The 130,192-nt window shown below is 45.5% G+C and overlaps 3 protein-coding genes and 1 long non-coding RNA gene across 7 annotated transcripts; 2 read left to right on the top strand and 2 right to left on the bottom strand.

Moving 5' to 3' along the window:
• Nucleotides 11,415-20,564, top strand: TMEM254 (transmembrane protein 254). Its single transcript, XM_003133087.4, has 4 exons — nt 11,415-11,588; nt 14,808-14,911; nt 15,097-15,156; nt 18,579-20,564. The coding sequence occupies exons 1-4, from the start codon at nt 11,499-11,501 to the stop codon at nt 18,697-18,699; spliced, it is 375 nt and encodes a 124-aa protein (XP_003133135.1). The 5' UTR covers nt 11,415-11,498; the 3' UTR covers nt 18,700-20,564.
• On the bottom strand, nt 46,469-49,824 carry LOC106506060. The gene is made up of 3 exons (XR_001301042.2): nt 49,538-49,824; nt 48,648-48,739; nt 46,469-48,526 (listed from the first exon to the last, which is right to left on the bottom strand). It is a non-coding gene; the product is annotated as an uncharacterized LOC106506060 (long non-coding RNA).
• PLAC9 (placenta specific 9) lies at nt 49,949-61,593 on the top strand. The gene is made up of 4 exons (NM_001190209.1): nt 49,949-50,139; nt 58,715-58,812; nt 59,925-60,063; nt 60,546-61,593. The coding sequence occupies exons 1-3, from the start codon at nt 50,073-50,075 to the stop codon at nt 60,060-60,062; spliced, it is 303 nt and encodes a 100-aa protein (NP_001177138.1). The 5' UTR covers nt 49,949-50,072; the 3' UTR covers nt 60,063; nt 60,546-61,593.
• Nucleotides 72,293-116,653, bottom strand: ANXA11 (annexin A11). 4 transcript variants are annotated; one of them, XM_005671147.3, is made up of 16 exons: nt 116,385-116,583; nt 89,592-89,654; nt 88,015-88,124; nt 87,048-87,083; nt 86,697-86,881; nt 85,349-85,436; nt 85,007-85,101; nt 84,209-84,322; nt 81,837-81,927; nt 81,394-81,473; nt 81,206-81,262; nt 79,146-79,239; nt 75,277-75,372; nt 74,193-74,251; nt 73,873-73,995; nt 72,307-73,092 (listed from the first exon to the last, which is right to left on the bottom strand). In XM_005671147.3, exons 5-16 carry the CDS (start codon nt 86,856-86,858, stop codon nt 73,033-73,035), a joined length of 1,119 nt encoding a protein of 372 aa, XP_005671204.1. In that variant the 5' UTR covers nt 86,859-86,881; nt 87,048-87,083; nt 88,015-88,124; nt 89,592-89,654; nt 116,385-116,583; the 3' UTR covers nt 72,307-73,032. The 4 variants fall into 4 exon arrangements, with proteins under 4 accessions (XP_001924213.1, XP_005671204.1, XP_020929657.1 ...); XM_001924178.6 differs by having other exon boundaries at nt 72,293-73,092; nt 86,697-87,083; nt 116,385-116,653; XM_021073998.1 differs by lacking the exon at nt 116,385-116,583 and adding an exon at nt 115,712-116,097 and having other exon boundaries at nt 86,697-87,083.

The following is a 130,192-nucleotide window of genomic DNA, read 5'->3' as shown; positions in this document are numbered from 1 at the left end:
TTATTTGCATAACAGGGCAACCTGTTTTCCAAATATCTTCTCTGCCTTCCTGTGAATGGCCTTCCCCACCTTTGTATCCCCAACCTCCTGTCCCTTTCCTCAGCTCAAGTTACTACATAAGCTTCAATTATCTGCTGCCATTTGACTCTTCATATCTTTATAGGGCTTTACATAATTTTGTTTGCTTTTTTATCCTGTTAATCTTGTCACCAATCCCCAGCGGGTTGGTGAACCCTTGGTGTGTTTTCTTTACCCAAAGTCACAAATGCCAATCCAGTCAGGTTCAGTACAGCAAAACAAAAACTTTATTCATTGATCAAACCAGGAAGAGAGAACTCAGGCCCTAAATACATCTTCTCTCTTAAGGGGGGGCAGTAAGGACTGTAAGTACAAGGTAGGCATGTCATCAGGGCTCCACAAAAAGGGCAGAGATTTCCAGGGGCAGCTGAAGCATGCACAATCTTCCGTGCTTCTTTGCACCCCATACAAATTGTGCCTGGCAGAGTACAAATGCCCACTTGGGCAAAGATCTTAGCACGGTAACAAAGCAAAGGTAACTTTTCAGACACCTCCTGGTCTCACCTCACAGGCAGGTTCCTACAGCCAAGTCAGAGCTTGTTCAGGGCAGTTGACCTCGGCATATCTTTTATATACAGCACAGCTGCAAAACAATTCTATCAAATACCAGGTGATTTTGAAACAAACTCAGAGATAAATCAAGGCAAAGATCCTACAGCTCTCAGGGGCTGCTATGGGTGACACAATCCCTCCTCTGTCTACGTCCTGCTCTTAACTCTTGAGGGTTAGGGTTCGTGGGCGAAGATCTGTCTTCTGGAGCTACTTCCTGCTGAACGTGGGTGTCATCCAACAGAGAAGAACCTCTCCCTAGTTCTGATTATTGCCCAGTTTGACCCCTACCTTTCATATCCTTGGGTCAGCACCATTTGGAACTTAGTAGATTCAAAGCACCTACTGACAAATATGGTAACCAGGTTTAGTATGCAAAGGCTGAAAAGCAATAGCTCCCCTCCTGGATTTCCTGAGGATGCAGGTTTGATCCCTGGCCTTACACAGTGGGTTAAGGATCTGGTGTTGCCATGAGCTGCAGCATAGGTCACAGACGTGGCTGGGATCTGGCGTTGCTGTGGCTGTGGCATAGGCCAGCAATTACAGCTCTGATTGAACCCCTAGCCTGGGAGCTTCCATATGCCGGGGGTGAAGCCCTTAAAAAAAGAAAAAAAATAGTACCCCTCCTAACACTGCCACTGATATCAAGAGATTCAAAAAAGCACTGAGACAACTCAGCCAGTTACTTCAAAGTTCTTAAAGAATGTGGCTCCATGGCCATGCTTTTATCTTTTCTAGGATGACAATGTTTCTCTTTAGAACTTCAAGGCTCTGTTTTACTTTGTCTGATGTGTTTATACAGAAAGAGCATTCTTTCCCCAGCAAGGCACAGGTACCTCCAGCCTCGGCAGCTGACACATTTAGGGTTCTTCTATCTCGTGACACTACCTCCCTCAGCAAGGAGATCCTTGGCGGTGCCTCTAGGGCCGTGGCTCTTCAGGACTCTTGGATAAGGAGAGAAATATTTTTAATGGACCGTTCTAAGTCAGTTACACCAATGAACCAGAATAACCCCCTATATAGATCCTATCACAGATCTCAGGATTGCTTGTGCTCAAAATTCCAAATGTTAGATCTGAGCGGTATAGATAGAGCTAAGAGTCCTTTCCCTAGAGGTGTCTAAAAGGCAGTAATCGGGAAGGAGCCAAGGTTCAAAATTTTTCCCAAGGGCTCCCAGCCAGTCAGGTTATAGGCATCAGTACAGCCTGTACTACTGCACATGTCCCTTGTCATCTCCGGAGAAGGGTCACAAGGAGGCTGGTGCCACAGAACCTGAAGAACATGGTTCCTTTAAGTGAAACTGCATTAGTGTAACCCTGGGCCCAGGTATTAATGTGGTCGACAGTAATACCCGACTCTGAAGGAGATGATGAGGGGTCCTGGGGCCCCAAAGGTCATTCCCAGGGGGATGGGCTCCCTAGATGTAATCATCAATGCACACTGGATGGTAATAAGGGAAGGCCTGCGCTGTGTTGCAGGTGTAACTATACTGACATCTCAAGTTACAACAGCTTCAGTCACTGCCCTCAGATCCCACACCGTCATGTACTCTCCAGTTGGTTTTTAGACTGAGAGGATAAAGGTGTTACATGCTGGTCCACAGAGCCTGACAGAATTTGACTAGCTAGATCCTGTATAACAGAAACTAAGTCTTTTTTTTTTTTTTTTTTTTTTGGCCGCACCCATGGCATGCAAAAGTTTCCAGGCCAGGGATGGGAACTGAGCCACAGCAGTGACAACACCGAATCCTTAACTGTTAGGCCACCAGGGAACTCCAGGAACTATGTATTTTAAGGCTTCTTGTCTGAGGGGGTATTGTTTAAAATTTGGCTAACTGTGCCCAGGTTTTAACCTGATGATTATGGGGTTTGCTTGCTTGGTTTGCCCCATCTCTTTGTGGGCACAAACCTGAGGGCTTATTCCTGGTAATTCCACCAAGCCCTCTTTAAGATCCCTTGACTTAGTCTCTTCTGCTGAGGGCATAATTAGCCTATAACCCATAACCAGGGGAACATTCACCTCTAATTGGTCCTCTTTAAAGCAGATAGAAGAGTTCTCTTCTGGTGTAGCAGGTTAAGGATCTGGCATCGTTACTGCTGTGGCTTGGGGCGCTCCTGTGGCAAAGGTTCCACCTCTGGCCTAGGAACTTCCGTGTGCCTCAGGCATGGCCGGGGAGGGGCGGGGGAGAAAGCAAATAAAGACACTTTGTGCAGTAAATCCTTTCCTACTATAAACAGATGGGGCCCTCAGGGATTTGTAGAAAAGAATGAGTCAGGTGCTTTTCACTCAATCTGCAGCTTAAAGCTTCAATGAACTGCTTGTCTTCTGGGCTTCCTGATATCTTTACTATACTACATCTTGGTAGTGAGTTTGCCCCCTTTGGTGTTTAAAACTGATTATGTCATTCCTATCTCAAGCAAAAAGTCAGCTGATTTAGCTTCTGTGTCAAGTGTCAGCTAGGACTCTTTAGGAGCCAAGTGAAGAGCCTCATGGCCCTGTCCAATCCTCACCCATCTGGACCAGTTTCCTTAGGGTTGTGGCAAGAGGCTGTCAATTCCCTCCCTCTCTGGGAACAAAATGGGCATTCCCTTCAAGTGCCCCTCCTTTTTACAGATGGCACATTGGTTGGTCCCTAGTTTCCTGGGCCAGACAGTCCAAGGTCAGGGGCCAGGGTCACTCACTGGTATCATGACTATTCTTCCATCCTTACTCAGCACAGCCAGAAGGATAGCCTGTCTTTGCATTTGTGAACTTCTTTTTCTCATCTTCTACATCTTGGTTATTAAACACCATGAGGGCTACCTCAACCAGCTGGGATGGAGGGGTCTCAGAACTAATTTCTAGGTTTTATAATTTGCACCTGATGTCTGGGGCACTCTGAGAAATAAAAGAGGTGTCCAACACTGCTACGCCTCCTGCAGCATCTATGTCCAGGAGTTGGTATGTTGCTGGAGACTTTCCTTCTGTCTTTCTAGAAATCCCAAGGGATTTTCCTGGTGACCCTACTGCACATCCTTAACCTTTCCCTGGGTTAGAGTCATCTTACCAGTGAACTTTGGACTTTTAATATTACACTTCTATAATGTTTCAGCTGTTCTTTCCTGATAGCTGTCTTACGGTCCCAGTCGGGATTGATATCTGGGACAAGCTTCCTGGCCTCCTTTTTTTGTTGTTGTTTATATATTTACCTAGTAATTCATGTTGGGGAGGGGGGGAACTAATCAGAACAAGCTCAGAGGTAAGCCAGTGGGGAAGCATTTTACCAGCTATACTTTTGATCAATTAAAACTGTCACATAAACACTGTACACGAGCTTTAGGCAGTAGACTTAAAAGCAAGCAGTGATACATGCAATGAGTAGTTACATTCTGTAAAAACTTCACTGGAGAAATTTTCTTAGTGTTGTAAACACTGAGGGCAATAGTGTGGGTAACACAGTAAATTTTTTTTTTTTTTTTTTTGGTCTTTTTAGGGCTGTGCCCTCGGCATAGGGGAGTTCCCAGGCTAGGGGTTGAATTGGAGCTGTAGCCGCCAGCCTACACCACGGCCACAGCAATGCAGGATCTTTAACCCACTGAGCAAAGCCAAGGATCGAACCCACAACCTCATGGTTCCTAGTCAGGTTCGTTCCCACTGTGCCACGACAGGAACTCCAGTTACTTTTAATTTTGATGAGGCCTGGTTACATGGGCCCTGGTCATGGGGCATCTGACCTTTATCCAAAGACAGGTCATGTGATAAGCTTCAGAAGTGAACTTAGAGTGTCTTTTTAATAATTCAGTTAAACTGTACAATAACATAACATAACATGAGAAATAAGTATGAGGTAGTAAGTACAGACCTCAATGAACAAAACTACAATTTGATATCCATGGAAACATAACCTTTTTCTCTCTAAAATTACCCTCATTTTACAAAGTATAGCCAAAGTAAGACCACTTTGTTTGCGAAATACATCTGGTTGCAATAAACTTGGCCTGATTGTTTACATAGGTGTAATTGATCATATAGGCTTTATAAAATTGGCAGCCCTGGACCTTTTCATAAAGAGTCTCAGATTGAGTTTTTAAAAGGACTCTCAAGGCCAAGAACACTAGGCCAAGGGCTTGTCACTGATTTGCCTGGGACAGCTCTAATTTTGGGTGAATTCCTCTCTTCTTGAGATCCCCAAAACATTTTGAGACTCTTGTACCTGTCAGGAGGTGACCTTCCTTATCTACCTAGGAACCTAAGAGTTAATTTCTGGAGGGATCAGGAAGAGAGAAAAAGATGAATGTTTTAATTTTACTTATGTATGATTTTACCAAGTTACTATAAGTCATAATTAGCTTGAGGAGAAAGGTTTCTCTATCTGGAAAATACAGATTAAAAGCTAGTAATATTTCAGAAAAAGCCATAAAAATTGTAACAGTATTCACTAGTTCATTCAGTCTTATGTAAATAGTCCTTTCCTTTACCAGTTTTATTAAGTCATTGGGTTTTCCATTTGAATTCTTTAATTTCTTACCCAGTTCAGTGACATGATCTGAGAGTTATCAGAAACCTGTACTTCTCAAAATGTTTTTTCAATGAATCTTGAAGATGAAGCTTTTTTCCCTCCAAAGCATCAGAGTACAACAATAACTGTCTATAAATACAAAAGACGTCAAAAGTCATGATTAGGAGTTCCTGTCGTGGCTCAGCAGTTAATGAACCTGACTAGTATCCATTAGGACACAGGTTCAATCCCTGGCCTTGCTCAGTGGGTTAAGGATCCAGTGTTGCCATGAGCCGTGGTGTAAGTCACAGATGCAGCTCGGATCTGGTGTTGCTGGGGCTGTGGCATAGGTCGGCAGCTATAGCTCCGATTAGACCCCTAGCCTGTGAACCTCCATTTGCCATGGGAAGTGGCCCTAGTAAAAGGCAAAAAGACAAAAAAAAAAAAAAAAAAGAACTGATTACAATACAATTGACGAAAAAACTCAGTTACTGCTGTAATATACAACACTTTAAGATAATAACTAGAATTATGACTGATAACATTATACCAGGACATAGCTGATTTTAGAAATTTCATATCCTCTCTAGAATACCTATACTAATGACATTTAGTGTAACCTAAGAAAGTTTATCTCCAATCACTTGACAATGCTTCGCAAGCAATATAATAACTATACTAAGCAGTCCTAGTTAGTTTAATGTCTCTCTCAGAAATGCTTCACAGGAGTTCCCATCGTGGTGCAGTGGTTAACGAATCCGACTAGGAACCATGAGGTTGCGGGTTTGATCCCTGGTCTCCTCGCTCAGTGGGTTAAGGTTCCGGTGTTGCCGTGAGCTGTGGTGTAGGTCGCAGACGCGGCTCAGATCCCACGTTGCTGTGGCTCTGGTGTAGGCCAGCGGCTACAGCTCCAATTAGACCCCTAGCCTGAGAACCTCCATATGCCATGGGAGCGGCCCTTGAAAAGGCAAAAAGACAAAAAAAAGAAAAAAAAGAAACGCTTCACAGGTCCTTTCGAAAACTCAAAGTTAGCTAGAGGTCAAGTGAAGTTTAATTAAAATTTGATTTGGGGGAAGATTGTCAAAAATATCAAAAAGTTTCAAACACTTGTTCAAATAGGATCATAGGTAACCATGAAACAATATTAACTTAACCAAAATGAAAAAAATTTCAAAGGCAAATACAGAACAGAGAACTTAAAAGACAAAGACATTTAAAATCTGTTATCAAAAACTGCTCAACATTCTGAGAAGACTTCATTTTCTTAACAGAGAAAACACCAAAATCCAGGGTTGGATTATAATCAGCTTACTTTTAATTCAGTTACTTAATTAAATTCAATCTAATCTTAGCCAATCTTGACCAGGTTTAAAACTCTTTTCTCAGAGTTCCTTTTCCACAACTTTCTGTATCCATATCAGTTTGTCCCTTATTTTCTTTCCTATCCAGAAACAACAGCTCTAAGACAAAATTACTTTCTTTTCCCTTAACAAAATGCATTTCCAGTCTTCGTACTTTTTTCTTTTTTTTCTTTTTACAGCCATACCCATGGCATATGGAAGTTCCCAGGGTAGGGGTTGAATTGGAGCTGCAGCTGCAGGCCTATACCACAGCCACAGCAACTCCAGATCCAAGCCTTGTCTTCAGCCTACACTACAGCTCACAGCAATGCCGGGTCTTTAACCCACTGAGCGGGGCCAGGGGATGAACCCGAGTGTTCATGGATACTAATCTCAGGTTCGTTACTCCTGAGCCACAAAGAAAACTCCCCTTCATACTTTCGGTTACTGAAACCATGCACCCTACTTTCCCTGCATGTTGAAATGTTTCCCTCATTATTTCTAATAGCTTTAATTACATTTTTAATTAGAATTCTCAACTCTTAAAAACCTTAATTTCTAATAAAAACTAAGAATTAAGCCATTATGAACTTTTTTACATTAGCAGTCAATAGATTGGCAAACTTATAAATACTATTTATGGTTTCTAAAAACATGCTTTTTTACAGAAAATGTATCAGTGTGACACCAAATGTATCAGTGTGACACTGTGACACCAGTGTGATAGAGAAAATGTATCAGTGTGACACCATTTAACAGAAAATGGCACAATGTGACTATTTATTAATAGTCCTAAAATTTTTATTTTCTCTGTAATGTTTAGTAATTAATATTTTAATGTCTTACTTATGTGAAAATGACCTAGATATTTAATAAACTTCCATCATTTAACTTGGTTTAGCAAAACTCTGAAGTTTCAGGTTACCACAAATCTGGAGAAATTAAACACAATTATTCTAAAGAATCTACCTAAAAGCTTTTACCTCATTTATCTCTATTTTATTAATTAGGACAATCGAAGTTTTTTTCTCTTGTTAACAACTTCTGAAACAAATGACATGACCTAGGGAGATAGTAAAAATTAAATTACAGTTTTTGGTGACCAGCAAGGGCTAGTGTGCCTGCAGCATAGAAAGCAGGCAGGTGATGTTTGCAGCAACCTCAAGATTTATCGCAGGGCCCCAAGCAAGGGAGTGGAAGACAATTCTCAGATCCACTCCAACTTGGTCTTTGAGCTGGGGGTTTGTTCTGTTTTGTTTTTTAAAGCAGAAGAACGAAGATTTTGGCTGGGATTAATAATCATCTTAAGATATTTCTGTGACATTTCTTAATCATAGTCAGGATGTCTCTGGCTTATGATTCTCAGGCCACAGGGTCCATGCCTCTGGAGTCTATTAGCTCATCCTATCCTGGAGAAACAGCCTGAGTTTGTACATTAATGATTTCTACAAGAGCAGTTTTAGCCATCTGATTCTGGTTGATTAGTGTTCAGTTAGCACAGGACTGAGGTCAGAAGGGACAAAGAAAAGAAAGTTTTGGATAGAGAGATTAATCAAAAATTCAGTTCAATATTTTGTAATAATCTATAATGGAAAAGAATCTTAAAAAGAGTATAAAAATACACATATATATGTATAGATACACACACACACGTATAACTGAATCACTTTGCTGTACACCTGAAACTAATACAACACTATAAATCAAGCACATTTCAATAAACATGTTAAAAATAAAATTAAAATAATCATAAACTTGGTAAGAAAATTTGGTTTGGAGTTCCCGTCGTGGTGCAGTGGTTAACGAATCTGACTTGGAACCATGAGGTTGCAGGTTCAATCCCTAGCCTTGCTCAGTGGGTTAAGGATCCGGCATTGCTGTGAGCTGTGGTATAGGTTGCAGACGCGGCTCTGATCTCACGTTGCTGTGGCTCTGGCATAAGCTGGCAACTACAGCTCCGATTGGACTGCTAGCCTGAGAACCTCCATATGCCGTGGGAGCAGCCCTAGAAAAGCCAAAAAGACCAAAAAAAAAAAAAAAAAAAAAAAAAAAGAAAGAAAGAAAATTTGGTTTTAGGCAGACTCAGTTTCAGTTTAATCCAGAAGGATCAGATATCATGTTAATCAACAGAACTTTTGACAGATGACTCTTGACAGATATGAAGGCAGCCAAAAGGGAGGCTCTGGGTGCCTAGAAGAAGGAAGATGCTATTAACATAAATGGGGGAGGCTTGGCTCTGTGGATAATAGTGGGCTTTTTGGCTTTCAGGTATGGTGTCACATCTAGTAAAGGTGACCAGCAGGCAACTGGAGAGGGACTGAGACTGGAGAGATTTTTTTAGAATCTTCCAGATGGAGGTGAAAATTAAAGCTCAAAAGGACTGTAAACACAGAGAGAAGCTAACAGGAAACCCGAACTCGGTTTCTTTCCTAACTATGAGAAAGACACAAGAGTTCTGATATCTAGGGGACAAGAAGGAAAAGAAAAGCTGAGAAAACAGATGTTCAGAGAGGAAAACCAAGAGTAGTGCGATGAAGGAAGATGAGGATAAGAAAAGCTGTTTAGCACTGGTAACCCTGATACTGACAGGCACTGTGGTTTATCTGGGAAATGGATTGTGTCACATATTCTGGAAATCCATTCTTTAAAACATAACCAAATACATTCATGCAAAAATGAGGACAGAGAACCTTGCCTATTTCCATGTTGACTGATGAAGTTCTGAAAATATTCCACAACTTATTTATTTTTGTCTTTTTGTCTTTTCAGGGCCGTACCTGCAGCATATGGATGTTCCCAGGCTAGAGGTCTAATCCGAGCCTTTGCTGCCGGCCTACACCACAGCCACAGCAACATCAGATCCGAGCCACATCTGCGACCTACACCACAGCTCATGGCAATGCCGGATCCTTAACCCATTGAGTGAGGCCAGGGATCGAACCCGCAACCTCATGGTTCCTAGTTGGATTCGTTTCCACTGTGCCATGACGGGAACTCCCACAACTTATTTTTAGTATGGTCCTTAAGAGTGCTGGAACACTCAGCTACCACTTGACTCCCGGTATACCTACCCACTTAGATGACTTTGGGTACTTCTTGGTATTCAGTTTCCTATCTTTCAAATGAAGGACATTGGTCTATAGCATAGAGTTGTTTTGAGAATTAAACGAGCTAATCCTTCCAAATATAGTACTTAGAACAATGCCTTGAACATAGTAAGTGCACAGCGAGTATCAGCTATTGCTTCATCCATTTTTAAGGCCCAAGTGAAACCATCTTTTTCTGAAGTCTAATCAGAACACACTTTGGTCTGATATGCCTCCCACCTCACACTGATGATATAGCACTTAGCACAGGGGCCTGGCACAAATGTCAAAAGCTCAGTAATATTAGTTACATCCAATACTTGTAAAGCACTATGGTCCACACACTTTTGTGTGTGCTATTGACTGAAAGAAAAATGCACAGCTGTGAGCTGAGTTTATTCTATGATTTACTGAGGACTACAGCCCAAGAGACAGCCTCCCAGATAGCTCTGAACAGATAAGAGGAAAGGCCAGCATATATAATTTTGGCTAAGGAGTACGTGCAATCAAGCATTCATCTTGGTAGAAGGTTACTGCTAGTCACAAGGAAGAGATATCTCAGTAATGACTATAGTGCTTTTCTAACTATGAGAAAGACACAAGAGTTCGGGTTCATGAAATTTTTTCCTGAAATATATTTATCTAAGGGACTGTTTTTCCTGTTTTCCCAAAGCACAGAGGCCCTCACCATATACTTCATTCTGAATTCCTTTCAGCATGCACCATAGGACAACTGCAGTGGCTAATGACTTGAGCCTTGTACAACTGGATGGTGGTCAACATTCTTTGTTTTATAGTGCTTTTATTACAAGTGTAAACTCATTTAATCCACCCAAAAGCTCTGAGGTAGGAACCAGTATATCCCGACTTTACATAGAGAGAGATAAGGCACCGATGGCTTAGGCAACTATCTAAGCTTACAGAAAAAGTGGCAGAGCCAGGTCATCTATTCCATGGCCCCTGCTCATAATGGCTGTGCTATGTGGTTCTACACATCTTTTTTTTTTTTTTTTTTTTTTTGCCTTTTTTAGGGCCGCATGTGTGGCACTTGGGGTCCAATCAGAGCTACAGCTGCCAGCCTACCCCATAGCCACAGTAATGTGGGATCCAAGCAGCATCCGTGAACTACACCACAGCTCACTGCAATTCTGGATCCCCAACCCACTTGATCAAGGCCAGGGATCAAATCTGCATCCTTATGGCTACTAGCCGGATTCATTTCTGCTGCACCATAATGGGAACTCCAGTCAATACATCTTTACTGTGGAAGAGGAAGAATATTATCTCTGTTGATCTGAAACAAAGAGCCTACCAGATATTTCTCCAGAAAATATAGGCTTATTCTGGGATCTGCAAAGAATTGCAAGTCCACATCTGCAACCATGGTGAGCCCTGTGCAAGCTCCACACCCACCCACCCCCAACAAAGGGAAGGAGAACACTTTTAAGGAGAAGAAAAGGAAGTTGGGAGGGCTAGGGAAAATGAAGAGCCTGTGGGTTTTCTTCGGCTGTGTCCTTGCCAGGAAGGAAGAGGCACCTCCTACCAAATGGTCTCTGCTATCATCACAGGCTGTGAGAGTATCCCTTTCTCCCAAGTCTATTTAATTGGGGCTTCTATTAAATTTTTTATACTCCCCACAAAGCAAAGCAGAGGTTAAGTTCAAAAAAACAGATTCATAGTTATTAGAGGAATAAAGTACCAACTATCCTAACACCGTTATTTATATATTAGACTAGTTGGAAAGTGACACTCAAAGAGGGGTCTCCCCTGCAAGGTGATGACCAGTCCACCAGGCCAAAACCAGCGGAGACACAAGTTTTCTGAGTTTCAGACCTAGAGATTCTTCTCCCTCCGGGAAGGTAGATGAGAGAAGGGAGGAGCCTTTGCCGAGGCCCCACCTCCAGCCTTGCTTTCATCCAGCGCGCCCAGCGGAGGCCTGCCCGGCATTCCCTGGTATGAGCTGCAGCGATGGGGAAGGCAACTAGAGATCAGACTTACTTCCAGAGGAGCAGTCTGTTTTGGGTCACCATCATCACCGTCTCCTTTGGCTATTACACGGTAAGGGCAGCGGCCTCCAAGAAAGACCAAGCGAGGCAACAGAGCGCTCCCTTCAGCTGTGAAATCAACCCTACCTGCTAGGCGGGAGAGATCGCGCAGGCGCAATCGCACTCCCGCGGCGCTGTGAGCCCGAGGATTATACCCGGGAAGACAACGCAGGCGCGCTTGTCTGCCCACGCGTTTCGCAGTTTTGAGATCCTGAGAAACCAGTTATTCACGCTTTCCCTATATGAGGGCAGGAAAGGCTACCCACACCATGACTCAGTATCTAGATCTTTCAAGATGGTGGTGGCAAAGTCGGAGGCTGGCAGGGCTGCTACCTCATACTTCCGTACAGCCAACCCCTTGCCCTCGCTGATCACGATCCTGGGGCTGGGATATTTCGGAGTAAGTTATAGTGCGGGTTGGTGCATCTGTTTTGGCCCTCCAGGCTCCCGTAGAGCGAGGGACACTGGGGTGGGCGGGAAGTCTTGCGCTTGCGTACCAGGTGGTTGCCTAGGTTACTGGTGTAAATGGAAGTTCGGTGGGCTTGTAAGGAAGGTCTCTGCCTAGAAACTGTCTCTGTCTTTGCGTTTCCACAGTTAGGAATGACTTAGCTAGGTCTTAGTAGAGCTCCAGGAGAAGGAGGACAAGTTGGCAGACAGTGCTAGGCCTGCCAAGTCAAACTAGGGCTTCAGAAGCAGAATGTTTGAGGCAGTTGGATTTGCTTGGAAAATGGGGAAAAACCTAAAGAATGGGTAGGATTTAATTTGTAAAAAGGGATAGAGCGGATATACATGTTACCGCATAGATGTAGAATCAAGAAGACAGAAAATCTCTGCAAAGAGGAAGAATGACTTTTACTTAGTCAGAATTCATTTAAAGGATACAGGAAAGATACCCAGAAAAGTAGATTGGGGACTAAATTGTGATGTAAGAAGTTTTCACATATTGAGGTGTAAAATCATTCTGGCTAATACATGATTAAAAATTTCCTTTCGACTATAATAACTTGTTTTGTGGGCTATGAAATGTGGATTATATATCTGCTTTAACAAACAATGCATTTAAAAATCAAAATCAGGAGTTCCCGTCGTGGTGCAGTGGTTAACGAATCCAACTAGGAACCATGAGGTTTCGGGTTTGATCCCTGGCCTTGCTCAGTGGGTTGAGGATCCGGCGTTGCCGTGAGCTGTGGTGTAGGTTGCAGACGCGGCTCTGATCCCGCATTGCTGTGGCTCTGGCGTAGGCCTGCGTCTATAGCTCCGATTCGACCCCTGGCCTGGAAACCTCCATATGCTGTGGGAGCGGCTCAAGATAAGGCAGAAAAAAAAGACAAAAAAAAAAAAAATCAAAATCAAAATCGGAGTTCCCGTTGTGGCTCAGCAGAAAAGAATCCCACTGGTATCCATGAGGATTCGGGTTCGATCCCTGGCCTCACTCAGTGGGTTGAGGATTCCGCATTGCCATGAGCTGTGGTGTAGGTCTCAGACACGGCTAGGATCTCACCTGACTGTGGCTTAGGCTGGTGGCTACAGCTCCGATTCCACCCCTAGCCTGGGAACCTCCATGTGCTGGGTATGGCCCTAAAAAGCAACAAAAAATAAAAATAAAAAAATAAAAATGGAGTAACTGTGATTCTGGCATTCAAAATGGACCCTTCCCACACACCTTCCTGCTACCGAGAACTTGAATTTTCTGAACTGTATCATACTCAAGGTAACCACCAGCTATTCTCAAAACAATATGTTAGCAGCTTCCAGTTGCAACCCTTATGGTTTCAAGGTTGTCCCTTGTTAACTATATAGCCATTTTGGACCCCAACCAATCCTGCTTAACAAGCACCCTTATTTCTTGATAGCTCCAATTATAATTCTTGACAAACAACTTATGTAGATTTCTATTTGTTTGTTTGTTTTAATAAGCTTCCCCTGTTTTGTAGTCCAGCAGGACACAACTCTTGAATCTCTGTCCCCTGGGTTAGAGTCCTTAGATTGGTTCAAATAAAACTCTCTTCCATTCCTGTTATAGATTGCTTATTATTTCTGTTGACAGTTGGTATAATTTTGAAGGAAAGTAAAGCTAGTTGGAGATTGCCCAGGAGAACCAGGAGACTGGGAATCAGACGTGTGTTTGTCATATTCACAGTGCTGTTGTTGCCAAATCTGACCACTTTTGTCCACATTTTCCTATATGCAAAACAGTGGTGTTGAACCAAAAAATTTTCAGTTACATTTCTGTTCTGTAATTCTAAGTAGTTAAGATGATAGATTGAGGGAAGCTTTGGGGGTTTCAGGTTAGAATACTGTGGACCTGGCAGATGCTGCCCCTTCCATTTCTTTCTGTTTTGGAAGATGCAGTGACATTTTATGCTTTAAATTTTAGGTGTATAACAACATAGTGGGAGGGGTTGTACTGCTCTTGGTTTAAACGTGAATGAGACAATAAATTTTAAACCTGTTGGCACTTAGTTATTCTCAGCAAAGCCTAAATTGGCAGAGGTTACAATACAAACTGAGGGAAAGTTGATAAGATTACAAAAAAACCTTATATAATTAAGTAATTACTACTGACACTTCACAAACCTGATTTCACTTATTTTCTAACTGCAGTGGATCATTCCCAGTTTTAGAGGTCAAAAAAGTGAAAAAAGAGAAAGATTCTAAATTAAACAGAGGTTTGGAGTTCCTGCTGTGGCGCAACTAGATCAGTGGTTTCTCAGGAGCACTGGGATGCAGTTCCATGCAGTGGGTTAAGGATATGGTGTTGCCATTGCTGCATCTGCAGCATAGGTTGCAACTGCAGCTTGGATCTGATTCCTGGCCCTGGAACACCAGATGCCTCAAGGCAGCCAAAAAGGAAAACAAAACAAAACAAATCAAATGGAGATTTGGCTCTAGCCATCGTTTCTGCAGTAAAGAAGCTAGCCAAGGCACATAAACCCTCAAAATGTGTTAACCTGTATAAAATAATATTTGGGGTGGAATTCATTAAGAACAGAAGTCGGCCTACCTGGGCACTAAGTCTGATAACCACAGAATTTCCTCGCCATACATCTCCCACTCGAATCGCTTTTAGAAATAGAAAACAGAATGGATGCCCAGATGACTTAGTTCAGAGTTTCTTTGGTCTGTTACTTGTTCTTGTAGAATCAGGATTATTTCATAGCATCTCTCAAAAATAGATATTCACCCATTTAAGTGACCTAATAGGCAGTCTCTGATTCTGGTTCTCTTTCAGTGGATGGTGTTCTGGCCTGAGAGTATTCCTTATCAGAGCCTAGGGCCCCTGGGCCCCTTCACGCGATACTTGCTGGACCATCACCACACCCTTCTTCACAATGGGTAAGGAGCGAGGCAGAAAGGGAATGTGGACCCTGAAGCTCCCGTCTCCCTCTAGCCTGGAAGGCCCTCAGTTGCCTTTAAGAGTGGTGCTTCTTCACATGAGAGCACTTTTCCCATGGAGGTTTCTATGTTCAGTTTCATCAGCAGATAACCATGACCTTAAACCAGGCTAACTTTTGTTTCAGGTATTGGCTTGCCTGGCTGATTCATGTGGTAGAGACTTTGTATGCCATGGTATTGTGCAAGTAAGTGTTTTTATTAATACACCTTTGTCACTTTTCTCTTGGTATTTAACATAAGTTGAGAGTAGCCATGTTTAAATAATTGACAGGCTTGTAGGCTGAGAATGCTTTCAGGCACTGTTGAATCCCTACACTTAATACTGAGCCTTGCCAGGAGGGAGTAACTCAGTAAATAGTTAATGAATGAATTCATTTCATTTGTATTTACTAGTTAATTATTTAGTCAATTTAGAAGATTTTTCTTCTTCTTTGGTTTTTTTTTTTTCCCAAAATTTTCTGTATGGTCCCAGAGAAGGATTAGCAGGCTGCCTTCCAGTTTGACTTAGCCCAATGATTCCCAATCCTAGTTTCAAAACTGAATCACTTAAGGAGGTTTCTCAAAATTTGCTTGTCTGGTTTACAGACCCAGAGAACCTAATCTTGTAGGTGTTGCTTTAAACATGGGAATACATTATTTTTTTCAAAATCTACAGATACTTCTAGGATGCAATGCAAGCTAAAAGCCCCTTGTATAGACCCTACTCAGCAGAAGCCAGTGTAGGATAATACAGTGTGAGAGGACTAAAAAAAAAAAAAAAAACTCTCTTTACATTTATACTTTATGTAAACATACACAGAAAGTGTGGTGTAATGAAAAGGATGGTTATAACAATGCTAGATTGCTTTGCAATTGATTTTTTTTTTCTGGCTAAGATTAATTGTCACCTTTGTTTTTATTGTATTACTTCTAAACATGGAAAATAAGGTACTTTATTATGTTTTAATAATGAAAGTAATTAATACTTATTGGGTACACACTATGCCAGACAACTGCTAACTGAGTTGAATAGACTGTTACTCTGTCTTCAGCTTCATTAAGCAAGCTAGACTTTCTAGGAGAGAAGCAGAAAGCAGCTTTACTTTTTTTGCCCCTCTGCAATGCCCCTTGGATTACTGCTTGCCCCCCCCCCCACCCCCCGCCAGCCCTGGATGAAATCTGAAGTAGTGCCATAGATTTTCCAGTCACTGATATTGTCCAGTCTATTTGTGAAAAATGCTTGCAAACTTTTATGTAATTCAGAATGTCTATTTTCATCAACCGGGGCTCAGCAACCTGCTCTAGGGAAGGGAGCAAACAAAGTGGGTGTCTTCCTTCTCATTCCAACTTTGTTCCCTATTTACCAGGAGCAGCTGCCTATGGCCCCTCAGGGCCCTGGGAGTGGTTAAGGGAAGCGGGCACTATCTGCCTTGAGAGCAGGCAGTTGGCTGCTATGGACGTTTCATACCCAGGGTTGACTCTCTCCAAGGGGGTCCTAGTGTATTTTTGAGAAACCACCAATCACTAGGAATCACCCTCCCACAGTTCCCTTGATGTATCTATCCTTCAGACCCCATCAGTATGTCACCTGCAGTTTCCCTTTAGGATCTAGGATGGTGGTGGGGAGCACATTTTCCCTTTTGTTGAGATATCTTCTACCCTTCAGTACTGCCTCTGGGGTGGGGTCCCTTTTAAGTCCACCCATGCCAGCACCCTTCCACAAGGTCTGTAGGGCTGACAATAACAGCTTCCTTATCCTTCCAGTGGGCTAAATCTGCAAGTGCATGCACTTCCCATCAGGTAAGCTGTACCAGTCTTAAAACTTTTGAATCAGATACTCACCTTCTTCCCAATTACAGGGGACTCTGGTCAAGCTCACCAAGTGGTTCCCTTGATGCTGTTCTTTGGGCTTGACCTGAGATAGGAAGTGCCACAGCCCTAGTACCTCTTGGCCTTGTCAGCCTCTCAGAGTTTAGCTTAGAGTTCTGTAGTCCTGCCTTTCAACTTACAGTGTTGAGGTACTTGACACCTATTTTGTTATTGCCATTTGGAGCCTCTACTGAAAACGAAAAGATTCAAATTGAACATCCTGCTCTTCAGTTCTTTAAAGGGCAGAGGGAGAATGGGCAGAGAAGTTAGGTCACTATTATCATGTTCTTGAAGTCATTTCTTTATGGCCTAGCATTGCAATGTATCATTGGTCACTATAAATCAGAATGAATATTTCTTTTGACTTATGAATGAATAAATGCATTTAAGTGGATAAATCAATACATGAAGACATGTAGAACATTTGTGCCCCCCATCCCACTATCCAGCAATCAAAAGGAATTGATGAATTCCATTTAACCAGAGATAAAATTGGAGTATACGTTCAACTTAATAGCCTATATACACACACAGATATAAATTCTTGAATAACTTTTTTATATTGTCATATATGCCTATTTTCCCATGTTTATAAATTTACCTCATTCATTTTATTAGTACATAGTATTCTATTGTATGGATGTGCCAAAATGTATTTAACAATCCTTCTTCTGATTAATGTATTTAACATCCTCCTGCTGATGGACTTTTAAGTCTCTGGGGGGTTTTTGTTTTTGTTTTGCTGTTATAAGTAATACTGCATGAACGTGAATTTCTCATACATCCTGGCCCAACTTTAATATATATACATTTTTTTTAACTGTTTGGTGGTAGAATGTATGAATACAGCCAACTCTTATCTATTGACCTCACACTCAGTAACCTTAATAAATTCTTTTTTTTTTTTTTTTTGGCTGCACCTACAGCATGCAGAAGTTCCAGTGCCAGGGATCAAACCCAGGCCAGAGCAGTGACCAGAGCCACAGCAGTGACAATGCCAGATCCTGAACCCCTTAACCCACTGAGCCACTGGGGAACTTTGATAAGTTTATTTTTTAGTTTTAATAGTTCATCTGTTCATCTAATAGTTCATCACTAATAATTACAAGGGTTCTTCTTCATTTTTTAGGTACGCAATTGTCTCTAGAAATAGAGACAGTTTTATTTCTTCCTTTCAATTCCATATACCTTTAATTTATGTTTTTCCCATGTTGCACTGGCTAGTACATCCAGTACAGTGTTGACCAGAAGTGGTAACAGTAGCCATCCTGGCCTTATTCCTGAACAAAGGGAAAGCCTTTCAAGGTTCTGCATCATGATTTTTCTAGAGTTGTATAGATCTCTATCAGAATAAGGAGATTCCCAAGGTTAAGCTAGCTGGTATTTGGCCAACCTAGGATTTACATCTAGTCTATCTTTAGAACACTTTCTTTGAGGCCATCCCAGTCTTTTTCAACTCTTATCTGCTCATCAAAATAACATGAGAGGGAGTTTTATGATATCATGGTAATACTGCCCCGGGAAGTAGTCAGACTGCTTTTCAGGGAAGAGTATACTCTCCTAAATGTACAAGAAAAATGAAAATAAATGAATTAACTATTCAAGTTAAGAAGCTGGAGGAAAGGATAAAATCAACCCAAGGAAAGTAGGTAGAAGGAATAAATTCTGTAAAAATTAGAAGACAGTAAGTCCTATAAAAACATAACATTATAAGTCTGGTAGCTAATTTTTTTTTCTTTTTCTTTTTTCCATTTTTTAGGTCTAAAGGCATCACAAATACTTCCACTCAACTACTCTGGTTCCTACAGACATTCCTCTTTGGGATGGCATCTCTCTATTACTTGATTACTTACAGACCAAGACGCCAAAAACAAACTTAAAGAAGATATCAAAAAAAAAATTGAATCACTGTTTTGTACACCTTAAACTAATATTATATTGTATTTCAACTGTACTTTCATTTAAAAGGAGAAAATATAGCATATAAAGTTCCTAAGGGAAGACAAGAAGATATTCCAAAAGCTTTCTCTACACTTTAACATTCAGCCTCACCTTTCTTTTTTTTTTTAAGGTCCACACTGTCAGCATATGGAAGTTCCCAGGTTAGGGGTTGAATCATATCTATAGCTGCTGGCCTGCACCACAGCAACAGCAATGCCAGATCTGAGCCCCATCTCACTTGTGACCTATACCACAGCTCACAGGCAACACTGGATCCTTAACCCACTGAGCAAGGCCTAGACCGAACCCACATCCTCACGGATACTAGTTGGGTTCATTACCACCGAGCCACAATGGGAACTCCCTTCCTCACCTTTTTTAAAGAGTACTGTATGTTTCCTTGATCTTTCTACTTTCTGGAAGTTACAACCCTCTAGTTTATTCATTGAGTAGATAGCAGGAAAAGATCCTAGCTTTCCAATTCTGCAGACTAACCTATTTGGCAAGAGGGTTTCCAGGACCTCCTTTCGGTCCTTGGCTGGGTTGTTTCTCTCCCTGTCACCTGGTCTAAGCCATGTACTAAGTTTGCTTCTTGGGATACCTTTACTGCCACCTTCTGATTCAAACACCTGACCTTTACCACCACCATCTTAGCAGCCCTCCTTTCCCCCAATTTTTTTCTACCCACTGGATCAACATAGTGACGCTTCCACAACACATCAATTCCACCCACATTCATCAGACACCTGTGAGGCAGGATCCTCTCTCAGGCTTCCATTTTTCACACTACAGAGAAAGACAAGCAAGTGGCTGGAATGGGTGAGGCAGAGCAGTGACACAGGGGACATGCTGGGAACCAAGAGGAGAGGATTGGGGCATGCATAGTCTGCTTCTGCCAGCCAGAAGTGATGCTTCCCTCCACACACGCCCACTCCCCGACCCACTGCCACACACACACACTACTGTGTGGTTTGCAGGGTCTGATGATGTCCACCTTCAAGTGAGAACCACATCTTGAGCAGCTTCCCTTTTCCTCTACCACCTATCCCGTCACCTTGCACAACACAGATGTTCAATCAGTGTTTACTCAACAGAGGAGGGAAACTGACTCCACTTTGCACTTGGTTAGTATCATTCCAGTTTTTTATGTGGAAACAGTAGAACCCATTCAGTGTGCCCTTGTCTCAGAGAAAAGCACAGGACTGCCCTTGACTGACGCCACCACCTTTCTGTGGGTCCACTGGTGGGAAACCTGTATCTTTTTCACACTTTCCTATTCTTGGTCACTTTCTCCAGACTCGGTAGATGTCTTTCTCCAGCTCAGACTCCTGATCCACTCCTGTGCTAGGGGTTCTAGCCCATAACTTATTCAACTAGTTACTACTACTCTCACTCACCCAGTTATAACTCATTACTACTGACTGGTTGGGGCAGGAGGATCATTATAACCTCTAGGAACTCTTAGAGCTCCTTTCCTGGAGGACAACCTGCTTGTTCACTAATGATTAGACCTTATTTTCCTTCCATATACATTAGGTCATGTTATTTGTTTTAAGCAAACATTTATGAGAAACATCCCCTTCCGCCAAAAAAGAGGCCCCAAGTAAAAAAAAGTACAACCATGAAAGATAATGGACTATGAATTCGTTTTGGTGGAGATCAGCTTCTACAAATTAATTCCAGTCTTTCCCTCTGTTTCCTTTGTGATTAAGAAGCTACTAATGGTGCCAAGGATAACATGGCAGATTATAAAATGAAATGGATTAACTTGAATAAAATGCTGTGAATTGTGTCTCCAATCAAATGCTTTTTTTGTTGTTGTATGACATTTTTGATATGTTGTCACACATTTGATTCTACTCTTTCTCAAATATATTCTGTTATGGAATTATCAGGGATTTTTTTCACTGATAAAGAAATGCTGGTGTTTCCTGGTAGCACAGCAGGTTAAGGGTCCACTATTAGCTCCACTGTAGCCTGGGTTTGATCCCTTGCCCCAGACCTTCTGCATGGTGGGGGTGGAGCCAAAAAAAAAAAAAAAAAAAGAAAGAAATGCTAAATGCCCTGGTTATAGGACATATGCGCCTCCTTATATTTATAGAGCTACCCATAGTCTACCTAACTCCTCCACATACACAAAGTCCTGGGTGGACATAAGCCTTTCCTTTCATTGTAGGATTGAGGTTTTTTGGTTGTCTTTTTAGGGCCACACCCATGGCATATGGAGGTTCCCAGGCTAGGGGTCCAATCGGAGCTGTTGCTGCTGGCCTATGCCACAGCCACAGCCACGCCAGATCTGAGCCGCGTCTGCCACCTACACCACAGCTCACGGCAACGCCAGATCCTTATCCCATTGAATGAGGCCAGGGATCGAACTCATAAATTCATGGTTCCTGGTCGGATTTGTTTTCGTTGCACCACAGTGAGAACTCTGTAGGACTGACCTTTTGTTTCCACTACATTTCATTCAGTCTTTGATACAGTTTATGCAGCAAGGGAAATGAGTACTCTGACTTTTTTTAATGCCAAAAGTATCCTGTCATCTTGATTGGGGTATTATATGGCTCGGCGCAAAAAGGGATATAGTGTGGGTCACCCATTTTATAGACCCCTAAACTGCATCCCTGGAGGTAATACACAGTGTCCAGACTAACGGATCTCATGTTTCTCCCCTCCTCCACAGCCCAGGAGCTTAGAAGTAAGTCTGTGAAGCCAAAAATTAACAAAAAGAGAGACATCTTGGCCTTGTGTTGCAATCTTAGTGGTGATACAGGAGAAATATCTATGATGAGTTTGGATAAGAAAAGACCAGAGGCATCTTGTTGGAAGCAACCATGGAGGGTAAACAGACTAAAACCACAAAGAGATCGAGAGCAAGTATAGTTTGAAAGAATAAAAAAAGAAAGGACCAATAGGGCAAACAAAACAAAACTCATGATCTCACAACAGCCCAGATTTATAAACTAACACTATTTTCTACATTCAGCATATTTATGACTCCATGCAATCTGAGTCCATACACATTTTATAAACATGGTTTTAAAACAAATCTTGAGTTTAAGAGGTTATACTCCAGATGTGTAAAGAGGTTCTTTAGCAAAACAACTTGCCCTCTAGGAGCCTGTATGGACAAGGAGGGTCTAAAAATACAAAAGAAACATTGGAGAACCTGCCTTTGAGGTTAGAGCACAGAAGGCAACAAGAGTTACTGTGCCTGGGGCACTTCAGAACCTTGTTAATTAAAGGTCTTGTTTGAGCAAACTGGATATTATGTTCCTTCCCTTTTTTATCAGCACAGATTTTTAAAAAATCTAGGGCAGCAGAGTAATATTCAGTCTATGAGATTCTTCTCTCTGCAAGACTCCTTGTCCACATTAAATTGGAAACTATGATTCCTTTTTTGCCAAAGGTGGATAAAGAGTGTGTAATTATCATTTCACATTCCTCTTTGTGAAGATCTATAGTCTGATTCCATGGTGGACACTTGAAAATCCTATCCAGGAATTCCCATTGTGGCGTAGCAGAAACAAATCCAACTAATATCCATGAGGATGTGGGTTTGATCCCTGGCCTCATTCAGTGGGATAAGGATCCCGCATTGCCGTGAGCTGTGGTGTAGGTTGCAGATGTGCCTCAGATCTGGCATTGCCGTGGCTCTGGCGTAGGCCAGCAGCTACAGCTCCTATTAGACCCCTAGCCTGGGAACCTCCATACACTGTGGGTGTGGCCCTAAAAGGATGAAAAGACAGAAAAAAAAAAGAGAGAGAGAGAGAAAATCCTATCCAAAATACTTCATTTGCAATTTCTATCAACAAACATTTTAAGATGGCTCTTAAGCTTTCTGAATAGGATTGAGTATACCAATCACCTTATTTCTGTTAGTAGTAAGGTATAAAGTTGGATTAGGAAAAATACTTTAGGCATACTGTTCAGGGAAATAATTCATGAAAGAATTTTACTTTTTCCTTATACCAATATATTACATTGGATATTTGTAGTAAATAAAAATTACTCAATACAATTTGTCACTAAAATTGAAATCTTGACATTGCTATAAATGAAAGGAAGGAATGACATCTGTAGTATAAAGTAAGGAAGGATTCCCTAACTCAGGAATGTGGGACCCACCCCCGCAACTTTAGTACAAAAAAACCTTCTTAAGCAAGAATATGAAATGCCAGGCCTGGTTGTTTTTTGCTTTTTTCATTTTAGGACCATACCTGAAGTATATAGAAGTTCCCAGGCTAGGGGCTGAAAATCCTGTATCTGGAACCAAGTAAACCCCACCTTCAGTCTCAGTGGCTAGTGGAATACTTTTTGATTATTAATACTGTGCTGAATGTATCACTAGTATGCTGCATACTACACCACAGCCACAGCAACGCCAGATCCGAGCCGCATCTGTGACCTATGCCACAGCTTGCGGCAGCGCTGGATCATTAACCAACTGAGTGAGGCCAGGGATTGAACACACATCCTCATGTATACTAGTCAGGTTCTTTTTTTTTTTTTTTTTTTTTGTCTTTTTGCTATTTCTTGGGCCGCTCCTGCGGCATATGGAGATTCCCAGGCTAGGGGTCTAATCGGAGCCGTAGCCACCAGCCTACACCAGAGCCACAGCAACGTGGGATCCGAGCCGCGTCTGCAACCTACACCACAGCTCACGGCAACGCTGGATTGTTAACCCACTGAGCAAGGGCAGGGACTGAACCTGCAACCTCATGGTTCCTAGTCGGATTCGTTAACCACTGCGCCACGATGGGAACTCCACTAGTCAGGTTCTTAACTCACTGAGCCACAATGGGAACTCTCTAGTTGATTTTTCATTATACTTTTCACTAATACATATGAAAATAAAACATACTTTTAAAAAAATTCAATGTGCTCAGCCCTGGCTCCTTCTTTTTATTTTTTGTCTTTTAGGGCCACATCTGAGGCATATGGACATTTCCAGGCTAGAGGTCGAACTGGAGCTGCAGCTGCCAGCCTACACCATAGCCACAGTAACACCAGATCCAAGCTGAGTCTATGACCTACAGCACAGCTCACAGTAATGCTGGATCCTTAACCTACTGAGCGAGGCCAGGGATCGAACCTGCATCCTCAAGGATACTAGTTGGGTTTGTTACCACTGAGCCATGACAGGAACTCCAATAAAGCATACTTTATACCTAAAATCACCATGCATACCAATGATACATTCAGCACGCTATTAATAATCAAAAAGTACTCCACTAGCCACTGAGACTGAAGGTGGGGTTTACCTGGCTCCAGATACAGGATTTTAAGCAAGCTCCTCACCTTCCTAGACTTCACTTTCATTGTTAAAAAGAATAAGAATAATTTTACATTGTGGCTGGGATGAAAATAAAATAGGAAATTTAAGTGAAACCATCTATGCAAAGCAACTTTGTAAGCTGTAACACACTAAAAAGGAGTACAGTTTTGAGACAGGCTGGGACCTGAGATCTGGGATACTTTGATGCTATACTTACACCGGGACAAATGTCTCCTCAAGCAGCAAAATATGGAGAAACTATGAGACTGAAAATAACTGCATGCATGTGCAGTTGGGGCAAATGGACAATAAGATACAAAAAGTTTTTTTGGGTTTGTTTTTGTTTTTGTTTTGCTTTTTAGGGTTGCACCCATGACATATGGAGGTTCCCAGGCTAGGGGTCTAATCGGAGCTACAGCTGCTGGCCTACACCACAGCCACAGCCAAGCAGAGTCCGAGCCACATCTGTGACCTACACCACAGCTCACAGCAATGCCTCCCTTAAACCCTGAGGGAGGCCAAGGATGGAACTCACAACCTCATCGTTCCTAGTCTGATTCGTTAACCACTGTGCCACGACAGAAACTCCTCAAAAAGATTTTTTTAAAAACCCCAACTGCCACTTTAGAAAAGCCTAGAAAACCTAGAATAAAAAGGGTGTCATGACCAAAAGCGGGGTACTATGCATACTCCCTGCACACAACACCACGAAAGGGGCGGGTAGACCACCTAAGCCACCCCTCTGGCCCAACATCGGGAACCATCCCTACCCTCACCCCATAAAAGGAACCAGCTCGCCCCACTCAGGGAGTGAGCAAGGGAAGCTGTTGCTTGTCTTCACTGCCCCCTGCTGTAGCAAGGGCCCCAGTAAAGCCTTGCCTGAATTTCTTGCCTGGCCTTTTATCAATTTCTATTGCTTAAGGAAGGCCAAGAATGCTGATCAGTAAGTTTTCATCCTGCCTTTCTCAAACCTGACCATGCAGATGGATCCTCTGAGATCTTATGAAAATGCAAGCTCTGGTTCAATGATTGTGGAGTGGGTCCTAGATTCCACATGTCTAGCAAGCTCCCTGGTGATCTGGAGACCACTTTGAGTAGTAAGATTTTTAGAGAAAATTTAGAACTAGAACCCAAACAATTTAGCCCTGATTTCTTGAGGTTTGGGATTGATTTATATTTGTGCCAACATGTTTGTGCCAATTAAAAAAAACATGGTTACTTCTGTCTAGAGTCTAATATACAGCACAAATGAACCTTTCCACAGAAAAGAAAATCATGGACAGACTTGTGGTTGCCAAGGGGGAAGAGGAGGGAGTGGGATAGACTGGGAATTTGGGGTTAGTAGATGCACACTATCGCCTTTGGAAAGGATAAGCAATGAGATCCTGCTCTATAGCACTGGGAACTCTACCTAGTTACTTATGATAGAGCGTGATAATGTGAGAAAAAAGAATGTATATATGTATGTGTGACTGGGTCACCTTACTATACAGTAGAAAATTGACAGCACTGTAAACCAGCTATAATGGAAAAAATAAAAATAATTAAAATAAAATAATAAACATTAAAAAATAAAAAATAATAAAAAATTTAAAACACGGTTAAACACCCTCACTGGGGGCTCAGCACTCAGTGTAAACAATACTTGGAGTTGTGACAAATGATGAAAAACACCGCTGTAGGGCTAAAGATGCTGATGAATAAAACAAAACTAAAACAGACCACAGATATAGAGAACAAGCTAGTGGTCACCAGTGGGGAGGGGAGAGGGGAGACGAGCAAGATGGGGTAGGGGATTAAAAGTACAAATTCTATGTATAAAATAGATGAGTACAATGATATATTGTACAGTATAGGGAATATAGAAAATATTTTATAATAATTTTCTTTTTAAAATCAAAGTTGATTTACAATGTTGTGCCAATTTATAATAACTTTAAATGGAGTACAATCTATAAAAACTTTGAATCATGCTATATACATTGTAATATGTTGTATACCTGAAACTAATATATGTTGCATACCAATTATATTTCAATATTTTTTAAAAATTTTTTTAAACTGATGAAATTAGCCCATTAGCATGTATGTATACTCCCCCCTTCTTGAGAATAAAAATTTGTGGAGGTCCCGTCGTGGCACAGTGGTTAACGGATCCGACTAGGAACCATGAGGTTGCGGGTTCTATCCCTGCCCTTGCTCAGTGGGTTGACGATCTGGCGTTGCTGTGAGCTGTGGTGTAGGTCGCAGACGCAGCTCAGATCCCGCGTTGCTGTGGCTCTGGCGTAAGCTGGTGGCTACAGCTGCAATTAGACCCCTAGCCTGGGAACCTCCATATGCCACGGTAGCTGCCCAGGAAATAGCAAAAAGACCAAAAAAAAAAAAAAATTGTGATTGAGGTCTTTTGAAAGTAAAATATTTTTCAAATATTTATTTTGTTCCAGATACTGATATGAAATATCCAAAATCTATAACTACTCTTTGAGGTAGCAATTATGCCCATTTTATAGTTGAAGGCATTGAGGGGACCCCTGCCCAGATGGCTGACTAGCTTGAGCCACTGACTCCCTTGCCCAAGAGCAACCCTGAAGAAACAATAAATACATGAGAAAAGCGTGGATTCCTAAAACCAAGGGAGAAAATTTAGGGGATGCCTGCCCCCTCAGACAGAATGGTATGGGATGGGGGTGGCTATAGCCTTGGGCAGCAGGTGGCACAAGGCTGGGGGAGAACTTTTAACCTTCTGTTCCTGTCTCTCCCTCAAATTCAACAGGCAGTTATAACCCTGACCCTCAGAACAGAAGGGGGCAATAACAGGGCCTATGGTAGCATCTGTAGATATGAGCAATACAAAAGCCCCACTGGGCAAAGGGGGAGCTCCAGAAAATAGGTGCAAGCTGACAGCCCTCAGGCACTCACTCCCCCTACTCCCAACCAAATCACCAGGGTTGTGGATTACATTGTTAGTTCTTCCTAAAGGTTTAAAAGTGAAAACCTCTGGCAAAAGAGTGACCAGTGGAACAGCATCAAACATGGATTTTTTTTTTTTTTTTTTGGCTGTGACTGCGGCATGTGGAAATTCCTGGGCCAGGGATCGAACCCATGCCACAACAGTGACCCCGGCTGCTGCAGGGACAACACAAGATCCTTAACCTGCTACAACACAAGAGAACTCCAAACAGGGATTTTTGTAAGGGTACTGTGGTTCCTGGATTCTCATCTTTAAATCAAGATTTCAGTGTGGACTAGAACCTGGCCTCAGCCCCTCCTCCAAGGCATTATCAGACCTGCTGGTTGATGCCCTAAGAGAAAACGAGCTCATAAGCCAAAGCACTGGACAGCTGAGGATGACAAGTATACACAGAACCACACTCACCTGAAACAGAAGTGCTGGAACAGAAGCACCCAGAATCTAAACGTGCTCCTTAAGTAGGAGAGGAGGAGTTAACAAGAGAAGATATTAGCAATATAATATAAGAACAAGAAATTATAAAATGAACTGAGTGAAATATTAGGCATGAAAAATAAAATAATTGAAATAGAGACTAATAAATAAAAGTAAAACTAGTGAAATAGAGTGGATGTAGTTGAAGAAGAATTTGTGTGGAGTTCCTGTCATGGCTCAGTGGTTAACGAATCCGACTAGAAACCATGAGGTTGCGGGTTCGATCCCTGGCCTTGCTCAGTGGGTTAGGATCCAGCGTTGCTGTGACCTTTGGTGTAGGTCGCAGACTCAGTTCGGATCCCGCGTTGCTGTGGCTCTGGCTTAGGCTGGCGGCTACAGCTCCGATTAGACCCCTAGCCTAGGAACCTCCATATGCCGCAGGAGTGGCCCTAGAAAAAGACAAAAAGACACACACACAAAACAAATTTTTGGACACAAGTTTGCGGATGTCTCACAGTAGGAAGATACAAAACATAACACACATACAAAAGCATGGAAATGTGGATGATAAACATAGAAACACCAACACCTGGGCGATAGTTCCAAATGGAGAGAAAAATTAAAATAGAGTGGAAGAAAATTCTGAAGATATATCGGAGAGAATTTTCCCCCAGTGACCTTAATTGAAAGGACTTATAAGGGGCCAAGCAAAAGGAGAAATCCATCTCTAGGGATAACAATAGAATTTGAGAATAACTAGGACAAAGAGAAAATTTCCAGAGAGAAAGAGAAGATCACTGCCAAAGGAATGACAATGAGGAGATACTGTTTTCAAAACAACTTCAAATTTAAATTGTATATATTCTAACACTATACACAAAATAAACTCAAAATGGATCAAGGACCTAAATGTAAGGCCGGATACTATAAAACTCCTAGAGGAAAACATAGGCAGAACACTCTTTGATATAAATTGCAGCGATATCTCTTTGACCCACCTCCTAGAATAATGAAAATAAAAACAAAAATAGTGAGTTCCTGTCGTGGCTCAGTGGTTAACGAATCTGACTAGGAACCATGGGGTTGCAGGTTTGATCCCTGGCCTTGCTCAGTGCATTAAGGATCCAGAGTTGCTGTGGCTGTGGTGTAGGCTGGCTGCTACAACTCTGATTTGACCCCTAGCCTGGGAACCTCCATGTGCCGCAAGTGCGGCCCTTAAAAAGAAAAAAAGAAAAAAAAAAAAAAGAGAGAGAGAGAGAGAAAATAAATAAGTGGAACCAAATTAAGTTCCTGTGCAGCAAAGGAAACCATAAACAAAATGAAAAGACAACACACAAAATAGGAGAAAATATTTGCAAACAACATGACCAACAAGGGATTAATCTCCAAAATATACAAACATATCATGCAGCTTTGTATCAAAAAACCAAACAGCGCAATTAAAAAATAGGCAGAGGATCTAAATAGATATTTCTCCAAAGAGAGATGGCCAAAAAGCACATGAAAAGATGCTCAACATCACTAATTATTAGAGAAATGGGAATCAAAGCTGCAATGAGATATCATCTCACACCAGTAAGAATGGCCATCATCAAAAAGTCTGCAAACAGGGAGTTCCTGTTGGGGTGACAAACTCCAGTAGTATCCATGAGGACTCGGGTTTGTTCCCTGGCCCCACTCAGTTGGTTAAGGATCTGGCGTTGCCGTGAGCTATGGTGGAGTTTGCAGATGCAGCTTGGATCTGGGGTTGCTGTTGCTGTGGCATAGGCCGGCAGCTGTGGCTCCAATTTGACCCCTCGCCTGGAAACTTCCATATGCCTTGGGTATAGCCCTAAAAAGATACACACACACACAAAAGTCTACAAATGATAAATACTGGAGAGAGTGTGGAGAAAAGGGAACCCTCCTACACTGTTGGTGGGAATGTAAATTGGTATAACCACCATGGAAAAAAGTATGGAGGTACCTTAGAAAACTAAATATAGAACTACCATATGACCCAGAAATCCCACTTCTGGGCATATATCTGAAGAAAAGCACAATTCAAAAAGATACATACACCCCAATGTTTGGTGCAGCGCTATTTACAATAGCCAAGACATGAAAACTACCCAAATGTCTATGGACAAAAGATTAGATGAATATGTGGTACATATATACATGGAATATTACTCAGCTATAAAAAATGAAATAATGCCATTTGCAGCAACATGGATCTAGAGATTATCATATTAAGTAAAGTAGGCCAGACAAAGACAAATATCATGATATCACTTACATGTGGAAGCTAATAAAAAATGATACAAAAGAACTTATTTATAAAACAAAAACTCAAAGATTTCAAAATTGAATTTAGGATTACCAAAGGGGAAACCGCGGTGGGGAGGAGAGAAAAATTGGAAGGATGGGATTAACAAACATACATTACTATATATAAAATAGATAACTAAAAAGGACCAACTGTATAGGGCAGGGAGGTCTACTTAAGGTTCTGTAATAACCTATGAGGAGCGGGAAAAGGATGTATGTATAACATCCATTTTTTTTTTTTTTTTTTGGCTTTTTGCTATTTCTTGGGCCGCTCTCACGGCATATGGAGGTTCCCAGGCTAGGGGTCGAATCGGAGCTGTAGCCACCGGCCTATACCACAGCCACAGCAATGCGGGATCCAAGTCGCATCTGCAACCTACACCACAGCTCATGTCAACGCCAGATCGTTAACCCACTGAGCAAGGGCAGGGACCGAACCCGCAAACTCATGGTTCCTAGTCGGATTCGTTAACCACTGCGCCACGACGGGAACGCCCCCATTTTGTTTTAAATATGACACTAATACAACACTGTAAGTCAACTATACCCCAATAAAATTTTTTAAAAATATGTGTTAGAAAAAAATAAACTGTCTGAGAAAATAGAACTTGCTCAAAAAAAATTTATATATATCCTAGCCAATGTCCATGATGGTTGGTGTGTATGGATGGGGGAATTTGGTTGTGGGAGAGTAACTTACCTGGGCATGATAGTAATTTAAATTATAACTCTTCCTCAGTTACATCCCAGTAAGCCCAATGTATATTGACTATATCATAAATCAAAAATTCATGTAATACACGTAATTTAACAAATATTCTAGCCTACCCTAAACATGCTCAGAACACTTACATTGAAATAGAGTTTTAACTAAAGAACAACCCCCCCTTGGCTAAGAAGGCAGTTGCAAGCCTTTCCAGCTATGCTCATCACTATACCACCCTTCTTGTAATAATGTAACAACTGTGTGCCCTATGTCCAAGCCAGCAGCCCTGCTAATCATGTACCCAGCATTGCTTATCAGTTCCGCTTCTGTAACCTTGCTCGCTCAGTTTCTTAGGGAGGAACACTGTCTGCTTAGGGATAGGGGGAGGTCCGGGATGCTTACATAGGAAAATCAAGACCTTGCAGTGTATAAAAGTTACTGAGAACAAAGACCTGGTGCTCAGACTCTGGGGGTGACTCCTCTGAGCCCACACTGGTGCTGAGTAAACCTTGCTTTTCCATATCTCCAGTGCTGTTTGTCTCCTTCCACTGCCTCGGTTTTTTGCGGTTGCCGCAACAACATTAGCCTAGTGTTGGGCAAAACCATCTGGCATGAAGCCTACTTTATACTCATGTGCTGAATATCTTATGTAATACATTTGTTGATGCTGTATTGAAAGGCAAACGGAATGGCTGTGTGGGTGCAGAACAGTTATAAGTATAGCAGTTGCTTACCCTCCTGACCCCAGGGCTGAGTGGGAGCTGCACTGCCCAGCATCACTAGCAAACTAGGGGTAACTAGAGAGAAGAGGGTTGGGGGTGGGGGAAAATGATGAAAAGGATTAAGAGGTACAAACTTCTAGGTATGAAATAAATGTTACAAGGATGTAACATACAGGTCAGGGAATAGAGTCAACATTTCATAACTTTGGAATACAGCTATACAAATATTGAGTGACTGTGTTGTATACCTTATATTTTTCCTTTTGTACATTAAAAAAAAAATCAAAGTGTAGTTGATTTACAATGTTGTGCCAATTTCTTCTGTACAGCAAAGTGACCCACTCATACATACATATCTTTGCAATGTGTTTGCTGTGCATGTTTTTGCAAAATGTACATTGTTGTTTTATGAGTAGGTACTTCTGATTTAAATGAATAGTACTGTGATATATATATATGACTATATATATACACTATAAATTATATAGTATTATATAGTATTGTGAGATATATATACATACACATGTACATACATGCACACACACTATATACATATAGTCCTAAAGCCCCAATCATGTTGCAATACATCAACCGCAGGACAGTAGGGTTTGGTAACTTAAACTGATTTTCATTTAATTCTTGACAATTTGCCAACAAGACGTGAATTGCCCACATTCCCTGTTGCTCCCTTGGAGGAGGAATAAAATCATCCCCAAGACAGTGTGAAAGCCAACTGGAAACAGCAAGGTTTGTGAACAAGAGTGGAAACAATTGAAAAAAGAAAGCCCAGGCTGGCCAACTAGTATAGCTCATCTTGGATGCCTCCAAAAAAGTGTCTTAAGTTTGCTCAACTTAGCCAGAATTGCATTTAGCTACACAGGATATGAGGTTAAATGATGTTTGTGATCCATTCATAATCAGAATGCTGGAAGGGAGCAGAAATCTTCAGATGGACGACCCCCCCGCCCCATTCCATTTTGCACTGGGACAAACTGTGTGTCTGCAAAGGAAGGTAACCACTAATGTCACACAGCCAATTTGGAGGCAAACCCAGGTCTCTGACTCCTTGATATTTCACCAAGCTGCCATCAGTAGTGCTGGATGAAGCATCTAAAGTGATGTTCTCAAAGGCATGCCTCACCTTCCAAATATTTTTCCAAATATTATTCAAGATGCATTAAGAGTGAGAATTTCCATGGTTGTTAGCAGCTCTAACCCCTACATCCTGTTCATGTTACTGGCGCCTGCCTTTGATACTGTATCCATAGCAATGTTACAAATATTGTAAACATTCTGCAGACGGAGGGATGTTTGTGTCATTGGTTAAAGGTGCAGCAATAATATGTTGCACATGTACGCAGAATGGAGGTATTTATAACATTTATGAGCTTTAATATCTGCACAGCTAAAGAATTTGCTGGGCTTATGTTATGGGTACTACAGAATATTTCCTAGGAAACTGAAAATAAATATACTATGAAATTTCAGTTTTCAATGTGTCACTAGTTTTGTCCTGGCATCCTGTCATGCCTGTTGCAAAACACACTATGGGCCAGAGACAGGAATGCCTTTGTATCCTTTGGATCTGCACAAATCCCACAGAATGGTTTCTATGTTAATAATAATAAGAGCAAACATTAATTGAACATTATGCTTAGAGACCTATTTGTAGTCTTTCATTTAATCCTCACTTTAACTCCTACGAGGTAAACCCTGCCCTCCCATTGCCCCTGTTAGAAAACTGAGGGTGGGAGTTCCCTGGCGGCCCAGCAGTTAAGGATTCAGCATTTGTTACTGCTGTGGGTTTGATCCCTGGCCTGAGAACTTCCACATGCTATATGTGTGGCCAAAAAAACAATGAATAAAATAATTTTTTAAAAGGAAGAAGACAAAAGAAAACTGAGGCCTAAATAGCTTAACAATCAGAGCTAGTAAGTGGTAGAACCAGAAATCAAAGCAAGTTTCCTGTGACTCTAAAACCTATGTTTTTAATGTGTCTGCAGCCCTATTGGTTGTAAATTATGAATGCAACCATAGTGTATAATCACTCTCTGGCATCTGTATGTTTGCAGTAAAATATATTGCTCTGTGAAATGTGTATTTAAAATGGACTTCACTGTCTAATTCTTTTTCTTTTTTGGCCTTTTTAGGGCTACACCTGCAGCATTATGGAGGTTCCCAGGCTAGGGGTGAACTGGAGTCATAGCTGCCAGCCTACACCAAAGCCATAGCAACTCAGGATTTGAGCAGCATCTGTGATCTACACCACAGCTCACAGCAATGCCAGATCCTTAACCCACTGAGCCAGGCCAGGGATTGAACCTGCGTCCTCATGGATATTAGATTCGTTTCCACTGAGCCATGATAGGAACTCCCACCATCTAATTCTTTATGTAGAAACTGTTTGACTTCTTTTTTTCCTCTTCTTTTTTGGCCACCCTGTGGCATATGGAGTTCCTGGGCCAGAGATCAGGTCCAAGCTGCAGGTGTGACCTACGCCACAGGTGTGGCAATGCCAGATCCTTTAATTCACTGTGTTGGGCTGGGGATCAAACCCACATCCTGGTGCTGCAGAGATGGTGCCAATTCTGTTGCACCACAGCCGGAACTCCGAAATTATTTGACATCTACTTCAAGAAAGAAATCCACTCAAAATGCCCCTTTGAAATGTTATCTAGGAGTTCCTGTCGTGGCTCAGTGGTGAACGAATCCGACTAGGAACCATGAGGTTGTGGGTTCGATCCCTGGCCTCGCTTAGTGGGTTAAGGATCCAGTGTTGCCATGAGCTGTGGTGTAGGTCACCAACACGGCTCGGATCCCGAGTTGCTGGGGCTGTGGTGTAGACCGGCAGCTACAGCTCTGATTAGACCCCTAGCCAGGAAACCTCCATATGCCACGGGTGCGGCCCTAGAAAAGACAAAAAGAAAAGGAAAAAAGAAATGGTATCTAGAAGGAAAACATGTTTCCATTTGAGCATGTATCTAAGTGGGGACTGGCTAGAGCAGCCTCCTCTGAAACCACTGGAGCTCTGGACTTGCGAAGGTCTAAATGATGCTTCTTGATTTCTCACCACAAGCAGTTAATCCCAGAGGAGGATGGGGAGCGGCCAGCTCAGGAGCACAGGGCCAGCAGCTGGGTGGGAGGGTTGATGTGGTTATGACACATCATCAAGGTCAAGTCAGTGAACTGAGGGCTTCGGGGTGGAAGTGGCCAGGCCCCTCTCCTGAGCAGATACACTAAGGAAAATGAACTTAGTAGATAAGATTGGAAGGCAAAAGAAGGTAGCAGCTGCCCCTGAACTAGCCATGCAGGCTTGAGCAAATATTACCTCCTGAACTTGCTTTTCCTCATGAGGCAGTTAAACTTGATGATTTATATAAAGTACTAGCATTATAAATTCCATAAAATTCAAGAAGCACTATCCACTAGTGAAACAATTTACTAGGATAAGTAATGACTTTCCTGTCATTGGAAGTAGTCAAGAAGAGTGAGAATAGCTACTTGTCTAGTATGCCATAGAAAGAATTCATGTATTAGGTAGGAAATTGAGATTTGATTTTGAATAATAGAAACTACAAAAAGCATAATAGTCAACACTGATTGAATATGCAGTATGTGCTCAGCACTGTCCAAGGCATTTACACATCTCATCTGATTCTCTCAAAAACTCCAAGAGAGCACAGGGGCTTTTGACGCCCCCACCGTTTTTCCTGCTCTATAGCACAGGGAACTATATCCAATCACTTGTGATGGAAGATCTTGAAGGATGGTGTGAGAAAAAGAATGTGCATATGTATGTATAACTGGGTCACTTTGTTTTACAGCAGAAATTGACAGAACATTGTAAATCAACTATATTAAAATTTTTTCTGAAAGAAGACAAAAAAGGGAGTTCCCCTTGTGGTTTAGTGGAAACAAATCTGACTAGCATCCATGAGGACACAGGTTCAATCCCTGGCCTTGCTCAGTGGGTTAAGGATCTGGTGTTGCCATGAGCTGTGGTGTAGGTAACAGACACGGCTCAGATCCTGCATTCCTGTGACTGTGGTGTAGGCCAGCGGCTACAGCTCTGATTTGACCCCAGCCTGGGAACCTCCATAGGCCATGGGTGTGGCCCTAAAAATAAAAGACAAAAAAATTAAATTAAATTAAATTAAATAAGTGTATCATCAAAGTTAATTAAAAAAAAAGAGGACAAAAGAATCCGCATTTTACAGAGCACACTCAGATCAGGGAGAGCAAGTTAAAGATCTCACATCTAGAAAGAGGCAGAGCTGGGACTGGAAACCATGTTCCTCAGATTCCCCAAAGGCTTAACTACCACCCAGTTCTGCCTTCAGCTTCTGAGGTAGCTGGGATAGGCAAGCCTTCCACTAGCCTGGGCTCTGAGCACAAAATAACATGACTACGTCCCAATTCATCTTTCTCCACGGTGGGCAACTGAGCATGGAATGCAGACAGCCAGCTTGCCAGCAAGGCTGCTTTCCTAAGGCTTATTACATAAGCAGGAAGGAACTGCCATTGCTGCTGAGAGCCTCCGCTGCTCTGGTTTCCTTTACTCACCACTTCATTTTGTAGAAGGGGTAACTGATGCCCAGAAAGGGTGAGCTAATGACCCAAGCTCACACAGCAGAGTGGGTTAAGGATCTCACAAGCTGCAGTGCAGGTGGAAGTTTTGACTTGGACCCTGTGTTGCTGTGGTGTAGGATGGCAGGCAGCTCCAACTCTTCCCCTAGCCTGGGAACCTCCATATGCCACACATTCGGCCTTAAAAAGCAAAAAAAATAAAAATAATAATAAGTAAAAATAATTAATTTTTTAAAAGGAAAGAAAGAAAACAAGGAAACAACTGGGTTAAAAACAAATATAAAACCCAAAATCAATCCATTCACGATAAAAACTCTTAGCAAAGTGGATATAGAGGGAACATACCTTAACATAATAGAAGACATGTGACAAATCCAAAGCAAATATAATACCCAATGTAGAAAAGCTGAAAGCCTTCCACTAAAATCTGGAACAAGACAAGGATGCCCACTCTCACCACTTTTATTCAACATAGTATTGGAAGTCCTAGCCACAGCAATCAGACAAACAAAAGAAATAAAAGTATCCAAATTGGAAGAGAAGAGGTAAAACTGTCACTGTATGCAGATGACATGTTACTATATGTAGATAACCCTAAGGACTCAACCCAAAAACTACTCAAAATGATCAAGGAATTCAGCAAAGTAGCAGGATATAAGATTAACATTCAGAAATCAGTCGCATTGCTGTATACCAGCAATGAAATATTAGAAAAGGAATACAAAAATACAATACCTTTTAAAATTGCACCCCAAAAATCAAATACCTGGGAGTAAACCTGACCAAGGAGATGAAAGACTTATATGCTGAGAACTATAAAACATAATCAAGGAAATTAAAGAGGATGCAAAGAAATGAAAGATATTCCATGCTCCTGGGTTGGAAAAATTAATATTGTAAAAATGGCCACACTACCCCCAAGCAATCTACAGATTCAATTCAACCCCTATCAAATTACCCATGACATTTTTCACAGAACTAGAACCTAACAATCCAAAAATCTATACGAAACCACAAAAGACCCAGAATTGCCAAAGCAATCCTGAGGAATAAAAACCAAGCAGGAGGCATAACTCTCCCAGATGTGAGACAATATTACAAAACCACAGTCATCAAGACAGTGTGGTACTGGTATCAAAACAACATAGAGACCAATGGAACAGATTAGAGAACCCAGAAATAAACCCAGACATCTACAGTCAATTAATCTTTGACAGAGGAGGCAAGAATATATAATGGGGAAAAGACAGTCTTTTCAGCAAGTGGTGCTGGGAAAACTGGACAGCCACGTGTAAATCAATGAAACTGGAACACACCCTCACACCATGCACAAAAGTAAACTCAAAATGGCTTAAAGACTTAAGCATAAGAGGAGTTCCCGTCGTGGCGCAGTGGTTAACGAATCCAACTAGGAACCATGAGGTTGCGGGTTCAGTCCCTGCCCTTGCTCAGTGGGTTAACGATCCGGCATTGCCATGAGCTGTGGTGTAGGTTGCAGACGCGGCTCGGATCCCGAGTTGCTGTGGCTCTGGCGTAGGCCGGTGGCTACAGCTCTGATTCGACCCCTAGCCTGGGAACCTCCATATGCCGCGGGAGCGGCCCAAAAAAATAGCAAAAAGACAAAAAAAAAAAAAAAAAAAAGACTTAAGCATAAGATAAGACACCATCAAACTCCTAGAAGAGAACATAAGCAATACATTCTCTGACATCAACCTTACAAATGTTTTCTTAGGTCAGTCTCCCCAAGCAACAGAAATAAAAGCAAAAATAAACCAACGGGACCTAATCAAACAGACAAGCTTTTGCACAGCAAAAGAAACCATTTATAAAAAAAAAAGGCAACTTACAGAATGAGAGAAAATAGTCTCAAATGATGCAAATGACAAGGGCTTAGTATCTAAAATATACAAACAACTTATATAATTCAATAGCAAAAAAGCCAACACCCAATGGAAAAATGGGCAAAAGACCTGAATAGACCTTTCTCCAAAGAAGATGATACGGATGGCCAACAAGCACATGAAAAAATGCTCAACATCACTGATTATTAGAGAAATGCAAATCAAAACCACCGTGAAGTACCACCTCACACTAGTTGGAATGGCCATCATTAATAAGTCAACAAACAACAAATGCTAGAGATGGTGTGGAGAAAAGGGAACCCTCCTGCCCTGTTGGTGGGAATGTAAGCTGGTACAATCACTATGAAAAATAGTATGGAGGTACCTTAGAAAACTATACATAGAACTACCAATGACCCAGCAACCCCAGTCTTGGGCTGATATCCGAACGAAACTTTCCTTGAAAAAGAAACATGCACCTGCATGTTTACTGCAGCACTATTCACAATAGCCAAGACATGGAAACAACCTAAATGTCCACTGACAGATGAATGGATTAAAAAAATGTGGTACCTATACACAGTGGAATATTACTCAGCCATCAAAAAGAACAAAATCATGCCATTTGCAGCAACATGGATGGAACTAGAGACTCTCATACTGAGTGAAGTAAGTCAGAAGGAGAAAGACAAGTACCATATGATATCACTTATATCTGGAACATAATATGTGGCACACATGAAATTTTCCACAGAAAAGAAAATCATGGACTTGGAGAATAGACTTGTGGTTGCCAAGGGGGAGGGGGAGAGGTGGAATTGACTGGGAATTTGGGGTTAATAGATGCAGACTATTGCCTTTGGAATACATAAGCAATGAGATCCTGCTGTATAGCATTGGGAACTATATCTAGTCACTTATGATGGAACATGATAATGTGAGGAAAAGAATGTATATATGTATGTGTGACTGGGTCACCTTGCTGTACAGTAGAAAATTGACAGCACTGTAAACCAGCTATAATGTAAAACAAAAAAATCATTATTAAAAAAAAAAAAACAAAACCCTGAAATTGTAAAACCTCTAGAGGAAAAGACAGACAAGGAATTCCCATGTGGCTCAGTGGATTAAGGATTTGGTGTTGTCACTGCTGTGGAATGGGTTTGATCCCTGGCCCAGGAAATTCTGCATGCCATGGGTACAGTTCCCACCAAAAAAGAGAGAAAAAGAAAACATAGGCAATTCTTCATGCCATGGATACAGCCAAAAAAGAGAGAGAGAGAAAGAAGAAATAAGAAAACATAGGCAATTACTAATTGTACAATTAGTAATTGTATACTAATTACTATATAATTAGTAATATTGTTCTGGATATATTTCCTCAGGCAAGGGAAACAAAAACAAAAATAAACAAATGGGACTATATCAAACTAAAATGCTTTTGCACAGTGAAGGTAACTATCAACAAAATGAAAAGGCCTCCTACCAAATGGGAGAAAATATTTGCAAATGATATATCTGATAAGAGCTTAATATTCAAAATATATAAAAAAACACATATACAACTCAATAGCAAAAAAAAAAAATCTGATTTTAAAACTGGCAGATCTGGAAGATACACAGATGGCCAACAAGCACATAAAAAGATGCTCAACATCATTAATCATCAGAGAAATGCAAAAAATCATAATGCGATATCACCTCCTACCTGTCAGAACGGCTATTATCAAAAAGGCAACAAATAACAAATATCGGTGAGGATGTGGAAAAAAGAGACATTCATTCATTTCAGCACCTCCTTAGTTCACCATATGCCATCTTTGTACATTTGTTTCATCATCTAAGTGAAATTGTAAAGACAAAGGGTATACACATTAAAAACTATTGTAAATATTAGCCAATGGCCCTCAAAGGCTGTACAAGTTTACATTCCCAACAATAATCTATGAGGCTCATTTCCTGAAAAGATAGAGCCCTCAGAAGAACCCAATTTGAGGAGATAAGTTGGTAGTGCGCCCATCAGAGCTTGAAGAAAGTGATCCTCAGCCCGGAGCATTGGGAAAAGGGCTACCTCCACCAGGCTGAGCATAACAGTGACTGCCTCATAAGATACTTATTAATTAATTAATACAAAAGGAAAAGCAGTAATTTTGCAACGGAGAAAACTGACAGATACCACCTTTACGTCATCTTTCAAAGTTAACATCACCATTAATGAGACAGAGGAATATCCTATGTGCCTTCTGATTCGATGCACTGGAAGGACACAGTGTCACTTTTATGAGAGTCTCACCCAAACTCTCTCGGAAAACACTCAAGTGGAGGGACATTCTACAAAATAACTGGCCGATATTCTTCAAAAGTGTCAAGGTTATGAAAGACAAAAAAAAATCACTCTTTAAAAACTGTTAAAGTTATGAGAGACCAAAAAAGACTGAGGAGTTGTTCTAGATTAAAAGAATTTAAAGGCACACTCTCATCCTAGACCAGAAAAAGAACAGTAGTGAGACAATTGGCAGCATGTGAATAAAGTCCATAGATTCTTTAATAGTACTGTATTCAGGTTAATTTCCTCACGTTGCTAATTCTACTGTAGCTTGTAAGATGTTAATATTTGGGAAAGCTGGTGAGGAAAATTCAATAACTTGTAACCAAGCAGGACCCTATGGGGCCTTCTGGGACACACCCCTCCCCCATATCCTCTACTATAGCTCCTCTCTGAAGTACCTAGATGGTAGTATCTCATGCATGTTTCTTGAGTTTTTCAAATGCTAAAACCTGCCACCAAATGGAAGAAAACTACTTGATGATCAAGAGTATGAAGGCTCCAGATTTTCTGGCGCCCAGGGATTGAAAATGTTAACTGCCTTGTTACCTCACCACCAACCAATCAGAGAATTGTGCACAAGGTGATCACTGACCCTGTGACCCCCCCTCCCTCACCTGACCTTTAAAAATGCCTTGCTGAAACCTTTCAGGTATTTGGATTTAGGGAGCATGAGCCACCCGTTCGCCTTGCATGGCTGTGCAGCAAACCTTTCTCTGCTCTAAATTCCGAAGTTTTGGCTTGTTTAGCCTCACTGGGCATCAGGCACAGAAATTTCTGTTCCGTAACAAACTCAATGTATATTTTTGTAAGTCTAAACTTATTTCAAAAGAAAAGGTTTTCAAAAAAAGAAGGGAGCTGGGTGTGACCAAGTCATCCCTCAGCCAAAAACCCTGTTAGCACCTCCGCCTACAGCATAAAGGTTGACTCTCCTTAGAGTGACATTCAAGGTCCTCAACAATCTGGCCAAACATCTCCCCAGATTCATGGCTCCCTATTCTCCTGTCACTTCACCAATCTCCATGGCACACAATACAAACTGCTTAAAACACTCTACTCGGGTTCAAAGGCCCCCTTCATGGGGCCTTAACTCTGCACCTACTACGGGAAGTGGAGTCAGCTGCCAACTCTTACCTGGTCAGCAGTTGATTTTCCTGACTCCATGCTTAATAAAGAAGAACAAATCTGACTCCATATTGGATCTGTTTCTTTTACTTTAACCTTTGTATTCTATTGCTTTTGCTACAAGTTAATCACTAAAGGGATGTTGCCTTGAAGGAGAGGTACTATCCTATCTCTGGGAACCCTGCCTCCCATTTGTTTAAGCTCACAGGAAACATTCTGACCAGGCCCACCCGTGAATGGCCACAGGAAGGAAGAAATTAATACTTTACCTCCTTGCTTCCTCCTGTGTTCCATAAAAGAGACTAGCATCCAAACCTAGGCAAGATCTTCTTCAGGACACTAATGCACCATCTGCTGGGTCGGCTGGTTTTCTGAATAAAGTAGCTATTCCTTGCCCCAAGGACTTATCTCTCAATTTATTGGCGGGTCCTGTGGTGAGCATTATGAGCTCAGGAACACCTGGAAGCCCTGAACTCCCGCTGAGGGCCTATGCAATCTGTTAGGCATTGCTCTCACCTTTTCTACCCTCAAGGAACTCCCAACCTCCAGATAAGTAAGGCAAGGGAACTACAGCAATCGGCTCAGGAAAGCCCCTCAGGAGCAGGCAAGGGAATTCACCTTTTCTGCTGTGAGGTAGGTATTACTATTATCCACTCTTTGCTGGTGAGAAAATTGAAGCTCAGAGAGGGGAGGTGACCTGCCTACAGCTGCACAGCCAGTAAGAGTGGAGTTGGGGTTTGAACTCTATTCCCTGCCTCCCCTACTGAGGGATCCTAACTGCTAAATGCTCTGAATAGTCAGCCAAGGAGTGTCCTTGGTTTACATTTTACCCCAACTCCAGTCTCAAGCAAAAGGAGATCATTTCCCTAGAACACACTGCGGACATGTTTCTCAAAGAGCTGGGGGAAATGCCAACTGCCTCCCTACCTCCCACAAGGATCCTGGATCCATAAGTTAACACATTCTCAGGAAACATCTATGGCTTTGACGATGAACTGAATTGATACTGAACAATGTGAATCTGTGCAAAAATATCTCAAAACTGAGTAGGACCTTGCTAGTTAGACCCCTTTAGGCTGATCTCCTCCACTTTTTTTTTTTTTTTTTTTTTTGGTCTTTTTCTAGGGCCACACCCACGGCATATGGAGGTTCCCAGGCTAGAGATGCAATCGGAGCTACAGCTGCTGACCTACACCAGAGCCACGGCAACCCCAGATCTGAGCCGCCTCTGCGACCTACACCACAGCTCACGGCAATGCCGGATCCTTAACCCCCTGAGAGAGGCCAGGGATCGAACCTGAAACCTAATGGTTCCTAGTCGGATTTGTCTCTGCTGCGCCACTATGGGAACTTCATCCTCCACCTTTAAGTGTGGATTCATAACCTCAAAAAACACTGAGTTGGGGGAGGGGGTAGGAGTTCCCGTCATGGCTCAGTGAAAACTAATCTGACTGGTATCCATGAGGACAAAGGTTGGATCCCTGGCCTCACTCAGTGGGTTAAGGGTCCAGTGTTTCTGTGAGCTGTGGTGTAGGTTGCAGATGCAGCTCGGATCTGGTGTTGCTGTGGCTGTGGTTAGGCAGCGGCTACAGCTCCGATTTGACCCCTCGCCTGGGAACCTCCATATGTTGCGGATGCGGCCCTAAAAAGACAAAAAAGAAAAGAAAACACTGAGTGGGAAACTACTCTTGCCAAACTCTGCGATAACCACAGAACCCTGCTTTCACAGTTCCAGCCGAGATTAACAGAGAAACGAGCAGTGTTTGAACAGTGCCTGACACAAAGTTGGCATGAATAAATGTTGGCATTTAGGACCATAATTACTGATATTAAGCCTCTACCCTCCCCTGACACTTCACTTCTCCCAGCAAATTTCCCCATCTTCCTACATCTTTCGCTACCTGGGAAAATTTGGGAATACATGCCAGAAAGGGAGTAGATTTTTTAAGAAACAAAAAACTTCTTAAATCTCACCTTGTTAGGTCTCCTCGACCATCCATCCCCAATAAAGGCATCTATACTCACACTCCACTGGTTCACTTTCTCTGACTATAATTTGTGTTCCCCTTGGGCTAGCAGCCCACCTCCATCCATGCTAAGAGGAGGTGACCTGGATGAGCTGAGGGCTTCTGGGAACTGGTTTTGCTTCTGCCGAGACAAAAAGACAAGGAGGCTTTATGTGGCTCCCTCGCCCAGCCACCAAGGCCATTTTAGCTGGGCTGTCCCTCTCCCACACCTCCGCCCCCAGAGAGATGGTCAGCCCCTACTTCCTGTTTGCCTTGGTCCCTCGACTTTGGGTGTGAGCTAGAAGAACAACCCCTGCCAGGTCCCCCTGCCCTGTCTTGTGCCCTGAAGCATAGCCGAGCTGGGAGGCTTTGCACATCCTGCATCATGGCCTATGGAGATATGGGCAACCTAAGAGAAAATCCCAACATTTCTATATGAAATACTGTGTGACCATAAGCCATCCCCTAACTTCTCCCAGCCTCCCCTGTGTGTGTTCACTGCAAATCTTGGTGCTACCTGCCAAGGTGGCAGGAACATGCATATCACAGCACTTCATCTATGCATGTGGTTATGGGTTGTCTCCCCCTAACTGCTTAGGACTTGACGCTCTGAGCCCCCAAATACCTGATTTGCCCTCTTCCCCCTCTACCTCTCTCCAGATTTCCTCACTATCTAGTTACTCACCTGGGGCTTGAAAATCAAGAGGCCTGATAATGCTTAAAGAACATCCATTTTATTTAATTTTTCTGTCTTTTTGCCTTTTTCTAGGGCTGCACCCATGGCATATGGAGGTTCCCAGGCTAGGGGTCAAATCAGAGCTTTTTGATTTGAGCCTACAGCACAGCCACAGCAATGTGGGATCTGAGCCACGTCTGCAACCTACACCACAGCTCATAGCAACGCTGGATCCTTAACCCGCCGAGTGAGGCCAGGGATCGAACCTGCACCCTCGTGGTTCCTAGTCCCAAAAACATCCATTTTAGAATCAGATCTACCTGCCTTCCAACCTGGGATCTGCAACTCTCTGACCTACTCAAATAGATTATCTGAAAAGGGGATAAGGACACCTTACAGGTGTATTGGTGCAAGGATTAAATGAAATAACACATGGATGGCCTTAGCACAATACCAGTTTCAAAGAAGTTTAGCAAATATCGGAGTAATAAAAAATAATACTTATTGTCATCAGCCCCAGGTGGCCACTATCTTTCTTTGAGGCCTAGCATATAGTTGGCATATTTCTCTAGTTCCTGGTACTGATGACAGTTTCCACTACTTTTAATTTAATTGGTCATTTTAGAGAATGTTGGAAGGGGGACATTAGCAAACAGAGTCCTTATTATCATTCTGCCCAGAAGTTTCCCTTCATAAGTTTGGACTAGCTTCTGTTGGAATCAGGAAATAAATTTCCAAACTCATCTTAAATCCAGGCAATTTATGGAGTAATTCAAGCAGTTCTAGTTCTACAGGATTTTCTGAGAAAGTAATTGAATCTTGTACTAATAGCAATATTTTGTCTTTCCAATACCTCTTCATTAGTACTTCATTGCACTGATCAGATCATAGATAATTAATAGTGGTGACAGGTGTTGTCTTTACCTCATTTCTGGCTTCATAAAAGATGCTTCTTGGGAGTTAACGTTGTGGTGCAGTGGAAACGAACCCAACTAGTATCCATGAGTACACAGGTTTAATCCCTGGCCTTGCTCAGTGGCTTAAGGATCTGGCATGGCCTGAGCTGTAGTGTAGGCCGTAGGCTCAGCTCCAATCCTGCATTGCTGTGGCTGTGGCTTAGGCCTGGAAGCTCCAGCTCTGATTTCGACCCCTAGCCCAGGAACTTCCATATGCCCCAAGAGTGGCTTTTTTTTTTTTTTTTTTTTTGCTTTGCTTTTTTTTAGGGCTGCTCCCATGGCATAGGAGGTTCCTAGGCTAAGGGTCTAATCAGAGCTACAGCTGCTGACCTACGCCAGAGCCACGGCAACCCCAGATCTGAGCCGCATCTGTGAGCTGCACCACAGTTTACGGCAACGGCGGGTCCTTAACCCACTGAGTGATGTCAGGGACTGAACCCTCAACGTCATGGTTCATAGTTGGATTTGTTTCTGCTGCACCACGACGGGAACTCCCAGAAGAGGCCTTTAAAAAAAAAAAAAAAAAAAAACCACCACCACCAAAAAAGCCTCTCTTTTCCTGTATGTATGTGTAAACTACTTGTGTAAGGTAAAAGGACTTATCTTGTTAAGGAAATATGTCCTTTTATTTTCTTTATTTCTATCTCTTAGAGTGTGTGTGTGGTTTTTTTTTTTTAGGTCTGAGATGGCTATTTAATTTCATTAAATAATACTTTCAGTATTTATTGAAATGACAAACTTATTTTACTTTTGTTTCTTTGACCTTATAATGGACATGATGGCCAGAGATTTTTCTAGGCCTCGACTTGGGAATAAATAGCTAACAATGTTTTCTGTTCAAATTAGTAGCTAAAGGGTGGACTATGTAATAGAGTGGGATGTTCAGCTATCCATGTAGGAAAATAATTTAAGCTTGAATTTGCCTGCAAACACATAAAAATTCTAGAAGTACTAGAGATTACATTTTTTAAAAATCTTTATTTGAAGAAAATATTGGAAAATATTTTTGTACTCCTGATGTGAGGGATCATAAGTAGTAAAACCTAGGAGCCATGAAAGAAAATACTGAGAGACTTAGTTACCTAAGTATTTAAAACTTCTTTATGACGAAAGACACCAAAAACAAAGTTAAAGACAGGGGAAAAATGGAAGAAAATATTGCCAACATATCAGGCATTGAATTAATAATCAGAATATGTAAAGAAACAAAAAATAGAAAAAAATATTTGAATAGGCAAATAAAAGCTGAACCTCACTCATAATAAATAGCATATAAATAAACACAATAAAGTTAACAGTTTTCATTATCAAACTGTCAAGAATTATTGAAGTTCCGTTGTGGTGCAGCAGAAATGAATCTAATATCCATGAGAACTTGGGTTTGATCCCTGGCCTAGTTCAGTGGGTCAGGATCTGGGGTTGCTGTGAGCTATGGTGTAGGTTGCAGATGCAGCTCAGATCTGGTGTTGCTGTGGCTGTAGCGTAAGCTAGAAGCCGTAGCTCTGACTAGACCCCTAGCCTGGGAACTTCCATATGCTGCAAATGCAGCCCTAAAAAGCAAAAAACAAAACAAACAAACAAAAAAAACCATTTAGGAGTTCCTACTGTGGCTCAGTGGGTTAAGAGCTTGACATAGTGTCCATGAGGAAGCAGGTTCAATCCCTGGTCTCGCTAAGTGGGTTAAGGATCTGGCATTGCCATAAGCTGTGGCTGCTTGGATGCTGCCCGGATCTTGTGTTGCTGTGGCGTGGGCTGGCACCTGCAGCTCAATCTGACCCCAAGCTGGGAAACTTCCATATGCAGCAGGTGTGGCCATAAAAAGAAAAAGAATTTTTAAAGATAAATACCCAGTATTGGAGAATGTACAGGGCTCCTAGATCTACAACTTCAGTTGGCTCCACACCAGAAGTATTTTATGTTAATGGAAACCCCTGCAGCAAAACTCCAACACAGACTACAGTGTAATTGGATGCACCTTTGAGTCCTGTGCTCTCAGGACCTGGCCCCTCCTTTGGGATTTTTAAGAGCCTTTGGGCATATCCAGCAAAATTAAAAGGCCCTCTGAATCAATGATTCCTCTTCCAGGAATCAAGACTTTCAGAAATACAGAGTTATGTAATACATAAAGATATGTACAAAAGGATGTTCACTTTAGTATGCTTTATATTAGAAAACAAAAAACAGGAAACAAACTCCATGTCCATCAATAGGAGCTTGTCGGGAGGAATAACAGTGCATCCATCATAAGACATTTTGCAACTCTTCAAAGGAATGAGATGGATTTGTCACTGACCTGGGTTCTTAGACTATTTAATCAATAGAAATTGCTAAGAGGCCAGAGGAGAAATTCAGGCAAGGCTTTGTTTGGACTCAGCTCCAGTGGGTAAAAACAAGTAACAGGTTCCCTTTCTGGCTCCCTGACAGATGGCAAGCTAGACCCTTAAGTGGGGTGAAGGTAGGAGCAGGTCAATGGGTCTGGCTGGAGGAGGGGTGGTTAGGTGGCCTGCCCACTCTGTTTGTGGTGCTGTGTGCAGAGGGCATGCATAGTATCCTGCTTTGGGTCCTGACACCCTGTTTGTGTCTTTGACACCTCAGAAGAGGCATTGGGTTTTTGGTCTTTTTGTATCTTATTGTTCATAATTTGCCCCAAGTGCACTTCATGCAGTTATTTTTAGTCCCTTAGAGTTTCTTTGTATTTTGTTGCTCAAGGAGATGTTTGGTTAGGTACAAGCACTGCAGCAAGGCCCCAGGTCCCAGCCTGTCTGAGATTTAAGTATTCTAACATAGAACCATCTTTAAGATTTGATATTATGACTGAGATGAATGTGAATGTAGAAGCAAATTCCAAATTATCTATTATTTAATCCCATGTATATACATTTGTGCCTGAATATCCATTAGATAGGTAGACTTCCTAGGGAGTCTACCTCCCTAGGAAGGTAGACTCTTCCAGCTGAAGGGACTAGGTTGGAAGCACCAGCTGAAGGGACTAGGTTGGAAGCACCGAGCACCAGGGGAGTTAGTGACTCAGAGGGGTGTCTTGTTTTACCCTGCATGTTTTAGTATTTTGTGCCTCTGCCACAAGAAAGTAATGTATGTGTGTTTTGGTAAATTCAAAGACTAGGCAGCCAATTCACTCTGAGCTGCCAGAATCCCTGTGGGTTTGACAGTTCTTTGACAACTTCCCACTACCAAGTGTGAGAAATTCTTGGCATTCCTGCGAAAAAAGCCTTCTTCTGAGTCAATTCATGTGGGCATCCTAATTCCCAAGAGAGATTTTTAAAAATTTAGATCCAAGTCTCTGTCCAAGATCTACGAACTCAGAACCTGGATTTCTGTTCCTGAGGCTGTTTTCTGGAGGAGGAAGTGAGAAGGAAGTATCAGCTTTATGAAAATACACAATGTTAGAGCTGTGAGTTAAGTTTCATTTGGGGCAAAATGAAGACTATAGCCTGGGAAGCAGCATTTGACATAGCTTTGCAAAACTGCTCCAGAGAGGTGGTGGGGAAATGTCAGGATATATGTGACTGGTGAAGGGGGGAAGTGCAGGCAATTAAGCATACATTTTGCAGAAGGTCACTGCTAGTCTTGTGAAGGTTACTGCTAGTCCCAAGGAGCAGAGGTCACCATGAGGGATTTTAGCGCTTTTCTGGATATAAGGAAATGCAAGCACTGGGCTAATAAAATCTTCTGAAAATATCTAACTATTCGAAGACCTGTTCTGCCAGTTTTCCCAGAGCACGGAGTGCCTCACTCCTCCTCCTTGAATTCTTGCAGGGGGTGTTGAGGGTCAGCAGCTGCAGTGGTTCATGATTCAATCCTTACAGAGGCAGATGACAAGTGCTAATCTGCAGGTCACAAAAGGATTACTTGGTTAGTGTGGTGATGGTACTGGACAATTGCACAGCCACAGTCAGGAACAGAGAAGGCAGAGGTAGCCCCTATCTGCAAGGGTTCTAGTTAACCTACGTCATGGACCCCTTGTTGAATAAAGATACTCCTCTGGGCTTGATGATGAAGCAGCTCCACTGGCAGCAAGGCGAGGCGAGGCACCCAAGGCTCTGTAATACAGATGTTAGGGCTGTGGATTTTGCTTTTTGTTTTCCAAAAAACTTAATTTTTTTTTTTTTTTTTTTGCTCTTGTCATGTAGGAGTGTACTGTGGGTGAGGGTTGACTATTGTGTCCTAAACTAGAGGGAGGTAAGGATGATTTGAGGTTAACTGAGAACCCCATCCAGCTCTTACTCTGGGCTTGCTTAGAATGGAGAAAGATCCTGGCTTTTTGGGGATACGGTGTATATTATTATCTACTGGCTGGCCTGCAGAGGTGGGAGAACTGGATTCAAATCCTGACTCCACTGTGTGACTACTGGCAAGGCTCTTTAGCAACTCTGAGCCTCAAGTTTTTGATCTGCATAATGTACATACAGTGCAGCCCAGTGCAGTGAAGATTAGATGGTATATGTAGAATAAGTCAATCAAAACATAGCTATTGTTCATGAATATTACAGTGGTTATTAGACCATGAACTCAAGGGCCGGCATATGTGATCTTGAGAATTATTTCTTTTCCTTCCTTCTTCAGAGTTTACCTAACACTAGTACAGAGCTTAAGTGTGTGCTGAACACTCTGATTCTATTAGGGCTCTGGGCCTGTCACTGCTAAGCCATCTTAAAAGTTTGGAAAACAAATTATTGTCTATAGATTAATTCTCCTTCTCGAAAGTGTGGAATAAACCAGTTTTACTTCTATTTGCACATTCATGTTAATATTCCAAATCTTTGTTCTTTCATTTAATGAGTTAAATGAAAGCTGCAGCACATGCCCATTTTATATCTGGATGAAAGCCATGATTTTACCTTTCTTGGAAAAGCATCTTTTGACAATCCTGTTACTCTTTTAGACCAGTTTTACAGGAGGCAGACACCACTTCCGAGCCTCCCTTTCAGGGAGACACTGTCCATACGTAATGAGAGTTGATTACTTATTCCTGGGAGGCAGAGCAAAGCTTCCACACTCCGTGCAGTCAGGGATTCAGATCCTGTGCCACGGGTGTGGGTGGCACTTCTCTCGAAGCTTCAATCTGTGAAATGGGCTCGTAGCGAATCACTGTGGCTCTGGTTCCATCGCCCTCTCCGTGCGGGGCCTCGGGGAGGTGCAGGGCGCTCAGAGCACAGCCCCTTCGTGGGGAGGCGCCGAGGCTGGCATGTCAGGCCCCTCCGCCCGCGGGGTCTCCGAAGGGGGCGGGCTCGCTCGAGCCAGAAAGCCCGGAGCCGCCCAGGAATCTTGGCTGGGACTTGGAGCATTTCCTCCCGGGCGGGCCGGCGCGATCCTGGGGAGGGCGGGGAGGCCGGCCGCGGGCAGACGACTAGCTGAGCTCAACCGGCCTGCAGCATGCGGCCCCTGCTCTGCGCTCTGGCCGGGCTCGCCCTGCTCCGAGCTGCGGGCGCCTACGCCGCCGGTGAGTGAAGACCGACCTCGGACGGCGAGGAAGGAGCGGGAGGGAAGATGGAGCCAGAGGGAGAGAGAGCGATGGAGGAGGGAGATGCGGAGAGAGGAGAGGATGAGAGAGAGAGAGGGAGAGAGATAAAGGCAGAGGGGCAGAGAATTAGAAAGGAGAGGGAAGAATAGAGAAATAAAGGGAGAGGCTGGAACAGAGAGAGACTTTGGAGGTAACAGGTAAGAACTATGAATGAGGAAAGAGAAAGAGGAGGTCGCTGTTTCTAAAGAGAGGCAAACAGAAAGAGAAGCAAAGAAATAGAGGAACTAAACTGGCGAGAGAAAGGGGGTTGGTTGGGGAGAGAGAAATGGAGAGAAAGGTATTGAGGAAAAGAGAAAGATTTGAGAAAGACCAAAAGAAGAGAGAGTGTGGAGAAACTCAAAAGCCCCAGGTTGGGAGGAAAGAGGAAGAGACCAGCATCCCGCAGGGGCCCATCAGGTCTGTAGGGTGGGGCAGTCCTGCCAGAGGGCCTGCAGAGATGCCCAGGCCTGGTTTCCTGGGGAATTTCCTGGGAAGCTGAGCTCTAACAGGCAGATGACACAAGCCTGACCTCGCAGAGCCTGTCAGAAGCCAGGCAGGTGGCCCCTGGAGGCCACTGATTTACCTACCTATCAGGTGGCCTGAGGGGGTTCTGCAGTCTGGGTGAGGAGGCTGATCCCTCCCAGAGAGCTTCCCTGAGGATCCAAGCTGCCTTGGGTGGGTGCTGGGGAGGGGACTGCTGAGGGAGAGGCCCCCTGGGTGCTCTACTGACTGGGTTCCTTGCCTTGCCTGGCCCCTCTACCCTTCCCCTCACAGATGAGGCTCAGACAGTGTGGCTGCAGAGGTACTAATTGTACTCAAGGATGTTCCTTCTACTACCTTAAGACTCTGAAGGTCTTACAGCACTTCACAGTTTACAAGCCACGTTCCCATTTACCAAAGTTCTCATGCAGGCCTCAGCCAGAGGCAGCTGGTGCTCATCCCAGTCGCACAGGTGAGGGGAGGGCTCAGGTGTCTCCAAGCATCCAGGGCGCCTGCCCCCTCAGTCAGGCCCTTGCCCACATGCCAGGCTGTTCTCCCATCTCTCTGGGGTGGGTAGATGTGAGGCGCCCAGGTGAAGTGCCCTGTGTTAAGATGGAAGTGCCCCTTGCCCCACGCCCAGCCCCTTCAGGCCCAGGGAACTGTGGGGAAAGGTTTGAAGCCAGTGTTCATCCTTGGCAGCTCCTGGCTGCGTGACCTTGGGTGAGTTACTACACCTCTCTGAGGCTGTTTCCTTTTCTGTAAGTTGGGGAGAAGGGGACCTGCCCTGCAGTGCCGGATGAAATGGAAAGGCACAGCATGGAACACCTGTCAACATGCATTGGCTTCTTCCCTTGTCCTCTCAGCTCCACTGATTTCTCTGAGCCCCGGTTTCTCTACTGAGGTTGGCTAAGGAGGACCAACAGCTGCTTCCTCACAGGCTGTGTGAGGAGTGGCTGGGACCAGCCCAGCATGGAGCCCGCCTACATGCTGTCTTTTTTCTCTTCCTCCCCTGCCCCTTCTTCCCAAGTCCCCACCTCCAGGAGCCGAGAGGACAAAGCCCAGTCTGTGCTCCCCCAGAGGGAGGAGCTGGCCACTGCTCACAGTAGCTGACTTTTTGTGGCCCCTTTTGCTATGAATGGTATATGCGCTTTAATTTAAAGCCATCTTTAAATATGATTTTCTTTCTGATTATACACCCTCATTGCTACAGATTTTTAAAAAAGAGGAAAATATAAATGTGTTCATGGAATGTCACACTGAGTTCACACATTTTTGTGTATAATTTTTCAGACTTCAGACAATATACTATTGTGTTTCTTCACTTGATTATCAAATCTTTTGGATGTAAACACAGAATAGTATAATGAACCCCCATGCGCCCATCACTCTGCTTTAACAGGGATGGATTCTTAACCAGTCTTCATTCCTCTATCATCCCCACATTCTCTCCCCTTCCTCAGATTTTTTTAAAGGAAATTCCAGGCACTATATATTTTCATCTATAAATACTGCTTTAAGTAATTTTTAATAAACATAACTGCAATGCCATTATCATACCCTAAACATGGACAATAATTCCTTAATATCAAACATCTATTGTTCAACTATCCCTGGTCCTGTCCTGTTTTTACATTTGGTTTGTTGGATCCAAATTAAGATGCATACCTTACTTTTGGTTATCATGTCTGTTAAGTTCCTTTTGGTAAGTTTTAAGTTTCTTTAGTAAATAAATCCCCCCCCCTTTTTTCTTAAAATGTGTTGAAACTGGGTTGTTAGTTTTATAAAGTTTTTCTCATTTAGATTTTAGTTGATTACATCCCCTGGGTGTCATTTAAATATTCTTCTCTCCCCTTTATGGTCTATAAACTGGTAGTTAGAGCTAGAAGCATCATCTAATTCCAGTTAATTTTTTTTTTTTGCAAGAATACTTTGATGATATGTTGCTTTAATTTGCATTTGTTTGATTACTACCAGGGTTGGACTTTCTCTTCCAGTGCATTGTGGTCATTTCTACTAATTCTCATGAATTGTCTTAGACATTTCATTTGTGGCACTGGGATTTTTGTTTTGTTTTGGCCACACCTGCAGCATGTGAAATTTCTTGGACCAGGGATCAAACCTACACTACAGCAGTGACCCAAAAGCTGCTGCAGTGACAACATTGGATACTTAGCCCACTGTGTCACATTGGGATTTTTCGTAGTGATCTGAAAAGTTCTTTGTGTTGAGTGATGCACACCGTTTTGTGTTACTCGTAGAGAACTTTTTTAATGTTAAGGCTTCAGCTGCATTCCTTTCCTATTTTGCTATCAGAGGGATCTGAAGTCCTAGAGCCTAGTCCTAACCATTCTCACCCATGCCAGGGGGCCCACAGGGGAAGCTCTCACTGCCACTACTCCAAGTCCTCACGGACTTGGGTTTTCCATTGGGATTCTGCTTTTTTGCTTTGAGTGAAAGAGGAAGATGCTGAAGGATTATGGTGAGGATCACAGCATTTCTTCTTACAAAAATGGATGTTGTAGGGAGTGAACTGCTGCTCAAAGACAATTCAATCCAATGTACACAGTTGGGCTCTTGTGGGGCCTCAGGGCAGGTGCAAGTGCATTGGTACAAATCCCCTTAGCCTCATACCTGTCCAGCCCCACATTTTACAGAGAAGGCAGCTGAAACCCCAAAATAGGAGGCCCTTAACTCATTGCACAACTGCCATGACACAGAATATATAGTGTTAGGCAGATAGGATCCAAATCCTATTCCTGCCACCTACTAGCCTGTAGTCCTGGGCATGTTATCTTCAGTTTTCTAATCTATAAAAAAGTGAATGTAAGAGTACTGAGCTCACAGAGGAATTAAATGAGATAATGCTTGTAAGTACTCTACAAAAAGCCTGGGTCATAATAAGTGATCACAAATCAATAGTAGTTGCCAGTATAGAATGTGGTTGTACCCATTCTAGAGGTGAAGAACCAAGGATCCAGCAAGTAGGATTAGCTTGTAGCAGAGCCCAGAGAACCCGGTCAGCTCTGAGCCCTCTGTGTGCTTTTTGGAAGAGCCTCTCTCAAGCATCCCTTAGACCCCCACACAGGTTTAGTCCTAGAGTAGATGCCTCCCCATCTTGAAGAGACCCGATCAGAGTGATCTAGCAGAGAGTACTGGCTCCACGCGGAGGGGCTTTCACTGACTTGCTCAGTCTCCAGCCCACCTGGTGAATGTCCTCCATGGCATTTGCACATCACTTAGCGGTTCCAAGGCAACTTTGAGTGTGGGATCCCCTTGGATCAACACAGCAGTCCTTCCAAGTAGCCAGAGCAGATCCCTTACAGACGAGGCTGAGTGAGAGGCAAAGAGCACAGTCAGTAAGCAGTGGAGGTGAGACTCTGCCTCTGACTCCCAACCTCATGTTCTGTTCACAGCACATGGAGAGAGGTTTATCCTGGATGGCTTCCTAGACCTCAGCATGGTGGAGGTTCGGGAATGTAATAGTACTTTATAACCCAGTGGATTATAAAATAACTGTATTCCAGAGTAGAAGGAATCTGGGTTCCTGTATGGCTTCAGGGACAGGAAGCCCCTGCCAGCCCTGACTGCCAGCCAGTCTATTCTGAACTGATGATATGGGAGGAAAAAAAAAAAGGCGTGTGTGACTGAGGGGGCTCTTTGTTACAGCAGCTTAGCCTATATTCTCACTTAACCAGATGCTGACTGTATTGGAATGAGATTGCTAAGCTCTCAGAGTTGATTGTCGAGGTTTGAATCCACATCTGGAAAATGACCAGCGTGCAAAGCAGGCAGAACATATCACTCCCCAAACAAAGCAAAACAACACAGAAATGTTCCTCAATGTCTAAGCTCCCTCTTAGGGGCTAGAGGGCCCCTCTCCTGTTTTAGCCAGAGCAGGCCTACAGATTAGAGTTTGAAAATAGTGTTGTTCTGCTTAAAAAAGAAAAATCAAAAACCACTGTTGGTTTGGAAGGAACCACAAATTTTAATGTAAATATGTGGTCAAATTTATTATACTATTATATTGAATATGGTCAAATAGAATTAACCCCTAAGGGACAGGTGTGACTGGTCACAGCAGAGACTGTCTTTGTCATCCAGAAGCACAGCAGCACCTCTCAAGGTCAGAAGTCATTCGAGTTGTGTGCTTTCTTAGTGTTTGGGTCCCAGAGACAAAAGGTCTCCTATGCCTGTCAGTGGGAAGGGGCTGTACTTCCTGCCTTGGTGGGTGATGGCCAGTGGCCATGTCCCTTTAACTGGAAAGGCTAGCCTGGTGTCTCAGCTGGGCCTCTGGCCTCCACCAGCTGCCTGCTCTCACCATGTTCCACCCACTGTCCAAGGGCACAAATAGGCCCTGGGCTGGAGCCTGGCCAGGGAAAATAACTGGCATCCAAGAAGGTCTATTTCCCAACTGGCCAGGGCCGGGAGGGTGGGGCCAGAGGAAGAAAGGGAACACTGGGAACCACAGCCTTGGCTGCCTGTGGTAAGTCATGATCATTCTTCAGCCTCCCCTGCTCTTCCTCTGGTTTGAGCTTCCCCAAAGCCCTGTGAAACTGGTATTATCATGAGCCTCCTTCTGCGGGTGAGAAAGCACAAAGGAAAGGAAGTTCTTGCCCTGTTCTTGCCTCGTTGGAGCTTCTGGGCCAAGAAGCAATTTGTCCTTGACTCATGCCGGTTCTGTCGTTGTCACTAATTTTTGAGGCCTGAAAGACAGAGGCAATCATGGATGAGTTACATCTGGGAGGCAGTGCCTCCCCTCCTCCCACCTCGTGTTAACAGAGAAGACTCAGGGCAGGGGAAAGTTCCCATGGGCCCACACCAGTTTGTGGCTGAGAATGGGGGTCTCCAGTGTGTTTTCTGCTGTCATGTGTTACGGTCAGTGCTGTGAGGACCCCGTCAGGGAGGGAGCGGTGCCAGTGGTTGTACGGCCCCACCCTGGCTCTGCCCCAGCACTCTCAGCAGAGCTCCTCAGGGGGCCTGGATGAGCTCACAGACAGTTGTGTGGTGCAGCCCAGGGCGAGGTTGTGTCCAGATGTGACGGATTAGTGCCGTGTGATGTGGAGAGAGCCTCAGCCCAGCCTCTTCCCTGGAGGGGTTTGGGAGCCAAGTTAGGCCTCATCGCAGAGCACAGAGAACAGGATGTTCTAGGCTGAGGGAGGGGAGGCACGTGTTGTTCGTGACTTCGCGGCCTGGCAGAGCCCCGCTTGGCCGGCAGGGTCACGCTGCTTCCTCTTGGCTGAAGCTGGGAGGAGGGGAAGAGGACTTTAGGGCCTGGGAGGGGCAGGTGGGGCTCAGGGCAGGCGCTTGGCCAGAGGCCCCTGGGAGGAGCCTGCAGAGAATGTGTGAACTCAGACCCAAACCAGGACAGACCCCCTCTTCCCAGGCAGCCCTCTGCATGGGGAGAGCAGCTCTTCCTGCCCCTTAGTGCTTATCCAGCTGAAACAAACGAGTCAAAATCTGGACTCCCTTCACCAAGGCCCCCTCTGGACCTGCCTCTGCCTGTCAAAAGCCTTCTCATGATGCGTGGCCCAGAATGGAGCACAGCCCTCCAGACGGGCTTTCTCAGACCACCTCCCCATCCTAAATGTTTTATATCAATGCGTGAAGCCCACGATGGTTTCTGACCATATGTACACAAGTAGAATAGTGGAACAACCCCCCTCCCCGCCCCCCGCCCCAGTCACCCAGTTTCAACAGTGATCAATCTTGGCCAATCTTGTTTGCTCAGCTCTCCCGCCCATGCCTCCTCCCACTCCCAGGCCTGGATTATTTTGAAGTAAAGCCAAGATCTCATAGCATTCCCTCTCTATTTCAGTTATGGAACTCTGAAAGACTTCTCTGAAAAAAAAATCCCCTGAGTGGAAGTGTTGGGATCCAGATAGACCAGGAAACATCAGGGCATGGAGATTCTGTAGAGCTCCAGAAGGTCATCTTGCTGAGGTGGGGCCAGGAGAAGGCCAGGGTGCCTGGAGTCCAGTCATTTGCTGACTGTGTGACCTTGGGCAAGTCAAGAGTTACACATTCATCACTAGCAAAATGGCTCCCCTCTCTGTCCTTACCTTAAGACCTGCCAATCTTCTGGGCAACTTTATATAAAGTCCCCTTGGGCCATCCCAGCCAATACTGAGCGTCTGAGAGTTATAAGAGTTCTGTGTCTACAAAGATCAAGTCTAATAACTCTTACCCCTACTCTGCTTCAGATGCCCACATTGCTCTCAGAAAATAAAGCATTTGTCAGTTTCCACAGTGGAAATACTCTCAGGGTGACTCCCACTTTGGTGGCTATATCTAACAATCCACTCAGAATTCCTGAACGTTTTACAAATAACTCTCCTCTTTCCTAATTCTATATGAATTTTCAACAGATGGTTCACCTCTTACTTTACCAAGTGAAGAGATCCCGTCAAATGGGACTCACTCAACTTCTTGGCCCTTTAGGCAGAACTTTTGTGCCCAGTTTTGCTGCATGTCCTCTCTCTTCCCTCCATGTGTTGCCCTGGGCCCCTACCACCATTTCTGGATTCCAGGCCTCACGTGTCTTCAGGAAATGCATTCTTTCTGTTCTCCTGTCTTCTGCCTGTCCTCGGACTATAAGCATGGTTTATTTTCTTCATCATTAAAAAACCTGGAAACAACCACAATGAACACTTCTCTAGACCTTGTGATCTGATCTCCCTTCCTTCACAGCCAAGCTTCATGGAAATATTTTTCAGGATCTAAGTTTCTCTTCTGATCTATCCTTCCCTTCTCATCCCACCAGGGTCTAGACTTTGCTCTGCTTCCATCTCTCTGCTGACAGTACTGGGGGTGCAATTCTGCATTAACTTTTCTGTTGCTCTGTTTTTCAATCTTTGTTGTGCTATACCTCCCTTCTGCTTTAGGCCGTACTAATGTTTCATCCTCTTTAAATCTCTTTGCTTCTTGTTTCTGGGCAGTATCCTCCTTCCTGAGTGTCCATGTGCTCCAAAGTTCCAGCCAACTCAGATGCCCCCAGAGCATCTAGGAGCCTCCAACACTGCAACCTGAGCTCAAAACTGGGGCTTTCAGGAGTTTCTGTCATGGCTCAGCAAAAACAAATCTGACTAGCTTCCATGAGGATGCAGGTTCGATCCCTGGCCTTGCTCAGTGGGTTAAGGATCTGGCGTTGCCATGAGCTGTGGTGTAGCTTTCAGATGAGGCTCTGATCTGGCATTGCTGTGGCGTAGGTCTAGGGGTCCAATTTGACCCTTAGCCTGGAAACTTCGACATGCCAGGGGTGTGGCCCTAAAAAGATGAAACAAGCAAAAACTGGGGCTCTCAGACTTCCGTGTGAGGGTTGGTGGTGCCAGAAATATCCAAGGAGGAACCATTGTTAAGTAAGAAAATGAGTCAGGAGTTGAACAGGGTGAACCTCAGATCTTCCGCTTACTAGCTGTGTGACACTGGACATGCATTTAATTCCTCTGTGCATCGATTTCCTTATGTGTAAATTGGGGATAATTGGTTGTTGTTTAGCACCTTGTGTGGTACATAGTGAGTACTGGTCAAATGTCAGATGTTACTAACTGTTCACCAGTGTCTGTGCTCTTAGTAAAGTATCTCCATGCATTTTCTTCCTATGGCTCCTGTCTCCTTTCATCACTTTTTACACTGATAACTGGTAACTTCCTGCCCTCAAAGACAAATCGCTCCAATCCATTCTCTGTATTTTTAAAAATTCATATATGACTATGTGATTCTTCTATTAAAATAAACCCCTAAACAAGCATCATGATTGGTTTATTAGGGCCCCTGGTAGATCCCTTCCTTACCTTACTTGTTCAGGCAGCACCTCCTTGAGGAAGCCCACTTGGGTCTGTAGATGACCACGGGTCTTAGAGACAAGGGAGTGATTGGGGCAGCCCCACACTTGTATGCTGACCCACCCTGTGCCTTCCTCTGCCTCTCCTTGGACAGTTTTCAGGAACCACCTCTCCTGAGCCCAGTACTTTGCAGGAGTCTCCAGTGTTACAGGGAAAGTGAGGGCCCCATAGTGACAAGACTTGTTTTCCCACAGCTGCTGAACCCTTCATCCCCTCTGGAGGAGACCCGTCTCGGAGCACAGCATGTGACAGATACATGGCTATCCACAGCCGATTGAACGTCATAGAGGAGGTAATGAGGGTGACCTGGGGGGACTTGCAGCTTCAGAACCACCTGCCAGGCTGGTGGCTTTGGAGGGCTCAGGCCAAACTTGCTTGGGAAGATTGAGGAAACCTAGGCCAATCCTGCTCCCTGGCCACCATATTAAACATCTCCCTGCTCTACCTGGGCTTTTAGGCTCACGGGCCCCCAACAAACTCTGCTTCCCTCCCGCCCCAGGCTTTACTTATCTCCAGCCAGAGATCTCTGCATAATCTGGACAAGAAGTTTGAAATTCAGTCACTGTTTTGTTATCCAGCCACAGTTTGTAACCTGGCGTCCATAACTACTGTGGGGAAAAAATTGCACTTTATTTTCAGAAAGCTTTCACTGAAATTTAGTATTCTCATTCATTATAAATGTAGACAACAAATCATAGTAATATTAACAGTACTATGACTTTGTCATCAGTAGAAATCAGCTAATTTAATCACATTATAGTCATTGTGTATATCTCAACATATCATTTATTCTAATTGGTATGTCAAAATTTCAGTAGTTGTTAGACTTGCTACTTAAATAAGTTGTTAAATAAATTTTATTTTTAATGCTTTAATAATATTTTAATTAAATTGATGTCCTTGGAAATCCTATGTTTTATTTTTTTGATGAAAGCGTTTTTCCAGTGGGAGGGTCTGTAGGTTTTACCAGACTGCTAATGGGGTTCATTCACAAGAAAAGAACCCCCATAAAGAAAATTTCGAAATCCCCAAACTGTCATTTGGCAGAATTGCCACGAGGGGGCAGGGCAACAAAAGGAACGTGAACTCACAGCAGTGAAGTCTTGAAAGAGAAAAAGGAATCCCAAAGTCCCCCCATGAAGAACCAGAGACTGAATGAAATCACTGTGTGGAGAGCCAGGAGTGGCCTTAGAGAGTGAGCCCCTAGGATTTTGTCATCTGGGAAACTGAGAGGCAGGCCAGGGCAGAGCCTGAATTAGGAGGACCCAGGTGCCTTGGCACCCAGTTCTTTCCCCACAGCACCCCCCAACTGGACTGCCAAGTGTTCCTTAGGATGTGGCTGATTAAGCAGGGCTTGGCACCACTCTTGTCTTCTGCTCCTCCCCACCCCTCTCCTTGCTCTAGACGGTGGAGAAGACGGTGGAGCATCTGGAGGCAGAAGTGAAAGGCCTGCTGGGTCAGCTGGAGGAGCTGGCTTGGAACCTGCCCCCAGGGCCCTTTAGCCCAATCCCCGACCTCCTTGGAGATGGAGACAGCAGCTAAGGTAGCAGAGATGACAGTACCTGGGGCTGAGCAAGTGGGATGGGGATGGCTGCTTCCCCCCCCCACCCCCATGTAGCCTGGACAAGCCAAGGAAGCTCTAGCTCCTCCTTGGGACAGAAGTGGGAGGCATCCCCCCGACTCACCCCAAGTGTTCTCTGCCCCCACCCCTGGGGCTGCTGCAGCCCAGCATCGGGTAAGGGCTCCTGGAAGAGCTCTACCCTCAGCACAACCTCAGAGCAGCTGCCTCCTTCCCTGGCCACTTACTTGTCTCAGAGCTCCTTCCATCTCCCTTCCACTCCTCTCCTGCCACCAAACCCTCTCAGGGAAGCCTGGCCTCCCTCTGATGGGCAGTGGAGGGATTGACATCTTCTCCTTCCTTGAGCCCTGTGGTCCTGGTACAGGAGTCCCCAAGGGACTGGGAGGGGAGGGGAGAGCTTTCAGCACCCTGTTTGCTCACTCAGAGGCCGTCCCCCTTTCTTTCAGATTGCTTTTGAGCACCGGAGCCTGAGTTGCCTAGCAGCTGAGAACAGAGCCATGCATTTCTGGCCTGCCTTCCTCAGCTTTGTGCAAAAGGAAAGCTATTCCTTTGTCCCCTGTGTCTGCTGACAATGACCCTGCAGCCACAGCCCCTACTCCATCTGCTCCCATGCCCCAAGGCTCACACCCCATGCAGGCTCAGACCTGGGAGCCCCAGTTGGTCTGTGCTTCTGTCCTCCTTATTTATAGGGGTGGAGAGGTTGGGGTTGATTCATAAAAAAGAAGTTAGGCACCTGAGGCCTAGAAACACAGCTCTCAACACAGCAGAAGGGCCCTTTGAATAGCTCTGCTACTTAAAATGTGGCCATGGGTGAACCATGTGGTGTCACCTGGAGAGTTTTTATCAAAAATGCAGAATTTGGGACCCCACCCAGAACTCTTGAATCATAATCTACATTTTAATGAGAGCCCCAGGGGATCTGTGTGCACATTAAACTTTTAAAAAATATTTATATTGAGGTAAAATTCACATAACATAAAATTCAAAATTTTAACCATTTTGAGTGGTACGAATTCAGTGGCTGCACAATGTCACGCAGTTACCACCACTTTCTTTTTCTTTTTTTGGTCTTTTTAGGGCTATACCCATGGCATATGGAGTTTCCAAGGCTAGGGGTCGAATCAGAGCTGTAGCTGCCAGCCTATGCCACAGCTACAGTGATGCAGGATCTGAGCTGCATCTGTGACCTACATCACAGCTCAAGGCAATGCCAGATCCTCAACCCACTGAGCGGGGGCAGAGATTGAACCTGCATCCTCGTGGATGCTAGTCAGATTTGTTTCTGCTGAGCCACAACGGGAATTCCCATCACTACTTTCTAATTCCAGAAATTTTCATCACCCCATAAAGAAACCCTATACTAATAAGCAGTCACTTCCCCTTCCCCTTCCCATCCACCCTTGGCAACCACTACTGTTTCTCTTTCTGTGAACTTGCCTATGCTGGACATTTCATATAAATGGAATCATAAAATATATAGCCTTTTGTGTCAGACTTTTTTTCGCTTAGCATGTTTTCAAGATTCATCTGTGTTGTATGTAGCGTGTATCAGTCAGTGCTCCATTTACTTCGTTTCTGTTGATGGCTGAATAATCCATTGTATGGATGTACCATGTTTTATTCAATTATCAATGACATTTGCATTGTTTGTACTTTTTGGCTATTATGAATAATACTATGGACATTTGTGTATGAGTTTGTGTGGATATATATTTTCATTTCTCTTGGGTCTATAACTAAGGAAGGAATTGCTGAGTCAAATAGTTAACTCTGTGTTAAGTTTTTAAAGAACTACCAAGCTATTTTTGTACAGTGGCTATACCAGTTTATATTCCTACTAGCAATGTATATGTAAGGTTTCCTTTTCTTTTTATGGCTGCACATGTAACATATGGAAGTTCCAAAGTAGGGGCCAAATTGGAGTTGCAGCTGCAGGCCTGCAGTACAGCCACAGCAACGCTGGATCCAAGCTGCATCTGCCACCTCTGCCATAGCTTGTGGCAATGGTGGATCCTCAACGCATTGAATGTGGCCAGGGATCAAACCTGCATCTTCACAGAAACAACACCAGGTCTTCAACCCCCTGAGCCACAGCAGAAGCTCCTCTATTGAAAACCTCTATAAGGTTTTCAATTATTCCTTATCCTCCCAAACACATTGATTATAGTTATGCTAGGTGTAAAATGGTATCTCATGGTTTTAAGTTGCATTTACTTAATGACTAGATGCGGCACATCTTTTCATGTATATGTCAACCACTTGTGTGTCTTTTTTGGAGAAAGTGTTCAAATCCTTTGTCCAATTTTAAAAATAGAGTGTCTTTTTGTTTTTGAGTTATAAGAATTCTTTATGTATTGTGGATACTAGGTTTTCATCAGAATTATGATTTGCAAATGTTTTCTCCTATTCTGTAGGTTGTATTTTTACTTTGCGTCCTTTGAAACACAGAAGTTTTAGTTTTGATGAAGTTCCAATTTAATTTTTTTGTTGTTGCTTATTCTTTTGGTGTCATATCTAAGAGTCTATTGTCATATTACTTCTGTCTTTTCCTCCAAAATTTTTATAGCTTTAGTTCTTTTTTGTTTTGTTTTGTTTTGCTTTTTAGGGCTGCACCCATGGCCTGTGGAAGTTCCCAGGCTAGGGCTTGAATTGGAGCTGCAGCTGCCAGCCTATGCCACAGCTAGAGCAGCGTGGGATCTGAGCCACATCTGTGATCTGCACCACAGCTCATGGCCATGCCGGATCCTTAACACACTGAGCAGGGCCAGGGATCAAACCTGCATCCTCATAGATACTAGTTGGATCTGTTACTGATGAGCCACAATAGGAATGCCTATAGCTTTAGTTTTTAAGTTTAGTGGTTTTTTAAAATCTATTTTGAATTAATTTTTGTATGTGGTGTGAGGTGGGGATCCAACTTCATTACCTGGTTTGTAGATAGTTGCCCTTGTACTCGGTTGAAGAGATATTCTTTCCCCACTGAAATGTCCTGGCACCCTTGTCAAACATCAATTGAGAATGGCTCAGTGGTAACGAACTCGACTACTATCCATGAGTACACAGGTTTGATCCCCAGCTTCGCTCAGTGGGTTAAGGATCCAGTGTTGTTGTGAGCTGTGGTGTAGGCTGCAGACACAGCTTGGATCCTGCATTACTGTGGCTGTGGCGGTGGTGTAGGCTGGCAGCTGCAGCACCAATTTGACTCCTAGCCTGGGAACTTCCATATGCTGTAGGTGTGACCCTACAAAGACCAAAAAAAAAAAGAAAAAAAAGAAAAAAAAAATCAATTGAGCATAGGTGTTTAGGTTTAGTTTTCAATTCTATCCCACAGTTCTATATCTTTTTTTTTTTTTTTTTTTTTTTTTTTTTTTTTGGCTTATTAGGGTTGCTTCCACAGCATATGGAGACTCCCAGGCTAAGGGTCTAATCAGAGCTACAGCTGCCAGCCTACGCCACAGCCCCAGCAATGCCAGATCCGAGCAGCATCTGCGACCTATACTACAGCTCATGGCAATGCTGGATTCTTAACCCACTGAGCGAGGCCAGGGATCAAACCTGCAACTTCATGGTTCCTAGTTGGATTCGTTTCCACTGTGCCACGATGGGAATGCCTCTTTTTTTTTTTTTTTCAAATGGCTGCACCTATAGCATATTAGAGGTTCCTGGGCCAGAGACTGAATCTGAGCCACAGCTGCAACCTACGCCACAGCTGCAACCTATGCTGCAGCTGCAGCAGTGCCAGATCTTTTCACGCAGTGCGCCAGGCCAGGGATCTAGGCCACACCTTCACAGTAACCCAAGCCACCGGTCAGATTCTAAACCCACTGTGCCCCAGTGGCAACTCCTCTATATGTCTGTCTTTTTGTAAGTATCACATTGTTTGAATTACTGTAGGTTTGTAGTAAGTTTTGAAGTATGAGCTCTTGACTTTGTTTTTTCCAAAGATTGTTTTGGCTATTTGAGGACCAGTTCCTTGCAATTCCACATGAATTTTAGGGTTAGCCTGCCCACATCTGCAAAAGTTAGAATTTGATAGGGATTGGATTGAATCTATAGATCAATTTGTAGAGTATTGCCATCTCTACAATATTGTCCTCCAACTCATGAGTACAGGATGTTTTCTATTTTTTGTATTTACCAGTATATGTCTTAAACCACCTTGGTTAAATTTAGCCTTAAGTATTTTATTCCTTTTGAGATTATTATAAATGGAATTGTTTTAATTTTACTTTCAAATTGTTCATTGCTCATGTATAGAAATATAACTGACTTTTAGGTTGATCACATATCCTATCCTGCTACTTTGTGAATCTATTTATTAGCGCTAATGGGTTTTCTGTGGATATTTTAGGACTTTCTATATATAAGATTATGTCATTTGTGAATAGAGTTTTACTTCTTACTTTCCAATTTGGATGCCTTTTTTTTTTTTTTTTAACCTAAAGCTCTGGCTAGAACTTTTTATTTTGGGGGGGCACACCCACAGAATATGGAAGTTCCCAGGCCAGGAGTTGAATCTGAGCTGTAGCTATGGCAACACTGGATCCTTAACACACTGTGCTGGGCCAGGGATCAAACCTGTATCTCCATAACCACCTGAGCTGTTGCAGTGGGACCCTTAACCTACTGCTCCACAGTGGGAACTCCCTAGAATTTTCAATACAATGTTGAAGAGTGGTGGTAACAAAAACATCTTTGTCTTGTTCCTGATCTTAGAGGAAAGCTTTTATTCTTTTTACTATTGGTGGGCATTTTTGTAGATGTCTTTTATTTTAGGTTGATAAATTTTCCTTCTGTTTTTAGTTCCATGGGTTTATTATTCTTATTCATGAAAAGATGTTGGGTTTTCTCAAATGCTTTTTCTGCATCAATTGAGATGACCATGTGGTTTTTTTAATCCCTCTTCATTCTATTAATAATACGTACTATATTGATTTATTTTTATATATTGAATGCTCCTTGTATTCCTTTGAAAAATCCTACTTGGTCATGATGTCTAATCCTTATAATTTACTGCTAGATTCAGTTTGATTGAGTTTCACTGAGAATTTTTTGCATTTTTCTTGCGATGTCTTGGCTTTGGTATCAGGATAACACTGGTCTCAGAGAATGAGTTAAGAAGTTTTCTCAACTCTATTTGGGGGGAAGAGTTTGAGAAGGATTGGTGTACTTTTTCTTTGAACATTTAATTGACAAGTGAACCCTCCTGACTCTAAATTTTTCCTTTGAGAGGTTTTTGACTATTATCTCTTTTTATAGGTCTATTTAGGCTTTGTATTTCTGAGTCAGATTCAAGACTTTGAATTTTTTCCCACTTCATCTAAGCTAATATGTTGGCATACAACTGTTAACAGTATTTTCATATTATCCTTTATTTCAATTCTATCAAGTTGTTAGTGATGTCTTCGTTTTGATTTGATTTTAGTAATTGAGTTACCTCTCTCCCTCTGTCAGTGTAAAAGTTTATTAATTTTGATTTTTTGAAGGTTTTTGTTTCATTGATTCTGTTTTTCTACTATTTTGTTTATCAGCACTCTAATCTTTATTATTTCCTTCCTTCTGGTTGCTTTCTTTTTTTTCTAATTCCTTAAAATGGGAGGTTAGGCTACTGATTTGAGATTTTTTTTTTTTTATGTAGGCATTTACAGCTATAAATTTCCCTCAGCACTGCTTTCACTGCATCCCCTAAGTTTTGGTATGTTGTGCTTTTTCATTAATCTTAATGTATTTAATTTTTCATTTCTTCTTTAACTCATTTTTTAAAAGTAAACTTAGTTTCTACACATTTGTAAATTTCCAGATGTCTTGCTGTGATTTTAAATTTCATTCCATTGTGGTCATAGAAGATACTGTGTGGTTTCAATCTTCTAAAATTTATTTAGATTGTTTTATGGTCTATTTGGAAAATTTTTCATGTGCACTTAAGAATATGTATTCACTTCTTGTTGGGTAGACTGTTTTATATACGTCTTGAGGTCTAGTTGATATACAGTGCTGTTCAAGTTTTGTTGCCTTGTTTATCTCTTGTCTAGTTGTTCTATCCAATAGGGAAATTGAGGTTTTTCAAGTCTCCAACTATTATTGTTGAACTATTCTCCCCCTTCAATTGTCTGTTTGTTTCAAACTTTCTGGGGCTGTGTTGTTAGGTGCATAGATGTTTATAATTGTTTTAGCTTGATGGATTAACCATTTTATCAGGATATAATGTCCTTTGTCTGCCAATCTCTGCCTTTCAATTTATATTTACTCATTTATATTTAGTCCACTTACATTTAAAGTAATTTACTCCATTTAAAGTAACTACTACTAAGTACCATTTTGCTATTTCTTTTTTCTTTTTTGTCTTTTTAGGGCCACAGTCATGGCATATGGAGGTTCCCAGGCTAGGGGTCAAACTGGAGCTGTAGGTGCTAGCCTACACTAGAGCCACAGCAACTTGGGATCCGAGCCGTGTCTACAACCTACACTACACCACAGCTCCCGGCAACACCAGATCCATAACCCACTGAGCGGGGCCAGAGATCGAACCCGCATCCTTGTGGATACTAGGCAGGTTTGTTACCACTGAGCCGCATCAGGGACTCCTGCCACAGTTTATGTTAGATAGATGATTTCAAACGTACCATTTGATTCCTGCTACTTTCTTTTACTATTTATTAGTTGAGGTATTACATAATATCTCAATAACAGTCCAGTTTGACTTAATACCAAGTTTCAATAATAGACAAAAACTTGCTCACCTGCCCTTAATGTGGTTATCGTCACAAATTACATCCTTATACATTTTGTGCCCATCAACATAGTGTTATAATCATTGTTTGGTGTAATTATCCTTTTTTTTTTTTTTTAAAGGCTGCATCACAACATATGGAAAAGTTCCCAGGCTAGGGATTGAATCAGAGCTGTAGCTGCTGGCCTACACCCAGCCACAGCCACACCAGATCCAAGCCACATCTGCAACCTACACCTGCAGTGCCAGATCCTTAACCCACTGAGGCCAGGGATAGAACCTGCATCCTCATGGATACTAGTCAGGTTCATTTCCACTGAGCCACAATGGGAACTCCAATTATCTTTTAATCATATAGGGAAAAAAAGGAGTGCTATAAACCAAAAACTATGTATTAATGCAGATATGTATATTTACCTGTTTCCCTTTACTAATGTTTTTTCATGTGGATTTGAATTGTTGTCCAGTATCCTTTTATTTTCAGCTTGAAGGTCTGTCTTTACCATTTCTTGTAGGGAAGGCCTACTAGCAATAATCTGTCTCAGTTTTTGCTCACCTAGGAATGTGTTAACTCCTCCACTTTTGAAGAAATATTTGCCAGATACAGGATTCTTGGTTGACACTTTCTTTCCAGGACACTGAATATGTCATCCCACTGCCTTCTGGCCTCACGGTTTATGACAAAAAAATCAGATGTTAATCTTATTGGTGATCCCTTTAATGTGAAGTCAGTTCTCTATTGCTGTTTTCAAGATTTCTTGTCTTTTGACAGTTTGGTTATAATGTGTCTCAAAATGAATCTTTTTAAAAATCCTACTTATGTTCCCTGAGCTTCTGGGATGTGTGGATTACTATCTTTCATCAAATTTGGTAAGTTTTCAGCCATTGTTTCTTCAAATATTTTTTTCTCTCTTCTGACTCCCAGTATGCATACATATGTTGGTATACTTGATGTCACAGAGGTGCAACTGTTAATTTTTCTATATATATATATATTTTTTTTTTGTCCTCCTTAGATTAGGAAATCTCAATTGACCTATCTTAAAGTTTGCCAGCTCGCTCTTCTGCCTTCTCAAATCTCCTCTCTTCCCCTCTAGCGATTTTTTAAAATTTTGTTATTATTCATTATACTGTAGAACTCCAGAATTTCTATTTGGTTCCTTTTTATAACTTCTCTTTATTGACATTATCTATTTGATGAGACATCACTTTTTTGGTTTCCTTTAGCTCTTGAAGCTTTTTAAAGATAGCTGACATAAAGTCTTTGCAGCCCTCAATTTCTCTTAACAGATTTCTTGTTTTCCCATGTATGGTTCATACTTTGTTTCTTTGCATGCCTCATAATTTTTGTTGAAAAGTGGGCATTTTGAACACTGTAATGTGAAGACTCAAAACCAGATTCTTCCCCTTCCCCAGAGTTTTTGGTTGCTGCTTATTGAACCTATTGCAGTTTGTTTAGTGACTTTCTGAACTAATTTTTTAAGTTTGTACTTCCCTGGTGTGGTCAATTGTCTCTGTTCAGTTAACTTAGTGGTCACTAAGTGATTCAACACTATCTCCTTAAAACTCCTGGAACAACAACCCGCCCCCCCAGTCTTTACCGTGTCTTGGAGCAGATCTTTTGACATTCAGCCAGGCAGTCTAAGCCTGCCTGAGCCTTCATTTCCTGCATGTGCAGAGCCTGAAAGCCAGAGGTAAGAGCTTAGGGCCCTCTTAAGTCTTTTCTAAACATGTGCCCATCTCTAGGCATGAATGTGGCTGTCTAGATTCTCAGGAATTTGTGGGAGCACTCCAAAACCATTATTCCCCAAAGTATCTCACCCCCAGCCTTTCCTCCCCAAACTTTTCTACTTGTCTCCTTTTTGCCCCAGCTGTTATCCCTTTTTCTAGACATCAACAGCTAATGTACTTTCAGATATCCTCCAGGGTTGCCACCTCTACTCTGGGAGAGTTCCAAATTAAGTAAAATAAAAGCAAGTTATTCGAGCCAGTCTTTCAGGGAACAACAAGATAGATCAAATAACCATAATTCTTGAGAACAAGGCCCATTCTGCTCCCTCTATTGCTAGGGACCTAATGGACTATGGAGATTGTTTTTGAAGCTGCTGCCAAGCTGAAATGAGGATAATAAGGCCAAGGTGAGTGAGATGCAACAAGATCCTCTTATCAAAACTCACCTTTTTTTTTCCTTTACACTTATGTTTTGGTTGCTGCAAACTTTCAGTTAGTTTTCAGAGTTCTGATAAAGTTGATTCTGACAGTCTTTTCCATCTTATTTGCTGCCTTTGTGGAGAAAGGATTTTTGGAGTGCCCTACACTACCATTTTTGCTGCCTACAAGGAAGTTTAAGAAGCTCTTATCTAGTCCACCCTTCATTTTACAAAGGAGAAACAGAGGCCCAAAGAAGGAAAGTGGCTTATCCAGGGTCATGCAGCAAATCAGTAGCTAAGCCAAGACCAGAATAGGGAAGCTCGACTCTTTCCGCTTCAGGGCTACATCTACTCTTACTGTTGGGAAGGAACCAGGTTAAGAGTGAACCTCAGTATTAGGCCAAAAGGAACTTTCCAAGGAGTCAGGGTTGGGGGTTAAAAGCCCCTCGTAGAGTTGGGGGCTTGAATGATTGAATCTTTTGCTGAGAGGAAACCCTGTATTGGGCCAGGTGGAGGACTAAGTAATGATGTCCTGAGGAACACAGACAGCTTTCAGGTTTGATGGGGTAAACATTTAAGCTGGTAACTACCTGCGGAAATGATTTAGCTTGACTTTTTTTCATTTCTGACTCCATTCCACATCAGCCTGAGTAGGAAGGAGCTGAGAGCAGAAATAAGGGGCCAAGTTCTAGGCTCAGACTGTAACTCCCTGCCAAAGCAAATGGATGAATATGGCATGACTATCCAGCTGTTGCTTTAACCATGGGCATGTGCAGATGTTAATCTTTCAGGTACCTCTTGCCAAAGCTAGGAGTGGACTAGTCTTATCTCCCACCACCTGACTGAATTCCAAATACCCTGCAGCCTTCTCTCTGTGTGTATATTTCTAGTCTCAGAAGTTCTGTCTCAGCACAGGAGTACTTAAAACAGCATCAGAAAACAAGACAAGCAGCAGAAAACTAGGTGAGCAGGTTATAGATGCAGCTTCCCAGCCCCCACACCTGTTTTAGACTCTGTGAGGGTGGGGCCCAGAGACTTGCATCTTTAATGAACTCCTCAGATGATCCTAATGCACACCAGGGTTTGAGAACCACTACTTCAGGACCATTTCCCTATCCATCAAGTAAGCACCCCAAGGTTCCTTTCTCAAATTTTACATCTGAGGCAAGTGACTTATTGCCTTGCCCTAGTCTTGGCTTTGCCACTAACACATAATAGTCCTTGAGATGTCCCACAGCTGGTAAAAATGAGCTCAGGGCTGGATTCACCTGGTGACTCATCCTCCAGTTGTTCTGGAAGTGACATTAGATGTGCAGCATGGACTGGCTTTGACTATACCACCAGTAGACAGGAAAAAGACCCTGTGTAGTTCCCTCCCAGGAAGATGACCTATAAGCTCAATGAGCCTCTCATCCTTTTTTCATCCTGAGTATCACCATCAGTGTTAAGAACTTTCCACAGACGTCAGAAGGCAGGTGGTGCCTTTCTTGTCTCTAGAGAGATTTATGAAGCATTTACATAGTCCTCCAGCCCATCCTTGCTATGGGTTGGGTCTTGTAAGCATGATCAAGAGGGCAGCCAGAGGGACAGAAACGTAGAGAATAAGGATCAAGATGAACATAGATGGAGTCTCAACCTGGAGTCTCAAACTCAGAAGCCCATAGAGCCAAATAGATAACTTGTACTTGGTATGAGACAATAGGGAGCAGTGGGGCCTGTAGCAAATGGATAGTACAGCCACAGGTTGGCTCCAACAGGAACTGCCGTGCAGGAATGCTCAACCAGTGATACTAGAATTTTTAGTTACACAAGACAAGCTATTATTCCAGATTTTTTAAAATAGGAAATCTCTCAATGCTTAAATGTTGGCAACAAATCCAAATATCTAAAAAGACTCTATGGGATTTCCCATCGTGGCTCAGTGGTAACAAACCCGACTAGCATCTGTGATGATGGAGGTTCGATCCCTGGCCTTGCTCAGTAGGTTGGGGATCTGGCATAGTTGTGAGCTGTGGTGTAGGTCACGGACATGGCTTGGATCTGGTGTTCCTGTGGCTGTGGTATAGGCTGGCAGCTGTAGCTCTGATTCGACCCCCAGCCTGGGAACTTCCATATGCCCCAGGTGTGGCCCTAAAGAGGCAAAAAAAAAAAGACTCTCTGGGAACAAAAGTAAATGCATGTATAGGTTACACACTGCCTGCTAGGTGAAACCACTGGTGCAAACAAAAGGACAAAGTAATGTCACAGAACATTTACCATCACATTACAGGAGATTGAATCTACGCCTTGGCAGAGCTCAGGAGGCCACTGAAGTCAGGCTGAGTTCACAGCAAGCTGTGCAATACCATGCAGCCCATCCTACCAGGCAGGTCCTACCTGGTACCCAGGGGCAAGGTGCCTGACCCAGATAGAGGAAAAATGCCTCAGCCAAGCATGCTGGGTCTTAGTCAAGAGGTTCCAGGCACAAGAACTGCAGCAGAGCTGAAGTGACAAGCAGGGTGTGCCACCTGCTCTGGGGCCCCCATCAGCCTTCTCTGGTTGGGCAAGGCAGGTCTAAGTAGACCAGGCTAGTTCTAGCTCATGGCTGCTCCGTGCCCCTTGGTCATCTCTCTTCTATGACCAGAAGGCAGTGAGGAGTCCCCAAGCAGATGTTTACTTTGTGGACAAGCCACTCCCTGGGGCCTCTGCTCAAGCTCAGCAGGCTTGAGGCTCCCACCCCAGTCTCTGGATTCTCTCCTTTCTAAACTTTCAACACAGGAGGTCAGATAAGGAACAGAGACACCTGACCAGAAGACAAGCTCTGGGCTTCTAGATGTGACATAACAATTTTTAAAAACTCTGTCCCTTCTGGACTTGCCTTCTCCTAACACCACCAACCAAAGGGGCAAAGGGCCCACCAGGGACCACAGCCAGGTGCTCCCTTTCAGACCAAAGGCTCCTACGGGGAGGTGCTGGTCTCATGAATAGGTCTCCCCAGGAGTCAGGCACAGCCCCTCCTGCCTGTGCCCCTCCTTCTAGGCCTGGGTGAAGGACCACATGCTTCCTACTTGCCCTCCATGGACTTTACTGCAGCCGCATCTGACCCAAATCCCTGCACCTTTTCAGCATCTTCACCCCAAGCGCAGACTTCAGGAACCTCCCTTTCTTTCTTACGTACCTACAATCCAACCCCTGTAAACTACTTATGCTCAAGCTTTCCTGAACACAAGTTTCTATTTAAAGTCATATAAATTTTCACTGGCTAATAAGCCTGGCACCCCTGAGCTATAGGGCAGAATCATGAAGCACAAGAAAGCAAGCTGACACCAGGTAAACACTTCCAAAACATTCCAGAACTGGCTGACTTTAATCTAGAAACAGCTTTTGAGCATCGACATTCACGTTTAAGGCACATTCTCAATTATAAGAAGCCCTGTCACTGACAGGGAGCTGGCTTTGTTCTTTTGGTTCAGCATGAAAGAAGGAACAGAGGACTGTCTGGTCTTTTTTTTTTTTTTTTCTTCTAAAAAGGAGTGACTTTGGCAATAACAAAGCTCACGACACATTCGCACCAGACGCAAAGAGTACCCTTCAAGGTTTTCCCTTTTACTCCTCAGTGAAGATATGATGCCCCCAACCTCCACCTCTCTTACCTGAATTGCATCTATAGCAAATGTGTGTGTATCTGTCTGGCAATGACTATATATTTTTTAAAAATGCCTCCAAATAAACATACAAAAGTCCATGAATAAAATGAAGCCAAGCGTCTCAGCCACAGCAAAGGGGAATGATTGCATGAGTCAGGAAACAAAACAGCTACTTCAGCAGCAAGAGGCTATGAGGAGTGGAGGGGGGACATCCTAAGAGAGTTCAAGACCAGCCCAGGTCCTTCAGCACGAGCACAATACGTGGATCAGGAGGGCAGGTGGAGGACAGGGCCAGGGTTCTATGGATGGTCCACACTGGGACACCAGGGGGCTATTTTGTGGATTTGCTAGAAACAGATATTCTTTTGGCCTTTTCTTGGAAATGCTGTTGCCAGCAGGTGGACAGAAGTGACCCACCAGTCACCACTCAGTCGTTGCCACCACAGATCTTCAACAGAATCTTCCGGTAATCCCCTGAAGTGTCTCCCTGGTCACAGAAACAAGTAAGACATCAGTTAAGAGAGGCTCAGCCAATTTTGGCTTCCTGGCTCAATTTTCTCATGCCACGAGTGCCCTTACAGAGAGGGAACCCCATCCTAGGAAATTCCCCACCATGCTGCTGCCGCAGAGGGTGAGAGAGAGGCTCATGCACTTGGCCTCGAAGGTGGCAAGGACCTTGGACAACACCGTTCAGCCTTTCTAGCACCTCCCCACCCCCCGCCAAAAAAAAACAGAAAGCTGCTTTCATCACAATGATCAAACTCAGAATTTGAAAAATAAACACAAAACAGCCCTCGCTCTGAACTGCCTTCCCATGCTGCCTCCACCTAAAGCTAAGAAGTGGCTCATCAGGAAGCCAGAGCCTCGGGCCCTCAGGGGGTTCAAGATGTGATCTCCCATGGATGGGTCACAGAACCACAGGGTATCTGGGCGCCAAAGGCCAGGAACCAGGTTGGGGAGGTCTTTCATGTTCTCTGATGCCGATTTTAGACCCTCCTGCCCCAACCATTTACTGAGCAGCAGATATGCTGGATAGTGGGGTGACAGCAGGATCAAGAGCTGACGACCTACTGTACAACTAGACGAACAAATGAAAACTGGGGAGGGCAAGTTGGAGGACCACAGACAAGATGCCTATACATGGCAGAAGCTGAGCCCGAGGGACCTCTGAGGACAGAGAGTAATGGGGTCAGTGGGAGTGGCCAGCAAGGTCCACAGGCAAGCAGGACACCAGGAAGAAGCTCAGACAGCCCCCAGGGGCTCATACCGTGATGTCGTGGTACAGCGACTTGCCGTACAGCCGCTTATACTCCGCCCGGATGTCCAGGAGGTCAATCTCGCTGCGAGACACCATGATGCGGATCAGGGTCCGGTCCTTGGTTCCTGCTCCCTAAAGAGAGTTGCCCAAGGGTGTGAGCAACGGGCCTCCACACTGATCACTTCCCCACCTTCCCTGGGCCCTGGTCCCCTCCCTGCCCATGGGCCCTCTGTCCTCTTGGCTGAAAGGTGGCTCTCCTCCTGCATCCTTCCCTGAGCAAGGTCCCAGTCACAGGTGGCACCCAGATGCTGCACATGGGGGTTACCTACCCTCATGGCCTTGTTGAGCCTTTCAGCAAAGAAGGCTGGAGTATTCTTAAGACATTTCACTAGAAGAGAGAAACACAGTGTTACTCTATCTGCAGAAAATGGGGGGCGGGGGGGAGGGAGCACAGTCACAGAGCACAGAGCAATCTCCTGAGGAGGCCAGACGTCAAACACAGCACTGCATCTATCTTTCTCCCTCTGTCCCCTCCACCCCCATCTCCCCCAAGCTCAGTTATCCCATGATCCTGGCTCTAGCTCTTTGGAATAGAAACATGCAGAGCTCTTGACACCAACCCAGCCCCGTTCCTGGTAGTCAATGTGATGAAAGGAACTATGTAGGGAAGGAACGGGGAGGGTGATGAGGAACCATGATGCTTCTCACGTGGGAGGGGGCAGACTGGAGATGGCGTGGTCCTTATGGAGAAGGATGGCCAAGTGGAATGAATGTCTCCCTGGGGCTCTCAGGCCACCTCCCAATGGGGATGCAGGAAAATCTGTGCTATCCAGAAAGCTCCAAGAAAAGCAAAGTGAAAGATGGGCCGTGATGTTACCAAGTGGGTCTAAAGAGGAGCCAACCTCATGGGTATGTGGGTGGGCCTGGAGCCCATCAGGCGCTGCCCTCCTCTAGAGGACATGACACAGTCCTGCACTGCAGGAAGCACACCAGCGTCTCAGGAGCTATGCCAGCTTTCCTTGGCAAGGGCCTATTTTGCTATCACAAGTAAAAAAAAAAAAAAACCTTCCACGTGTTTCCATCACAAACATCTGACAAGTGCCTGCAGGGATGTATTTTTAGAGGAAACTTGGCAGGATATGAGTCAGCTCCCTCTGGGAGCGCACTAGTGCCCACACTGCAGCTCCTCCCCCAGAGCCTCGCTTGACACATAAACAAGACACCTCCCTGGGACAGGGAGGCTGGGGCTACAACAAAGCATTGATCCAGGAAGCAGCCTGATTTCCTGTCACTTAGCTGGATTTAGCAATCCTGGATCCTTCCACTATCCTCTTCCTCAACCAGAGGGTGGGTGAGCACCCTGAAAACTTACAACACACGCCAGCCTCTTGCAGGCAGGCCAGAGACACCTACCCACGGCCAGCATGCCCTCCTCCAGGTCCCCAGACATCTCCCGGCAGATGCTCTTCTCAATGTCACGACCTGTCATTCTCTGATACTCGTTGAAAACTAGTGGAAAGACAGAGAGTCATGTTATGGACTGAATTCTATTCTCCCCACCACAGATTCCTATGTTCAAGTCCTAATCCCGAGGACTTCAGAATCTAACTGTACTTGGAGATAAAGTCTTTAAAGAGGCCATAACATTAGAATGAGGCCCTTTGAGTGGGCCCAAATCCAATGTGAGTGGTTTCTTTATAACAAAAGGAGATTTGGGGAGTTCCCTGGTGGTCTAGTGATTAGGATTCACTGCTTTCACTGCCGTGGCCTGGGAACTGAGCCCTATGTCAAGCTGCTGCACATCACAGCCAAAAAAAGAAGTTCTCGTTGTAGCTCAGTGGAAACGGATCCAACTAGGAACCATGAGGTTGCAGGTTTGATCTCTGGCTTCGCTGGGTGGGTTAAGGATCCAGCGTTGCTGTGAGCTGTGGTAGGTCACAGACTCGGCTCAGATCTGGTGCTGCTGTGGCTGTGGCATAAGCCGGCAGCTGTAGCTCCAATTAGACCCCTAGCCTGGGAACCCCCATATGCCTCAGGTATGGCCCTCAAAAGACAAAAACAAACAAACAAACAAAAGAGTGAGAGAGAGATTTGGATACACAAGGAAACACCAAGGTTGCAAACACAAAAATGCTCATGTATAGACACAGCAAAGAGGGCGGCCTCAGGAGAAACCAACCCTACTGAAACCTTGATCTTGGACTTCTAGCCTTCGGAACTGTGAGAAGATAAGCTTTTGCTGTTTAAGCCCCTCAGCCTGTGATACTTTATTATGGCAGCTGACTTGTACGGGAGAGGCAGTGAGCAGGCCTCTGTCCCTTCTGGAACCACCTCTCCTACTCTGCTCCATGGCACCCTGGGTGGCCCTACTGACCACACCTGCCCAGCTCTCAGGTCTGCCGGTTCTTCATCCCAAGGTGAGTACACTCCCCCTGCCCCCCAGGCCTGCTCATGCAGTCCCCTGACTAGCCCTGCCCTCACCACTGCTCACCCACTGCACCGTTAGTAACCCCCTGTCCAGGAGCCCAACTCTGACACTCTCTGCCCAGATCCTAGGCACTTCCAGTCCCAGCCCTTCTCGGTCACTCTACATACCAGTCTTTCTCAATCTGACCGTGAGCTTGCGCTGGGATGGACCGAGCACCCTTGGGAAGTGGCTGTGGGTCCCAAGAGGCAGATGGCACCAAAGAGACAGATTCTAACTTGAGCTCTGTCCCTGGATATAAATCCCCTCTTCTTCTCCAGCCAGGGTCTCAGTTTCTATCCATGTTTTCCAAACTGTTGTCATTTGCATATCAGTATCCTGATTTCTGCTGTATCTGCATCCATCTTCATTACTTACCATTTTCTACAGATCAGCGCCTCTCTTCTAATAATGTTTGTGAAACCAAGGGTTTGATGTGCTATACATATATTCTATATTCATTACAATAAATAATGATTAAGATGAACATATGTTCACCCATGCTCCATTACAGTAAAGTGTAGAAGTTAAAAAGCGTGCTGTGGAGGCAGTCAGCCTGGGTTCAAAGCCCAGCTCCTGGCACGTTACCAGCTGGGTGGCTAAGCTGCCAACTGCCCTGTGGCTACTTCCTCATATGTAAATAGGAGAATAGCACCTACTTGCATGTATTAAAGGCTTAGCACAGGCACAGAGCAGCTGCTGGCGTTCTCACCACCCACGTTGCTAGGTGTGGTCACCATTCTCCATCCACACCTGCCCTCACATGTTCACTGCTGACACTGCCGGCCTCACCTTTGTCTGGGATGTCCCTTTGTCTCCTGCAACGGCCAGGACCCTGTCCTCAGACCATTGGTCTGCCTCCCAACTCCCTCCCAAGGGAACTTCTTGTGGCCCCAGCGCCTCAGACTCCATTGACCCACTCACAGCTCCCAAACTTCCATCTCTAGCCCAAACCTCTTCTGACCACTGGACTCATACACCCAGCTGCCTACCTGGTATCTCCAGCCCAAGGCTCCTAACTCTCCTTCCTCCTGAAGTCTGCTCCATCCAAGCATCCCAGTCTCAGTTGAGGGCCCCTCTCCTCTTCCACTGGCTCAGCCAGAACATATCCTGTGTCATCCTTGAAAACTTTCTTTCTCCCACTCTCCATGTCCATTAATCAGCAATGGGGCCAGAATCTGACCCCTTCCTCCTCACTACCTGCCCCTACCAGCTAATCCAGGCCACCATTTCTCCCTGGGATTTACTGCAGCAGCCTCCTCTCTGGTTTCTTCTCCACACAGTGGGCAGTACACTCGCAAAATCTAAGTCAGATCATGCCCTGCCTTCACACTGAGCCCTCCAATGGCTGTTTTACTCAGGATAAAACCATGCAATTATCAGCAGAGCTTCCTCCTGTCTCTAACCTCACCTCTTCCTCCTCCTCCTCTCACACACCCCATCTGCCCCACCTCACCAGCCCCCTTCACTATTTCCCGGTTGTGCTGAGGGCCTTATGCTCAGGGCCTCTGCATGTGCAACTCCTCCGAGTTCTTTTTTTTTTTTTTTTTTTTTTTGCTATTTCTTTGGGCCACTTCCGGTGGCATATGGAGGTTCCCAGGTTAGGGGTCTAATCGGAGCTGTAGCCACCGGCAACACCACAGCCACAGCAACGCAGGATCCGAGCTGCGTCTGCTCAGGGCAACGCCGGATCCTTAACCCACTGAGCGAGGCCAGGGAGCAAACCCGCAACCTCATGGTTCCTAGTCGGATTCGTTAACCACTGAGCCACGATGGGAACTCCTCCTCCGAGTTCTTAACTCAAATGTCATTACCTCAGTGAGGACTGCCCCCAACATCCTCAGTCCCTTTATCACTTCCTATCCCAGTTTCTAACTTTATAATTCCTCTCTAAAGGAATCTGGTACAGATCGAATTTAGTTTTCGTTTATTGCCCATCTCCTGCAACAAGAAGATGAACTCCATGAGAACAGAGATTCTGCAGTGCCGTTCCCTACACCTGTTCCATGACCTGGCATGTGGCAGAAGCTCAGTTTATATTTGTTAAAAGAATGAGTAAAGAAGTGTTCCTTAGTATTATTAATTGTTCTATTCATTTACTTTTTTGGCTGCGCCTGCAGCATGTGAAAGTTCCCTGGCCAGGAACTGAACCCCACACCACAGCAGTGAACCCAGCCACCGCAGGGACAACACAAGATCCTTAACCTGCTGCATCACAAGAGAATTCCTGTTCTGTTTATTCTTTTTTGGGGGGAGTGGGGTCTTTTTGTCTTTTTAGGGCCACATCCGCCCATGGCACATGCAGTTTCCCAGCTAAAGGTCGAACTAGAGCTGTAACCACAGCCATCGCGACACAGGATCCAAGCCGAATCTGCAACAGCTCATGGCAATACCGGATCTTTAACCCACTGAGCAAGGCCAGGGATCGAACCTGTGTCCTCATGGATACTAGTTGGGTTCGCTAACTGCTGAGCCACAACGGGAACTCCCTGTTTATTCTTTATGCCACACTTTGGAAATCACTGGATGGGGTGCTCTTGAAGGCTCTCTCAACTCTAATATTTCATATGCCAGCAGATAACTATATCAGCCCACAGGAGGCTCCCATTTCCCACACCTCCTCCCTTGCTTCCTACGAGACCAGATGCTTACAGACTCAGGAAACCTGCTAATAATATCTTTTAAATCTCCACCAGGGGGCTCTTTCAAGAAAGTGAAGGGTCTATGCAGAGCGGAACTGCCAAGTGTCCTGCAAGCTCTTGCCTGCCACACCTGTCTGCCCTCATTACCTGGCTGCAGGAGCCAGGGACTGCCTTACCTGCCACCAGGTGGGCCCGGCTCCGGGAGCACAGAATTGCATTGAACTTGGACTCATCTGTTCCCAGGCGGTTCTCCCCAGCTGCATAGAGCTCCTGGACAGAGAGGCAGAAGGGTATGCAATGCAGCCTCACCCCAGAGGCACACCAGACCCAAGTCACCTAGGAGAGCTGGGCAGAGAGCTGGGGAAGGAGGCGGGATGGGTGCAGAGCTGAGCTTCACTCACTGTGCAGGACTAGACAGTATCCACGCATCCCCTCACTGAGCCAGAATAGCTGAGGCCAGCTGGACCCAGGACTGACAAGCAACAGCTTTCATCCAAGCAAGGGAGCAACAACATGGAGAAAAACTGGCTTGAGTCCTAGCTCTGCTACCCATTTGCCATGGGACTCGAGGCAGGCCACTGGCCCTCTCTGAGCCTTAGTTTCCTCACCTCTAAAATGTGAAGTTTGGCTTAGATTCAGGGTCACAAACCTGAAAGCCCAAAGGGGCCAGCTGGGTGACTTAAATGTGGGGATGAGGTCTGCTGTAAGGCCAGAGAGTGGTGGAGACCATGGGAACTAGGCAGAGGGGCAACTACTTCCCAGCTGAGTACTCTGACAGAGGAATAAGGCTCACAGATGCCAGATCCATTTCTCATGAGGAGCTAGAAATGCAGATTTCTATGTGAAATTTCTCAATCTTTAAAAGCAGTTCCCCTATCTATTAGAGGGAGCACTTGAAACAACAAATATAATAACTGATAGATCACAGTTACGGATGCAGGATTTTCTGTGATAGGTGCTTGTCCACTGTTTCATTGCATGCACTGTTGTGTATGCAAATGGGGAGATGCTATACTTTCCTTTTAAATATTTGAAGGTTTGAGACCAATATATTTGCCTATTTGCAATTTCTGTGCCAGATGGCTCCAAAGTGCCTTCCAGGGGCTCAGAGATCCCATAGGTCAAGGTGAGACCAAGCAGGTCCAGGACTAAGAAAGCAGAGCAGTAGGCGCAAGGCCCTGCAACCAAGACAACTTTTGCCTCAGCTAGGAAATGGCCTGTGTAGGAAACAGAAACAGGAAAATCCCCACTGGGGCAAGAGCTAGAGCCTAGGGCTTTGGAGACATCCAGCCCTGAGTCCAGATATGGGAATGGGTGTCTCAAGCCAGGGAGATGTAACAGTGAGGCGGTCTGGGACCAGGGCAGAGTCAGGCGCTGTCTAGGCACAGAGAGTGAGCCTTCATCCAGGTTTCTCTGGAAACAATGCTCAACCTTTTTGAGCCTCAGTGTCCTTGTCTGGAAAGTAAATGGGCCAGACCAGAGGGTGGCTTTCTTCCAGCCCATATAGGAGAGCACTACAGAGGTCTCTTCAACCTGACACATGACAGACAAGGAGCCCTCTGGCAGTTCCTATGAATGCTTAGGCCCTGAGGGGCAGGAGCAATAAAGAGAGGAGAGAGGTTCAGCCAGCTCCATCCTATCAGGAAGCTAGCGCTTTCTCCAGGTTGAACGGCTATGGGCTGAATTCATTAGTGAGAAACCAAAACTCCTCTAGAGACACATTTGGACACCTGGACAAAGAGGAAAGGAACAGCAAGAGTCTGTTCCCTCTTTGGTCAGCAATTTACACCAGGCTGGGGACAAAGGCAGAATTCTAAGGCTGCACAATTAATGCGACAGGTAGTTTCTAGGCTCAAATCTTCAAATGCTTAATAGGCAAGTGTGATTCTGCCCCATTTGCAAACATAATGGTCTATGCAACCAAACACAGGGAAAGTACCAAGTCACACAAAATCCCACATCCTTAACTGATCTACCAACCACTGTAATATTTATCATCTCACATGTTCCCTCCTACAGGTGGAGGAAACGGAGCCTAGGGAAATGGGGTGACCGGCTCAAGGTCACGCAGTTGATAAGCAGCAGAGACACCTAGAAGTCACAGCATCTGGAATCCATTCCTTGTCTGTTGTTTTTTCTACCCCAAAACTCCTCCCTCGTGATGCAAGAAAGTGGAGACATCCCCCCCACTCCACCCCCCTGGCTCAGGAAGCCAGGTAAGCGGCATCACACTCACCTGCACGTCTCTCTGGACGAGTGCCATGTCCACATTTGTGCTTTCATCCCGGTTTCCCTGAAAGGAGGCAGGATGTGAGGTCAAGGCCACTCCCTGAAGTTGCACACCCTCCCTCCCCATTCCTCCTCCCTGTGGCTCAGTGATCCACCTCTCTCTGCTGTGGGTCCACTCTGCCCTGAGGAAGGTACCTGAGAGAGAGAGATGAGGAGCCGCTGGAAGTGCCCTGATGTGTCGCTCCGAATGGCGTCTTCCAGGGTCTTTTTGAATTCTGAAAGGGAGACGCAGGGAAGGGCCACACACTCAACAGTGGGCACTGGCATGAGAAAACAGGTGGACCACATGACCCCCCAGGGATTCGCAACCACTAGAGATGAGGAGGGACTGATGCCCTGGCTGACCTGGCCCCAACTACCCCCAGGAGGTTCTCCCCAGCCCTCCCTTACCTTGGTCACCCAATCCTGTATACAGAGCAGGCAGGGCTGGGTCTTGGAGGGAAGCCCATTGGGTTGGGGGTGGCAGGAGATAAGGGGATAAGGAAGCCAGGAAGGAAGAGAGGCCCTGGGAGAGGGTGCGGCCAAGTCCCTGAAAGCACAGGGATCAGCAAGGGGCAGAGGCCTGGGGCCAGCCTAACCTGTCTTGTAAGCTCTGCTCAATTCCCGGATGTGCTCGTTGCTGCGGGAGGCCAGGATCTCAATCAGGCAGGCTTCATCAGTGCCGGCTCCCTGCAGAGGCAGATTGCAACAAACCTCGAGCTTGTTACAACTCCTCACTGGCACCCAGGGAAGAGCAGGTGCCATGATCCCCAGGGCACAAACCCCAGGGGAAGAGGCCATGGACACAGGCCTGCCCATCATTCTGCTGCTGTCCAGGCCTGAGACAGCCAGGCTCCCCTCTGCAGTCCCAGGAAAACACCAGTAATGACAGCTATATGGTGACCAGCAGAGATCAGGTAAAGAATCATCCCTAGTCTATCCACCAGGACACTGAGAATCAGAGAGATGTAGTGACTTGTCCAAGGCTATAAATGGTGGGGTTGAGATGTGGACCTGGATCTGTTTCATTCTAAGTTCTGCCCATGAATGAGATAGAAACAACTGAGAAAATGAGTTTAAAGTGAGTATGGACATGTGAGAAAACTTGAGTCCTAGAGTGGACAGTGGAGCATCTGGAGACACCCAGGAAAAGACAGCAACATTAAGGACGAAAGAGATGACCACATCAGGGACAGTGAGGAGCAGGACGATGGGGTCAGCAGCCTGGCTTCCATGTCAGTTTGAATCCTGGCTCTACAGCTTACTAGTTGTGTGACCTTGGGGAAAGTTATTTGACCTCGCTGTGCCCCAGTCAGGTTCCCATGTTACTTCGCAACATGGGAGCGAAGTAAGCAGGTATGGTAGGGGGGTCCCTGGAGCAAGAGAACCAGGCATGACTTTCTTGACCTAAAAGAAGCCATTTTTGGTCTAAGCCATTTTGGAATCTAAGCCTGGCTGCAACACTTATCCTTGAACAAATCTCAGGAATTAATGACCTGAAGGGAACAAAAGATCAAGCTGTTATCAGGCAAGAAAAGTAACAACAGAAAAGGTAACAAATCAGATGTAAAGACTCCAGTTCTGTTTCAGTGGTGAAGATCAGCATAAAGCCCTTAACTGGAACCTAAGGGGTGATGTTGAGCTTTTCTGGCCCTTGAGACTTCAATCGGCTACAGCTTGGACTCTGTGAAGGCAGGTGCCCTTCATGTAAAACTTCCCCAATTTTGCTGTTCTGAGAGACACTGCTTTGGGAAAGATCCCCAGGGCTCTCCTTACTTGATGTTAAGTAATAAATCCTTCCTTTTCCAGCTTTTTGGCTTGGTCATGTCTTTTGACACTGACCAAAAGGTACACCTTAGTTTCTCATAATAACCTCTTAGGGTCAGGAAAAGTCACTGTGCCTGTCAGGCCTCTGAAGAATGGCAGATTCCTTCGGGGCACCTATTCAGTTCACAAGGACTCCCCCGTCTGTGGAAGCTGCCTCTCCCCATCCACAGGACATCTGCTGTGGGTCTTGGGAGTCAAAGGACTGTAGGGAATGTGCAGGACCCTCCTCTTGGACATAACTAGACTAGGGAGATACTGAACCCAAATGAGGCCCTTCAAAACCAGCCCCCATTTGGAACTTGAACCGAGAGATAGTCAGTCTCTCCTGTGGCATCTGATAGGTACGTGGAGAGGGGTCAATAGGGATGCTGTGCCAAGGAAGGAGAGACACAGAAGCAGAAGGAAGAATGAAGTGGACACTCAAAAAGCAGCAGAGATGGAGTTCCCATCATGGTGCAGCAGAAACAAATCCGACTAGGAACCATGAGGTTGCAGGTTCGATCCCTGGCCTCACTCAGTGGGTTAAGGATCCAGCATTGCTATGAGCAGTGGTGTAGGTCGAAGACGCGGCTTGGATCCAGGGTTGTTGTGGCATAGGCCAGCAGCTGTAGACCCCTAACCTGGGAACCTCCATATGATGAGGGTGCAGCCCTAAAAAAAAAAAAAAAGAAGTGGCAGAGATGAGAAATCTTGCCTGGGTCTCATCCCTCTCCAAGCCAGCCTGCCTGTCTTTATCCTCATAACTGATTCTCCACATTTGTTCTGCTTAAGCTCCTCCAGACTCTTTCTATTATCTGCTAATTATAGAGTCCCAAAGAATGAGGATGATACCATCCACACCTCACACCCTCTTCTTACCAGTGCATCATTAGCTTCCTCTACAATCCCAGATGTCACAATGTTTTTAAGGTAGAGAGACTTAGATGCTCTCTGATGATGACTAAGGCCTTATTTGCTCTTGGAGAAACCACCACAAGTTCCCCTTTCTGCAGCACTTGGACTCCAACCTGGGAGGGTTCGGCAGCTGTGCTGACAACAGTAGCTGAAGAGCGGGTTAAGACACCCCACACAGTGCAGGCCTTGCCCCAGGCTATGTCCACAACATGCACACTCACACACACACACACACACAGCACGTACACACCTTGATGGCTTCCTTTATCTCATAAGCATCAAAGAGGATCGGTGTCTTCATCAGAGCCAAGATTGTCTTCTCAAAGTTTCCTGACAGTTCAGATTTCAGATCTTTGATCAAATCCTGAGTGGACATTCAAAGGAAAAAAAAAAACCTATTTTGAGAATCCATGGGAGGTGACTAACAGGGACATCCCAGATCCAAAGACCAGCAGCTTCGGCAGAAAAACCAACTCAGGCCCCAGTCAGACCTGCAGAATCAGAGCCTGCTTTCACACCAGATCCCCAGGGAACCCATGACGGCACATTAAAGTGGGAGATGCACTGGGCCAGAACACTAGCCTCATCAACGCGGACCAGGTGTTTACCTAAGATCCAAAAGGCCCCAAATCCAAAATGCGTCCCCCGAACACTTGTTCAGTACTTAAAGCCTTTTCTTTCAAAGCCCTTCTATCAGGTGATCATGAAAGAAGGCAGGGGTCAGCAGCCTGGTTCCCAGGAGGGGAAATAGGCCAGGTGGGAGTGGAAGGCAAATAACTCGGCCATGGAATTGGTGAGTCATGGCACAGCCAGGCTGCAACCCAGATCTCTGGGTGTCTCCCATCAAATGTAGTAGCCGGTGAACTGTGGGATTTCTCCCTCAGAGGGTGCTTCACCTCTAGGAGATGCCATCAGCTGAGAGTCAACAGGAAATGCCCTAATGTGCCTTACTGTCCATCCAGGAGATCAGACCCAAGGGAAAGCAGCAGAAGGGCTATGCCGGAGGATATGCCTTGATTCAGGAGGGACCCCCTACCCTGACACTCACCTTCCCATAAGCTGTCTTGAAGGACAGGAGGATCTGCTGCCGCTGCTTGTTGGAGCGACTCCCCAGGCAGTCAATGATGGCCTGCTCATCAGTCCCTGGAGGAAGGAGGGGTGGGAGTGGGCAGGGCTGGGGGTTGTGGGGATGCTCTGTGGCTGGAGACTTTCCTGGTCTGGGTCCTCTAAATCTCCCGGGCAGCTCAACTGCACTCCCATGTCCACCTTCTCTTCCTCCACCACTGAGGCCAGACTGCCTCCACCCAGTGACCCCAGCCTACAGAGCCAACGTGTAACTGCCTGGGCAGTCAGGGAGTGGTTAGGTTATGTGCCACCCGCGGTCTCTCACCAAAGCCCTTCATGGCCTTCCGCAGGACCTCGGCGTCTCGCAGGGGGTCAAAACCAGGGGCGTCTGCAATGGTGCCTCGGTTTCCAAACTGCTCAGACAGACAGACAGAAAGGTGCTATCTATATTCCTCCAGATGTGAGACTGTCCACCCCAGACTCTGCGAATGACCTATCTTCTAAAAGCTGGGGTACCTGAAGGAGCCTGCAACCAGTGGCACAGGGGACTCGATGCTGAGTTGGCCTAAGGTGACTGTTACCTGTCGTCATGTCCTGGCACTGATGCCTGGCTCCTGTGGCTAAGAGCCCACCTAGAGCTAAGTCCTGATGCTGAAAATCTCCCCTCACCTGGGTCCTGATTAAGAATGATCCTCGGGAATAGGGGACCACCAGAGACACATCAGGGCTCCCCTAAGGGGCCTGGCCAGTCCACCTTCAATGCACATTAGGAAAAGGTGTTCCCTCCAGGATGCAGGTGTCCAGCCTAGCACACGCAGCCTCCTGGACTAGCTCTGGTTTCCGGGCCCCATTTTCTGGATCCCGTGACCTGCTCGCCTGCAGGACTTCTTCCTGACACAACAGCTGCACTCCAAGCAAACATGACTTTTCCTACCTAAACTGTCTCCTGGTGGATTATCTAGTACAAACTGGTTCTAAGAGTTAAGGAGTTAAGCTGAAAACAAAGATAAGCGGGAAGGCAGAGAGGGAGTATGACAAGCAAGGCAGAGGTTGGGGCGGGGGATGTGTGGGTGTGGGAAAGGGAGGGGAATGGACCCTCTGACTAAAAATAGTCATCAACCACATACTGCTAGCCCTGTGCTTGGCTGGTTTGGCCATGTAACCATGACAATGAATTCTAGGCTCTGTAAACATGAACTGCTCTCCAAAATGAGCCAAGAGCAGCCCTGAAAGAACTGCCAACAATCTTCCCTGCTCAAAGGAGCTGGTTTTAAGAATCCTCTGATACCAGTCTGAGAGAGCACATCCAGGGGACAGAAGACTAACAGCCCCTGGGCATAGACCTTGAGACCAGTTCTTACAAAGCACAGACCCAAGGCAATAAAAAACACAAGAGGAATGAAGAGTACTGGGGGCATTCAAACCCAAAGCTCATGGGGCCCATTTAACCACTGGGAAAAACCAGGCAACTGTGCCTAGGGCCTCAGCAATAAAACCGGGGTACAGGGAGTCTGTGAGAAAGTGACACTGAAAACCAGAGGTTACAGCTGGAGGACTGGGCCCTCCCCCATCCCCGCAACCTCCCCAGTCTTGCTGTCAGAGGACACTAGGCCACGTGTCTTGAGCCTTTGGAGCTAGGCCTGGACAGAGAATAGCATAGGGCTGGCACTCACCTGGGCTGGCGGCACAGCAGGGGTGACGGTCCCGGACCCCGAGTATCCTGGGTAGCTTGGCATCGGCTGCTGCCCGGGAGGTGGCATTGGCGACTGCCCAGCATAGGGCATGGGGGGCTGTCCAGGGTAGGCTCCCGGGGGCTGCTGCCCGGGGGGTGGCATGGGCTGGCCTGGCACAGGGGCCCCTGGGTATGGCGGATATGTAGGCATCCCAGAGGGTGGGTTTCCTCCTGGGGGCGGGTACATTCCATATGGAGGAACAGGCTGCTGGGCAGAGGGGGGCTGCCCAAACCCCCCTGGGGGGACCGGAGGATAACCACCCCCAGGGGCCCCTGGGTACAAGTTTGGCACATTGGCTCCTCCGAACGTCCCGGACATGTTGGCTGCCTGAAAGTCCACAAAGCAGAGCCTTAGACTGACAGCCTCTGAGAAACAAGGCTGCCCTCCGTCCATCTGCCCTTCCCCGCCCTGAGGGAGCCAGCAGCAGGTACCCGGGGCTACACTCTGCTCAAGGTGAGTCTGAGCACCACCAGCTTCTCAGCAAGGCCCACCCTGACCGCACACCTTGTCCTACATGCCCTCCAACTGCATCGCTGACCCTTTTACCTGCCCTTGTGGCCAAAGTACTCAGACTTCCTCTAATACCACATGGTTCCCTTATGCCATGTGTCTCTTCCCAGTGGATGGTAAGCACTCCAGGGCTGGGATTTTTCTACCCCCAGTGCCCAGAATGGGCCTGGCACAGATGAGGCCAAGTATTGGTTGCGTTTACAGTGAGCATGCATTTGTTTTTGGATTATAAAATATACTACTTTACAAGCAAATCAACAAAAGTATTATGTTTGCTTGTGCAACCAGGCACCCGCTTCCAGGCCCACTCAGAACAGTTATCCTCACATAAACATATATAACATGCAGGTGCATGTGGCCACTTTTACAGGGCATGTGCATGCAAGAGGTGCATACCCTTACCCCGCTCGTCCCTATGCTGAGCTCATATGGTGCGTGATGTATGTGCCCTGAAGGCACACCCCTACCCAATCCCCTAGAGCCGAAAGGGTCCTGGGAGACGATGTGGTCCAAAGCATTTCCCTGCCCTTCATTTTACAGATGGGAAAATCAAGACACAGTGAGAGCCCTGATGAAAACCTTTATGTCCTTAGATATAGCTCAATACATACCCTTGGGGACCACAGGTAATCTCTCTCTCTCTCCCTCTCTCACACACACAAACCCTCTGACACCATGGGAGCCAGCTTCATCCTTCAGGCCATGCTAGTGCAGCCCCAGGGAAGCCCGGCGGGAAGGCTGGACTCACCATTCCTGAGAGATAGTCCTGGTTGAACTGCCCTGCGTAGTTGGCCACATTATCCAGCCCAATGGGGGGCATGCTGGGTGGCGGGTAGGCAGCGCCTCCCCAGGCACCACCTGAAAGCAACAGCAAGCCGGTTAGCCCCAGAACGGCCCTCCAACAGGGAAAGGCAGAGACATCAGCTCCCAGGCAGCTGGGAGGGAAGGCCAAGCAGAGCCTCGGACGGCCCTGTATACCACACAGAAAATACTCAGCAAGGAAGTCTAACCCAATCCCCCTGGCAGAGCAAGAGAAGAGGGAACCTTCCTTGCCTTCTAGGGAGGAAGGAGGGGTTCAGCAAACCCTCCCAAACCCTCTGTGAAATTATTAAGCAGGTAGAGGGGCCAAGGGCAGACCTGCCCCCCTGGGCTCACCCTCGTGGAGCACAAGTACAGACAGATCTCTCTCGGGGACACTGTGCTGAGCCCAGGACAGCGGTGAGCTCAGGGAGCACTGACAGACCAGAGCGGGTGAGGGTGGGGGTCCTGCCCAGCTGGCTGTTTGCTAACATCGCAAGTCTGGAAGAGGCAGGGAGAAGCAAGATGACAGGATGGAAGGAGACGGGGCTCAGTCAGGGAAAACACCCATCCTTGTTAAGGGGATAGCAGGGGAACAGCAGCAAAAAGCCACACCTCTGAAACCAGTGGCACCTGGGTATGTGCTCTGGGGCAAGGCACTCAACCATCCTGGCTGTTTCCTCAGGTGAAGTGGGGATAGTTAGCGTTTGTCTCAAACTGTGATGAGGATTAAGTGAGTTAATGCTGGGCAGGGCTTAGCTGGGGGCCTGGTGAGCATTCATATGTTACAGTTGTCACTGTGACAAGCACAACAGCCAGCATCACCCTTCAGGCTGCTGGCCTGTTAGATGCAGCCCCATCCATGGCAGTGGAAAGAACCTGAGGGCCTCAGGTTTGGCTTCAGCTCCAGGACATTCAAGACAGAACCTTCCCAGAATCACCTGTCAGCTCCCTCTCTTGCTGCTCAAGTGGTGACAGAGGTGGCAGTAGTAGGACAAAGATGGCTGACTGGCTAGTGCCACCTCCCTGCTACTGACGCACAGCAGCAGCTGCAGCAGTAACATCTGACTCTTAGTGACTCCCTCTACTTCCTCCCTCTGCAGGGGATCCTCTGCTGCTGGGAAACCAGGCACCTTGAGAACAGGGCAGGAAAGGTGACAAGGGGCAACTGTCACTGAGCAGTGCTGCAGAGGACACTGTGCCAGCAGTTTTACCTGGCTATCTCATTCTTATCTGGGCCAGCCCAGGGATGGAGACCCTTGAAGCCATTTGCAAAGGAGAAAACTGAGTCTCAAAACTTAAGGCATTTGCCTGCTGCTACCAGCTAATACAGCAAGAGAACAGGGCCTGGCCTGGTCCCAGCTTTCTAGAAGTGGCTTCGAACCCAGGTCCAAGCTGTTCTCCAGCCCTCCCCCATCTGGCTGCACTGAGGAGGGGACGATGGATTCAAGGAAATGACTGGAAAGCACTATTATTCCTCCCCCCTCCTCTTCCTCTCCCCCCACCTCCCCAACCCAGACCTCTTACCTGGTGCAGCTGGGGGGTAGCCGCCTGTGGGCGGTGGGTAGCCTGGGTAGCTCATGCTTAGATCTGAAAGGAAAGAGGAAAGTGCACTCAGGCTCTGCCAGGTGGCTCCCACCAGCTTTAGTGGAGAACGGCAACGCCCATAGGCTGGCCCCTGCAGGAGCTGCATCCAGACTGAAACTGGCAGGCCACCCAGCTCTCCCTCTACCTGCTGGGCCCCCGCCAGAAACAGCAATAGGATTCACCACTCACAAGTTGGTGGGTTTCCTTGAAAAGCCCTTTCACCCAAGCTCCACTCCCATCTCTGCTGACAAGGGATGCTGCGTGTTTGAGGCTGCTCTCCCACCTCACAGGCGAGACGGTGCACTGCCTCATCCTCAGGGGTACAGGTCTAGTTGCTTTTATCTTCTTTATCACCCCATCCAGCAAGAGGGGAAGCCAGAGCCCCGTCCCCAGCCTATAGAGCCCGAGCTATCCACGGTGGCCTCCAATCTGGCTCTGTACCAAGCTACTCTTATCACTTTCCAACCTCTGGTTCACTGGAGAAGGGAAACGGGTGTGGAATCATCATTCCCAGAAACAAGAAGAGACCTCATGGAGTTCCCGTGGTGGCTCAGCGGTTAACAAGCCTGACTAGGATCCATGAGGATGCGGCCTTGCTCAGTGGGTTAAGGATCCGGTGTTGCTGTGCGCTGTGTTGTAGGTCGAAGATACTGCTAGAATCTGGCATCACTGTGGCTGTGGTGAAGGCCGGCGGCTACAGCTGTGATTGGACCCCTAGCCTGGGAACTTCCATAAGCCACAGGTGTGGTCCTAAAAAAAAAAAAAAAAAAAAAAAAAAGAGAGAGAGAGAGAGAATTCAAGAGGGCTCTCTTGATCTGGTAAAAGGAATTGGGGCAAATGAGGCAGCATATCCTGGGTCTATGGATGAGGCAGATGGAGCTCAAAAAGGGGAAGTGACTTATAGATCAGAAGAAAGGGGAGGAGAAAGGCTCAGAACCTAGGGCCCTTGCCTGTTGCTGCTGGTGGGCTATCTGTTTGCACCAAGTCCCTCTGTGTATAGATCCCTCTGCTGCGACTCATGCCAACTGAACTATTGCCCGGGAGGGACACAAATCTGCCGTGACACTGCACACTCAAGACTGTCATGCAACCTGCCTACTGTTGCTAATCAGTGGCTGCTGCAGTTTTGAGAAGCACAACTGGTGAGAGTGAGGAAACCTGAGGCCCCTTCAACAACCACAACTACTGATCCCAGGTGAGCTGCTCCTCTTTGCACGTGGGGCCCCAAGCTAGTTCTCAAGCTGCACAGTGCATCAGAGCCACCTGGAGGGCTTGTTAAACTCACGGCTGGGCTCCACCCACAGGGTTTGCGTCAGTAGAACCAGAATTTGCATTTCTAAATAGTTCCCAGATGACGCTACTGGTCCAGGGACCCTACTTTGAGAAACACTGCTCTAAATGCCATTAAGTAAGATTCTGGTTGCCTATGGCAGCTAAGTTGGCCAACTGGGCATGTTGTTTTCGAGGAAGCTGAAGGGCTTCCTTAAGGCACCATGAGACCCCATGGGGTGGGTCTGGTCCTCAGCTCTCTGGGCGTGGTAATTTGGGTCTGTGGGTCCAGAGGTGACTGCAGGCAAAGCAATGTGAGGCCAGGCAATGACCTTGTGACCTTGGAGAGAGCTAGAATTGGCTGTGTGTGGTGACTAAGGTCCCCAGTGGTGCTGCCCTTGGTCTGACCTGTCCAGCAGACCCTCGGACGTCACTGGTGAGATGTGCTAGGGATCTGAATGATGGATGGGCCAGGAACCTTCTCATGGAAGAAAGAAAACCTGCTCATCAGGAAAACAGGGGGAGCTGCAGTCACGTTCCTGACACTTCTCTCTGGAGACCAGTTTCCAAAGGAATGAGCCCAAAGGCCCCCACCAGTCAGATGGGAAAAATAAAACAAAAAAAGCTGGACAATACCCTGTTCCATACACCAAAATAAACTTCAGCCAGACAAGATTTAAACATAAGCCTGGAACCCCAAAGACATAAAATTAAACTTCTACATAAGAAACAAATGAGGAAAACAACAAAAAGACAAGAGAAATGGCAAATTTAGGAAAAAAGTTTTATGATAAGAAAAAGACCAACAACCACTGGAGAAACTCAAATGATAAAAACAATACAGAAAATGAACCATATATAATTCACCCTCACTAACAGGCTGAGAATTGCCAATTAAAAACACAGAGATGTTGAAATTAAAAATGACACTCTTTGGCGTTCCCAACCTGGAACGCCAGAAACAAATCTGACTAGCATCTATGAGGACGCATGTTTGATCCCTAGCCTCACTCAGTGGGTTAAGGATCTGGCATTGCTGTGAGCTGTGGTGTAGGTTGCAGATGTGGCTCAGATCCAGCATTGCTGTGGCTGTGGTATAGGCTGGCAGCTACAGCTCCAATTTGACCCCTAGCCTGGGAACCTCCATATGCCACAGGTGCGGCCCTGAGAAGACAATCTGACTCAGAAACTCTACCTCTGAAAATCTATTTCCCAGACTAACACACGTGTGAAATAACGCAGGGACGTGGATCTTCCTGGAGGTTTTGTTACAACAACAAGAGACCCCTAAATATCCACCTATAAGAGGCTGGTTAAATAAATCACAAATCATACAAGGGATACTCTATAACTATTTTAGAATTAGCCAGCTCTGTATGTGAGGATTTGAAATGATCACCATTATTAATCAAAGCGCAGTAGAGTGTGTATGCTAACTCCTTTTTTTAAAAAAGAAAAAGCACAAACTTAGTGCTGTGTACACACACACACACACACTCCATCCCTGGAATGATAAACAAGAAACTGGGAAACACTAGTTGTCTCTGGAGGGGAAAACTGGAATAGAAATGAAGTTCACTGTTTATATTTGCACTTCGTGCCACATGCATATATGCCTATTAAAAAAACAACTTTAAAAAAGGCCCAATTCAGATGGCAATTTCTGAGCTCACTTGAGGCCGTGGCTGTTCTTCCAAGATTCAAATAACTCACACAGGATCCATTCAGTGCAAGCAGCCCAGCTCTGAGCCTGGGGTTAGCATATTATATAAATATACCTAGAGGGGCTGCTAGGGTCCCTGCCCAGGGCCGGACCACAAGCCAGCCTCAGCTGGCTCACTGGGTGATGGGGCTCATTCCTGGGCTGGGCTGGGGGTGGGGACCTTTAACAGCATTCCCAGCCAGAGTCCACGTCTGTCTGTGGCGATGGGCTCTAGCCTGGAGTACCTCACAAGTCAGGTCTAATCCCACACCCAAGGAACATCCTTCCCCCCCCAGTCCTCCCCTCTCCCCTAGAGACCACCTCCAATCTTCCCAAAGAACAGTCTCATTTCCCCCCACCATTTCCTGGCTGAAACAGTTGAGTCTGTGACTCACCCCCTTGTCTTTCTCTGCGTTCTCTTTGGAACCACAGACCCCAGGTGTGGTGTGGAGAGCACAAGGGAGGAGCTCACTGCCCCCCCGCCCCCAACTGGTAACACCTGGAGGAAAGTGTTCTGGAAAAGAAGCCAGGATGCTGATCCCTATTAAATATCTCCCTTCCATTCTGCCTGTCGCCCCGGCCTACGAGATCTGCGACGCTGACCGACATCAAGCATCCTGGCACTCTCTCAGCTTGTTGTATACCCACAGATTTGGAAAGCATGGCAATTGTATTCTTCCAAGTGAGTTATACAAGAAAGGGCACTCCTGAACTGTCGCTGCTGACCACTCCCCAACCTGACATCAGCCCACCCAGGACCACCGCAGGTGCAGGTGCTCACCCAGCCACCCAACTCTACCACGGCCCGACACTCCTCTCCTCATCTTGCTCACAATAGCATAAGGAGGGCCTCCATCAAATGAGGACTCTAACAGCCCCTGTGCCTAGAGCCCTCCCACTTATCTAAAAATCCCCAGGAGAAAAGCAAAGGTGGCCAGAGAGCCAGGGGAGGCCTCTGGATGCCCTATCCTGCTCACAGTGCCCACCTCGCCCATCCCAAAGTCCACATGTCCTAGGAGGATGCAGGGATCAGCACGCAACTGACCCCCAACATCTACAGTCTTCCTCCCCTTTTTTTGAAAATTAAGAAATCTGCTCATGACCCAGTCTTCGGGTAACTCTGGCCTCTGCTTCTGCCACATCCCAGCTCAGAGGGGCACTTGGGTTGGTCTTCCAGGGTGAGGGGTCCTTACCTTCCCCTCCCAAAGCTGTTCAGCCCTTACTCTCCACAACAGAAGGGGACACAGTGAGTTACAATCCTGTAGATCTGCTTTCTCTTTGGCACCTATGAGTACCACAACTTCTGTGCTGAACAATGCCTTCCTCCTACCTCTGCCCTTTAACAAAACGGGTGCCTCGGTGGGGAACGCTTCAGTAGTGGACTCGATTCTGATAGGCAGGCCCAGCCCTGGCTCGGATCAGGGCGCTCTGTCTTGGGAACTCACTGGTCAGAGCCTCCGCACGCCACAGGCAGCTGGCCTCTTCAGGGACTGCTGCAGTTCCTGGAAACCAACCTCTGGGGAACTTCCAGCCTCTGGTCCTGTCTCACTGGGGGCACAATGGAGAGCAAATGCCACCCTTCCTTCCTCACTGGGACCATCTACTTGTGTGCCCGATTTCATCCAGCTGTGGCCCTCTCTGGCTGAACTGGTCCTTCTCAAACTTCAGTCTGCAAAACAATCACCTGCTGGGCTTGTTAAAACCCAGGTTGCTGGGTCCCACCCCTGTAGTCTCAAGGCTAGGTTTGGGACTGGCCCAGATATGCATTTCCAACATGATTCCAGGTGATGCTGATGCTGACTCTGGACCACACTTTCTGTGACACTGCTTCATCATGGGTGCAAATCACCTGAACAAGCCCACTAAAAATGCTGAGGTCTGGAGTTCCCTGGTGGCTCAGCGGGTTAAGGACTTGGCATTATTGCTGCTGTGGCAAAGGTTCAATCCCTGACCTAGAAACTTCCATATGCTACAGGTGCAGTCAAAATACAAACAAACAAAAAATGCTGAGGCCTTGGCCCCAATCTGGGCCCTTCAATCTGGGATTCGGCCTGGGAATCTGAAATATAAATAAGCACCCCATCCCCATCTCCAGCGATTTTTTTTTTTTTTTTGTCTTTTTTCTATTTCTTTGGGCCGCTCCCGTGGCATATGGAGGGTCCCAGGCTAGGGGTCTAATCGGAGCTGTAGCCACCAGCCTACGCCAGAGCCACAGCAACACGGGATCCGAGCTGCATCTGCAACCTACGCCACAGCTCACGGCTACGCCGGATCCTTAACCCACTGAGCAAGGGCAGGGACCAAACCCTCAACCTCATGGTTCCTAGTCGAATTCGTTAACCACTGAGCCACGACGGGAACTCCTTTCATAAATTCTTTTTTTTTTTTTTGTTCCAGCGATTCTGACGTAACTGATTCTGTGCCCCACACTCTAGGAAACACTCTTTCCTTCAAGGTATTTGGACACTCTGAGCTTATTCTCTCTAGCCCTTCTGCCCTGAAACAAATTCTGAGAATGAACACCAAGACCTGGGCATCCCAGAATTCCATCAGACCAAGCCTCAGATGGCTAGGGAATGTTGAAAGCATACAGCAGATACATGGGGGCTTCTCAGGAACTATAAAATGGCCTGTTCCTTAAAAATGTACACATGTATACAAGTACGTGATTACATTTCAAGGGCTCCACAAGGGCCCTAGCCAGGGTCCCCAAACACAGGAACTGAGAAATGCTGTGTTGGGAGAAGGGGCACAATCACCCAGAACAAAAGGCACCTCACTCCCCAGACTCAGCCATCCCTCCACCAATGAAGAGACTTATTGCCTCCCCATCCCAACAATGGGGGATGGAGATACGGGCTGGGCTGGGCTATGCACTCTGCAGATCTTCTTGCATTCTGCCTGATTTCCAGGGACATGGAAGAAAAAGGGCGGTGGCAGGGCCATGCCAAGCACAAGGATACAGCAGTGTCCTTCCCAGAGAGCCACATGGAGACAGCTTGCAGCAGGCTAATACCGAGAGGAGGCAGAAGCCTAGAAGCACCTCCCTGGGCCAGAAATCACACAGCAATGACACCTCTCACCCCTCAATGCCCAGCAGCAAACCATGCAGGGCTGGACTAGAGTGCATGCTTTTGTGGGATTGATCTCAGGTGGCTGTAGGGTGAGAGTGCCGAATCCTAACCACCAGATCACAAGGGCCAGTAGGCTTGATGTAGGTCCCCACTCCATGTCTTGGAGAAAAATGTGACATGAGACCGAGTAGTGAGGCAAGTAAAGTGTTTACTAGGAGAGAAGATACATGCAGAGAAAGCATGGACGAGTTCAGAGACAGAGAGAGTGCCATGTGCTTTGGGGGTGGTTTAAATCACCTATATGGGGGCAATCCTTCTGGGTTTCCTCTGGCCAATCATCCTGTTTTGTCTGGCCTTGAGTCCATTTGGCCTGACTTAGGGCCGTCCCCTGTGTGCACACATGTTTCTAGTGCAAGGGTCTCTGGGAAGTTGACAGGACATGTTATAGTCTGGCACCCCCTCCCTTCTCTGACCCCTGAGGAACCTTTCTGTGCATGTGTCATTCAGGAGGTCTTTTGATCTCCAGAATGAGAAATATGCAGTCCCTTTATCTTTTATCCAAGCAGGACTCAGCTCCTCCTCGCTCCTGCCATCATCTTTATCTTGATGTATCTGTCCACAAGGGACAGATTCCACTTGCTTGGCCTGGGACCCATCTATCTCTTGCCTCAGGATAACCCCCTCCCACTTGCCTTCCCAGCCTGGGGTTGGAGTACTGGTTTTTAAATATTAAATCCTCAATCTGTTTTTATGCAAAAATTTAAATACAGCAGCTTAGATGATCTCTGATGATTAATTTTTAAAAATAAAAGGAAGAAGACAAGTGCCAGGAGAAAATGTTTACAAAAAACACATCTGGAGTTCCCGTCGTGGCGCAGTGGTTAATGAATCTGACTAGGAACCATGAGGTTGCAGGTTCGGTCCCTGGCCTTGCTCAGTGGGTTAACGATCCAGCGTTGCTGTGAGCTGTGGTGTAGGCTGCAGACGCGGCTCGGCTCGGATCCTGCGTTGCTGTGGCTCTGGCATAGGCCTGTGGCTACAGCTCCGATTTGACCCCTAGCCTGGGAACGTCATATGCCGCGGGAGCAGCCCATGAAATAGCAAAAAGACAAAAAAACAAAAAAAAAAAACAAAAACAAAACCAAAAAAACATCTGATAAAGGGTTGTTATCCAAAATAGAGAAAGAACTCTTAAAAAAAACTCAACAAAAAGAGAACAACTCAATTAAAGAATGGGAAAAAGCCCTGAACAGTTATCTCACCAAAGAAGATACACAGATGGCAAATACACTCAGCCTTACATCCTTGGGGAACTGCAAACTAACATAATTAAATTAAATATTACTACACACCTTCTAGAATGGCCAAAATCCAATACATGATATCAAATGCAGGTGAGGATGTGGAGCAACAGGAACTCTCATTCATTGCTGGGGGAAATGCAAAGAGGCACAGCACAGCCACTGTGGAAGACGGTTTGGCAGCTTCTTACAAACTAAACACACTTACTCTTAGCCTATGACCCAACAATAGTGCTTCTTGGTATTTACCCACAGGGGCTGAAAACATGTGCACACAAAAACCTGTACATGGATGTGTATAAAAGCTTTCTTCATAAATGCACAGACTTGGAAGCAATCAAGATGTCCTACAGTAGGTGAACAGATAAACAAACTCTGGTACCTCCAGACTATGGAATATAATTCAGCAGTTAAAGAAACAAGCTATAAAGTTATCAAAAGACATAGTGGAAACTTAAAGGCATATGATTACTGAAAGAAGCCAGTCTGAAAAGGCTATGCACTACATGATTCCAACTATATGACATTCTGGAAAAGGTAAAACTACGGAGAAGTTAAAAAAATCAGGAGTTCCCGTCGTGGCTCAGTGGTTAAGAATCCAACTAGGAACCATGAGGATGCAGATTCGATCCCTGGCCTTGCTCAGTGGGTTAAGGATCCAGCATTGCCGTGAGCTGTGGTGCAGGTTGCAGATGTGGCTCGGATCCCGAGTTGCTGTGGCTCTGGTGTAGGCTGGCGGCCACAGCTCCGATTTGACCCCTAGCCTGGGAACCTCCATATGCTGTGGGAGCGGCCCAAGAAATGGCAAAAAGGCAAAAAAAAAAAAAAAAAAAAAAAAAAAAATCAGTGATTACCAGGAGCTGGGAAGAGGAAGGAATGAACAGTCAGAGCACAAAGAATTTTATGGCAATGAAGCTATTCTTGTGTGACACTGAAGTGGTGGGGACATTGTTAAAACCCAGAGAATGTACAACACTAAGGGTAAACCCTAATGTAAACTGCGGACTTTGGGCAATAATGATGTGTCAACATAGGTCCATCAACTGTAATTCTGATGCAGAATATTGAGAGTAGAGAAGAGGGTGTACGTGAGGGGCTGGGGGGTAGGTGGGGGAATCTTCACTTTTCATTCAATTTTGCTATGAATTTAAAACTGCTCTAGAAAAGAAGTTACATTTAAAAATAAAAAATAAGGGAGTTCCCGTCGTGGCTCAGTGGTTAACGAATTTGACTAGGAACCATGAGGTTGAGGGTTTGGTCCCTGCCCTTGCTCAGTGGGTTAAGGATCCGGCGTAGCCGTGAGCTGTGGCGTAGGTTGCAGATGCAGCTCGGATCCCGTGTTGCTGTGGCTCTGGCGTAGGCTGGTGGCTACAGCTCCGATTAGACCCCTAGCCTGGGAACCTCCATATGCCGAGGGAGTGGCCCAAGCAATGACAAAAAGACCAAAAATAAAAATAAAAAACAAAAGGAACACAAGCACTTTGTAGGGAAATTCACATGGAACAGAAAGACACAAAGTGAAAAGTAAAATTCACTCTCCCCTCTAACCTTCTATCCAAAGGTCACCACTGGGCAGTTTCCAAAGTATAATTCAAGCACAACACCCCACACACAATGTACATGCATATATGCGTGTATAAATATTTATGTATGTTCATATGTACAATTTTTACAAAACAAGAAAAATGTATTTGCTTATCTGCAAATTCTCCTTACTCTAGTCCAAAGCTAGGTTTGGGCAGACTCAGGCGTAACTGATCAACCACAACCCGGCCTGGCCTCCCTCCAGGACCTGGCTGTTGGGGAGATGAAGAGTTAGACAGCCCTAAGCCGGTCTGAACAGCTCCTGACCTCTACACACTGCCCATTCCTCCCAGGTCACTGCTGGGAGGCCATGACCCTGAGCAGGGGAGGAATGGGGCCCCAAGCAAGCCAGAAACATCTATTTAAGGTAGTTGAGTTCCCAGAACCTCATATGGAGAAGGATCTCAACCATGACCTGGAGCCTGACTCTCACCTCCCCAGACTTCTGGTGGGACAGGGGCTTCACTTCTTGGGGCTCTTCCTTCCTGGATTTTAGGGCTCCTGAAAGGGACATATCTTTAGGTTTTCACCCCAATCCTAGGTTTACACACTCTCCAAATGTCTGCACTGCAAGGGAACCTGAAGATTATCTAGCTTTCACCCTCCTTGGTTTTGTAGCTAAAGTACCCCAGGGACAGAGTTTACTCAGGTCACAAACACATGGGGAGAGGGGCGATGGTAGACTTGGCTGCTGAGAGCAGGGTCAGCCTGCCTTCCCCTAACAGTGCCATGCTGCAAAACCTGTGATCTTGGCGGCATGGGCTGGCCTGGCTTGTCTGGCGGTCCCAGCTGGTGCTGCCACTGGTGATCTGCTTAAAGACCTCCTCCTCCAAGGGCAGAAGGAAGACAGTGCAGGAACTGCTTTGAACTGAGGCTAGCCAAGGCCATTCCTCATTCTGGGAGGTTCCAGAAACCCTCAGGTGCCTGGGTTCACACTTCCCTCTCCCCATACTCACAGGGAGGGGAGAAGGGAAGCCTGGAACTGCCCAAGCTTTGCCACAGACAGTTCTCCAAAATCTTGCTCAAGTCTAACCTGGACCCCCATCGCTAGCTCAGCCTTGCCAAGCAGAAAACAGACAGCATGATGCTCAGCTCAGTGCTTCCTGCGCTGTGTTCTCAGACACAACGTATATCTTAATGAGTTGAGAATTTACCAGGTACCTGGTTTAAGAAAGAGGGATTAGTTGTTAGAAAAGCACTTTGGAAAATGCTGCCTACTACAACCCCTTCCAGGAAAGTACCATGTCTTAATAGTGTAACAAAGGCTCTGAGAAGTCCTACAACAAAGGTCCTGCTTAACTTTATCCTTCAATTTCCCAAATTTACTAGACGATAATAATAATAATAAACATTTATCAAATACTTATTATGTACTAGGCACTGTATTAAGTACTGTACATGGAATTTAACTTTACAGCAACTCTACAAGACAAATACTATGATCCACATGTTAGAGATTATGATCTGCATATTAAAGATAAGGAAACAGGTATGGAGAGATTATACAGCTTGCCCAAGGTTACAGCTGGTAAATGACTGAACCAGGATGCAACCCAGGCAGTCAAGCTCCAAAGCTCAGGACTTTCACCTCTACACTGTACTTTTTCATAGAGCCCACCGGCCCCAGAAACTAGTATTTCAAAGACTGAAAATTGAAGCATTGGTTGATGGAATAGAATAAAGAAACAGGACACCAGGTTTCACCATGACCCCAGGTATTTCACTAAGGGCAGTCTAGAGTAGTGGGAAGAGCATGAACTCTAAGCTGGACAACCCAGGTTCAAATCCCAGTCCTATTCTCTACTAAGTGTGTGGTCTCAGGCAGGTTACTTAATGTTTCCGGGCCTTAGTTTTCCACATCAGATAGTAAAAGTATGTTCTCATTACATCATTTAACCTCTCACTGTATCAGTTTCCCTGAGTATAAAATGGCGAACAAGATTAGAGGGTGCCAAAGGACTCTGGGCCATTTGGTAACACTCAGGGTGAGCAATGTGGGGGCAAGGAGGGGAGGGGGTGGGGTGGGGAGTGGCAGAGGAACACGAGAGCTGGGAGTCAGGGCAGGGTGAAGGGCAGAAGACAGCAGGTTCCTTCTTCCACACCAAGCCCAGCCCATAGATGCCAGTCCTGGGAATGGCTGTGTTGGATTTTCCATTCTCCCCAAGGAGAAACCACCAACAGGAATTGGCGATGTTTTCTTTCCATCCCCTCTGCATGCCTAGATGCCCAGAGGCCTGGTCCAAGCTCCAGGAAAGGGGGAGAAGGGCATGGGGGAGGGGGGAGAGACAACACCTTTGAAAAGGCCTTTGGAGAAGAAACCTGCCCAGGAGGAGGGACCAGAGGGAGCAGGGTCTCAGCCTGCACAAAGCCCCAGGCCTCCGGGGACCCAGGAGGCTGCTGTCAGTGTGTCCACTCTGGGCCTGGCCCTGAAGAAGACCCTTTTCTCTGCTCTCAGCTGCCTTTCCAGACCAGCTCCTGGGAACTGAGAAGGGGAGGAGGGAGCGAGGCAGGAGGGAGCACTGTCCCAGAAAGGTTTCAGCAAGCCGACTCCGAGATTCTCACAGGTCTACCAGCCCTGCATGGCACAGCCTGGCAAACGTGGGTCACTCCTGTTCGAGCGGAGTTTCCTGGGACACCTGCCCACGCCAAATGGGCTTCTGGAAGAGCCAACACTTAGTCAAATGCCAATCCCACCTCGGGATTTCTGAGAGGTGGGAAGCGGCCACAGAGGAAGCAGGAGAACCCAGATAGGGTGTCAAGAACCCAGATAGGGTGACAACCAGGCCCAACACTGAACAGGGGCTCAGGCCAAGGTCCCTGTAGTTGCCAAGGTTCTTGTGGCAGAAAAATCCCCCACCTATGTCCAAGGTGCAGCCAGGATCTAAGGAAGCACTCCCTCCCCCAAAAGGGAAACTGTGGTTTGTTTCTAAGTGCAGCTCAGGCTGGGGAGGCAGGCCTGTGTCTATCAGTTTCACCACTTCCGCATGGGGAAACTGCTTCCAATGACACCACCTGATCAGGAGGCACTTCTCAGGACAAGCAGATACTAATCAAGCACAAGTCCCAGAGAGTCAGAGGCCTCTGTGCTATCCCCACTTGGCTCTCAAGTCCCTCCATTTCCTGCAAAGTCCAACCCAAACACTGTTTCTCCAGGATCACGTGGGTGCACCTCACTCCAAGCACTGTGGCAGGTATTGTCTATTCAAAGACAGCAGCAGCTTAGCCGGACGGGAACTTGGGGAGCTCCTTCTCTGAACCCCTCCCTCATCTGGGTGAGAAGGGGAAGCTGGGCAGGTCACGCAGCCTGAGCATCACTGGGTCTCATAACATCTGATCTCAGGTTCTCTGCAGGTCCTTCTACCATCCACAATTACTCTCTCTCCCACACTCTAAACCAGTTCCCCCATCTCTGCACAACCCACACCCCTTCATCAAGAGCCACAAACATCACAGGACAGTCATAAGAGACTTCTCAGCTCTGTCGTATGAATTTTGCCCAGGGCCCACATGGCCCTGATAACATCTTCCAACACTGCTGCTGGGCAACCACGGCAATATACTGAAGTCCAATGACAATGATTCAGATTCTAGCTCCACCTCTTGCCGGCTGTATGACCTTGGGCATGTTGCTTGACCTCTCTGAGTCTTTCTCTTTACCAATAAAATTGGGGGAAATACATTCATCTTACTATGTGGCGGTGAGGGTCTGATGCACTGATACACACCTATAAAGCTCTCCACCATGCAGCCTGTTAGCATATAGTACATGCTCAGTTAATTTTAACTTGTTCCCTAAGAAGCATTAGCCTGGGATCTAGGGTCTGGGTCCTAACTCCGCCACTTATTATGTGACATTCACAGGACAACGTAACCTCTCTGAACCTCCAAGCTGTCTGCAAAGACACGACTTTGGGAGTTATTGTGAGGACTGAATGAAGTAAGAACAAGGAAGACCTTTGTAAACTACGGACAGTTTTTTCCACTCTGTGACCAATTTAGCCAGTGCTATATTCTCCCAAGTGGCTAAAGAGGACAGACTGAGGTCTGGAGAGAGGAAAAAGGTCCATCGAAGATCCTGGACATACCCCCGAACTTGTTCAGTGTCTACCAGGGGTCCAGCCCCCACAGTCATTTTGGTCACAGGTGCTTCAGGACAATGTTGGGGAGGGGAAGGGAGAGAGGGGAAGTTTTTCAAAGCCCGAGATCAAGGGACTATCAGGTTCCTTGCTTAGATCTATCAAAAATATCCCCAATAGAGAGTCCACATCCTGATCCCCCAGAATCTGTGACTACGTTGCTCTACATGACAAAGGTGCTTTGCAGATGTGATCAAGGTTACCAAGCCTGAAAGGGAGGGAGTATATCCTAGACTATCCTGGTGAGGCCGAGTCCCTTCCTGGCTGTGTTAAAGATGGGGGAAAAAAATACAGAGAGATAAGGATGAAAAAGAAACATGAGAGGGATTCCAGCCGTGCAGGCTTGGAGCCAGGAGCCAAGGAATGCAGATGGCCTCTAGAAGCTGGAAAAGACAAGGAAACAGATTCTCCTCTAGAGTTTCCAGAAAAGATATAACCCTGCCAACAAACACCAGGAGACCTGTGAGAAAAAACTATACCACAGAAAGTCCTGTGCTAATGTGGCGCCGCTGTGGTGGCAAGCAGTAGGGCAGTTCCTCAAGAAATTAAACACACGACTGAGTAATTTCATTTCTGCACATGTACCCAAAAGAACTGAAAGGACTCAAACTTATTTGTACAATAGCGGTCAGAGCAATTATTACTTCCAACAGCCAAAATGTAGAAACAACCCAAATGTCCATCATCAGATGAATGAATAAACAAAATGCAGTATATACATAACAAAATATGGTTCCCGTCATGGCTCAGCGGAAACCAATCTGACTAGCATCCATGAGGATGCAGGTTAGATTCCTGGCCTTGCTCAGTGGGTTAAGGATCTGACATTGTCCTGAGCCATAGTGTAGGTCACAGACGTGGCTCAGATCCCAAGTTGCTGAGGCCGGCAGCTATGGCGCCGATTCGACCCCTGGCCTGAGAATCTTCATATGCTGTGGGTGCGGCCCTAAGAAGACAAAAAAAAAAAAAAAAGAAAAAGAAAGAAAGAGAGAGAATTTGCCCTCAAAAAGGAAGAGAATTCTTTTTTTTTTTGTCTTTTTTTTGTCTTTTTGCTATTTCTTGGGCCGCTCCCGCGGCATATGGAGGTTCCCAGGCTAGGGGTCCAATCGGAACTGCAGCCACCAGCCTACGCCAGAGCCACAGCAACGCGGGATCCGAGCCGCGTCTGCAACCTACACCACAGCTCACGGCAACGCCGGATCGTTAACCCACTGAGCAAGGGCAGGGACCGAACCCGCAACCTCATGGTTCCTAGTCGGATTCGTGAACCACTGCGCCACGACGGGAACTCCAGGAAGGGAATTCTGACATAGGCCACAACATTGATGAATCTTGAGGACACTATGCTGACTAAGCCAGTCACAAAAAGATAAATACTCTGATTCCACTTCTATGAGGCACCTAGAGTAGTCAGATTCAGAAACAAAATAGAAGGGCAGTGGTTGTAGAGTGCAATGGGAGGTTCGTGTTTAATGGAGACAGCGTTTCAGTTTGGGAAGATGAATGAAAAGTTGTAGAGATGAATGGCGGTGGTGATTGCACAATAATGTTGAATGTACTTCATGCCAGTGAACTGCACCCCTAAGAATGACTAAAATGGTAAAGTTTAGGTTGTGTATATTTTACCACACAAAAAAGCTGTGCTGTTTGGTACCACTAGGTATGGATAATTTGGATACAGTCAGTGATCACTGCTTCTCTCCCTCCGTCCAGATCCTTATTCATAGTGTTCTCTTTGAAAAGCCCTCTGGGAGTTCCTGTCGTGGCACAGTGGAAACGAATCTGACTAGGAACCATGAGGTTTTGTGTTCGATCCCTGGCCTCGCTCAGTAGGTTAAGGATTCAGCGTTGCCATGAGCCGTGCTGTAGGTCGAAGACACGGCTTGGATCCTGCATTGCCGTGGCTATAATGTAGTCCAGTAGCTGTAGCTCTGATTAGACCCCTAGCCTGGGAACCTCCATATGCCGTCGGTATGGCCCTAAAAAAGCAAATAAATAAATAAAATGTAAAGGGCTCTGCTCTGTTTGTATCTTTTGATCAGTGCACAAGTCTATCTCACTTAGCAAGGGAAGCAATAAACCCCCAAGACCATAGAAAAACCATTCCACCCAGAAAGGAGGGACCAGGTGCTCGTGTCTCCTACGTGTCTGAGAGTAAGAGCTCAACAAAACTTTGGTCACTTGTATTATCAGTCACCATGAGTCACCACGGTGAGATCTAGGGCTTGTGCGTGGGTTTTGTGTGGTCAGGCCATACACACCCAGCCAGCAATGCAAATGTTCCAGGGATGGAAAGGAAGGCAGTGTTAAGTGTGGGGAGGCGGGGCAATCATGCCCAGCCAGCAGGACCAAGCCACTGGGACACCAGAGGTCAGCCCAAGAGATGACTCAGTTCATTCCCACCCACCCCTCGGCTCCCATTTCATAAACGGAGAAACTGACATTCAGAAGGGGGGAAGTGACAAGCCAAGGTGACAGAGCAAGATCCTTCCAGGGTTGGCTCAGGACCCCCACCACTTTCTGCCCCCAAGTGAAGAACCCACTCCCCAAAATGCAGGACCCTAACCAATCGCTGGCTTTTCACCAGCATCTCTAGGGGGAGGTCCAGGCTTTGTGGAGCCTTAAGCCTATGTAACCTTAGGGGCCCCCTTTAAGAAACCAAATACAGAAGACTTTTTTGCAAATTCTACAAAACTGTATGACTCCATGAATTCACTGCAAGGGCCCATCCCACAGCTTTAGAAGGGCCACATGCAAGTGATGGGGAGTAGGGCAGACTTGAACCTGAAGCTTAAGTTTTATTAGCTTCATTGTAATTTCACCTCAGGGCTCAGAGAAGCACCCAGGGCTGGGCGAGACTACCCTGGGCATGGGAGGAAAAAACAAAGTCCTGGCCTGCACCAGGCTTTCCCTCTAGCCTGGGAGATAAACACAGAAGAGCAGTCACAGGAAAATACCCACAATGTGTTTAAGAGCCACTCTCAGGCAGAATGGAGATTAAGGTTGAGAATTAGGAAAGGCTCTCCAAGGAGCAGAGAGGAGAGGGGCCAGGAAGCACATCTAGGAAACTGGCTTCTCTCTGATGGGCCTTGGAAAACCTAAGGCTGCCCCGGGCATCTTCTCCCTCACCTGTTAAATGAGTGAGCCTGGGAGGGACCCATGGTTGCTAACGTGTGCTGCCCAGCTCCCTGGAGGCTGTGGGGAGAGGAGAGGTAGGGTTGCAAGAGAGACTCTCTTAGTTTTTTCTTTTTTTTCTCTTTTTTTTCTTTTTAGGGCCACACCTGTGACATACGGAAGTTCCCAAGCTAGGGAATCGGAGCTACAGCTGCTGGCCTACACCATAGCCAGAGCAACTCGGGATCCAAGCCACATCTATGACCTACACTGCAGCTCATGTCAACGCTGGATCCTTGATCCACTGATGGAGGCCAAGGATCAGACCTGCAATCCTCATGGCTACTAGTTGGGTTCTTAACCTGCTGAGCCACAATGGGGCACTCCTCTCTGACTTAAATTTTGTTTGAAATGGAAAAACAGAACAAGCAGCAAGGGTCCCACACTCCCATGTGGGCACACAGCTGGGGCTGTAGCAGGCACCCCTTCATCGAGGCGTGCCTGCTTCGGCTGCCCGCTGTCCCAGAAGGTGCCTGTATTTGTAATGAAAGGAATAGGTATTCACCCAGGGCCCTGACAGGTTAGATGCAATGAGCCATCTCACCTTCATATGCAAGTCAGTCATGATTCTCTCTCAACAAACCAGGGAGAGGGGGGTGAAGGACAAGACTAAAGATCGAAGGGCAGCAGGGGGACCCAGAGCCTCTATCAGTGAGGCCCTGATACTTTCTCATTGCCGGGTCCTGGGGCCTGTTCAAATGCCTTTGGAAAGCGCAGGCTCTTCGAGCCCGGAAGACTGGAGAGGGTATCTACTCCAGTTCCAAATGCCTGAGCACCCCTGCCCTGCCTAGAAGCTCCAGGAAACTCTCCTTCAAACAGCACTTCTTGACGGCTGCTCTTCTAATGGTGACAAAGTCCCCATACAGGCTTGTTCAACTGGAAGCTGAAAAGAAATCCCCACAAGAGCCTACAGAGCACATTGGAGAAGATGCTCTTTCAGATCTCAGGTGGGGCTGATCCCTGTGCAGGTGGAGGTGAAGGCCTGCCAACTGGTCCTGGGCTATGCAGTAGGAAGAAAACGAAGGTCCCTGGACATCTCCATGTGATGGAAAGAATGCAGGAAATGAATGCCTTTTTATTATTATTATTATTATTTTTGTCTGTCTTTTTAGGGCTGCACCTAGGGGTCGAATTGGAGCTGTAGCCACAGGCCTACCCCACAGACACAGCAACACAAGATCTGAGCCACATCTGTGATCTACACCATAGCTACAGCAATGCCAGATCCTTTAACCCACTGAGTGAGGCCAAGGATCAAACCTGCATCCTCATGAATACTAGTCAGGCTCATTACCGCTGAGCCACAACAGGAACTTCCAGGAAATGGATGTCTGAAGCCTAGCCAAGCCAATACCTAAGCACTTTCCATTTCCAGGACTTTTGCTCAGTCACTACCTGGTCTATTTTCCCGTCTCCTTTAGGCCTTCCTTAAGCCTAAAGCCTTAAGCCTGGCCCTCCCCCTTTAACCAGATGGAGCCCTGCTTCTTTCAGGAAGTCTACTCTGATCTCTCTACCCACAATGATGACTGCTCTTCTGGAACTTACTAGCACTTAGCTTAAAATGTTTCAATGTCCTCTAGTATTCTAATAATTGTGCCCCTTTTCTAGTACCTATGGTATAAATTACCTCATTATATATCATCTCATTAAGCTTTGCAATGATCCTGCAAGGTAGGTATTATCACCTCAAAGGAACTAAGCCTCAGATATGATTCTTGACAAGGAGCACACACCTGACTACTGCCAGGACCAGAATTGTTTTTTTCCAGTCCTCCTAGAGAGAGAGAACAGTGCCTGGGCTGTAGGATAGGCATTTCCTCTCCTCCGCTGGCCAATACGGGAAAGAGCACAGCAAGGTCCCTAACACAGACAGGACACTAGTGGACCCTATTTTATCTCTTTCACACCCTGGTGGCACCTGTCCCCAACAGTCTCTTTGGTCACAGCTTCTGGTACTAAAGCTCCAGGAATTCCAAGGGCAGAGAGGACAGCTGAGACATTCCCCTAGCATGACAAGGCAGGACTCAAGCACTGTTCGAGGGCGCCTGAATATTCCTGACTGTGCTGGGGCACTGCCTCACCTCTGAGGTGTGGGTCACAGGTGCCATCAAGCCCCAGAAGCAAGCCGGGGAGCCTCAAAACAGCACTCCACCAATCCTGATCATATTTTCCCAGGCAGCGAACAAAAAGCCCACAGAAGGTGCTGTTAAACATTCAACTCCCCACCCACACCCATGAATTAGGAATAGCTAGGGCCCATGTCAATCATTAGCCAGGCAGTGCCTCAGACTCTGTTCCCCAAGGGCTGGCACCTGGGGCGGCCCCGCTTGGAGAAGCTCCAGGCAGAGGAGGCTGGGAGTGTAGCCATGCGCCAGTGTCCAGGTCTGGCCAAGGGGCTGAACTGAGCAAGCTCAGAAAGAACCTCTCAGAAATAAAGCCAATTCCCAGGGTGCTGGCATTTGGAGTACACAGTGCTCCTGCAACATTGAGCTAGAAGGGGACTTCAAGAGATCCTTTACTAAGGTGGGAGCCAAGGCCTAGAGAGCAAGGAATGCCTGGGATCTCAGGATCAGCTGGGGCAGAACAAAGGCTCGATCGTGTTTCTCAAGCTCCAGGCTGAAGCATCACGGACCAGCTGGCTCCCCTCCACTCACACTTCTGGGTGCCATTCTACCTTCCTAGGCTGGAGAATGGACTTGGAAATGTAAGGACTACCATGGAGAGACAGAATGAGAAACTGACTCTGCTGCCTCCCAATAAAGCCCCATATAATCAAGTCACAGAGAAAGTGTCATCTACACAGGGAAGCTTCTGTGACATTGCTTCTCCCCAGGTTCACCCCCTATGAGTTCACAACAGCAGAGAGCAGGGGTTGGCAGCCACTTGTCTTAATCTCTCCAGGGTATCAGGAGCTGTGATCAGCCTAACTCAGTTCAGGGTTTAAAGGGCCTCTGCCCCCAAGCTCTTGGAAACAGTCGCCTGTAACATCCAGAGATGAGGAAGGCAACAGTTAGGAGGAGGAGGAAGCACAGTAAGATACTCTCCATGCTGAAGCTGGTTTTGGAGGGACACCACCATCCCACCCCCATCCCACTGAGCCTCTAAGATCGGGAGGTGGCTCCAAGTGGCAGAAGGCAGAGCTGTCAGACTTGACTATTAGGCACGGCTTAGAAGCAGTGAGGACCCTCAGACCATCAGCAAAGTAGGAGCAGCAACTTTCCTGTGTGGCCACCAGCCCACAGGAGGCTGCCATCTGCTGCACTGACTGCTGGCTTGCCACTGTCCTGAGATACCATTCCCACTTCCTAAGCCAAGCAAGGCTGGCTTAGCCAAAGCACAGTCATAGTTTCAGACTGAGGACAGCAGTGGGTGATGTTCCAGAAACTTCTGGTCATCCCCCCTCAACCATCTGCCCCCTCTCATTTCCATAACAGAACACTAACTGGAGCCTGGCACATGGCAGCCCCAAACATGGGCTAGGTTTCCGAGCCTCCCTGGCAACCAGGCAGGGCCCTGTCAGGAAGGCAGCTGTCCCTGGCCATACAGGTGAGGGAAGCACCTAGAGCAGCATTGCCCAAGTGTGGTCCCCAGACTGGCCACATCAGCACAACCTGGGCGCCTGTCAGAAATGAAATTTCTCAGGCCTCGCCACAGAATTCGTAAATTGGAACATTTAGGGGTGCGACCCAGGTCTGTGTTTTAACAAACTTTCCAGGTTATTCTTAAACATTGCTCAAGTTTGAAAACCAGAGCTCTGGAGAACGCCTGGAGCAACTTTATATACGGAGCCCGGTGCCTGGACAACCTCATGGAATAGACACTTATTAATCCTGGACTCCAATATCTAGAGAGAGAGACAGAAATAGACTTTCTGTCTCTGTCTGTGTCTGTGTCTCTGTCTGTCTGTCTCTTTCTGTCTCTGTCTCTGTGTGTGTGTGTCTGTCTCTCTGTCTGTCTGTCTGTCTCTGTCTCTGTCTGTCTCTCTGTCTCTGTCTCTCTCTCTCTCTCTCTCATTTGTTTGTTAGGGCCACACCCAAAGCATATGGAAATTCCCAGGCTAGGGGTTTCATCGGAGCTGCCAGCCCACACCACAACCATAGCAACACAAGATCTGAGCAGGGTCTGTGACCTACACCACAGCTCACAGCAACTGGGGATCCTTAATCCACTGAGTGAGAGGCCAGGGCTCAATCCTGCACCCTCATGGATACTACTTGGATTCATTACTGCTGAGCCATGACGGGAACTCTGAGAAACTCTTAAATCACAACTCAATCTGAATTCTACTGCAGGTGAGTGGGGAAGAGGAATGATGAGACAATTAACCAAGAAACCAGAAATCAGGAAAGAAATAACATCAAAGTATAATAAATAATAAATAGAAAACAAGACACAAGGAATGAAACCAAGAATATCTGGTATGCAAATAGTCTGCATTCTCTACCAAATTCAGTCTGTTATTTTCATTGCCTTCTGCCATTTCCTCCCCATTACCAGTCATGGGCGGTTTCACTGCTTACGAGTGAAACTTTTTTAATTGAGAAAGAAAAGCGAAAAATCAAAGCAATGACACATTAGGTAAACACAAAGAAAAACTAGAAGTGGAAATATTACTATTAAAGCCACGTTGAGGACTTGCCAATAATCCTGACTCTGCAGGCTGAGGGGATTTTTCCAGCCATTTCTCAGCCATTTGCCTCTCTGTGGAAACACAGGACTTGGAAAACAACTTACTAGGATTTCATGGTACAAAGCCTTGGCCATTTCAGTCTCTTGAAAGAGTTTACATAACTTAAAACGCAAGCACAGAAAAGAGTATAAGACTTGGGCCCCAAGTCTTTATATCGGACATTTGGCCCTGGGACATTTTTGTGTACTATTTTGTCATATCCTTTGGGCAACAGAGAAAGTCCATCTTGCTGCTGCAATTGAGGAAGGAAACATGTAATTGTGAGTCAGAACCATCCATCTCTTTGGACCTAAGGGATGGCACTGGGGGTGGGGGTGGATATGGCCTGCATATTTAGGCCACCCTGGTGCAAAATCCTGAATATATATAAGGTAGGACTATGATATTCCTCCCTGCCTTTTGAATACAAGGTGTGATTAAAAAAAAAAAAAAAAAAAAAAGGCAGAAGAATGATATACCCAAACCCGTCCATGGGCTTTGCAGGCAGACAGATCTTCTTTTATCCATCCCTCCTAAAAGCCTAGTTATCATGGGGACCACTGGGACAGGCAAGGAAGGGGAGCTCACCAGAAGCAAGCGGGGGCAACCTGATTGCTACCACTCTGACCGAGTATGAGTGGAAACTCAAGGGTATGGCTTTCCCCTCCCTGACTGATGCCTGCCTCCAAATTTCTGAGCCTTTCACTTACTGTTCTATAAAATGTACTTAGTTATTAATTTTAGGACAGTTAAAGAAGAAGGGATTCTCCTGGATTCCTGGCAATATATACTGCTAAAACACAGGTAATACAGAATTTAAGGCCAAAAGCATTAAATAAGAGACAAATTACACAAGGTATAATCCATGAAGATAAGCCTGATAAACCTCTATAAACCAAACATGCATGCCAAATTCATAAATCCAGAACAAACATAAGTCGAGTCTGACTTAAAAAGATTATAATGAGAGTTTTGGATACAGCTCTCTGAATCTGACAGATGGACAAGCTTAAGGATGTAGACAGCAACCTCAAGATCACAGATGTATGTGGAGTCCACGTCCCATAGGGAATACATGTCCCTGAAATCTTTCATATTGATTGTGTAACTGACCACATGATCCTAATACAGACCAATAAGAGATTTTGCAAATCACATTCACTAATCACAATCCAGTAAAACTAGCAGCCAAATGGAGTTCCCACTGTGGCTCAATGGATAAAGATTCGGCACTGTTTCTGTGGCAACTTGGGTTCAATCCCTGGCCCGGTGCAGTGGGTTAACGATCCAGCATTGCCACAACTGTGGCATAGGTTGCAGCTGTGGCTCAGGTTTGATCCTTAGCATGAGAACTTCCATATCCTGTGGGTGCAGCCAAAACAAACAAAAAAAGAGCAGTCAACATTAAAATATGATCCTACCCCCTACAAAACTACTCAAATTCAAGGCAAATTCTAAAAAATCCTTGGATCAAAACTGATCTATAGAGTAACTAGAAAGCAGTGGAAAGGTGAGCATTTCATACAAAGGCCCATTAGCTAAAGTTGTACTCAAAGGAAAATATTGCACTTTATACACTTAAGTTTAAATGGAAGACTAAAAATAAATGAACCAATTTAGATGTTAAAAAAGTAGAGCAACAAAATAAGCCAAAAGTAAGAAGAAATGCATAATGATACAGGTTGAAATTAATAACCAAGTAACAGACAAAAAAAAGGGGGGGGGAGGATACCAAAAAACCATTTAGGAATAATTTCCAAATTACATGACATATATACTTTATTATACATATCCAGAATATCCAGTTGGAGTCCTTTTCTCCACATCTAATAAAGACATTCTATATTACAAGGCCTTGTAATCTGCATGTCCCTGATGTGGAAAACTTCATACAATAAAAACGTCAACTTTTCCTTGTAAACAAATACGGTCGATGACATTCCAGTCAGGATTCTATAGGTTGTTAACTCCAATACTGTTTCAAATTATAAAAACAGCTGATAGTCTCCATGCCCATTAATAAGGGAAGGGTTCAATAAATTACTGTAAACCTGTCCTACAGAACAGCCAGGGGACCAACTAGGGTGGGTGGGGGTAGCCTCTGCTTTTACGCTCACAGCACAGACTTGGCAAACAGTGGGTACTTGCTAATGCTGGGTTCAATAGAAACATCCCTTGTCACTTGCTTCCTAAAATAGCCATGACCTTTTAGGTAGACACAGCAACTTCACATCTGCTAAGACCAGACTGCCCACATACACACCCTTTCCCCCCAGAGATGCCACTCCCCAGGCCTAACCTGCCATATGCTCCCTCCGCCTCCCTGTTACCAGCCTCTGAGTTTCTCCTTGTCCCTCACTCTCTGTCCTCCAAGCTAGCCTCTTCCTATACTATAGAAGTAAGAAGCTGGGGGCACCTGACTTTCCTCTCAGTTTCAGGAGCAATCCCCCCCACCTTTTCTGTGAAAGCAGCAGGACTTCTAGGAACACTAGCCCCTGGAAAACTAGACACTAGGAGATCACAGAGCCAGGAGTCAGCCACCTGCACACTCCATCCCCAGCTTCAAGGTTCCTAGAAGGACACACCCAAGACATCAACATCGCCATTGTCACTCCTTAACTGATCTTAAATCCCCCTGCAAACAACTTCTCACCAGATTCTGTAAACAACCATCTGAGGTGGGCATTTGACCACCCAAAACACTGGGACTCTGTGGGCTATGTGGCTTGTCCCAGGGTACCCAGCATGGATGAGAGCACTGTCTCCCAACTCCTCAGCTGGCCTCACCCATTACTTTCTCAGACCAGGAGCAAAGCAACTGTGGTTTGGGTCACTGCTCAGGCTGTACTGTCAGGATCCTCCCAAATACAAACCACCATGTGACATCAGACCTTTGCTTCATGGGGTACAGGGGTCAGGGTCAGCAGGCTTAATGTGGTATGGTTTCAGGGGTTATTAGAAAGCACCCCCAAATTTCACCTTCTTTTAAAAATGCAAATTTCCAGGAGTTCCCACTGTGGCTCAGCAGTAATGAATCCAACTGCTATCCATGAGGATGTGGGTTCAATCCTTGGCCCCGCTCAGTGCATTAAGGATCCAGCATTGCTGTGAGCTGTGGTGTAGGTCGAAGACATGGCTCGATCCCATGTTGCTGTAGCTGTGGTGTAGGCCGGCAGCTGGAGCTCCAATTTGACCCTTGGCCTGGGAACTGCCATGTGCCGTGGGTGTGGCCCTAAAAAGAAAAAAAAAAGCAAATTTCCAACAGGAAAACTTCATTTTCTTCATTTCCCCAAGAGCTTCACTATCTATATATCCCTCAAATTCCTGATGTTCTGCAGGCAATAGGTTCACAAGGTACTGTAGAGAAAAATCCAGAGAAACCTGAGTCTGTTTGCTTGGCTGTGACTGTGAAACACACCTAGGTATAGACTCCTCCCCCAGTGCCCTCCAGGGGACCAAGTGCCAGGGACTGCTTCAGGTTCAAGAGGGAAAAGATGCAGCTGAGAAGACAAAGGATGGAGGGGGAAGGAGAGGGTCCTCTGAACATCTAGTGCTCAGCACAGATTTTGTTTCTACATTCACCTCCTGCCCACACTGGCTTTTTTTTTTTTCCCCCTCTATTCTGCAATGAATTCCCAAGAAAAACCCACACTCAATTCTCACTCCTGTCATTCCAAACCTCCCATCCTCCCCAAGTCACGCGGCCAAGGCATCAGTAATCGATCTTGGCCTTCTAGGTACAGCAATCCAGGATGAGCCCTATCTACCATCCTAGTCCTGACTACAGAAAGGAATCCAAGGGGACTCCTACTTGGTTGCTCGGCCAGTTCCTATGCTCACCTCTCAGTCTGAACTTGCTTGTATCTCACTCTCCCCACTTTTTTTTTTTTTTGGCTTATCTAATTTCAGCTTCCAAGGTATAATACTTTAACAACTCACTTCCCTGGCCTGCTTCTTTCACTTAACTAACATCCCCTAAGGACCTAAATTAGGCAAGGTCTCTCCTGGATGCTGTGAGACCAGAGACAAGAGGATGGGGTAGAGATAAGACTATACAATTACTACTGCAGGGTGAATATTGAGAAATAGGGCCAAAGGAGCAGAAGAGGAGAGCTGCGTGGGCTCACAGTGTGTTCTGCCCCTTCCTGCTAGGAGCAGGCACCTGGATGGTCCCTAGGAGGGTGGTGAATAATGGGCAGAAATGGGGGAAGGAGGGTAGAACAGCATGAGCTAAGACAGAAGAGGTCAGAAGGAGCAATTCAACTGTTAGACCTTCAGCTGCATAGAGGGAGTGGTAGCTATTATTACTATATTACTATTGTTGACTCTTACAGATGATTACTTATGTGCCAGGCTCCACTGCAAGCTTTATGTCTAATCTGGGTGACATCCACCTGGGACACACAGGTATGGTGCACCAGTCACCACCTGTTCAGATCAATGCCTGAGCTATATGGTTGTTAAAAATATTAAATCATTTTAATCCTCACAATGGCCTTGTAGGTAGGTATTATTACCCCCACTTTAAGGAAACCAAGGCACAGAGACTAACGAGAGGTGAGACTCAGGAGGGATGCAGGAGGTAGTAAGCACCCCACGCCAGGGCAACAAACTGCCCTGGCGCTTCACCTGGCCTGGCCTATCTTGTTAGGAACACCTTGTAGCATGGAGAGTGCCTTGAGGGAAGGGGCCCTGTTAATCCTACTGGAATCCCCAACAGCTGACTGAAACAAGGAAGGAACAAAGGAGCATAATGAGAGCCAGTTAGGAGTGAGCAAGATAATACAGCCCACCTGTCCAGCTCCTGGACTCAGCCTGGCACTGCCTGAAAGCTTTGTTCCTGCTGTGTGGGCAGGGCAGAGGCTCACCCCACCCAGCGCCACTCCATGCCCAGGTTAAAGCAGCAGAGAGCAAAGTGAAGAAGGCACGGAGGGTAGGCAGAGTGGCTGGCTACCACAGACACCCTGGGTCTGTCCTAAAACACCCAGCCTCTAAAGAAAGGTCACACTGACTAGAGGGGGCAGGGACAGAAATGTGCCAGGCAGACTGTTCTCAGCTTGGGCTCAAACTGGCTGACTTAGCTTCTCCTCTTCAAAGTCTCAAGCTGATGAATTTCATAACCCTCATTTATGCCAACAGACGCGTATTTACCTTTTTAAAACTTCAGGAGGCTGGGTTGAGCCCAAAGGGAGTTAAAGTCAAGAATCCCTCCCTGAAACTTCAGCTCAAGGTTGGAGATGGAGGAAAGACAGATAGAGAAGGTAAACACACAGGTCAGCAGAGCACCTGAGATGGATCCGGCGTTCTCTCAAAACGCCTTACAAATCAATTCCAACACTAGCAGCTCCCAGGTATTTCCGTCTTCCGGAGGAAAGGTGCTTAAGACAGCGTCCTCCACTAGCTCTCCTCAGGACAAGCCTTTCCCGGAAGGGTACACACACTCTAGAGAATTCAGCGGGGTCAGAGGGGCCATGGCCACCGTCCATGCCCACACCAGCCAGTCGCCTTCTTGTCACGGGTTCACCCGGTCCCAAGCCGGCCCAAATTCGGCTTGAACCCCTGACACCGGCACAGCAGCACAATCACGTGGCCCACCCACCCGACAAGGAAGGCAACCCCCCGCCCCCTCGCCGTCGACGCAGCCGGTCGGGACCAGCCCGACACCCGCCCCTTTCCCTCCCCCCCCCCAAACGCTGTGCAACCAGGAAGCGACGGGGCCGCGATGGGAAGGGGCGCGGGACAGTTGGGGGCCTTCCGGTAGAGGCCGCAGCGCCTGGCCAACGCCCCGTCCCGTGCCCTCGGCAGTCAAAGAACCCTCACTCACCTGGCCACTGGCCACCGGGGTAGGGGAGGCCGCGACGGTCGAACAGGAACACGGGCAGCAGCGACTTTCTCCACGGGCGTCCCGGAGTAGCACCTCGGATTGGCCTCGAGTTCTGTCCCACTACCGCTCTTTGGGCTTTCGGGGTTCTCGGGGCTCTCGGGACCCGCGGGCTCCGCAGCCGTCAGGGCGGGGCGGGAGGAGGAGCCTGCGAGGCGGAAAACTCCTAGGGCTCGGGGTCCTAATCCGCCCGGGGCGGAGCCGCGTGCGCCAGGGGAGGGGCGGGAGGAGGCGGTGCCGAGGGGCGTGGTCTGCCCCCAGCTCCCGCCCCCAGGTGAGAAGACGTTCGGGGTCAGCTGGCTGTAAGCTGCCTCTGCGAGGAAGGAAGCTACAGGCCTTCCGCCGCTGCGGGAGGAGTACTCAGCGGTCGCCCAGAGGTCGACATGATGCTGTTTCTCTCCACGCCTCTTGAGGTCCGTCCTGCCCTGCGTCTCACTCTCGAGGAGCGGATTCCCCAAGCCCCCTCCAGCCCAGAGTACCTTCCTTAGTGACTCTTTTAAAGTAAAGAACACAACAGTATGGAAATTGGAGTGGGAGAGTAGCTTTGTAGAGGAGAAACCGCGACCAACTACTAAAGCCAGACAATCAAGGTCAGCATCAAGAATGATAAATCAATAGTGATGGTATGAACCTATCGTGGTCTTCCTGCCAAGAATACATAATCCCATGTTAATCATGAGAAAAACATGAGACAAATCCCAGTTCTGGGATACTTTACGAAATACTGGACCAGTACTACTTAAAATTGTCAAGGTCATCAAAACCAGGGAAAAGTCTGAGACACACATGGTCACAGGCAGGAGTAAGCCTGAGGAGATTATGAAAACTAAATGTAATATGGTATCCTGGATGGGATCCTGGAAAAAGGACATTAGATTTAAATACTAAGAAAATCTGAGTGAAGTTAATAATACTGCATCAGTATTGACTCGCTCATTGTAGCAAAACACCAAGCCAACAGAAAATGTTAATAGAAAAAAAAAGGTGTTTATGAGAACCTTCTATTTGAAATTTTTCTGTAGATTTAAAACAATTCTAAATTTATTTTTAAAAAGGGTCATGCACGCATGCGATTTGTGAATATTTTTATTTTTATTTAACAAATGTTTATAATATATATTACATAAACATTTAAATATTTTTAAAAACCTGAGATTCACTCTTCACTCCCCCAGCCCAACTTAGGCGTGCCTTTCCTATATCACATAGATATACTTTTTACAAAACGGTGTTGCTGTATTTTTCTGCGACGTGCTTTTTAACTCAATATCTTGGAGGTCCTTTTCATGGAAGCGCAGCTAGATCAACCTGGTTCTTATTTAATCAGTACACAACATGCGCGATCTCGCGTGTAGCCATTGTTTAATACTTAGCTCCTTAGGAAGGTAGTTGCTTTTGGGGGGCTGTTAAAAAAAAAAAAAAAAAAAAAAAAAAAAAGAGCTGCTGGTCCGATTTACATTGTAATAGTGCTAGGAGTGGGGCTGGGCTGGGCGGGGCGGCAGGGTACCAGGCTGGGGGTGGGTGTTGGGCGCAAGGCGCGCACTCTTGCAGGATTCAATCAAGCCCTGCTACCCTGGGGATCCAGGCAACACCCCCACCTCCCCCAAGGCGTGGCCCTTTTTCGCGGCTGGACTGCATTTTTTGGAGATGATTGGTCGGATAAGGGTGAAATTCTGGCCAAAGGCTCGGAGGAAACAGAGTGGAGGGTCAGAGACACAAGGAGACTCTCCCCGGGTTATATTTCTGGTATGGGAGCCCGCAGCGGCGCAGGAGCGGTGACGACCCTTGCATCGGACCAGCGGCGTTCGGAGGGGGCTTCTGTTTCCCGGCACTTTCTCTGGGCTGGGGGCTTCGTTTGGAAAGGTCATCCGGCGTCCACCCAACGACACCCTCTGCCCGCGCCTCCTGTTCCTTGTTTCCTGGCGGCCGCACAGCCGCGCTTCTTTGAATGGCTCATTTTTCTCGTGGCCGAGCAAATGATTCTTTAAATACCACGTTAACAAATAATAAACAAATCCTTTAGGGTGGAATTACTTCTAAATGTAGCACAAACTTTTCCTGCTTCAGAACTGAACTCCTCCAGGCTAGAATGGTGAATAGCTACTACCACTGGGCTTTTATATGACTTGGTGAGAGCATCACGTGGGGGAAAACTCTAGATTTGGTGTTCAAACATCTGGGTTCTAGTACCCATTCTGACACTTGAAAGCGATGCATTTCTCAAGCCTTGGTTTTCTCGCCTGTAAAATTTTCAAAATGACCAGTAGAAATCTGTAAAGTAACCTCTTCATTGTTGCTCAGGGTCAGTGTAAACATCCTATAAAGGAAGGGAAAGTAAGCGCCTTGTAAAAAGGTCAGGTGCTGTAAAGCTCTGAGTAGTACATAATCTACTTAACAATCTTTCATAATTACTGATAATGTTTCTTACATTGCTTCATTCAACTGACAATGGTTGCATACAGTCAATGTAACCCAGCCAACCGGACTGGCCCTGTGCTAGGTGCCAAGAAAGAAAGTACAAGAGAATACCCCCTTGCTCTAAACACAGCTCTTCTCTAATGGAGAAAAAATTAATCATAAATACCCAACACAACAGAGACTTGCAAGAAGGATCCCCTAGCATAAATGAGAGGCAGGTGAGAGGCTGGGATCTAGAACATCTTCTTTTTTTCTTTCTTTCTTTTTTTTTTTTTTTTTTTTTTGTCTTTTTGCTATTTCTTGGGCTGCTCCCTCGGCATATGGAGGTTCCCAGGCTAGGGGTTGAATCAGAGCTGTAGCTGCCGGCCTACGCCAGAGCCACAGCAACGCAGGATCCGAGCCGCGTCTGCAACCTACATCACAGCTCACGGCAACGCCGGATCGTTAACCCACTGAGCAAGCGCAGGGACCGAACCCGCAACCTCATGGTCCCTAGTCGGATTCGTGAACCACTGCGCCATGACGGGAACTCCAATTCTGGGCTTTCTATCCTGTTCCACTGGTCTATATTTCTGTCTTTGTGCCAGTACCATATGGTTTTGATAACTGTTGCTTTGTAGTATAGTCTGAGGTCAGGGAGCCTGATTCTTCCAGCTCCGTTTTTCTTTTTCAGGATGTCTTTGGCTGTTCTGGGTCTTTTGTGCTTCCAAACAAACTTTAAAATATTTTGTTCGAGTTCTGTGAAAATGAGTATCTGCTTTTAATTGGTGAGTTTAATCTGATAATGACTACAGATATTTTGAGACTTATTTCTGCCCTCCCCCCTTTTTTTCTTTTTATGGCCAGATCCATGGCGTGTGGAAGTTCCCAGGCTAGGGATCAAATTGGAGCTACGGCTGCAGGCCTATGCCACAGCCACAGCAACACTGGATCAGGATCCTTAACCCACTGAGCAAAGTCAGGGATCAAACCTGCATCCTCATAGACACTATGTTGGGTTTTCAACCTAGTGAGCTGCAATAGGAACTCCTCTGCCCCTTTTTTGTTCAGGACTGATACTCACCTAGAACCAGCTGAAATTCTTCCACCCGGTTTGGTAAATAGCTGTTACTTTGAGATCTTACAGTGCCCTACCTCTAACCTTCCCCTGATCTAGTAACAAAAGGGGCAATGCTTGTTACAGGGAAGCCCTCCAGGACCTTTTCCAGGTCTCTAAATGGCCAAAAAGCAGGCTATACAGATGGCTTAGTATTTTGAATGTCATGTGACATATGCTTTCTCTTTTTTTTCTTTTCCTACCTTCCTGTTTGAACTTTCTTTGTTTAAACAGGAGAATGATACTAGAATTACAAATGTATGACTAAATAACTGCTTACTGGATACCTTAACCAGAATATTCCTCAAAACACTCAAATTCGTAATGTCAAAAAATGAACTAACCATCTTACTCCCTCAACCAGCTTTTTCTCTGGGTTCTGTATCTCCAGTGAGATATCAATTTCTGCAAGGCACCCAGGCTAGAGCTGGGGTAGCTGCTTGATTTTCCCTCCAGATTCACTTTCCATGTCCTGTAATTGGGAGGATTCACCATGAACCTGCAGGGCCTCTTGTTTCCATGGACCCCTCATGGGAGAGGCTTAGCAATGTTTTGTAGAATTTGTAAAAAGTAAGCTATTTTAAGTGCGAACAGTTAAGAAGGCAGGCTCTTTCTACTCTGATTTCTCCTCCATCTCAGTTTTGTCAAGCTTGTCATGTTGCAGTGCCCATGAGCATCTGGGGGTCTGGCTAGGGAAAGGCAAGCTGGGTTTAGTAGGACATGTATGTTGTTTGTGGTCATTTCATTGTTTTCTTTTTTTTGGCTGTGCTTATGGTGCATGGAAGTTCCTGGGCCAGGAATCGAACCCATGTCACAGCTGTGACCAGGGTCACTGCAGTGACGACACCAGATCCTTAACTCTCTTAGCCACATGGGAACTCCCTTCAGTCACTTCTATGTGTAGGTACATTGCTGCTAGTCTTCCCAGTGTAGAAATGGCTTTTAGGAACACCACTAAATTCAGCCATTAGAACTGAAATCAGTGTATTATTGATGGTATCTCAATAATAAACATGTCTTCTAGCATCTGTTCTTAGGAATATGCAGGTAGTAGAGGAAAAACAAGGTCTTACATTTACAGGCGTGCCCACTGTGGCTCAGCGGAAATGAACTCGAGTAGTATCCATGAGGATGTGGGTTTGATTCCTGGTCTCACTCAGTGGGTTAAGGATCCGGTGTTGCCAAGAGCTGTAGTATTGGTTGCAGACATGGCTCAGATCTGGCATTGCTGTGGCTGTGGCGTAGACCGTCAGTTGCCACTCTGATCTGACCTCTAACCTAGGAACTTGCATGTACTGCACTTGTGGCACTTAAAAAAAAAAAAAAGAAAGAAAAGAAAAGAAAGAAAGATTTTACATTTACAGAGCTAGAAATTAGTCTATGGAAAACACTTTCAACCAATGTAAGTATAAAGTTTTAAGCATGTAAGTCTATTCTCATCCATGCCTATTTAAAATGAAAGTTCTTGGGAGTTCCCTGGTGGCTCAGCAGGTTAAGGATTTGGTATTGTCACTGCTGTGACTCTGGTTACTGCTATGGTGTCAGTTCAATCCCTGGTTCAGGAACTTCCACATGCCATGGCTGTGGCCAAAAGAATTCTCTTCTCTCTCTTTCCCTTTTTTTTTTTTTTTTTTTGGTCTTTTTAAGGCCGCACCCACAGCATATGGAGGTTCCTAGGCTAGGGTCAAATCGGAGCTGTAGCTGCTTGCCTACGCCACGGCCATAGCAATGCCAGATCCAAGCCATGTCTGCAATCTACACCACAGCTCACGGCAACACCAGATCTTTAACTCCACTGAGCAAGGCCAGGAATGAAACCTGCGTCCTCATGGATACTAGTCAGATTTGTTTCCTCTGAGCCATGACAGGAACTCCAAAAAATTTTTCTTCTATAGGAAATATACTTGAGAAGGTAACCTATACTATTAGAACATATATACACACATATATGAATATATCTCTATTGAACAATCAGGTAATATATTTTATTAGAACTGTTGTGAAATAAGGCACAAACTCTAAGAGTACTGCATGTGCCTATGTGTGAAATTAAATGTTTTGTTCTTCTCACTATATCAAATTGCATTCTAGCTTATCCGATATATCTCATCCTGATAAATTCTGTAAATTCCAGATGCATACACTAAGAAAATATTAAATTTTGTGATATCTTTATATGAAATACTTATATCCACAAGGGTAACACAAAGTTCAATTCACCACCACAATAATAACATCCTTGATAAACTGGGAAAGATTTGTATTGATTTAAGAAGTATTTAAGATTAGACACTGCACAAGAAAACTTAAAATGCCCTGAAATCTCATATCTCACACATGAAACTTGGTAGAAGCATCTCCAATTTTGACAATAGCTATTAAAATTTATATGCTAGTACTAGCAGTATTAACTGCGTGCAGCAAAAATAGCTTACTTTTGCAAATTTTATGAAAACAGATGACCATACTGGAAGAAGCCTGAAGTCTCTTTCTATTCTACCTAAAGAAAACTGATACTATTAGAAAATCCTTCCTCTCTGATGATTTTTCTTCCTAAATATTTCTTGCATCTAAATATAGAACTACCATATGACCCAGAAATCCCACTCTTGGGTATACATCCAGACGAACCTTTCCTTGAAAAAGACACATGCACCTGCATGTTCATTGCAGCACTATTCACAATAGCGAAGACATGAAAACAATCTAAATAGCCATTGACAGATGAATGGATTAAGAAGATATGGTATATATACACATTGGAGTACTACTCAGCCATAAAAAGAACAAAATAAGGCCATTTGCAGCAACATGGATGAAACTAGAGACTCTCATACTAAGCGAAGTAAGAAAGAGAAAGACAAATACCATATGATATCACTTATATCTGGAATTTAATATACGGCACAAATAAACCCTTCCACAGGAAAGAAACTCATGGACTTGGAGAACAGACTTGTGGTTGCCAAGGGGGATAGGGAGGGAGTAGAATGGATGGAGAATTGGGGTTAATAGATGCAAACTATTGCCTTTGGAATGGATAAGCAATGAGATCCTGCTGTGTAGCACTGGGAATTATATCTAGTCACTTATGATGGAGGATAATGTGAGGAAAAGAATGTGTGACTGGGTCACTTTGCTGTACTGTAGAAAACTGACAGAACACTGTAAACCAACTGTAAAGGAAAAAAAAAATCATTTAAAAAAATACTTATTGCATCTGGAGTTCCCGTCATGGCGCAGCGGAAATGAATCCGACTAGGAACCATGGGGTTGTGGGTTCGATCCTTGGCCTCACTCAGTGGGCTCAGGATCTGGCGTTGCCGTCACTGTGGTGTAGGTCGCAGATGCTGCTTGGATCTGGCATTGCTGTGGCTCTGGCTCAGGCCGAGAGCTATAGCTCAGATTCAACCTCTAGCTTGGGAACCTCCTTATGCCGTGGGTGTGGCCCTAAAAAGACAAAAGACAAAAAAAAAAAAAAAATTTCTTGCATCTGATCCCTATTCTCCATTCATTCTCCATCCCATAAGTACCACTGTCCTACTGCAAGAGCTTTCTAGCTGGTCTTTCTGGCTCCAGGCTCATTCCACTCAAGCCCACCTGCCAGCATGGTGCAAGATACACACGTGACATGCATTCCCCTGGAAGCACCAGGGGGGCTGTCCGGGACAAGGTTAAGCCTCTTGACCTGGTCCAGAAACCCATGCCTGCCTCTCCCTTTGCAGCTCATACAGCTCTTCTCTTTCTCAAAACATCAACTGCTTGTCATCCAACATCCACCATCCTCCCATGCTGTGTTCCCACACTTTGGCTCATGTGGTCTCCCCGCCTGCAGTGCCCTCCTCTGACTTTTCACTTTGTCTGCTCCTACTCATTCTACAAGATTCTGCTTAATTGCCATCTTTTCTGGAAACTCTGACTTCCTTTTTTGTAACAGTGGACTGAGCATGTGCCCCAAACTCCAGAAATGACTAGACAAGAAAAAATTAATGTCCTTAAAAAAGATAACGAATGAACAGAGAATCAGAAGTGCTGAGGAATTTCTAAGAAACTGAAAGCAGACTTAGTGAGGTTTAATATTTCAGCCCAGCTCATGAGCATACACTATATATATTCTTGAATGTAGACACTACAATACATGATACAAGAGTGGGAGCAGCAACAAGGGTACGACGGATGCCATGCCCAGAGGTAGGGGCATGGGAGAGTTTGACGAGCATCCCCATGGGATCAGTTAGACAAAGTGACTCCCGAATATCTCCCTAAATCACCCTCTTGCTCATAAGGTGGCCAAGACAGTAGGGTCTGTCTCCACGTGTGAGCTGTGTTAAGGGAGTGAGAGATAGCGCAGGTCCCAGGTGCCTGGCAAAGCCAGGAAGAAGGAGGTAGCAGCTATGCCCCTAAGACCAGCCACAAGAGCATCCAGTCCATTCTGCACTCTCCCTACAAGCAATGGGGAACACACGTTTGTGGAATGATTTTCACCCCACCTCAGAGTGAGTTATGCAAGCAGATGTCTTGTAAGAAGTCTCACGGGAAAATACAAGTTCATTGTCAAAAAAATATCATTGGAGAAGCACCACCACTATGAAAGGGAGACTTATAACTGAGGAAACATAATAATCATTGCTAATATTTACTGAGCATTTATGTGTCAGACACTATTCTTTTTAAAATTGTTATTAGAGTATAAAACTCTATTTTTTTTTCTTGGACACATTGCAGCATGTGGAAGTTCCCATTGAACCTGAGCCACAGCAGTGACAACACCAAATCTTTAACTGCTAGGCCATCAGGGAACCCCTGTCAGGCACTACTTTAAATGTACTGCATGCATTAAAAAAAAAAAAAAAATTAACCTTACTGCAATCTTTTAAGGTAGAGTAATTTTTCATCCTAATTTTACAAATGAGGAAACTAAGATACGTAATTAAGTAACTTCCTGCAAAGTCATGCAGCTTAGTGTTTGAAGCACAATTCTGTCCCCCCAGGCTGTCTGGGGGAGGACAAATAAAGACAAAACAGAACAAATAGGACAACCAGTACTGAGCTTTGAAGTAAGCATAATTAATATTTCAAGTAAGAGAAGATGAAAAGAGTCAATTAGAGATATTAGAAATAAAAGATATATTGTTTATAATTTAAGGGAAAATGCCAGAGTTCCCTTGTGGCACAGCTGGTTAAGAATGCAGCATTGCTGGGAGTTCCCACTGTGGCTCAGAGGAACTGAATCCAACTAGTATCCATGAGGATGCAGGTTTGATCCCTGGCCTCAATCAGTGGGTTAAAGGATCTGGCATTGCCATGAGCTGGGGTGTAGGTCGCAGACGTGGCTCAGATCTGGCATTACTGTGGCTGTGGTGAAGGTCGGCAGATGTAGTTCCTATTTAACTCCGAGCCTGGGACCATTCATACGGCACCAATGAGAGCCCTAAAAAGAAAAAAGAAAAAAAAAAAAAGGAAAAAGGGTGCAACATTGTCACTGCTGTGGCTTGGGTTCTATCCCTGTCCAGGGAACTTCCATACGCCATGGGCATGGCCAAAAAAAAAAAAAAAAAAAATAGTGAAAAGACCACACAGTGGATGAGCTAAGCTAAGCAATAGAATATGCGCATCTGAAGAGCTCCTGAGCCAAGAGATTGGACCAATTTTCCCTGAAAACGACAGGAAGGGAAAAATAAATAGACACTATAAAAGATAACAGAAGTGGAAGACAGTTCCAGAAATGCCAACATCCATCTGTCACGTGTTACCAAAAGAGAGATTAGAGCAATGAGTGTCTAGTTAAATGTGGTTGATTGGCGACACAAGTGTATTTTCTCTTCCTCCCCAAATCCCAATAAAATGATGACAGCAGAAAAGAAAGGTGAAATCCGACAAGTGTGAGGGAGCGAGAGAGAAGAAAATAGCGGACAATAATTTTGAACACATTTTTAGACAATAGAAAACACGGTGAAGTAGTAGCCGACTTGGCAGAATAGAGGACGTTTTCATTTGGGTGCCCCCTATTTCTCCCCACCCATCCGGAGAACTTCATAAAGGCTTAGTTAGCCCTTAAAGATGTAAGGTGTGGGGCGAGGCTGCACCCAGGACAACAAGGCCACTGGTGGAAACCCTAGGTCACTTTTCCATCTCCTTCGGGGAGCTATGGGGGAAAGAAGATTGATTTTTACGTAAATTGAGCCCTGGGGACTGCAGGATGGTAGCTGTGAGGCAATGCATTTGGGAGGAGGAGGTAAGGTACTGGGCTAACCAAAGAAGCAAAAATCAGGAGTTCCCGTCGTGGTGCAGTGGTTAACGAATCTGACTAGGAACCATGAGGTTGTGAGTTCGGTCCCTGCCCTTGCTCAGGGGGTTAAGGATCCGGCATTGCCCTGAGCTGTGGTGTAGGTTGCAGACGCGGCTCGGATCCTGCGTTGCTGTGGCTGTGGCCTAGGCTGGCGGCTACAGCTCCGATTAGACCCCTAGCCTGGGAACCTCCATATGCTGCGGGAGTGGCCCAAGAAATAGCAAAAAAAAAAAAAAAAAAAAAAAGAAGCAAAAATCATATTATTTTATGCATATTAAATAACCAGCCCCCAGTCCCCAGGAACAGGCCACCTGATTTACCATCCACAAGCAGGGAACTGGAAGGTTCATCTTCAAAGAAAATGAACATCCCAGACAAAGGTCCTCCAATGACTGATGTTTGCTGGTCCCTCAATGCAAATGCTGATTGATGCGTAAGAGCCCTGCAGTCGCTCCATCAGTCAACAAGCCCCACTCCCAAGCACAGATTCCCGTCGGCTCTTTTGTGCCTCACCCCTGAATGCAGCTGTCCAGACCTGGATTGCCAGCTTGGAAGAAAGGCTCCATGTGGGGTGATCCACATCCTGGTTTGCTGGGAACTGAAGGGTTTCCCAGAACCCAGGATGTTCAGTACTGACTGGAGAAGTCTCCGGTGAACTAGGACTAGTTGGTCTCTCTACTCCACCAAGTATGAACAGGATCCATTGGCTTGGTTTTTGCTTAATAATTTGCAAGCCTGACCTTCTCCATGCACAGCTTGCTAGCTGCGAGGATAGTCATCTGCAATAATTTATAGGGTCTCAAGGCAAAGTCGGCCAAAAATTATATCATGGTTTGTGATGTTTGCTGATCCTTTCCCAGCCTTTGACACAATATGTAGGGAAAAATACAGTCTATACCTATTTGTAATTTCCAGTTGGGTAAAACACAGATGTGCCCTGAGTCCTTTTATTATTAACCTGATTTTTTAGGAGATGTAACTTGCTTTATACAACCATTATGAATCGAGCAGAAGGTCATTTTTAGCTTGATCTCTTCTGGATGGGCTTCAGGTTTGCTTCCTGCTGGGCTCAGTGCACCCTGTCAGCCAGGCTCAGTTCTGAAGGGTCAGTGTGTGTGCCAGGCAGCAGTTAAATGTGGTCTGTATGTGACACCCTGCCTTGCACTGGAGAACAGAAAGCCAAGCATTCTCTGGTATGAAAATGCCCTGATTTTCATGGCATGGACCAGGAATGTTCTTTTTTTTTTTTTTTTTTTTCGTCCTTTTGTCTTTTCTGGGGCCACACCCACAGCATATGGAGGTTCCCAGGCTATGGGTCGAATCAGAGCTGTAGCTACCAGCCTACGCCACAGCTACAGCATTGCCAGATCCGAACTGAGTCTGCGACCTATACCACAGCTCGCAGCAACGTCGGATCCTTAACCCACTGAGCAAGGCTAGGGATTGAACCCACAACCTCCTGGTTCCTAGTTGGATTCATTAACCACCGAGCCACAACGGGAACTCCCAGGAATGGGATCTGAAATAGTGATTGTAGCAGCTAACTCCAACTTTAGGAAGATTTATAGAAAATAATTATAAATGGTAAGGTAGGCTATTTGGTTACCTTGGGAATACATTTCACAGCCAGTTTAACTAGCAGGGCCTGTTACTTGAAATGAGATGGGCTGCAGACTTTTGCGCATGTGGCCAAGAAGAACAGACGGCAGGCAACCCGCTTTCCCATTTCTCCAGGCTAATTTTTACTGCTGTTGCACATTAGGATGTGGAACAGTGGGGCCTCAATTACGCATCCGTTGCAAGGTTAAAGAACGCTCAAACTTCCTCCCAAAGCAAATCTTGGCCCTACCGGCGAGGACTCCCTTGACGCACTTTGGCGGGGATGTGGGCTGGCCTTGCCTTTGGGAACATGTTCTTGCTGGCACTTGAGTTTTCATAAGAGGATTGAATCAAAGTCCCATTCCAGTGTATTATTAAGGCATGTGGCTCATTTCTTAATTGGCAACAGAACGTACCAACACTCCAAGTGGAATCTAAAACCCACAGCTACAGTGTCCTTTTCAAAAGCTTGGCTAAGAGAAATGCTGTTTGTGGACACGTGCCTATAAAGTATGAATTCTATCCAATCTCTAGACATGTAATATATTTTTTTCTTCCTTTTTTGGCTGCCCCATGGTATATGGAGTCCCCAGGCCAGGGATCAGATTTAACCCACAGTTGTCACCTATGCCGAAGCTGCGGTCATGCGGGATCCTTTAACCCACTGTGCCAGGCCGGGGGCTGAACCTGCATCCTGGCACTGATCCACTGATCCCATTGTACCCCAATGAGAACTCGTAGCCATGTATTCTTAACTACATCACCAAATTAGCTGGAGCAGCAGAGTTCTGTGCTTTGACTACCTCCCATGGCTTCTTGGAGAATTACGTTTCGTGCTTTCTGCTTTGGTTGGGGGCCTTCGACCTACACTGAGGGACATTATACAAAACACAGGTTTGAACACTGACCCCCTATCTGTCTTAGGGATGTTGTATTTGAGGGCATTGCTTACCACATTCACAGTGGCCTCTCCATGAGGACCTCTCATAGATGTGACTAAGCTCTTTGGTCTCACCATCTGGAATAGTTGCTTTTTCTTAGCAACCTGCCAATACTCTGGGTCTTCTCATGGGTCATATTTCCCTCTCCCCATCAGCTGGTAGAGTCTTAGAGCTAAAGTGGTGAACCACCATGAAATCATATAAAGGGGCTGAATTTCACAGGTTGACACCATGGATGAGTATGGAATCAGAGTATGGGGTGCTGGCAAGATGCTCTAGGGGTCATGCCTGCTGTGTTGAGTGTCAGGGCATCCCCTCCCTTGAGGAGGGTTGGAAATAAACATAGGTCCCTCCAAACAAGTCTATGGAGGTACAGGGGTACTCTAAAGAAGAGTACCCTCTTCCTTGGAGTGAGGGTTAGGCTCAGGTATAGTAGGGCAATGATTTGGGAAAACGGACACTTCGGGTATATTCCCTTCTTCCTCACTAGCTTTGTCTTGTAACACACATGACAGGACTGGGAACCAAAGGGCACTGAATGTGACATCAAGTGCCATGTCTTTCCGTTGTGTCACCCACCACGGTCTCCAGGTTAAGACACATTTCACACCAAAGTTCACTTCTAGTATGTGAGCTGGAAAATAGGACTGGGTAGACGCGAGAAGTGTGGGCTCTGAATTTCACACTGCACATTTTTTTCTTCTTTTTTTTTAGGGCTGCACCTGTGGCACATGGAAGTTCCCAGGCTAGGGGTCAAATCTGAGCTGCATTTGCCAGCCTATGCCATAGCTACGGCAATGCCAGATCTGAGCTGCATCTGCAACCTATGCCACAGCTTTTGGCAATGCCAGATCTTTAACCCACTGAGTGAGGCCAGGGGTTACTAGTTGGGTTCTTAACCCTCTGAGCCACTATGGGAACTCCCACATAGTTTAAAAATATTTTTTCCAAGCTGTTGTTGATTTTGAAATTTATTTTTGGTGTCCTTGTCACTAGAGGTTATTATTATATTAATTTGGAGGGATACGGTTTTCTGTGTACTCGTGTATGTGGGTATGTAATTCAGTCTATGTGTACGTAATCCAGTTTTTCAATGATTTCCTTTATGCTATTGTCTTGTTTTGTTTATAAGACATCCCTTTCTAATTCTGAAATTATGACAATAAATAAATAAAAGTGTGGGTCTGGAATCTGAGAGCCGATATCAAACCCTGCCTCCACGCTCACTAGCTGAGTGGCCTTTAGTAAGAAATTTAGTCTCTTCATCTGTAAAATGTAGAGAACTGCTTACCAAACACAGTTATAACAGGAGACACATTATATAACTACTGCGAATCATCTAGCACAGAGCTTGACACAGCAACAGATGTTTGCTATGAAGAAATACATCATGGTCTTTAAGAGTTTG

Source organism: Sus scrofa, chromosome 14 (genome assembly GCF_000003025.6).
Source record: "Sus scrofa isolate TJ Tabasco breed Duroc chromosome 14, Sscrofa11.1, whole genome shotgun sequence".
Taxonomy (NCBI): domain Eukaryota; kingdom Metazoa; phylum Chordata; class Mammalia; order Artiodactyla; family Suidae; genus Sus; species Sus scrofa.
This window is presented reverse-complemented; position numbering and strand designations above follow the sequence as displayed.

Coding starts and splice junctions, on each gene's coding strand:
- ANXA11 (XM_001924178.6), bottom strand. CDS start 89,646: ATGAGCTACCCAGGCTACCCACCGCCCACAGGCGGCTACCCCCCAGCT. Junction 81,474..81,836: donor GAGCAGAGCTTACAAGACAG/GTTAGGCTGGCC, acceptor TCTCCCTTTCAG/AATTCAAAAAGACCCTGGAA. Junction 73,093..73,872: donor CGCTGTACCACGACATCACG/GTATGAGCCCCT, acceptor TTCTGTGACCAG/GGAGACACTTCAGGGGATTA.
- PLAC9 (NM_001190209.1), top strand. CDS start 50,073: ATGCGGCCCCTGCTCTGCGCTCTGGCCGGGCTCGCCCTGCTCCGAGCT. Junction 50,140..58,714: donor TGCGGGCGCCTACGCCGCCG/GTGAGTGAAGAC, acceptor GTTTTCCCACAG/CTGCTGAACCCTTCATCCCC. Junction 58,813..59,924: donor GATTGAACGTCATAGAGGAG/GTAATGAGGGTG, acceptor TCCTTGCTCTAG/ACGGTGGAGAAGACGGTGGA.
- TMEM254 (XM_003133087.4), top strand. CDS start 11,499: ATGGGGAAGGCAACTAGAGATCAGACTTACTTCCAGAGGAGCAGTCTG. Junction 11,589..14,807: donor TCTCCTTTGGCTATTACACG/GTAAGGGCAGCG, acceptor GTTCTCTTTCAG/TGGATGGTGTTCTGGCCTGA. Junction 14,912..15,096: donor CACACCCTTCTTCACAATGG/GTAAGGAGCGAG, acceptor CTTTTGTTTCAG/GTATTGGCTTGCCTGGCTGA.